Source organism: Lithobates pipiens, unplaced genomic scaffold (assembly GCF_037356315.1).
Source record: "Lithobates pipiens isolate NorthernLeopardFrog02 unplaced genomic scaffold, aLitPip1_a1.2 Scaffold_10, whole genome shotgun sequence".
In the NCBI taxonomy this organism is placed as follows: Eukaryota; Metazoa; Chordata; class Amphibia; order Anura; family Ranidae; genus Lithobates; species Lithobates pipiens.
Window position 1 is genome coordinate 187,022,893 of NW_027507686.1, and position 110,876 is coordinate 187,133,768.

At 44.3% G+C, this 110,876-nt stretch overlaps 1 protein-coding gene across 1 annotated transcript; it reads left to right on the top strand.

Annotated features, from left to right (window-relative positions):
- The first annotated feature begins 42,787 nt into the window (after positions 1-42,787).
- On the top strand, positions 42,788-87,490 carry SIGIRR (single Ig and TIR domain containing). Its single transcript, XM_077460736.1, has 10 exons — positions 42,788-42,898; positions 43,425-43,479; positions 66,604-66,790; positions 68,743-68,873; positions 73,563-73,703; positions 77,403-77,546; positions 78,646-78,748; positions 78,836-78,986; positions 85,821-85,983; positions 86,074-87,490. The coding sequence occupies exons 2-10, from the start codon at positions 43,473-43,475 to the stop codon at positions 86,235-86,237; spliced, it is 1,191 nt and encodes a 396-aa protein (XP_077316862.1). The 5' UTR covers positions 42,788-42,898; positions 43,425-43,472; the 3' UTR covers positions 86,238-87,490.
- Positions 87,491-110,876: the final 23,386 nt, after the last annotated feature.

Below are 110,876 nucleotides of genomic sequence, written 5' to 3' on the forward strand. Positions count from 1 at the left end.
CGCGGGGCCACGCTCGGTTGCACGGTTTGACGTGGGCACGAACTGACGTGCCGTGCGACCGTCTTTGGCGCCCAGAAGGCTTCTTAAGTGATTCACTCTAGGGGCTCGTTGCTGTCCTGTCTACAGCGTTCCTGAGAGTTGCTCTGTTTGCCTGATTGTTCCTGTCTCTGTTTACCTCGGCTTGTTCCTGATTATCCTGCCTGCTGCCTGCCCTGACCTTCGGACCTCCTGACTACTCTTCTGCCTTATCCTTCGGTACCTCTGCTGCCAGCCCGTTGACGACCCGGCTTGTGACCACTTCGCTTCTGCCTGCTGTTCCACTTCGTGTTGGTGCCCACCTGCTTGCTTCCAGCTGCTGACGTCTTACCGTTCCTGAGTCACCTGACTTCGTCCTTCGCTGTCTACGCCAGTTCCTGACCTAGGCCCACCTTCACGGACTTGGCACTTGTGCCCTCTGCCCTCCAGAACCCCTGTTCTCACCTTCAGGGGGTCTCGAGCCAGAGGCTTACGAGAGGCCGCTCCCTGCACTCCGGGCTCCTACCACCAGGTACGTGACAGTACAGGACAGCCATGTCCGAGCCCACGCAGGGAGCGTCTCCAATGGACGAACTTTGCCACCATCTCGCAGGTCTCACTCAAGCGGTGAAAAGCTTACAGGAAGGCTACAGTCAACTGGAGGAACGGGTTCAGGCCCTATCCGCTTCCTCTCCTGCTTCCTCCGGATCTCCTGCTACTCCTGCTGTAGTAATGCTGCCACCCGAACCCAGGGTGCCTACACCCGAGAGATTTTCCGGAGATCGAGGGAAATTCCGGTCTTTCAGGAACTCTTGCGAACTGTTCTTTGCCCTACAGCCAAGGACTTTCTCCCTCGAGGCCACTAAGGTGGGCTATGTGATCTCTTTGCTGACCGGTGAACCTCAGTCTTGGGCCCACCGTCTTCTTGAAAGAAAAGATCGCTCCCTCGAGACCCTGGACACCTTCTTCCAGGCCATGTCGCGGTTGTACGAGGACCCACAGTTAACCGCCACCGCTGAAGCAGCTCTGCACTCGCTGCAGCAAGGCCGTCGGCCTGTAGAGGACTACGTGTCGGAGTTCCGACGCTGGAGCTCTGACACGGACTGGAATAATGCAGCATTACGTTACCAGTTCCGGATGGGCCTATCGGAACCATTAAAGGATGAGCTCGCCCGAGTAGGCATCCCAGAGACTCTAGAAGCCCTAATAGATCTGGCAATCCAAATTGACAGACGGCTGAGGGAACGCCGTCTGGAGCGGTCTACAACCACATCTCGTCCGGTCTGGATGCTTCCACGAGTCCCCAGCTCTCCTCATCTCATCCCTCCTGCTACCACCACGACCAGTCAAGACCTCCCTGAGCCCATGCAGCTGGGTTTACTCCGGCCTTCTTTAACGCCTGAAGAACGCCAGCGCCGTCGGGAAGGAAACCTCTGTCTCTACTGTGGTGGGTCTGGACATTTTGTGCGCAATTGCCCTGCTAAGCTCCGTAAGTCCCTCCGTGTTTCTCCTGCCCTCACATTAGACTGTCCTAGTGCTGCTTCCCATTTGACTGTGTCCATTTCTTTGCAGCTACCAGGAGGGAACGTCCAGACCAACGCCATTATTGACTCCGGTGCTTGCAGTGGCTTTATGGATTCAACCTTTGCCTCTAAACATAATATACCACTTCGGCCCAGGGCAAGGGGTCTTTCTATACACCTGGCCGATGGTTCCACTCTCAAGTCCGGACCTGTTACCCAACAGACTCAACCCCTGTTAACTACAATTGCTGGAGTCCATCAAGAATTACTCTGCCTGGACATTATCACCTCTCCCCTCTCCCCTATCATTCTCGGCATGCCCTGGCTGAGGGCACATAACCCCTGTATTGACTGGACCACTGGGGAGCTGAGATTTCCTTCTCCTTACTGCCTCCAACACTGCCTTCCGGGAACCGACCAGGCCTCTTCTTCTTCCTTGTTCTGTCTGGAAGCTGACGAAGAAACCCGCCAAGTTGTACCCGCTGCCTACCACGATTTCCTAGACGTATTTAGCAAGAAGGGTGCAGAGACCTTACCCCCTCACAGGCCATACGACTGCCCCATTGAGTTACTTCCTGGGGCAGAAATTCCTTTTGGGAGGATCTTCCCGCTGTCTGAAACTGAGTTGGTGACTCTGAAGTCTTATTTGGACGATAACCTCAGGAAGGGATTTATCCGTCCCTCCACTTCTCCGGCAGGGGCAGGGATCTTTTTCGTGGAAAAAAAGGATCAGACCCTGCGCCCTTGCATTGATTACCGGGCCCTTAATAAAATAACGATCAAAAACCGTTACCCCCTACCACTCGTACCGGAGCTTTTTCAGAGACTGGGATCAGCAGCAGTATTTTCAAAACTGGATCTCCGGGGGGCTTACAATCTGGTCCGCATCCGTGATGGTGATGAGTGGAAGACGGCTTTTCGTACTCGCTTCGGGCACTTCGAGTACCTTGTCATGCCTTTTGGATTATGCAACGCTCCCGCCACGTTCCAACATTTTATTAACGACATTTTCAAGGATTACCTAGACCTGTTCGTCATCACTTACTTGGACGATATCCTGATCTTCTCCTCCTCTCTGGCAGAGCACCGGGAGCATGTCAGGAAGGTGCTATCCCGACTTCGTCTGCATGGGTTATACGCCAAGCCGGAGAAATGTACCTTTGAGCAATCTAGCATTCAATTCCTGGGGTTGATAATCTCTGTAGATGGCATCAAGATGGACCCTCAGAAGGTTTCCGCTATCCAGGATTGGCCCGCTCCCACTGACAGAAAAGGCGTCCAGCGTTTCATAGGATTCGCAAATTTCTATAGGAAATTTATCAAGGGGTTCTCTACTATCATTGCCCCCATCACCAGACTGACCAGGCAGAGTCTAAAATTCCAATGGTCTCCAGAAGCTCAGAAAGCCTTCTCCACCCTGAAGGACTTATTCGTGTCAGCTACCATCCTCAAACACCCTGATCCAACCCGGCCCTATATTTTAGAGGTTGATGCCTCTGAGATCGCGGTTGGGGCAATTCTCTCCCAGAGACATGGTCCTAGGGCCCGCTTACACCCGGTGGCATTTTTCTCCCGCAAATTAACGGAGGCAGAAGCAAACTATGATGTCGGTGATCGGGAGCTATTGGCCATTAAAGCGGCTCTCGAGGAATGGCGTTACCTACTGGAGGGAGCTACGCATCCAATCCTCATCTATACGGATCACAGGAACCTGGAATACTTGAAATCCGCTAAGAGGTTAAAACCACGCCAAGCCAGATGGGCTCTTTTCTTTTCCAGGTTCCTGTTCCACATAACGTATCGTCCGGGTTCCAAGAACACCAAACCGGACGCCCTGTCCCGAATGTACAATGAACCTGAGACTACTCCACACCCGGATACCATCTTGGCCTCAGGGAACTTTCTTTTTCTTCAGGCCGATTTATTGTCCCTGATCAAACAAGCCTCCGTGGGTGCCACTCCTCCGCCAAATGTCACGCTTCTGACCCAAGACGAACTTCTCTGGCATGAAGATAAAATTTTTGTCCCCCAGGAAGCTCGGGTATCAGTCCTCAGTGCATGTCATGACCACCCGTTGGCCGGTCATTTCGGCGCCTTCAAGACTACCGAGTTGGTCAAGCGCTCCTTTTGGTGGCCCCAGCTGAGAACCGATTGCAAGAGGTATGTGGAAGCTTGTGTCATTTGCACCCGTAATAAGAACAGCAAGTCCAGGGCCTGGGGTCTGATGAAGCCATTACCTGTTCCAGAGAGGCCCTGGCGAATGATTTCGATGGATTTCATCGTAGAACTTCCTCCATCAGAAGGTCACTCCACTATCTTCGTGGTGGTGGATAGGCTAACGAAGATGGCCCACTTCCTGCCAATGAAGGGCACCCCGTCTGCTGCAGAGACCGCTGAGGTTTTTATTAAGGAAATCGTAAGGCTGCACGGTGTTCCCGCGAATATTATCTCGGATCGGGGTGTGCAGTTCACATCCAAGTTTTGGAGAGCTCTCTGCAGGGCTTTAAAGATTGACCTCTGTCTTTCATCAGCCTACCACCCGCAGACCAACGGGCAAACAGAGCGGACAAACCAGACGCTAGAGCAATACTTACGCTGCTTTTCGTCCTTCTCCCAGGACGACTGGACTTCCTTGCTCCCGTTAGCGGAGTTCGCTTACAACAATTCCATCCATTCTGCCATAAGTCAGTCTCCATTCTTTGCTAATTACGGCTTCCACCCTTCATTCTTGTCCCAAGACCTGCCTGAAAGCCCGGTACCTGCTGTCCAGGAGAGTATCAACTTCTTTAGTGCCAATAATAAGCTTCTGCAGGAGACCTTGGCGAAAACTCAAAAACGTAATAAGGAAATCTTTGACAGGAAAAGAAGGGGGGAGCTTGAACTTAAAATTGGAGACCAGGTGTGGCTCTCCACACTAAACCTGAAGATGGCCTGCCCTACCAAGAAGTTGGGACCAAGGTTTGTGGGTCCCTTCCCTATTATTAGAAGAATTAACGAGGTAACTTTTGAGCTGAAATTGCCTGAGTCTTTCCGGATTCACCCCGTGTTCCATGTGGCGTTACTCAAGCCAGCCGTTCCAGACCCCTTTGTCAGCCGGAGGATTGTCCCACCGGAACCTGTGGTCGTCGACGGTGAAATCGAATACGAGGTGGAGTCTATCCTGGACTGCAGGCGTAGACGGAATCAAGTCCAGTTCCTGGTAAAATGGAAGGGGTATGGACCCGAGGAGAATTCTTGGGAACCTGAATCCAACCTTCATGCCGAAAGATTGATTCTCGCCTTCAGAAGGGCCCATCCTGATAGAATAGCCCAATTGGGCATCCGGAGGCTGCCCCTCGGGGGGGGGCAATGTCATGGTCGGTCCCGAGTCCCTGCAGCCCGTGGAAGACTTACCCACAATGTCGGTCCGTTGAGCGCTGATGGGTCTTCCCGGGCGCGCGTTGGCGCGAGCGGACGCACGCGGGTGCGAGCTGGTACGTTCGGGCGCACGCGGGTGCGCAGAGTTGTAGACGTACGCACGCGAGTGCGAGCTGGTACGATCGGGCGCACGCGGGTGCGCAGAGTTGCAGACGTGCGCACGCGGGTGCGCGGGGCCACGCTCGGTTGCACGGTTTGACGTGGGCACGAACTGACGTGCCGTGCGACCGTCTTTGGCGCCCAGAAGGCTTCTTAAGTGATTCACTCTAGGGGCTCGTTGCTGTCCTGTCTACAGCGTTCCTGAGAGTTGCTCTGTTTGCCTGATTGTTCCTGTCTCTGTTTACCTCGGCTTGTTCCTGATTATCCTGCCTGCTGCCTGCCCTGACCTTCGGACCTCCTGACTACTCTTCTGCCTTATCCTTCGGTACCTCTGCTGCCAGCCCGTTGACGACCCGGCTTGTGACCACTTCGCTTCTGCCTGCTGTTCCACTTCGTGTTGGTGCCCACCTGCTTGCTTCCAGCTGCTGACGTCTTACCGTTCCTGAGTCACCTGACTTCGTCCTTCGCTGTCTACGCCAGTTCCTGACCTAGGCCCACCTTCACGGACTTGGCACTTGTGCCCTCTGCCCTCCAGAACCCCTGTTCTCACCTTCAGGGGGTCTCGAGCCAGAGGCTTACGAGAGGCCGCTCCCTGCACTCCGGGCTCCTACCACCAGGTACGTGACAGCCTTTGCGAAAGTATTCAGCCCCCTTGAACTTTTCAACCTTTTGCCACATTTCAGGCTTCAAACATAAAGATATAAAATTTTTATTTTTTGTGAAGAATCACCAACAAGTGGGACACAATTGTGAAGTGGAACGAAATCTATTGGATTTTTGAAACTTTTTTAACTAATAAAAAAATGAAAAGTGGGGCGTGTAAAATTTTTCGGCCCCCTTGCGTTAATACTTTGTAGAGCCACCTTTTGCTGCGATTACAGCTGCAAGTCGCTTAGGGTATGTCTCTATCAGTTTTGCACATCGAGAGACTGAAATTCTTGCCCATTCTTCCTTGCAAAACAGCTCGAGCTCAGTGAGGTTGGATGGAGAGCGTTTGTGAACAGCAGTTTTCAGCTCTTTCCACAGATTCTCGATTGGATTCAGGTCTGGACTTTGACTTTGACTAAAACGATTTTGCATTGTGGGCAAAAAGTTTGATTTTGGTTTCATCTGACCAGAGCACCTTCTTCCACATGTTTGGTGTAACTCCCAGGTGGCTTGTGGCAAACTTTAGACAAGACTTTTTATGGATATCTTTGAGAAATGGCTTTCTTCTTGCCACTCTTCCATAAAGGCCAGATTTGTGCAGTGTACGACTGATTGTTGTCCTATGGGCAGACTCTCCCACCTCAGCTGTAGTTCTCTGCAGTTCATCCAGAGTGATCATGGGCCTCTTGGCTGCATCTCTGATCAGTCTTCTCCTTGTCTGAGCTGAAAGTTTAGAGGGACGGCCAGGTCTTGGTAGATTTGCAGTGGTCTGATACTCCTTCCATTTCAAAATGATCGCTTGCACAGTTTTTCTTAGGATGTTTAAAGCTTGGGAAATCTTTTTGCATCCAAACCCGGCTTTAAACTTCTCCACAACAGTATTACGGACCTGCCTGGTGTGTTCCTTGGTCTTCATGGTGCTCTCTGCGCTTTCAACAGAACCTTGAGACTATCACAGAGCAGGTGCATTTATACAGAGACTTGATTACACACAGGTGGATTCTATTTATCACCATCAGTCATTTAGGACAACATTGGATCATTCAGAGATCCTCGCTGAACTTCTGGAGTGAGTTTGCTGCACTGAAAGTAAAGGGGCCGAATAATTTTACACGCACCACTTTTCAGTTTTTTATTTGCTAAAAAAGTTTAAAATATCCAATAGATTTCGTTCCACTTCACAATTGTGTCCCACTTGTTGGTGATTCTTCACAAAAAATAAAAATTTTATATCTTTATGTTTGAAGCCTGAAATGTGGCAAAAGGTTGAAAAGTTCAAGGGGGGCGAATACTTTCGCAAGGCACTGTAGCTTTGATGTAGGAATTTGATCTGAGCATGCGTGGCACTTTGTCCGATCGAAATTCTCTACACATGATCGGAGTATGTCCTATCGGACCAGTTGGTTGGAAAATATTTCCAACATGTTGGAAAATTTGGTCCGACGGATATTCCGACGGAAACAGTCCGATGCATACCACACACAGTCGGATTATCCGACAACACGGTCCGATAGGACACATTCCGACGGATTCATCCGACCGTGTGTACAAGGGCTTAGGGATCTGTTTGATAACCCAGACGTTGAGGCCTACAATAGACCCTTGGTGTACCATAGCAAAGTGTCTAGGGACACTATGGGGGTCGGTGCCTCCCTTAATGTATCTTCTATGCTCACCAAACCTTTGCCTCAAGGCCCTAATTGACAAAATTTGATGAGCAGTTGAAGAATTCCTTCAGCGTATAGGTTTTACCCTTGGTGGTGAAGGACTTTTGTCCATGTTGGACAAATTTGCATGTTTTGCATAATGCCTTTCGGCATTGGTATATGCCTAACAGGGGTACAGCAGGATCTTCATCTAAAAACATTACTCCCTGCTTATCCCAAAGTCATGTATCGTAGGGCCCCCAACTTAAAAAATAAAATTGCCCAATTTTACTCAAACCTACTGCAGCTTTACCATCTGCACCTATACTAGTACCCCTGATAAGCATGTATAAATGCCGAAAGGCGTTATGCAAAACATGAAAATTTGTCCAACATGGACAAAAGTCCTTCAAAAAGTCAAAAACACATTACACATACAGTACACTGTAATCATTACATCAAATAATTTCACCTCCCTTTTCTCCCTAATGCTTTGTGCAGTTCCCTGCATGCAGTTTTATATTATAATTACTGTTCTTTCTGCCTGGAAACTTGAGATTGTCCATGGCAACCAAAAAGTGTCCCTTTACGTCAAACGTGGGTTTAAACAGTGATAATTAGTTAGAATCACTTGCAGAATTGAGCAATAGTGATTCCTGGGGAAATTCATCATCAAACACTGAAAGTTATGACAGCGACAATTCTGCAACTGAGGAAATTTCAGTGTTTTTGATTTGATTACATTATTGAATAAATGCTATTTTTATTTGTTATAATTATTTATAGTTATTTATTATATTATAATTTTTGATTTCGTGTTGCAAACTTTACTACTAGACTACTTGTTTGAACAGATTTAAGTGAGTTTCTCCTAAGAATTACAGGTCTACAATATCAAACAGAATTCAATGTTACAACGCTATAAATAAATAAACAAATTAAAAAAAACGAATCCCAGCAGTGAAAGTAAGTGAACTACAACTAGTGATGGACGAACTTCCGACGGGACGTTTCGCGAACGCGAAACGCGAACGGACACAAACGTTCGCGAAAACGACCGTTCGCCGCGGGCTCCATTGACTTCAATGGGAGGCGAATTTCGCAAACCTTTAGGTCGAATTTGCGGCCACGGGGTAATTATTAGGGGGTAGCACGTAGTCCCACCACCTGGACAATAGCATAATACATGTATGAGGTGAATTTGGGATCGATAACTACAAGCATTTTTTTTTTATTTGGGAAATTGTTCTGACAATTCAGGACTATGGAGCTAATGAAGGCAATGGAGGAGAGGGAAGGTCAGGGACCAGGGTAGGCAAACAAGAGGGTGCAGGAGATACAGAGCACTGACAGCAGCACCGTAATACAGAGCACTGACATCAGCACCGTGACATACAGCGCTGACAGCAGCTCCGTGACATACAGCGCTGACAGCAGCTCCGTGACATACAGCGCTGACAGCAGCTCCGTGACATACAGCGCTGACAGCAGCTCCGTGACATACAGCGCTGACAGCAGCTCCGTGACATACAGCGCTGACAGCAGCTCCGTGACATACAGCGCTGACAGCAGCTCCGTGACATACAGCGCTGACAGCAGCTCCGTGACATACAGCGCTGACAGCAGCTCCGTGACATACAGCGCTGACAGCAGCACCGTGACATACAGCGCTGACAGCAGCTCCGTGACATACAGCGCTGACAGCAGCTCCGTGACATACAGCGCTGACAGCAGCTCCGTGACATACAGCGCTGACAGCAGCTCCGTGACATACAGCGCTGACAGCAGCTCCGTGACATACAGCGCTGACAGCAGCACCGTGACATACAGCGCTGACAGCAGCTCCGTGACATACAGCGCTGACAGCAGCTCCGTGACATACAGCGCTGACAGCAGCTCCGTGACATACAGCACTGACAGCAGCTCCGTGACATACAGCGCTGACAGCAGCTCCGTGACATACAGCGCTGACAGCAGCACCGTGACATACAGCGCTGACAGCAGCTCCGTGACATACAGCGCTGACAGCAGCTCCGTGACATACAGCGCTGACAGCAGCTCCGTGACATACAGCGCTGACAGCAGCTCCGTGACATACAGCGCTGACAGCAGCTCCGTGACATACAGCGCTGACAGCAGCTCCGTGACATACAGCGCTGACAGCAGCTCCGTGACATACAGCGCTGACAGCAGCTCCGTGACATACAGCGCTGACAGCAGCACCGTAAGCAGCCCCAGGAGGAAGTCAGCACAGCACAGGGATGGTGTGATCCCCTCATAATAAGAACCCCCAGGAGGAAGTCAGCACAGCACAGGGATGGTGGGAGCCCCTCATAATAAGAACCCCCAGGAGGAAGTCAGCACAGCACAGGGATGGTGGGAGCCCCTCATAATAAGAACACCCAGGAGGAAGTCAGCACAGCACAGGGATGGTGGGAACCCCTCATAATAAGCAGCCCCAGTAGAAATATGACACCGCTCAACCTCTTCAAAGAGGAGGGTAGGGGCATATAGTACGGTGTGCTTTTTTGGGTCAGGGAAGTGAGCCAAATGAATTAAGAAGGTCTGTGTGCTTGATTCCAAAAATTGTTTATAGACATATACATGGTCTACTGATCACATGTGTTGAATTCCTCCGAGATCCATGCCTCATTCATTTTTAGAAATGTGAGGTAGTTAACACTGTCGTGAGCTAGGCGAGTACGCTTATCGGTCACAATCCCCCCTGCTGCGCTGAACGTCCTTTCGGACAGGACACTGGATGAGGGGCAAGCCAACAGTTCGATTGCAAATTGGGCAAGCTCTGGCCAGAGGTCAAGCCTGCCCACCCAGTAGTCTAGGGGTTCATCACTCCTCAGAGCGTCCACATCGGCCGTTAACCCAATGTAGTCGGACACCTGACGGTCTAGGCGTTCCCTGATGCTGGATCCGGATGACACCTGTCGATGGGTCGGCTGAAAGAATGACCTCATATCCGAAGTCACCAACACATCTTCAAACCGGCCTCTTCTTGCAGGCGCTGTTGGATTGGTACCCGCAAATCCTTCTCTGGGAGTGGGAATTGCTCCTCTGCCAGCGCACGCAAAAGCAGAATGCAGCATTTCTCGAAGCAAGGCCTGGAAGTGCTGCATTCTGACAGCCCTCTGCGACGGCGGTAACATTTCCGCCATTTTGTGTTTGTACCGGGGATCTAAGTACGTTGCCACCCAGTACTGGTCCTTGACCCTCATGCTTTTTATACGGGGGTCCCTATTAAAACACTGGAGCATGAAGGCCCCCATTTGCACTCAAGCGGAAGGTATGTGGTGGTGGTGGTGTTGTTGGTGGTAGTGTCTTTGGGGGTGCACATAGCAGAGAGTGAAGAAGAGGGTGCAGATCGAGAGGATGAGGAGGGTGCAGAAGAATAAGGCTGAGTGAGCCACTCAACCAAGTCTGGTGCGTCCTTTAAAGTAATTGAACGCACCTTCTGCAACTTCCCACTTTGGCTCAAGGCTGTTGCTCCTGCCCTACCCCTACCACCCCTGCGGAAGGGCCTGCCTCTTCCTCTGCCTGTCATTTTTTAAATCACCCTGTGACAAAACTCTTAGTCCCTATACCGCTGAAGGACTGCTGCAGTATAGGGCAGCGGTCAGCAGTAGTGCACGTCAACCCTATGTATTGTGGACCGATAGCGGTCCTTACAGAACAGCAGACTGTACTGCACTCAGGCCTATGTACCGTAGCACCCTATACCAAGTTACCAGTCCTTATAAAAACTTTTGTGGACCAAGCAGGTTGTGTGTTAGTGATTAGCAGACTGTACGTCAGTCCCTATACCAATGAAGGACTGCTGCAGTATAGGGCAGCGGTCAGCAGTAGTGCACGGCAACCCTATGTATTGTGGACCGATAGCGGTCCTTACAGAACAGCAGACTGTACTGCACTCAGGCCTATGTACCGTAGCACCCTATACCAAGTTACCAGTCCTTATAAGAACTTTTGTGGACCAAGCAGGTTGTGTGTTAGTGATTAGCAGACTGTACGTCAGTCCCTATACCAATGAAGGACTGCTGCAGTATAGGGCAGCGGTCAGCAGTAGTGCACGGCAACCCTATGTATTGTGGACCGATAGCGGTCCTTACAGAACAGCAGACTGTACTGCACTCAGGCCTATGTACCGTAGCACCCTATACCAAGTTACCAGTCCTTATAAAAACTTTTGTGGACCAAGCAGGTTGTGTGTTAGTGATTAGCAGACTGTACGTCAGTCCCTATACCAATGAAGGACTGCTGCAGTATAGGGCAGCGGTCAGCAGTAGTGCACGGCAACCCTATGTATTGTGGACCGATAGCGGTCCTTACAGAACAGCAGACTGTACTGCACTCAGGCCTATGTACCGTAGCACCCTATACCAAGTTACCAGTCCTTATAAGAACTTTTGTGGACCAAGCAGGTTGTGTGTTAGTGATTAGCAGACTGTACGTCAGTCCCTATACCAATGAAGGACTGCTGCAGTATAGGGCAGCGGTCAGCAGTAGTGCACGGCAACCCTATGTATTGTGGACCGATAGCGGTCCTTACAGAACAGCAGACTGTACTGCACTCAGGCCTATGTACCGTAGCACCCTATACCAAGTTACCAGTCCTTATAAAAACTTTTGTGGACCAAGCAGGTTGTGTGTTAGTGATTAGCAGACTGTACGTCAGTCCCTATACCAATGAAGGACTGCTGCAGTATAGGGCAGCGGTCAGCAGTAGTGCACGGCAACCCTATGTATTGTGGACCGATAGCGGTCCTTACAGAACAGCAGACTGTACTGCACTCAGGCCTATGTACCGTAGCACCCTATACCAAGTTACCAGTCCTTATAAGAACTTTTGTGGACCAAGCAGGTTGTGTGTTAGTGATTAGCAGACTGTACGTCAGTCCCTATACCAATGAAGGACTGCTGCAGTATAGGGCAGCGGTCAGCAGTAGTGCACGGCAACCCTATGTATTGTGGACCGATAGCGGTCCTTACAGAACAGCAGACTGTACTGCACTCAGGCCTATGTACCGTAGCACCCTATACCAAGTTACCAGTCCTTATAAGAACTTTTGTGGACCAAGCAGGTTGTGTGTTAGTGTTTAGCAGACTGTGCGTCAGTCCCTATACCGCTGAAGGACTGCTGCAGTATAGGGCAGCGGTCAGCAGTAGTGCACGGCAACCCTATGTATTGTGGACCGATAGCGGTCCTTACAGAACAGCAGACTGTAACGCACTCAGGCCTATGTACCGTAGCACCCTATACCAAGTTACCAGTCCTTATAAGAACTTTTGTGGACCAAGCAGGTTGTGTGTTAGTGATTAGCAGACTGTACGTCAGTCCCTATACCAATGAAGGACTGCTGCAGTATAGGGCAGCGGTCAGCAGTAGTGCACGGCAACCCTATGTATTGTGGACCGATAGCGGTCCTTACAGAACAGCAGACTGTACTGCACTCAGGCCTATGTACCGTAGCACCCTATACCAAGTTACCAGTCCTTATAAGAACTTTTGTGGACCAAGCAGGTTGTGTGTTAGTGATTAGCAGACTGTACGTCAGTCCCTATACCAATGAAGGACTGCTGCAGTATAGGGCAGCGGTCAGCAGTAGTGCACGGCAACCCTATGTATTGTGGACCGATAGCGGTCCTTACAGAACAGCAGACTGTACTGCACTCAGGCCTATGTACCGTAGCACCCTATACCAAGTTACCAGTCCTTATAAGAACTTTTGTGGACCAAGCAGGTTGTGTGTTAGTGTTTAGCAGACTGTGCGTCAGTCCCTATACCGCTGAAGGACTGCTGCAGTATAGGGCAGCGGTCAGCAGTAGTGCACGGCAACCCTATGTATTGTGGACCGATAGCGGTCCTTACAGAACAGCAGACTGTACTGCACTCAGGCCTATGTACCGTAGCACCCTATACCAAGTTACCAGTCCTTATAAGAACTTTTGTGGACCAAGCAGGTTGTGTGTTAGTGTTTAGCAGACTGTGCGTCAGTCCCTATACCGCTGAAGGACTGCTGCAGTATAGGGCAGCGGTCAGCAGTAGTGCACGGCAACCCTATGTATTGTGGACCGATAGCGGTCCTTACAGAACAGCAGACTGTAACGCACTCAGGCCTATGTACCGTAGCACCCTATACCAAGTTACCAGTCCTTATAAGAACTTTTGTGGACCAAGCAGGTTGTGTGTTAGTGATTAGCAGACTGTACGTCAGTCCCTATACCAATGAAGGACTGCTGCAGTATAGGGCAGCGGTCAGCAGTAGTGCACGGCAACCCTATGTATTGTGGACCGATAGCGGTCCTTACAGAACAGCAGACTGTACTGCACTCAGGCCTATGTACCGTAGCACCCTATACCAAGTTACCAGTCCTTATAAAAACTTTTGTGGACCAAGCAGGTTGTGTGTTAGTGATTAGCAGACTGTACGTCAGTCCCTATACCAATGAAGGACTGCTGCAGTATAGGGCAGCGGTCAGCAGTAGTGCACGGCAACCCTATGTATTGTGGACCGATAGCGGTCCTTACAGAACAGCAGACTGTACTGCACTCAGGCCTATGTACCGTAGCACCCTATACCAAGTTACCAGTCCTTATAAGAACTTTTGTGGACCAAGCAGGTTGTGTGTTAGTGTTTAGCAGACTGTGCGTCAGTCCCTATACCGCTGAAGGACTGCTGCAGTATAGGGCAGCGGTCAGCAGTAGTGCACGGCAACCCTATGTATTGTGGACCGATAGCGGTCCTTACAGAACAGCAGACTGTAACGCACTCAGGCCTATGTACCGTAGCACCCTATACCAAGTTACCAGTCCTTATAAGAACTTTTGTGGACCAAGCAGGTTGTGTGTTAGTGATTAGCAGACTGTACGTCAGTCCCTATACCAATGAAGGACTGCTGCAGTATAGGGCAGCGGTCAGCAGTAGTGCACGGCAACCCTATGTATTGTGGACCGATAGCGGTCCTTACAGAACAGCAGACTGTAACGCACTCAGGCCTATGTACCGTAGCACCCTATACCAAGTTACCAGTCCTTATAAGAACTTTTGTGGACCAAGCAGGTTGTGTGTTAGTGATTAGCAGACTGTACGTCAGTCCCTATACCAATGAAGGACTGCTGCAGTATAGGGCAGCGGTCAGCAGTAGTGCACGGCAACCCTATGTATTGTGGACCGATAGCGGTCCTTACAGAACAGCAGACTGTACTGCACTCAGGCCTATGTACCGTAGCACCCTATACCAAGTTACCAGTCCTTATAAGAACTTTTGTGGACCAAGCAGGTTGTGTATTAGTGTTTAGCAGACTGTGCGTCAGTCCCTATACCGCTGAAGGACTGCTGCAGTATAGGGCAGCGGTCAGCAGTAGTGCACGGCAACCCTATGTATTGTGGACCGATAGCAGTCCTTACAGAACAGCAGACTGTACTGCACTCAGGCCTATGTACCGTAGCACCCTATACCAAGTTACCAGTCCTTATAAGAACTTTTGTGGACCAAGCAGGTTGTGTGTTAGTGTTTAGCAGACTGTGCGTCAGTCCCTATACCGCTGAAGGACTGCTGCAGTATAGGGCAGCGGTCAGCAGTAGTGCACGTCAACCCTATGTATTGTGGACCGATAGCGGTCCTTACAGAACAGCAGACTGTAACGCACTCAGGCCTATGTACCGTAGCACCCTATACCAAGTTACCAGTCCTTATAAGAACTTTTGTGGACCAAGCAGGTTGTGTATTAGTGTTTAGCAGACTGTGCGTCAGTCCCTATACCGCTGAAGGACTGCTGCAGTATAGGGCAGCGGTCAGCAGTAGTGCACGGCAACCCTATCTATTGTGGACCGATAGCGGTCCTTACAGAACAGCAGACTGTACCGCACCCAAGCCTATGTACCGTAGCACCCTAGACAGACCAAGTTACCAGTCCTGATAAAGAGCTTTGTGGAACAAGTGAGTTGTGAATGATTAGCAGACTGCAGCAGAAGGGCAGCAGTCAAGTATAATATTCTTTCTATATTTGGAAGAAAGAATATTATACGTGTACAAGCCTATTACCGTACCACTGATACCAGTCCTGAAAAGAACCTTTGTGGAACTAATAGTAACAGCAAGTCTTTAAAATTATCCTCACTGCCTGACACACTGCTTCCTGCCTGTCCCTATACAAATTGGCAAAAAAGAGTAGGCTGGAACGATTAGCTGGAACAGCTCTTTTGTGGACCTGATAGTAACAGCTAATGATGATGATGATGATGATGATGAAGAAAGACTAATCTGGCTGAGCTGTCCCTAAAATAGCAGCATACAGCGCTCTGTCCCTTTATCTAAACTGACAAAAGAAACTCAGGCTGCTGACCTAACACCTATACCAGTCCTGAAAAGAACTTTTGTGTACCAAATAGCTAGCGTTTTCTCTGTCCCTACTCCACACAGGATCCTTTCCCTACAGTGACAGAAGAAAGAATGTAAAATGGCCACCGGATCGGGTGTATTTATAGGTTAGGGGGAATGTCCAAGTGTCCATGAGCTGTCATGTCTCAATTGGTTGTCCTGTAACACATGATAAACGTGTCACGAAAGGTTAAAGTTCTTGTATACATTAAACACGTAAGTCCGCCGGGGCGAACGACGGAAAAAGGCGTTCGAACCCGCGGACGGCGAAAGTCGGAAATTCGCCGCGAAACGACCGTCGGGCGAACCGTTCGGCCATCACTAACTACAACACACAATAACATGTGAAAATTGATAAACAATTCATAAGAAACACATCAGTGTAGTAGGGTCTTGTGAAATACACCTCTCAAAGACAGTGCACCCCCATCACATAGAATGTGCACTTACCAAAAGGCAAGCTTTAGTAAGGCTGCGGCTAAATTACCCAGCCAGGGCCTCTAACTGGGGAGATGTTGAATGTCCACAGGAAAGGCAACTGGAACAAGACACCAAAACGACCGGGGAGATCAGCCGCCAGGAGGGTGGATCAGACTTTACCCAGAAAAGCAAGAAGACTTTAAAAAACAAATAAAATTGCACTAACAGAAATGTGGAATCAGAGAAAAAACAGCCGGCCGGCTTGCGAACACCTGTCCACTAGATAGGCGCGATGACGTTAGCGTGGTCATTTTTAATTTTCTACAATATAAAACGCCAAATTTCCATGCAAAACAATGTACTGCTTTCAGCATCAAAAATCTGCCATAATCATACCGCCAAGGAGGTTAATACATTATGATGGCCAGAATATATTAGCATTCTGGCCAAAAGAATGCACTTTTGCCAGACATGTTCACACGCATAATTGTATGTGAGTGCGCGTGCAAAAATGTGGCTTTTTAGTGTGTTTTTCTGCTGCTAAACTCCTGTAGGAGAAAAGGCATCATAGAGAAAACAGAGTGCATGTGGCCCCAAAGTAAGCACAGCATTATTTGTTTGCTAATATTCACTTTACAATATAAACATAGACATTCAAAGTGAACGTTTCTTTGCTAAATTATCAAATGAGTGATTCCTACAGACCTCTCAACTTTCTAAAAAAAAGGAAAAAGAAGGACACTATTTAGCACAATGTAAATAGGCAGGGCCATACCACCAATAAGGCCAATTGATGTGGCCACTGCAGGTGGCAATAATGAAGGCACAGTAGAGGGCAGTACTGAGGCCAGAGTGTCCATACCATGCTCAGTGCAGCTCAGTAATGCTAAACCTGATAAAATCACAGGCTCAGCGTTACTGAGCTCCCTGGCCAGGCACTGCACCTCTCACACCGGCAGGCACATTAGTCAAGCCTTTTCATTGATTCAGAACCCGTTAACATTGAAGGCTCAGCCCCAGTTAGCACAGCGCTGCCAGCCACTCTGACTGTCTGTGTTACGGGACAGTGACTGGGCGAAAGGCTCTGTACCACTGTAAGTGTGCTACCACTGCGCAAAGGTGGACTTCTTTGCCACAAGTGGACCTCAAGAATGGCCACCTTGGGTTATATCTACCTTCACCATGGCCTGGTATGTAGGCAAAGCTCACAGGCCATGAAGAATTATAGTGTATGCCAGGCCAAAACTGTGTTGCTTTTTGTGTCCTGCTGGGGTGATTTCTTACACTTCCTGTCTTGGAAACACAACAGGAAATAAGAGACACTCTCTCCTAATTGAATGGTCTTCACATTTTAGAGTGTTGTCAGGGGAACAGGTGTCCCCTGTGGAGAATTTTCCCTTACTTCTTGCTCTGTGACAACTCACAGGGCACAGTTGCCATAAAATGTGACTGGTAGCAATGTTTTAATGGTGAGATAAAAGTTTAAAGCTGAACTCTATGCAGATATAAATAATATCAATAAATGCAGCTCTGTAATCAATAACATACAGCTAAATTTATATTTAAGTACGAGCCACGTAAGCCAAGATATCCCAAAGTAAGACGTCACTCAAACCAACCTGGTGCTCTAGGAATGTGTGTAACTTTGGGGTTGATTTACTAAAGGCAAAATGACTGTGCACTTTACAACGTGCAGTTGCACTCTGCAAGTTCAGATGCTCCAGAGCTTAATAAATGAGGTAAGGCTTCACTTTGCACAGAATACCCAATCACGTGCAAGGAAAATAAAAAAAAATGCATTATTGCTTGCACATGATTGGTTGATGGAAGTCAGGAGAGCTTCTGCTCATTTACTAAACTCTGGAGCAACTGCACATGCAAAGTGCAAATGCACTGTACAAAGTGCACAGTCCATTTGCCTTTAGTAGATCAACCCCAATGTGTGGCCTCAGCCAGCACTTCTCTGGCGCTGCTCAGGCCATGCCATCTGATGCATTTTGCCCTGGGCAAAACATGTCGTGGGCATGGCCGGAGCACCTCTGGCTGAGGCCACAAATTTTTACAAACATTCCTAGAGCACCGGGTTGGTTTGAGTGACGTCTTACCTTGGTATATCTACACTTCTGGATGAGTTAAAAGATGCCCATACTCTGAACACTGGTGGGGTAAATTTTATCCACTGGCTTTGAGCACCACTATAAGCTTTATGTGACCACAGCGAGCCATGTAAGGACATGAATGGGACCTGTTATTAGCCTCTTTCAGTCACTGTACAGCAGAGCTGAAGTGTAAGGAGAATAAAGCATTACAAGGAGCCAATCAGTTAGTGTGCAGACAAGAAGCATGCTGATAGGAGGAGAAGGCACAGTGAGAGAGAGAGAGATAGATTCATCACTGTACTGCTTCTCCTTTCACTGTCCAGTCACAAGCTGGGGCAGGTCTGGGACAACTTTGGCTCAGAGGAAGTGGGTTGAATAATACTGACAATCAGATTAAGGACATTAAACAACAGATAACAAAATAAAGTGATGGAAATCTCTAGACTGAAAGTAGAACTATAGGCAACACTTTTTTTTTTCATTTTGGAAAGAGCAAGGGAGGGTGATAACCCCTTTCAGATTTTTCACTGGTGTCCCAGTGTAAAGATTTTCCTTCACTTCCTGTCCCATAGCCAAACAGGAAGTGAGAGGAAATCCCTGCAAATTAAGGGAATTCCTTGGGGACCCTCAGGTAACATGAACTCGTGTCCCCATTGGAAGATTTCCCCCTATTACTTTTCTGAGGACAACCCAAAATGTGGGATTTTCTTTTACTTTCAGGTAAACAGGACAAATAGAAAGGATAAAACAAAACAAGATAAAGTTGGCGCACAAATGAATGGTCTCTTTAAGAGCGTTTGACTATCTCGTGGGATGTTTGTTTATTTAAATAAATGTCCTGTAGATGGTCTCAATGTGCGGCTGTTAACCCATTATGGACTTGGTAAAAAATGGATGCAGCAGAAAAAACGATCAAAAACAGCGCATCAAAGGGACTAGTAGATTGATGTGAAAAAGACTTTAAAATGTCATTTATTAAATGTAAAAAATAAACACAGACATCTGATCCCTGCAGGATCTCAAACACATAAAAAACACCAATCATAAAACGGACAGATGTTTGATAATGAAAAGCTCCTCAGATCTCTCAATTATAACTTTGGAAAGGTCAAAACCAACGACCAATGTGCACAGCTTTCGAATGCCTAATGAATGCAATCAATCATCTGAAAGAACCCAAAAAGTCAGTGTAAACGAATGGAACAACGTTTCTAGGGACACTCACTTCATAGGTGTTCAATGGGCTGCAGAGCTGATGAGTCCAGTCTGATGACCGAGGGGGAGGTGTTTATTTCAGCTCCATCTGAAGCGTTCGGCTTGGAGGCAGAGGTGTAATGCTGCACGCTAGGTGGTAAGGATCAAGCTTAGTCACCAGATGATATCAGCTGTACACATAGGCAGCTTGGAGAACGCTGCACTGCCTGCAGTGCGGCTTGTCCGAGCGGCTGTGGATCACATGAGAGGCTTGTCACGTGGAAGGCTGTGAAGGGGAAGGTTGCTATGCCGACTCTCCTGCTTACATGTTTCGCGCTCCTGCGCTTTGTCAAAGCTGGAGCGGCATACAGCAACCAGAAAGATAAAGGCATCGGGTAGTGTGTAGGGGCGGGGACTGTCGAAGTCTCTCAGGTTAACCCCTAATGTGTCACTAAGCCTCCTGCAGTTAAAACCTTATTAGACAGGGGTCTGTGTCAGTGAAAGAACTGTTAGAAAACATCTAATAGGAAATGTGGATTGAAACATATGGTTGACACAGTGGTGTAGTGGTTAGCACTCTCACCTAGCAGCAAGCAGGACGCTGGTTCGATTCCCAACCACGCCACCACCCGCCTGAAGCTTGTATGTTCTCCCTGTGCCTGTGTGGGTTTCCATGGGGATATTAAAGGATATACAGAAGGGAGAAGAATGCTATGGATAAAAGGACACTGTAAGTTAAAAAAACACTGTAAGTTAAAAAAAAACTCAAGGGGGGGAAAAAATGCGGAGACCAAGGGCAAAAAAACAAATTATTTAAAAGATATATTTTATATTATTATTATTAAGTCCTTTCCTATAGGATAGTTAGAATAAATATATTAGCTACTCTTCGTTCATAAAAAAAAAAAAAAAAAAAAAAAAAAAAAAAGGAAAATGAAAGAAAATGAAAATATATTTTCTATAAAAAATGTAGGGTGGCGGTCATGAACGATGAGTAGCGACTATATCTGAGTAACCTATATCAAGAGGTTATGCTGAGGATGTCAATGTCTTCATTGAGGCCATCAGGCGAGAGAGACCCCATAAGATATATCCAGAAGGTCTCCCTGCGACAAAGGTGGGAGAATCTTTCGTTGGCCGTTAGGGTACCCTTGGGGATAGCCTCAATTGCAAGGACCTCCATTTCTTTAAAGTTTTTATCATGACAATGGCGAAAATGGCGTGGCACGCTGTGTTGAATGCAGCCCTCTTTAATCAGGCGGCGATGTTCGCCCACCCTGACTCGTAGGGCCCGCATAGTGCGGCCTACATAAAGGAGGCCACAGGGACAACGTAAAACATATATTACGTATTCTGTAGAACACGTGATGAATTGTTTAATCTCAAAGGTTTTTCCTTTGGATGTAGTGATGGTGGATTGGCCATTGGGGATGGACTGACAAGTATAACAACCTCTTTTACGACATTTAAAAATCCCACATCTATTATCAAAGTACATCCTAATATCAGGGAATATATTATTATCCTTTCTATTGGATTTTATAAGTTTATTGGGAGCAATAATATTTTTGATTGTACGAGAGCGTCTAAAAGTGATTTGGGGTCTGACCGGAAGGAGTGGTGCTAAAATCGGATCCAGCTTTAGGATATCGTAATGTTTAAGAATTATTTTAGACATATGTTTATATTGTGTGTTAAAGGTAGAAATAAACCTAATTGTAGTATAGTCATTAGTGGAATTTTTGGGACGTTTTTTCGTAGGTGAATGCTTGGTTGCGTGTTCCATAAAGGCCTGTGTAACTAAATCATCTGGGTATTCTTTTTCTAAGAATTTTTTTGCCATCTGCTGGCCTTGTTGTGTATAGTCCTCAGTTGAGGTACAGTTTCTGCGTAACCTTTGGAACTGACCGCTAGGAATATTTTTCTTCCAAGCAGGGTGATGGCAACTCTTATAATGAAGGTAAGAGTTGCCAGCTGTGGGTTTAATATGGTTGCTAGTGGTGACACTATGCTCATTATGAGAAAGTACAAGGTCCAAAAAGACCAGATGGTTTTGGTCGATGACCGATGTGAAAGATAGACCCATAGAATTGTTGTTGCAATAAGTGACGAAGGAGGAAAAAGTCTCAACTCCGCCACTCCATATGAGCAAAATGTCATCTATATAACGACCATAAAATACGATAAACTCAGCAAAAGGATTGTTTCTCCAGATTTTTTGTTCCTCCCAAAAGCCCATGGTGAGGTTCGCATATACCGGGGCAAAACTGGCTCCCATGGCTGTACCTTGGCGCTGGAGGAAAAATTGGTCTAAAAAGGTGAAGTAGTTATGTTTCAAGCAGAACTCTATGCTCAATAATAAAAATTCAGACTGTTTGGAGTTCATGCTTTCATCAATGCTCAAAAAGTGTTGTATTGCATTCAGTCCCACTTCGTGGGGTATAGAAGTATAAAGCGAGTTGACGTCTAAAGAGGCCCACATATATTCGTCAGACCATCTGTAGTTTTCCATAACCTCAATCACCTGACTGGAGTCCTTAATATAGGAAGGAAGTTGCACCACCAATGGCTGTAAGATGTGATCTATATAGGCCGAAAGGCCGCTAGTGAAACTATTAGTAGTGGCCACTATTGGTCTACCCGGAGGGTTAGTAAGGGACTTGTGAACCTTGGGGAGATGATAAAAGTAAGGGGTGCTGCAGACTTTGGGGAGGAGGAATCGTTTTTCTTGGGGATTTAACACCCCATCTTTTTGAGCTTTGTCTACCAACGTAATTAAATCACGCTGGTAAATTGGAAGGGGGTCGGTTTGAAGTTTTTGATATGTAGTCGTATCAGATAACAGGCGATTGGCTTCGCCAAGGTAGTCGCCCATGTCCTGTACGACTAGACTCCCTCCTTTATCGGCTTGTTTGACCACAATGTTCTTGTTGGTGGTAAGGTTATGAAGAGCCTGTTGTTCAAATTTATTTAGATTAGCTTGTTTTTTGTTATTGGTTGTATTGCATAACTCAATAAATTCTTTATAAACCACTTGGTAAAAAGTCTCAATAAAGGGGCCCTTAGAATGGGTTGGGTTAAAGGTGGACGCCGGTTTCAGATGAGTATGAATTATCGCTGGTTCTGTAAAGGGATATTGTGTTTGGCTTGAGATATGACACTCGCTCCACAAGTCTTCAAGAATTCTCAAAATGTCATCCTGGGGGGTGACATTCATATCAATATTATCGATTTCAGGTGTTGAATCTCCTTTTTTGTTGTTATTAATAATTGTTTTTGCAAAATGTCTTTTCAGGGTAAGAGATCGAATAAATTTATTTAAATCTTTGAAGAGGCCAAATTTATTTGGTCCAGTGGATGGCGAAAAGCTTAGACCTTTCTTCAATAATGCTAATTCATATGGATTGAGGGTGTGTGATGAAAGGTTGAAGATTTTTATGGTACTCTCTTCCACTATGTCTCCACCCTTTCTTTTTTGTTTTGCCTTAAGCTTACGTCCTCCTCTGCAACCTCTTCTAGTTTTCTCTTTTCTTTTGTAAACATGACTCCCTTTGGAGACAGGGCTAAAAAACCTTCCTCAAAATTGGGAGGTGTCACTGAAGTACTGTCTTTTACCTTACTTTCATTGGGTGCACATGTTTTGTTACTAGATCTAGGGCGAGCTCCTTCCTTAATGTACTTGTCCAAATCTTTCACCAGAGGGCTATACTTATTGGATGTGACTACCGAAAAAATGGGTAGTCTATTTTCAGTAACATCCGGTTGATCGGATAGGCCAGAGGGGGATGGGGCAACAGTAGGCGAAGTGCTAACCAATAGGGGGTTGGCTGTTATATTGGGGTTGCAGTCTGCGCCATCCTTCTTATGGGTGATTGTGTAATCGCTTAGGCCTCGGGGGGGGTCAGGAGCACCACGTGTCACCTTGTGGTGCTCAAATTTAGAATGATAGGGCCTACTGGTCCTATTGGTTCCCGTGTTATTAGAGGAATTTTTAATTTTGTGAGGCTTACTTGTCTTATGGTTTTTAAATTTGGTCCTAGTATTATTGTGTAGGACCATGGTGTTATGAGGTGTATATACATGGTCCATTCCTGTCTGTGGTTGAATGCGGTTCATAGTGGGAGTGGGGTTTCTCTTCTTCCACTCAAAGATGTGGCCTGATCTATAATCGCCAATGTCTCTCTCTAATTTACTGGTTTTTGTGTGAATCATTGCATCCTCATCTTTCCTGATGTTTTTGTCCTGGACTTCCATCCATTTCAAAAAGAGACAAGATGTACTAAACTCCTGAATAGCCTCAGTTTTGGCTTTAACTGATTCCTCTGCCTTTCTAAGTTTACGTTCTCGTTGTTGCACTAATATTCTAATCCATTTGGTGGTGCAAAATTCCGAAATCATTTGCCATTCCTTAGAGAGGTCTTCGTCTAAAAAACTACATTGTTTTTTTATCCGGAGACCCCTAGGGGTAATACCTAGTTCCAGGTATTTCTGTAAAAACGCTAAATCCCACCATTGTGCGTTTTCGTATTGTTTGGCATCTTGGAGTTTTAGAAAGGCCTTACGCATTTGTATTTCAAATGCTTCAGTATGTGGAAGGTCCTTATTCGGGGAACTGGACTTAGATGTCACGTCAATAGTACTGTCTGCCCTTGTCTCTTCTAATTTGTTAAATATAGATTGTAAACGATTAATGCGATCCATTGGAAAAAAAAAAAAAAAAAAAAAAAAAAAAAAAAAAAAAAAAAAAAGGGGGAGGGGGCACAAGGAGGGGGGTGGGAAAAAAAGGGGGAAAAAAGAAAAAGGAAACAACTGAGAATAAAAATGGTGTGGAATGGAATATGAATCTGTTTTAAAAAAACCCAATACTATAAGTAATACTATTAATTATATGTATATACACATAAAAACATCAGAGCTTCCACATGACAATTATCATAAAAAACAAAAAAACAAAAAAACGATCATGTAAAGTCCATAAGATTGGTGACTGTCTTTGTTGTGAAATGGAATATTACACAAGCTTAATCATAGAGTCTGTGATTTTTTTTCCTTTATATCAACTTGTAGGACATAATCAAGCCGTCGATCAGTCTATTCATTGGCAGCCAACCAGAGTCCAAAACATACAACGTAAAACAAAACAAGATAAAGTTGGCGCACAAATGAATGGTCTCTTTAAGAGCGTTTGACTATCTCGTGGGATGTTTGTTTATTTAAATAAATGTCCTGTAGATGGTCTCAATGTGCGGCTGTTAACCCATTATGGACTTGGTAAAAAATGGATGCAGCAGAAAAAACGATCAAAAACAGCGCATCAAAGGGACTAGTAGATTGATGTGAAAAAGACTTTAAAATGTCATTTATTAAATGTAAAAAATAAACACAGACATCTGATCCCTGCAGGATCTCAAACACATAAAAAACACCAATCATAAAACGGACAGATGTTTGATAATGAAAAGCTCCTCAGATCTCTCAATTATAACTTTGGAAAGGTCAAAACCAACGACCAATGTGCACAGCTTTCGAATGCCTAATGAATGCAATCAATCATCTGAAAGAACCCAAAAAGTCAGTGTAAACGAATGGAACAACGTTTCTAGGGACACTCACTTCATAGGTGTTCAATGGGCTGCAGAGCTGATGAGTCCAGTCTGATGACCGAGGGGGAGGTGTTTATTTCAGCTCCATCTGAAGCGTTCGGCTTGGAGGCAGAGGTGTAATGCTGCACGCTAGGTGGTAAGGATCAAGCTTAGTCACCAGATGATATCAGCTGTACACATAGGCAGCTTGGAGAACGCTGCACTGCCTGCAGTGCGGCTTGTCCGAGCGGCTGTGGATCACATGAGAGGCTTGTCACGTGGAAGGCTGTGAAGGGGAAGGTTGCTATGCCGACTCTCCTGCTTACATGTTTCGCGCTCCTGCGCTTTGTCAAAGCTGGAGCGGCATACAGCAACCAGAAAGATAAAGGCATCGGGTAGTGTGTAGGGGCGGGGACTGTCGAAGTCTCTCAGGTTAACCCCTAATGTGTCACTAAGCCTCCTGCAGTTAAAACCTTATTAGACAGGGGTCTGTGTCAGTGAAAGAACTGTTAGAAAACATCTAATAGGAAATGTGGATTGAAACATATGGTTGACACAGTGGTGTAGTGGTTAGCACTCTCACCTAGCAGCAAGCAGGACGCTGGTTCGATTCCCAACCACGCCACCACCCGCCTGAAGCTTGTATGTTCTCCCTGTGCCTGTGTGGGTTTCCATGGGGATATTAAAGGATATACAGAAGGGAGAAGAATGCTATGGATAAAAGGACACTGTAAGTTAAAAAAACACTGTAAGTTAAAAAAACTCAAGGGGGGGAAAAAATGCGGAGACCAAGGGCAAAAAAACAAATTATTTAAAAGATATATTTTATATTATTATTATTAAGTCCTTTCCTATAGGATAGTTAGAATAAATATATTAGCTACTCTTCGTTCATAAAAAAAAAAAAAAAAAAAAAAAAAAAAAAAAAAAAAGGAAAATGAAAGAAAATGAAAATATATTTTCTATAAAAAATGTAGGGTGGCGGTCATGAACGATGAGTAGCGACTATATCTGAGTAACCTATATCAAGAGGTTATGCTGAGGATGTCAATGTCTTCATTGAGGCCATCAGGCGAGAGAGACCCCATAAGATATATCCAGAAGGTCTCCCTGCGACAAAGGTGGGAGAATCTTTCGTTGGCCGTTAGGGTACCCTTGGGGATAGCCTCAATTGCAAGGACCTCCATTTCTTTAAAGTTTTTATCATGACAATGGCGAAAATGGCGTGGCACGCTGTGTTGAATGCAGCCCTCTTTAATCAGGCGGCGATGTTCGCCCACCCTGACTCGTAGGGCCCGCATAGTGCGGCCTACATAAAGGAGGCCACAGGGACAACGTAAAACATATATTACGTATTCTGTAGAACACGTGATGAATTGTTTAATCTCAAAGGTTTTTCCTTTGGATGTAGTGATGGTGGATTGGCCATTGGGGATGGACTGACAAGTATAACAACCTCTTTTACGACATTTAAAAATCCCACATCTATTATCAAAGTACATCCTAATATCAGGGAATATATTATTATCCTTTCTATTGGATTTTATAAGTTTATTGGGAGCAATAATATTTTTGATTGTACGAGAGCGTCTAAAAGTGATTTGGGGTCTGACCGGAAGGAGTGGTGCTAAAATCGGATCCAGCTTTAGGATATCGTAATGTTTAAGAATTATTTTAGACATATGTTTATATTGTGTGTTAAAGGTAGAAATAAACCTAATTGTAGTATAGTCATTAGTGGAATTTTTGGGACGTTTTTTCGTAGGTGAATGCTTGGTTGCGTGTTCCATAAAGGCCTGTGTAACTAAATCATCTGGGTATTCTTTTTCTAAGAATTTTTTTGCCATCTGCTGGCCTTGTTGTGTATAGTCCTCAGTTGAGGTACAGTTTCTGCGTAACCTTTGGAACTGACCGCTAGGAATATTTTTCTTCCAAGCAGGGTGATGGCAACTCTTATAATGAAGGTAAGAGTTGCCAGCTGTGGGTTTAATATGGTTGCTAGTGGTGACACTATGCTCATTATGAGAAAGTACAAGGTCCAAAAAGACCAGATGGTTTTGGTCGATGACCGATGTGAAAGATAGACCCATAGAATTGTTGTTGCAATAAGTGACGAAGGAGGAAAAAGTCTCAACTCCGCCACTCCATATGAGCAAAATGTCATCTATATAACGACCATAAAATACGATAAACTCAGCAAAAGGATTGTTTCTCCAGATTTTTTGTTCCTCCCAAAAGCCCATGGTGAGGTTCGCATATACCGGGGCAAAACTGGCTCCCATGGCTGTACCTTGGCGCTGGAGGAAAAATTGGTCTAAAAAGGTGAAGTAGTTATGTTTCAAGCAGAACTCTATGCTCAATAATAAAAATTCAGACTGTTTGGAGTTCATGCTTTCATCAATGCTCAAAAAGTGTTGTATTGCATTCAGTCCCACTTCGTGGGGTATAGAAGTATAAAGCGAGTTGACGTCTAAAGAGGCCCACATATATTCGTCAGACCATCTGTAGTTTTCCATAACCTCAATCACCTGACTGGAGTCCTTAATATAGGAAGGAAGTTGCACCACCAATGGCTGTAAGATGTGATCTATATAGGCCGAAAGGCCGCTAGTGAAACTATTAGTAGTGGCCACTATTGGTCTACCCGGAGGGTTAGTAAGGGACTTGTGAACCTTGGGGAGATGATAAAAGTAAGGGGTGCTGCAGACTTTGGGGAGGAGGAATCGTTTTTCTTGGGGATTTAACACCCCATCTTTTTGAGCTTTGTCTACCAACGTAATTAAATCACGCTGGTAAATTGGAAGGGGGTCGGTTTGAAGTTTTTGATATGTAGTCGTATCAGATAACAGGCGATTGGCTTCGCCAAGGTAGTCGCCCAATAAACAAACATCCCACGAGATAGTCAAACGCTCTTAAAGAGACCATTCATTTGTGCGCCAACTTTATCTTGTTTTGTTTTACGTTGTATGTTTTGGACTCTGGTTGGCTGCCAATGAATAGACTGATCGACGGCTTGATTATGTCCTACAAGTTGATATAAAGGAAAAAAAAAAAAAATCACAGACTCTATGATTAAGCTTGTGTAATATTCCATTTCACAACAAAGACAGTCACCAATCTTATGGACTTTACATGATCGTTTTTTTGTTTTTTATGATAATTGTCATGTGGAAGCTCTGATGTTTTTATGTGTATATACATATAATTAATAGTATTACTTATAGTATTGGGTTTTTTTAAAACAGATTCATATTCCATTCCACACCATTTTTATTCTCAGTTGTTTCCTTTTTCTTTTTTCCCCCTTTTTTTCCCACCCCCCTCCTTGTGCCCCCTCCCCCTTTTTTTTTTTTTTTTTTTTTTTTCCAATGGATCGCATTAATCGTTTACAATCTATATTTAACAAATTAGAAGAGACAAGGGCAGACAGTACTATTGACGTGACATCTAAGTCCAGTTCCCCGAATAAGGACCTTCCACATACTGAAGCATTTGAAATACAAATGCGTAAGGCCTTTCTAAAACTCCAAGATGCCAAACAATACGAAAACGCACAATGGTGGGATTTAGCGTTTTTACAGAAATACCTGGAACTAGGTATTACCCCTAGGGGTCTCCGGATAAAAAAACAATGTAGTTTTTTAGACGAAGACCTCTCTAAGGAATGGCAAATGATTTCGGAATTTTGCACCACCAAATGGATTAGAATATTAGTGCAACAACGAGAACGTAAACTTAGAAAGGCAGAGGAATCAGTTAAAGCCAAAACTGAGGCTATTCAGGAGTTTAGTACATCTTGTCTCTTTTTGAAATGGATGGAAGTCCAGGACAAAAACATCAGGAAAGATGAGGATGCAATGATTCACACAAAAACCAGTAAATTAGAGAGAGACATTGGCGATTATAGATCAGGCCACATCTTTGAGTGGAAGAAGAGAAACCCCACTCCCACTATGAACCGCATTCAACCACAGACAGGAATGGACCATGTATATACACCTCATAACACCATGGTCCTACACAATAATACTAGGACCAAATTTAAAAACCATAAGACAAGTAAGCCTCACAAAATTAAAAATTCCTCTAATAACACGGGAACCAATAGGACCAGTAGGCCCTATCATTCTAAATTTGAGCACCACAAGGTGACACGTGGTGCTCCTGACCCCCCCCGAGGCCTAAGCGATTACACAATCACCCATAAGAAGGATGGCGCAGACTGCAACCCCAATATAACAGCCAACCCCCTATTGGTTAGCACTTCGCCTACTGTTGCCCCATCCCCCTCTGGCCTATCCGATCAACCGGATGTTACTGAAAATAGACTACCCATTTTTTCGGTAGTCACATCCAATAAGTATAGCCCTCTGGTGAAAGATTTGGACAAGTACATTAAGGAAGGAGCTCGCCCTAGATCTAGTAACAAAACATGTGCACCCAATGAAAGTAAGGTAAAAGACAGTACTTCAGTGACACCTCCCAATTTTGAGGAAGGTTTTTTAGCCCTGTCTCCAAAGGGAGTCATGTTTACAAAAGAAAAGAGAAAACTAGAAGAGGTTGCAGAGGAGGACGTAAGCTTAAGGCAAAACAAAAAAGAAAGGGTGGAGACATAGTGGAAGAGAGTACCATAAAAATCTTCAACCTTTCATCACACACCCTCAATCCATATGAATTAGCATTATTGAAGAAAGGTCTAAGCTTTTCGCCATCCACTGGACCAAATAAATTTGGCCTCTTCAAAGATTTAAATAAATTTATTCGATCTCTTACCCTGAAAAGACATTTTGCAAAAACAATTATTAATAACAACAAAAAAGGAGATTCAACACCTGAAATCGATAATATTGATATGAATGTCACCCCCCAGGATGACATTTTGAGAATTCTTGAAGACTTGTGGAGCGAGTGTCATATCTCAAGCCAAACACAATATCCCTTTACAGAACCAGCGATAATTCATACTCATCTGAAACCGGCGTCCACCTTTAACCCAACCCATTCTAAGGGCCCCTTTATTGAGACTTTTTACCAAGTGGTTTATAAAGAATTTATTGAGTTATGCAATACAACCAATAACAAAAAACAAGCTAATCTAAATAAATTTGAACAACAGGCTCTTCATAACCTTACCACCAACAAGAACATTGTGGTCAAACAAGCCGATAAAGGAGGGAGTCTAGTCGTACAGGACATGGGCGACTACCTTGGCGAAGCCAATCGCCTGTTATCTGATACGACTACATATCAAAAACTTCAAACCGACCCCCTTCCAATTTACCAGCGTGATTTAATTACGTTGGTAGACAAAGCTCAAAAAGATGGGGTGTTAAATCCCCAAGAAAAACGATTCCTCCTCCCCAAAGTCTGCAGCACCCCTTACTTTTATCATCTCCCCAAGGTTCACAAGTCCCTTACTAACCCTCCGGGTAGACCAATAGTGGCCACTACTAATAGTTTCACTAGCGGCCTTTCGGCCTATATAGATCACATCTTACAGCCATTGGTGGTGCAACTTCCTTCCTATATTAAGGACTCCAGTCAGGTGATTGAGGTTATGGAAAACTACAGATGGTCTGACGAATATATGTGGGCCTCTTTAGACGTCAACTCGCTTTATACTTCTATACCCCACGAAGTGGGACTGAATGCAATACAACACTTTTTGAGCATTGATGAAAGCATGAACTCCAAACAGTCTGAATTTTTATTATTGAGCATAGAGTTCTGCTTGAAACATAACTACTTCACCTTTTTAGACCAATTTTTCCTCCAGCGCCAAGGTACAGCCATGGGAGCCAGTTTTGCCCCGGTATATGCGAACCTCACCATGGGCTTTTGGGAGGAACAAAAAATCTGGAGAAACAATCCTTTTGCTGAGTTTATCGTATTTTATGGTCGTTATATAGATGACATTTTGCTCATATGGAGTGGCGGAGTTGAGACTTTTTCCTCCTTCGTCACTTATTGCAACAACAATTCTATGGGTCTATCTTTCACATCGGTCATCGACCAAAACCATCTGGTCTTTTTGGACCTTGTACTTTCTCATAATGAGCATAGTGTCACCACTAGCAACCATATTAAACCCACAGCTGGCAACTCTTACCTTCATTATAAGAGTTGCCATCACCCTGCTTGGAAGAAAAATATTCCTAGCGGTCAGTTCCAAAGGTTACGCAGAAACTGTACCTCAACTGAGGACTATACACAACAAGGCCAGCAGATGGCAAAAAAATTCTTAGAAAAAGAATACCCAGATGATTTAGTTACACAGGCCTTTATGGAACACGCAACCAAGCATTCACCTACGAAAAAACGTCCCAAAAATTCCACTAATGACTATACTACAATTAGGTTTATTTCTACCTTTAACACACAATATAAACATATGTCTAAAATAATTCTTAAACATTACGATATCCTAAAGCTGGATCCGATTTTAGCACCACTCCTTCCGGTCAGACCCCAAATCACTTTTAGACGCTCTCGTACAATCAAAAATATTATTGCTCCCAATAAACTTATAAAATCCAATAGAAAGGATAATAATATATTCCCTGATATTAGGATGTACTTTGATAATAGATGTGGGATTTTTAAATGTCGTAAAAGAGGTTGTTATACTTGTCAGTCCATCCCCAATGGCCAATCCACCATCACTACATCCAAAGGAAAAACCTTTGAGATTAAACAATTCATCACGTGTTCTACAGAATACGTAATATATGTTTTACGTTGTCCCTGTGGCCTCCTTTATGTAGGCCGCACTATGCGGGCCCTACGAGTCAGGGTGGGCGAACATCGCCGCCTGATTAAAGAGGGCTGCATTCAACACAGCGTGCCACGCCATTTTCGCCATTGTCATGATAAAAACTTTAAAGAAATGGAGGTCCTTGCAATTGAGGCTATCCCCAAGGGTACCCTAACGGCCAACGAAAGATTCTCCCACCTTTGTCGCAGGGAGACCTTCTGGATATATCTTATGGGGTCTCTCTCGCCTGATGGCCTCAATGAAGACATTGACATCCTCAGCATAACCTCTTGATATAGGTTACTCAGATATAGTCGCTACTCATCGTTCATGACCGCCACCCTACATTTTTTATAGAAAATATATTTTCATTTTCTTTCATTTTCCTTTTTTTTTTTTTTTTTTTTTTTTTTTTTTTTATGAACGAAGAGTAGCTAATATATTTATTCTAACTATCCTATAGGAAAGGACTTAATAATAATAATATAAAATATATCTTTTAAATAATTTGTTTTTTTGCCCTTGGTCTCCGCATTTTTTCCCCCCCTTGAGTTTTTTTAACTTACAGTGTTTTTTTAACTTACAGTGTCCTTTTATCCATAGCATTCTTCTCCCTTCTGTATATCCTTTAATATCCCCATGGAAACCCACACAGGCACAGGGAGAACATACAAGCTTCAGGCGGGTGGTGGCGTGGTTGGGAATCGAACCAGCGTCCTGCTTGCTGCTAGGTGAGAGTGCTAACCACTACACCACTGTGTCAACCATATGTTTCAATCCACATTTCCTATTAGATGTTTTCTAACAGTTCTTTCACTGACACAGACCCCTGTCTAATAAGGTTTTAACTGCAGGAGGCTTAGTGACACATTAGGGGTTAACCTGAGAGACTTCGACAGTCCCCGCCCCTACACACTACCCGATGCCTTTATCTTTCTGGTTGCTGTATGCCGCTCCAGCTTTGACAAAGCGCAGGAGCGCGAAACATGTAAGCAGGAGAGTCGGCATAGCAACCTTCCCCTTCACAGCCTTCCACGTGACAAGCCTCTCATGTGATCCACAGCCGCTCGGACAAGCCGCACTGCAGGCAGTGCAGCGTTCTCCAAGCTGCCTATGTGTACAGCTGATATCATCTGGTGACTAAGCTTGATCCTTACCACCTAGCGTGCAGCATTACACCTCTGCCTCCAAGCCGAACGCTTCAGATGGAGCTGAAATAAACACCTCCCCCTCGGTCATCAGACTGGACTCATCAGCTCTGCAGCCCATTGAACACCTATGAAGTGAGTGTCCCTAGAAACGTTGTTCCATTCGTTTACACTGACTTTTTGGGTTCTTTCAGATGATTGATTGCATTCATTAGGCATTCGAAAGCTGTGCACATTGGTCGTTGGTTTTGACCTTTCCAAAGTTATAATTGAGAGATCTGAGGAGCTTTTCATTATCAAACATCTGTCCGTTTTATGATTGGTGTTTTTTATGTGTTTGAGATCCTGCAGGGATCAGATGTCTGTGTTTATTTTTTACATTTAATAAATGACATTTTAAAGTCTTTTTCACATCAATCTACTAGTCCCTTTGATGCGCTGTTTTTGATCGTTTTTTCAAATAGAAAGGATGAATCTTCTTAATGGGGACACAGACAGCAATACAAACAGGCAAGTGTTCTAATCCATCTCCACTCTATCCAAAATGAAAAAAAAAAAAGTTTTGCTTTAAAATTAAATTAAATGAAACAAGACGAAACAAATCAATGAAACAAAATTAGTAACATAATCAATCCATCCAAAACACATTTTTCCAGTCTGCACATCTCTAATCTCCATCAGGTACATGACAAGTAGTTTCATGTTGCATTTTCTGGCAATGTCTGTATATATAGATCAGTCAGTGGCGGCCAGTCCATTAGGGGTGCCCAACGCCGCCCCCTCTCTCCAGGTCACCCCCTATATGGTAATGGATAGATTCATGCAGAGCATCTATCCATGAAAGATGAATAGAATCTATCCATTGCCACTGCTGCAGCCCCCCTATTTATGCATCCAGCCCCCTTCAGGGCACTGGGCGCATGAATTACAGCAGCAGGGGATTTTTTGGAGCACCTGATTAGAGCCAGAGGCTCCAAAATAGGGTGGGCTCAGGTCACAGAGCATACGACCACAGCCTACCCAGGTGCGTTACAACAGTAAATGGTCATTCGCTGTTAAAACACCGATCCTCAATCCGGCCAATCAGAAGCGGGTGTGAGACTCATTTTCCAATTGGCTGAAAAGAGAAGACTCCTGACTGGTTGCCAAGGAGGAGGGAGGAAACGGAAGCTGTCGCCGTGGAGAGCAGGAGAACGGGAGGCCGCTGCTGCTGGCGCCAAGCCGGGTGAAGTCGGTGGTGTTGGGGTAAGGGCTACTGACCGACCTGGGGAGGGTGGCATACTGTTTTTTTTCTCACCAACCGCCACTGAGATCAGCCTTACATTTTATATGTACTATGATTTACATTTTTGTCACTTTTTCAAATTCAGTTTTTTTTTCCTTTAGGTTGGGCACACATGGATAATCGATGACCGCCAGCCATGAGCGATCGTGACCAGGAGACATAGAACAGGGACAAGTGTGTGTAAATACACACTTCCCTGTTCTGTTCTGACAGGAGTGACAGATCGTGTGTTCCTATTAGCTAGGAACCACGATCCGTCACTTCCTCTAGTTAGTCCCCTCCCCTTTAGTTAGAATTACCTCCCAGGGAACACAGTTAACCCCTTCACTGCCCCTAGTGTTAACCTTTTCACTGCCAGTCACATTTTTACAGTAATCAATGCATTTTTAATCGCACTGATCGGTGTATTAATGACAATGGTTCCAGAAATGTATCAAAATTGTCCGATGTGCCCGCAATAATGTAGCAGTCACGATAAAAATCACAGATCGCTGCCATTACTAGTAAAAAAAAATAATAATAATAAAAATGCTATAAATCTATCCCCTATTTTGTAGACACTATAACTTTTGCGCAAACCAATCAATATAAGCTTATTGAGATTTTTTTTTTTACCAAAAAGATGTAGAAGAATACATATCGGCCTAAACCGAGGAAAAAAAATTGTTTTTTTTTATATATTTTTGGGTGATATTTATTATAGCAAAAAGTAAAAAATAATGTGTTTTTTTCAAAATTGTCGCTCTTTTTTTGTTTATAGCGCAAAAAATAAAAAACCGCAGAGGCGATCAAATACCACCAAAAGAAAGCTCTATCTGTGGGAAAAAAAGGACGTAAATTTTGTTTGGGTACAATGTCGCACGACCACGCAACTGTCAGTTCAAGCGACGCAGTGTCGAATCGCAAAAAGTGTTCTGGTCAAGAAGGGGGTAAATTCTTCCGGGGCTGAAGTGGTTAATGACTGGCAGTTATTTCACATATGGAACAGTGCAATGTGGCATGTGCAATGTAGCGCTTATTCGCACAATGTTCTAAATTTGTGCTGTGCAACCGCATATGTAGCAATCAATAGCAATTAGTCAAGAGGTGATCATAAATGATGAGCTCTAGCAGAAATCGCTTGCATGCACACAGCCTAGTACATTTTTGGGGATTTTCTTTGCTTTAGCTACTTGTAAGTTACATTTTCAGTTTTGTTACACTTTTATTTTGTATCATTGATTCTGGTCCACCCTTACACGAAGTTGTGACTGCCCTCTTGTGGTCTTTTGGGTATATATCATACATGCTCAATGCTGGCGTAAGGCGTACTTTGGAGCTGCCTCTTCTGAGCAATACGGTAACAAATTCTGTAATTCAACAGTCAGAATAAACTTAGATTATAGAAGTGAAAAGGGAGGGGTGTTTAATTCCTATTAATAAATCAGATTGCACATCACTAGCAACACTAACCAGATCTGTATGGCTATAATCACACACACAGGTTGGACTTGATGGACTTGTGTCTTTTTTCCACCTCACCTACTATTCCACTATGTAATATTTGCAACATTTTGGATAATTGATTTTGGCATTTAAATCTATTATTTTATTTTTATTTAATTATTTTCATCTCTATCTGAAGCAAAGAAAGGGACAATATGCAACATTTGGAATGTGATTCCTGTATTAAATACATAGAAGTATTAGTATTAGTAGTATTAGTAGTATCTAGACATTAGGATATCTTCCTCTAATTTTCTTTCACATTTACAGAAATGTATAAAATTCAGAATTTTAGTTCTTGTGACCTATCTCTGAGGCATACATAGCAATGGATCAACTAAAAGCAGTCTAATGCCCTGTACACACGTTCGGACATTCCAACGACAAAATCCGTCAGATTTTTTACGACGGATTTTGGGCCAAACTTGTCTTGCATACACACGGTCGCACAAAGTTGTCTGAAAATCTGATCGTTCTGAACGCGGTGACGTAAAAACACGTACAACGGGACTATAAAGAGGCCAGTAGCCAATAGCTTTCGTCTCGTAATTTATTCTGAGCATGCGTGGCACTTTGCCCGTCGGAATTGTCTACACATGATCGGAATTTAAACGATCAGATTTTGTTGTGGGAAAATTTTAGATCCACCTCTCAAACTTTGAGTCGGAAATTCCGACGGAAAAAAGTCCAATGGAGCCCACACACGATCAGATTTTCCAACAACACGATACGATCGCACATTTCTTTCTCTATGTACAAAAAAGAGATGGAAATCCTGAACTGTACTCCATCTGGAATAAGCTCATTCTCTATGGATCAGTGCCAAAGTTCTTTATGAACCAGAGCTCTCAGTCTCTATTGGTGAAATAGCACCATGTCCCAACTGTATGCAGGAATATCGTATCCCTTCAGCAAGACTTCACTCCGTTCTGACACTTTCAGATACTACCAGCCCACCTGGCTGCTCTAAAGAACTCCCCAGGACAAGGGATCAGGATTTAGCACAATGCTGACCTTGGAAAGTATGCCACGTCTGGCAGCATTTCCCCTTGTACGCCCCTGGGCGTGCTGGTCTGCTGGGGTACTCATACTGTCCTTTGCTCCCTTCTGCACTGGGCAAGAATCCCACAGGCCTCCAACTGACCAGATCTTCCCATGCTAGCCCGGATGTGCAAAGGTAGTTGAGATTCCTCTCTTAAGCCTCGTACACACAGATTGTTGGCCAACAAAGCATCAGACTTTTGTCCGGAAGGGCACGTGCCAGAAACTTGTCTTACATACAAACGGTACACAATTGTCGGCCAACAAACAAAACATAGCTGCGTACTATGAGGAATTTCAGCTCTTGAGCGCCACCCTTTGGACACCTTCTGCTAATATCGTGTTTGGTGAGCATTGATTCTGAGCATGCGTGTTTGTACTTTCAACTTTTTTGTGATGGACTTGTGTACAGACGATAGGAAAATCTGACAAGAGAACATTGTCTGCCGAAAATTTACTAGCCTTTCATCCAACATTTGTTGGCGGAAAGTTGGACAACAATTGTCTGAAGGAGTGGTGAGCAAGCAACTTCCTGTGGTAACGGTCAGATTTTACACCAACAGTCTGTCATCACACAATTCCCTGCTGAAAGTCCAATCGTGTGTATGAGGCTTAAGGCTTCCTCTCCTTCCTTTCCTCAGCTTCCAGCCTGGAGGCTGAGCCCCCAGCCCCTGGGTCCCCTCCCAGGCCACACAACAGCCTCCTCAACACTCCATCTTCCACCTGACTCTCCTGATGGGCAGGCTCCCCTATATTTAAGGTCTGACTCAGTCAGCCTGCCAGGCCCTCTGCCTGGGGATTGGCCAGATTCCCTCAAGTATGCAAATCAGGACCTCCTGGGCTCCGCTAACTTCCAGAAACGTCTCCAAGTGTCTAGATCCAGGGGAAGGTACCAGAGCGCTGGCCTGTAGAGCCCTCCTGCCTGACTTACAGCAGCCCGACCTAATTACAGACTCACACAGTTACCATGAGTCATACCAAATACATTTACCTACACTAGTTGCACACTAGAGGGTGCTACATTTGTATTTAACAGAAAAGGAGTCCCTAGGTGGACCTCAGCTGGAGGCTTTTTTTTTTTACAAAGGAACTGCATTCACTATATCAAAGGGGTCCTGGTTCTTCAAAGTCTTCAAATATGTACACACATAAAAAAATAAAAAGATCTTAGCTATTAAGAGATGTTCAGTGTGCCGAATAATCTACTCATTATAGATAGATAACAAAGAGGGACACCTTTTAGTACAAAGTAGGTAAAGGACATCCCTGGCATACCCCTAGTTATGTTGACTATGAAAAATGTATATAAAAAAAGCATTATTGGGTAAACCCCTCATGTGCTCATGTTCACCACAGCTTTTTCTTTATAAAGCATTTTTTTTTAAAATGCAGTAACTTAATGCAAAAAGGTAAGGCTGATATAACACTTTTATTAGTTAAAGATGAAGTCCGGCCCAAGCTTGTTTGGCTGGACTTCTCCTATGGATCACAAGAGTGTAGTGCCTTTTGCACTCCTGTGACCTGTTTTCAGCAGAGAGCAGACTGAAATCCGCTCTCTGCTGACGTCACCAATGTCAGTCCAGGCCCCCTGTCATCCGACAATGAGAGTCTGGATTCGCCAGGTGCCTGGACTGACAACCGTGGGAGAGCCTGAGACAGCGCTCCCGTCCCGCCACAGCTCGGCGCTCCAATGAGCGAGGAGGGAGGAGAGCTGCCTGTGACTGATAGTCTGCAGCTCTCTGCTCGGGGAGCTGTGAAAACCGAGTGATCAGCGGTGTGCCATCGCTCAGTTCTCAGTGTTAGAGGCACCAGCGGGACAGATGCAGCATCCATGCTGCATCCATCTAGGTAAGTATGAATAAGGAAAAAAAATCCTTTATTTCTCTTTTAAAGCTGGACTCAAGGTATGTTATTTTTGCATACTTACACTGGGCCAGCTTGGCTACATACAGTGATAGACAACATCTTCCAGGTTCTGCTGTACATTGACCAAAGGGAGTCACTTGCTCAGCACCTCCACTATTCATAAATAGCCTTGTATTTTTCAGTGAATACAAGGTGTATTCTCATTGGACGAGGTGGAGAGTGTGACCTCACCGCCTCTCTTCTCCACCTCCAATCAGAGAATGCCTTGTATTCATTGAAAAAATACAAGGTGCTTTACAAATGGCAACAGTGGCGAGCAAGCAACCTCCTTTGGTAATTAGAGCCGAGGGAAGCCGTTCGCACAGAACTTGGAGGCTCATGGTTATCACTGTATGTAGCACAGGCTACTACAGAGATTCACAGCATCCTTCCATATATTATTAGGTTTTCTATATAGCGCCAAAATATTAAACAGTGCTTTACATACTGTACATTCTTATCAGTCCCTGCCATCAAGGAGTTTACAATCTAATGTTTATGCCTCCTTAACCCACCAGCATGTCTTTGGAGTATGGAGGAAATCAGGAGTGCTCGGAGGAAACCCAGACAGGCACAGTGAGAACATGCAGGTCGTGTCCTGTTAGGATTCAAGCCGATGACCCTACTGCAGCAAGGCAGAAATGTTAACCACTAAGCCATTGTGTTGCCCTTTGGATGTCAGATATGCATACTTACATCGTGCCAAGTTGGCCCAATGTAAGTATGCAAAAAATGTAATTCCTGGAGTTCAGCTTTTAAGTGTCCAAAAAGAGCGACAACTGATAAGAAAAGAGAACCCAGGGATTTGGTTCCAAAAGACATAATGGTATTCTTCTCATCAGTGGCGCCCAATGCTCAAAATTTGGGGGGGGGGGGGGGGTGCAAACAAACTGAAAAATTCTGAAAAAAAAAACTAAATTGCAACCTTACTGTGCCATCAATTGCAGCCACTGTGCCCATCAATTGCACTCTCACTGTGTTCATCAATTGCAACCACTGTGCCCATCAATAGCAGTCACTGTGCCCATCAATTGCAGCCACTGTGCCCATCAATAGCAGCTACTGTGCCCATCAATAGCAGACACTGTGCCCATCCATTGAGCCACTGTGCCCATCCATAGCAGCCACTGTGCCCATCCATTGCAGCCACTGTGCTCATCTATTGCAGCCACTGTGCCCCCCTGGTGGCATTTAACCAGCAAACCTCCCACCCCCCCATGCCCACCCACTCGTCGTCTGACCGTCGCTCACCCGATTTTGGTAGCGGGTCAAGCAGCGGGTGATGGCGGCGAGCTATGGGATGGGCAGTGGGTCAGGCAGCGGCAAGCTATGGCATGGGCGGTGACTCCTGTGTCTTTTATGCTTCCGCCGTGCGTCTCTTCTTCCTTCGTGCTAGGTGTCCAAAAGGATCGCCTACCCTTTCAGCCATTCAGGTGACAGTATCAGACTTGCGCTCTCTGATTGTCGGAGAGGCGGTTCAGTGTTAGAAAAGCGAATATTCATTTTCTTTTCTAACACACCTGGGTGGGCAAGCACAATCCCGGAGTCCACCCTATTTTGAAGCCTATTATAGCCCATGGCTCTAATCAGGTACTTCATGCATGAATCTATCCACAATACATATAGAGGGTGGCGTGGGTAGAGAGGGGGCGGCACCTGTGCACCCTTAATGGATGAGCCGCCACTGCTTCTCCTAAACCATACTTGAACTGACCAGGTGATTTAGGCTGCATTCACAATGTGATGTTGCAAGAACACAGTAAATACGTTTTTTGTTGCGTTTTTTTTCCACGTTTCCAATGCATTTTGGGGTTGCCTGACATTGACCTGCACCTGTGAAAAAAAGACACGTGATTTAAAAAACGCACCAAAAACACAGCTGTTGCTCCCAATATGACATACACACTTTATTTACTTACACCTTGTGTTGGAAACATTTCCTAGAGGTTTTTCCATGATGCGAATCTCCCGTTCCCCCACATCCCAAAGGTACTCTATTGGATTGAGATCTGATAACTGTGGAGTACAGTGACCTCATTGTCATGTTCAAGAAACCAATGGTGAGATGATCTGAGCTCTGTGACATGGTGCATTATTCTGCTGGAATTAGCCAGAAGATGGGTACACTGTAGTCATAAAGAGATGGACATGGTCAGCAACAATACTGTTGTTTACGCCAAATTCTGACCCTACTATCTGAATGTCGCAGCTGAAATCGAGACTTATTAGACCAGGCAACATTTTTCCAATCTTCTATTGTCCAATTTTGGTGAGCCTGTGCAAATTATAGCCTCAGTTTCCTGTTCTTAGCTGAGAGGAGTGGCACCCTGTGTGGTCTTCTGCTGCTGTAGCCCATCTGCTTCAAGGTTCGATGTGTTGTGCATTCAGAGATGGTATGCTGCATCATCTCAAAGCAGTCTGCCCATCCTCCTCTGACCTCTGACATCAATAAGGCATTTTGTTCCACACAACTGCCACTCACTGGATATTTTCTCTTTTTTGGACCATTCTCTGTAAACCCTTGAGATGGTTGTGTGTGGAAATCCCAGTAGATCAGCAGTTTTTGAAATACTCAGACCAGCTTTCTGGCACCAACAACCATGACACCTTAAAAGCCAATTAAATCCCCTTTTCTTCCCCATTTTGATGTTCGGTTTCAACTTCAGGAAGTCGTCTTTACCACCTCTAGATGCCTAAATTCATTAAGTTGCTGCCAAGAGATTGGCTGATTAGCAATCTGTGTTATCAATATCAAGGAACTGAACAGGTTACCTAATAAAGTGGCCGGTAAGCATAAGTATGGGAGACGGTTCATGGCTCTGAATGCACCCAGAGTGAATTGAGGGACATGTACCCACACGGATGCATACCTCCCAAGTTTTTGAGATGGGAATGAGGGACACCTATCAGCAAAAGTATACAGGCATAGGACACACCCTTTGCCACGCCCCCTTAAAGGAGAATTGTACAAAAAAAATCAAGATTGGTTAAACCCACAAGTGCTTTTTTTTTAGCACTACTATTCCTTTATTGGCTTTTGGAATTAACAAATGCAGCAATTTAGAAATAAGATGAAAGGTTTAATGCTAGAAAACACTTTTTGATAGTTAAAACCGGCATTTTATATACAACTATATAGATCAGACCAAAATGAGGGACAAATAAGGAGGAATGAGGGACAGGGGACATTGCTCCAAATCAAGGACAGTTGGGATCTATGTGGATGTCATATTGGAAGCAGCGGTTGTATCCATACAGTCGCTGCATCCATCTAGACATGAATGGGAACACCCGCACAGGGATTCAGAGAACATCTGTGCATCCCTATACGGGTAAACACATGGGAGTTGATTTACTAAAGGCAAATAAACTTTGCAATATGTAGTTGCTCTCTACGTGTCGATTCACACTGAGGCAGCACGACTTACAGCGCGACTGCCTTAGGCGACCTGGACACGACCGCTACGGCGACTTGCAAAACGACTTCTCTAAAGAAATCAATGCAAGTCGCCCTAAAAGTAGTACAGGAACCTTTTTCTAAGTCGGAGCGACTTAGAAAAAGCGACTTCCGATTAGAACAGTTCCTTTGTACAGAACGGGACGCGACTTGTCAGGCGGCTAAGTCGCCTGACAAGTTGTCCCAGTGTGAACCGACCCTAAAAGAGTAGTTGCTCCAAAGCTTAGTAAATAAGCAAAAGCTCTGCACACTTTCACCATCCAATCATATGCAAGCAAAAATGCTGTTTTTTTTTCCTTGCATGTGATTGGAAGCTTTACCTCATTTACTAAGCTTTGGAGCAACTGCACTTTGCAAAGCGCAAATTCTATTTGCCTTTAGTAAATCAACCCCAAGGTCTTGCATGGAGCACAAATCAAATCACCCCTTGTGTACAAGGCTATATATATAGTATGGTTATAATTATAATGTTGCATCTAGTTAAAATAAGAAGCAGTAATTATCATTTTTGACCTTTGTATAACTTTTGTTACAAATTGGGGTGGGGAACACCCAACCCTGATGAAATGCGGGGTGATTAGAGAGAATAGAATAGAGAGATGCAATGGCATTGATAGGGCAGTGTGTTTGCACAGCATGGTGCAGTCGGGGGAAGTCCAGCTCCTCCATTCAGTATACTGTACACAGGTAGATTAGAGATATTACTTCCTGCTTCTCCTCCTCCTGCTCCTCCTCTCACAGGTGTTGTGGTTGCAGGCGTTCAGCATAGTACAGAGGAGATCAGTGGTAAGTAATAGCCGTGTGTCTCCAGTCGTAACTATTTGGGGTGGTCCTCTTTGCGTACTTTGCGCTCTTTATTTCCTGGGAAACTTCTGAATTGTCTACGTCTCCCTCTATCTCCATTACTTTCCTAACAGACCCTGTGTATTCTTGCCTTGATGATATGTCAGCTTGCAGCTTTGGAGCTGTCATGTCCGGATATAGTAGAATGATCATTTTCTGCCTCTCCTGCCCATCGTATGCAATGTGCGCTGAATGGCCCCCTATCGAATTTTACTTCGATTGCGAAACATCTCTGAGTAGGGTGGCAACACCGAAAGTGAATTCTTGGCTGAGTGCACCTGGAATGTTTGTGTGACCTTGGGCTGGTCACATTCCTATTATCTCTTTTTTTTTTTTTGTGTTTTTTTGTTGTGTAAGCAGACAAATGTGTTTAGTGTTGCTTTATATGTGTCCAGATTCGATTTTACTGTCACCATTGATATATGTTTGTCATGGGTGTTGGTGTCACATCTTCTCTGTCTGTCAACAGCACTGAAACGTCCCCTTGTGAGAGATAAGCCAGCGACGTCCCAAGAAAATGACTGGTGAGAATTGCCACCCGGTTACTTTTTTTTTACTTTCTGCATGCCCCTGGCTCATGCTACAAGCTTATTGCCTATTGTCGTTGTGCCTACAGTATATCTATGCCACTGATTTCACAATAACCTAACACTGATGCCATGTACACACGGCTGGACTTTTCGACAGCAAAGGTCCGAGGGAACGAACCCGTCGGACAGTTCGATCGTGTGTGGGCTTCATCGAACCTTTGCTGACAAAAAATCAGATGGACTTTAGATTTAAAACATGTTTCAAATCTTTCCGAAGGACTTGAGTCAGGTCGAAAAATACATTAGTCTGTATGCTAGTCCGACGGACATAAACCGACGCTAGGGCAGCTATTGGCTACTGGCTATGAACGTCCTTATTCAGGGGCGGACTGATCATTCGCCAACTCGGGCACTGCTCGGGGGCCCCATCAGGGTTGCCAGCCTCAGTAAAACCAGGGACAGTATGTAAAAATCTTTTTTTTTTTACATCTGTCTATGAAATGTCCCTTACCGACATCCTTTTGGTTTAAAAATCCAGAGATTATAGCTGCCCCACCTCTCCAGTACCTTCTTAGCCAATAGAAACATGTCTGTGTATACTGTGTGATTGTATACTGTGTGGCCCCATAACCTCTGATTGCCTGGGGGCCCCATAATGTCCTATTGCCTGGGGCCCCATGAGTTGTCAGTCCGCCCCAGGCATGTACTGCCCATTGGGACTACCGGGAATTTCCCAGTGGGCCGATGGCTCAGTGGGGCGCTTTGAGTGACAGCCTGTCAAAGTAATGGCTCCAACAGGATCACAGGAGGCCCCATGATACTCTCCTGTTCCACCCCACGCTGTCCCTCTCTGTCCTCTACCCCTCACTGTGTCCTCCACCCGCACTGTATCCTCCACCCCCCACTGTGTCCCCCTGTGTCCTCCACCCCCACTATGTCCTCCACCTATCACTGTGTCCCCCTGTGTCCTCCGCCGCCCACTGTGTCCAACTGTGTCCTCCACCCCCCACGGTGTTCAACTGTGTCCTCCACCCCCCCCCCCCCCCCAGTGTCCCCCTGTGTCCTCCACCACCCACGCTGTGCCTCTGTGTCCTCCACCCCACTCCCCAACAGTATATATATACTGTTTTTGTGAGTGTTCGCAAAATTAAAGTGGCCCGGTCTGGATGAAGCCCAGGGCCAAATTTTTGTCCCAGTCCAGCCCTGGTCTGCCCCTGTCCTTATTCTAGTCCGGCCATATGGTATCACGGTCAAATCCGTCGGACTTTGGTGTAATTGTGTGTGGCCAAGTGCGTTAGTTCGGAAAGTCCGTGGGGAAGAATGTCAGACCTAGTGTGCCGGAAAGTCGGATCATGTGTACACGGCATTACAGATTTTTCCACCCAACATTCCTCAATTTTTGCTCCAATCTACAAAAGTTATGGCCACTTACAGTGATGACTTAAAGCCCGTACACACGATACGAAAAATGGGACAACAAATATCACTTTCAAAGCAATCGTAGGATAATCTGACCATTAGTACACAGCTTTTGAGAGCCGATCAGCAAAATTTTCCACAGGGACAAACACGAAAAAATTTTGCGGACGATGCCAGATCACAAGATTTTTGTTTAACCTCCCTGGCGGTATTCCCGAGTGTGGCTCGGGGGTTAAATTTCAGTATAATTAGCGGTAACCCCAAGCCACACTCAGGATTGCATCTCAGGATCCTAGTGCAGTGTACTTACCTTGTCCCCAGGATCCTGTGATGTCCCCCCGCTGTGTGTGTGGGCTCTGTCCTCCGCCCGATGTCTCTGTGCGCTGGGTTTCGTTCCCTGTGAGTGTCACGAATATGGCGGCAAATTCAAAAAGTACAAAATTCATAACACATACAGTCCACTGTAATCTTACAGATTACATTACTGTAACAAATCATTTCACATCCCTTTTGTCCCAAGTGATTTGTCCAGTGCCCTGCATGCATTGTTATATTATAAATACTGTTCTTTCTGGCTGGAAACTTGAGATTGTCCATAGCAACCAAAAAGTGCCCCCTTACGTCAAAAGCGGTTTGAGACCAGCTAGAAAATAGCGATAGTAAATGAGAACACTTGCAGAATTGAGCGTTAGTGAATCGTGGGGAAATTAATTTTATTATTGTTATATTATTTTTTTTTTATAATTTTGTATAGTTATTTATTATATTATAGTTCATGATTAAGTGTTTTTAAACTTTATCATACCTGGGCTGTCTACTAGACTCTTGTTTGGACAGATTTAAAGAGGAAGTAAAGGCAATATAAAAAAAAAAACACACCCTGTAAGGCAAAGGCATAATGAGCTAGTTTGCATAGCATACTAGCTCATTATGAATAACTTACCTGAGAACGAAGCCCCCGAAGCGGTCCTCCGTCTTCCTCTTCGCCGCTGCCATGTATCCCGGAGCGACTTCGGGTTCTCGCTGCTCCGGCGCTGTGATTTGCCAGAGCCGCGGTGACGTCACTCCTGCGCATGCGCACGGGAGCCGACACGAGCGGCATGTCGCCGCGATCTGCGGCCTGCCCAGTGCGCTGCGCAGTGGCTGTCTTTTTGTAAATATCTCCTAAACCGTATAGGTTTAGGAGATATTTCTTGGACCTACAGGTAAGCCTTAATTTAGGCTTACCTGTAGGTCAGAGTGGTTTTTAAGGGTTTACAACCACTTTAAGTGTGTTATTACTAAGAATAAGACATGTGCACCGTCAATAAATTAGTTTCGCTTCGTTCCGTTTCGTATGAATTCGTATTTCGTGTCCGAAATTCAATTTGGATTTGTACGAAATACGAATTTTCGTTAGATTCGTAAACTTTTTGCAAAATAACAAAAGTTCGTTATGATGAATTTATCATTATGAGTGGCTCCCACCATCCCTGTGCTGTGCTGACTTCCTCTGATTTCTGAACAAAACACCAGTCATGTTTCTTTTGTAACGGAATTTGGATCCAAAATTTGTTAACGAAATGTCGTATTTCCTATAAAATTCGTAAGCATAGAAATTCCCATAGGGTTCCCACCATCCCTGTGCTGAGTTCCCAGGTCTGTACACCTGCTGTGTGTCCATTATGAAGGGTTCCCACCATCCCTGTGCTGAGTTCCCAGGTCTGTACACCTGCTGTGTCCATTATGAGGGGTTCCCACCATCCCTGTGCTGAGTCCCCAGGTCTGTACACCTGCTGTGTGTCCATTATGAAGGGGTTCCCACCATCCCTGTGCTGAGTTCCCAGGTCTGTACACCTGCTGTGTGTCCATTATGAGAGGTTCCCATCATCCCTGTGCTGAGTTCCTGGGTCTGAGTGTACACCCACTGTGCCTATTATGAGGGGTTCCCACCATCCCTGTGCTGTGCTGACTTCCTGGGTTTGAATCTTTTCCAAAAATGTGCGACACCGAGCCTAGTGCTGTGACACCATGTGGTTTGGTGAGTGTGAAATCGCATGGCACCATGGAGTTGATTTACTACTTTGCACTGAAAGGGCACTTAGAAGTGTACTTGCTGTAGATTTGAGGGGGACATGCAAGGAAAATAAAAAACAGCATTTTTGCTCGTACATGATTGGATGATAACATCAGCAGAGCTTCCCTTCATTTCAGATCTACCCCTCAGATCTACAGCGACTGCATTTCCAAGTGCACTTGTAATGCAAAGTGGATTTGCCTTTAGTAAATCAACCCCCATGTGTGTTTGCTAAAGGGAAGCATGTTTCTCTGCGTGCCAGGAAAGCGCAAGATTTTGTGCGCATTCCCGACATGCAAAGATCTGAACCTAGCCTTAATCTCCACATCTAAGATATTACCCACTGACTCCCCGGATTGTACAAAACAAAAACAGGACAACCGACATGGTCTAAAAGGGCCCTCTTCTATTTTGGCTATTCAATACCTGAGTAAATGACCTTAAGGAAGAACGTCACCGCTTTCTCCTTTGTTTTACCGGTTATGCAGGGTTATACTCAATCAACATACCCAGATAGCAAGCAATTATACTGCATGTTTGAAAATGACTTGCTAAGCTATTGCTAGACTTGCCAGGCTTCACACATTTGTTGCCCAATTGCAGCAAATCTGCATTGAATGACTCCAGATCAACTTTCTTTGCAAACATTCTGCAAGTCTGCTGCAAGTTCTGGTTCAGTTATGTTGTGTAATGCCGCGTACATACGACCGGACTAGGTCCGACGGAATCAGTCTGTCAGACAATCCGATTGTGTGTGGGCTAATCCAATCGTTTTTCATCTAAAAAAACCTAAAAATAGAACATGTTTCAAATCTGTCTGGCAGACTCAATTCCGATCGGGAAAACCGTTCGTCTGTGTGCTGGTCCGACAGACCAAATATGACGCAAGGGCAGCTTTTGGCTACTGGCTATTGAACTTCCTTTTTTTAGTCCCATCCTACGTCATCACGTTCAAAACGAACGGACTTAGTCCGTTTGTGTGTGGCCAAGTCCATTAGTTCAGAAAGTCCATTGGATCTCCACCGAAAGTCCGTCGGGAAGACCGTCGGACCTAGTCTGCCAGAAAGTCTGGTAGTGTGTACCCGGCATAATACCCTGTTTCCCCTAAAATAAGACCTAGCGTGATTGTCGACGATGGCTGCAATATAAGCCCTACCCCCCAAATAAGCCCTGGTTAAAGTCCTTCTATGTCTTATTCTCAGGGTAGGGCTTATTTTTGGGGAAAGAGGATGGGGTTTATTTGGGGGGTAGGGCTTATATTGCAGCCATCACCAACACTCATGCTAGGTCTTATTTTAGGGGAAACAGGGTAGTCACCCTACCACAGGGGGCACGGAATTTTCATGCTGTAAACTTGCAAGGCTCTTGCTGTAGACTCACCACTGCAACTTTGCTATTGCTAGATACTTGCCACGCAAATTTGTTACAAATTGGAAAAGTGTCAACTGGAAACTTGTGTTTCAAGTGCTCCGTAAGTGTACAACTTGCCAATGAAAATGTGCAGCAAGTTAACAGACTTACAATTAAACCCTGCCAAAAATCCTTGCTATCTGGATACTCACCTGCACAGCGAATCCTGTTTAGGTGCCACAGCCTGAGTCCTGCACCACTATATTTTTCTCTGTTGACATCAGGAGCACGACTGCCACTTCCATGTTCAGGCAGACAGCCCCCACTGACACACCAGCTCTGCCCGCCAGCCAATAAAAACAAGAGATGATCACATGACCTAGTGCAATTCCATTAAAAGGTTTTATATCTAAAGATAAAAGATGTACATAATACTCACAAACATATGTTGTACACACAAATGTCAGAACAAAATCACAGACAAGTCACCTTTAGGAACGCTGGAGGATTCCAATGGTGCAAGGGGACCAAAGGGTGTCCGTAACAGCTTGGCTTATGCGTTTCGAGGGAGAACCCTCTTTCTCAGAATCACTCTATCTCCCTGCTTTTGAAGCCTCTTGAGATATGTGGCATGACTATCCCAGGGGGTTTTAACCACTTACAGACCACCCGCCACAGTTTTACGTCGGCTGTTTGAAGGAGGTTATCGTTGTTATGCAGCAGCTAGTTGCCATAACCTCGGTATCCTCTTCTTCAGCGGGCCGTCCGCTACAAGATAAAAGTGGTCTCTGCAACAGATTTTCCGTGAGATCACTTTTATTGGTGGCAGGAGAGGGCTCTCCTGCTTGATTCCGAGCATGCGTGGAATTTTGTGCGTCGAAATTGTGTACACACGATTGTCTGAAAATTGGAGATCCAGATCTCAAATTTTGTTTGTCGGAAACTCTTGACGGAAAATGTCTGATGGAGCCCACACATGGTCGGAATTTCCGACAACAAGCTCCAATCGAACATTTGTTGTCGGAAAATCCGACCGTGTGTACGCAGCATTATACTGCAGATTATAGCAGTATATGTTGTGCTTGTTTGTTGTTGTGTATGGGCACCTTATATTTAGTCACATATGTAAAGATCCCAACCCATATACAGGGCCAGTTTGTATGAGCTGGCCATTCAGCAGACTGTTGAATTTCCAGACTATACAGGGAAAAAAGTTGCACGTGTTGAATACACAATTACATGTGGTCATTGTGCAATATGACAAGTTTCCAAGCTGGATAAATAACAGTTAGTGTAGATTTATGATTGCTATATATAGGGCCCAATTTTCTAATAATAAGATCTAATAAAACTTAACTTGGCTCATGACCTTTGTAGGGCTGCCTTAACATATAATAAAAGAATGTATTAAATGGTTTATTAGGATTGAGTTGCATAATGAAGAGGTAAAGGTTCCAGTATTAGAATACATATTTGGTGATTCTCCATAGGATCATAAAATGACAAAGAGGAAGCTCACAGCTATCTGACAGTTCCTAAATTCATACCTGTCTATGTAACTGTCTATAAAAACATAATAAATGCACTGATGGTATTTACTGTATATTGACAATACCAATAAAAGATTGCACACAATCTAGAATTCCCACCCCTTACTTCTGTAAATATTTATACATGCCTTCACATGTCTGCCTGTTTCAGGGCTTAAAGGGGCTGTAAAGGTTATTTTTTTTATTTTCTAAATAGGTTCCTTTAAGCTAGTGCATTGTTGGTTCATTTACCTTTTCCTTCGATTTCCCTTCTAAATGCTTTTTTCTTTGTTTTCTTTGTCTGAATTTCTCACTTCCTGTTCCTCCTCAGTAAGCTGTTCAGTAAGCTGTTTTGGCTGACTAAACACCGCTCGGATGATGGTGTGAAGTTTAGTGAGGAGAAACAGGAAGTGAGAAATTCAGACAAAGAAAAAAATAATTTAAAAGGGAAATTGAAGGAAAAGGTAAGTGAACCAACAATGCACTAGCTTAACCACCTCAATACAGTGCACTTACATCCCCTTCCTGACCAGACCAATTTTCAGCTTTCAGCGCTCTCACAGTTTGAATGACAATTACTCATGCAACACTGTACCCATATGAAACTTGCGTTCTTTTTTACACACAAATAGAGCTTTCTTTTAGTGGTATTTAATCACTAGTGGGTTTTTTATTTTTTGTGCTATAAATAAAATAAAACGTAAATTGTGTGAAAAAAATGCCTTTTTCTTTGTTTCTGTCATAAATTTTTGCTAATTAGTAATTTTTCTTCATAGATTTTGGCCAAAATTTATACTGCTACATATCTTTGGTAAAAATAACTCACATTAGTGTATATTATTTGGTCTTTGTGAAAGTTACAGAGTCTAAAAACGATGGTGCCAATCGCTAAAAATTTATCACATCTGATCAGGCCTTCAGTACATGAGGTGTATCTCATTTCTTGAGACACTAAGGCCTCTTTCACACGGGGCGGATCAGTAAAGATCCCCCCCGTAATGATCCGCTCGCTCAGCAGGGATCGCTCCGTTGTCCCCGCTGAGCCGGCTGCGGACAGGGCGGTCTCCGCACACTGTGCGGGGCCGCCCTGTCAGCTCTCCGCTCTCCTCTATGGGGTTCGGACGAGCACGGACCGTGTGTCCGTGTTCATCCGATCCGCTCTGCAGACGGACAGAAAAATAGGATTTTCCTCCATCTGCAGAATCGGACATTTGCGGAGGCGGACAATAGCGGGTGTCTGCGGATGCTCATCCGCAGACACCCGCTATCCCATAGGGATGAATGTATGGCCCGTATTTCATCCGCATGTGTGAAAGGGGCCTAACAAGTCAGGAAAGTACAAATACCCCCCAAATGACCCCTTTTTACAAAGTAGACATTCCAAGTTATTATGTAAGTAGCATGGTGAGTTTTTTTAAGTTGTCATTTTTTCCCACAATTCTTTTCAAAATGAAGATTTTTTTTTTATTATTATTATTTTTTACAAAATTGTGATATTATCAGGTTATTTCTCACACACAGCATATGCATACAACAAATTACACCCCAAAATACATTCTGCTACTCTTCCCGAGTACACGATACCACATGTGTGAGACTTTTACACAGCCTGGCCACATACAGAGCACCAACATTGATGTAGTACCTTCAGACGTTCTACGAGCAAGAATTATGCATCTCATTTCTCAACCACCTATTACACTTTTGAAGGCCCTGGAGTACCAGACAATGGAATTTCCCATAAAATTACCCCATTTTGGAAATCAAACACCCCAACGTATAATCTGTGAGGCATAATGAGTCTTTTGAACGCTTAATTTTTTTCCAGAAGTTTTTGGAATATGTGGAAAAAAATGAAAACGCATTTTTTTTTTTTTTACACAAAGTTGTCAATTTATAAGATATTTCTAACACATAGCATGTATATAGCAAAAATTACACCCCAAAACACATTCTGCTACTCCTCCCGAGTATGGCGATACCACATGTGTAGGACTTTTACACAGCCTGGTCACATAGAGAGGCCAAACATTGAAGTAGTACGTTCAGGCGTTCTAGGAGCATAAATGACACATCTCATTTCATTCCTACCCATTACACTTTTGAAGGTCCTAGACCACTAGGACAGTGAAATTACCCCAAAAAGGACCCCATTTTGGAAAGAAAACACCCCAACATATATTCTATAAAACATGGATTGCAAATGGTTACTCGGGTACTCTGATGGGCTGGAAATAGGTACTCGGGTACTCTGATGGCCTGGTGACAGGTACTCGGGTACTCTGATGGCCTGGTGACAGGTATTTGGGTACTCATATGGACTGTGACAGGTACTCGGGTACTAAGATGAACTGTGACAGGTACTCAGGTACTCAGATGAACTGTGACGGGTACTCAGATGGACTGGGACAGGTACTCGGGTACTCGGATGAACCGTGACAGGTACTTGGGTACTTTGATGGGCTGTGACAGCTACTCGGGTACTCAGATGAACCGTGACAGGTACTCGGGTACTTTGATGGGCTGTGACAGGTACTCGGATACTTTGATGGACCGTGACAGGTACTCGGGTACTCTGATGGACCATGACAGATACTCTGGTACCATGATGGACCGTGACAGGTACTCGGGTACCCTGATGGACCGTGACAGGTACTCGGATACTCTGATGGACTGTGACAGGTATTCGGGTACTCTGATGGACCGTGACAGGTACTCGGGTACTCTGATACTCGGGTACTCTGATGGACTGTGACAGGTACTCGGGTCTTCTGATGGACTGTGACAGGTACTCGGGTACTCTGATAGCCTGTGACAGGTACTCTTGTATTCTGATGGACTGTGACAGGTACTCAAATACTCTGATGGACTGTGACAGGTACTCTGATGGACTGTGATTGATAGGTACTATGAGGGGTGGTGACAGATCCTCTTTATGGGGGGGGGGGGCAGGCAATCAGTATGATTGGTGTACACTGTAGACGGTAATGAGATGTTACTGCAATATCCTCCTCACACACGATCGGTGTGTGAGGAGGAGAAGCCGGTAACATCTCGTTACCGTGGTTTGTTTACATTTTAGTGATCAGCTGTGAAAGGATCACAGCCGATCACGTGGGTAAACAGATGGCCAATGGCTGTTTACCAGCGTCGGTGATGAGCAATGTTCCCGGGAAACACGCCGCCACCGGCGTGCGCGCGCATGCTCCGTGCACAGTGGGGGTGTGACCATCTGTGATCGGCCGTGACTTCATCACGGCCGATCACGTGGTAAACAGCCATAACCAATGGCTGTTCACCCCCTTCGGTGGCGAGCGGTGTCTCTGTGACACGCCGCCACCGAAGAAACAGGGATGCGCGCGCACGATCGCGCGCATTCCCTGTTTAAGCAGGAGGCCGTCATATGACGGCCTCCCGCCACAATAGGTGCGCTGCCTGGCCATCATTTGACTGCCGGCAGTCAGCAAGTAATTAAAGGAACCTATTTAGAAAATAAAAAAACAAAGCTTTACAGCCCCTTTAAGCCCCTGTACACACGGTCGGAGATTTCGACAACCAAATCCGTCGGATTTTGTCCGACGGATCTTGTCCGAAACTGTTGCATACACACGGTCGGACAAAGTTGTCGAAAAATCCGATCTTTCAGAACGTGATGACGTAATTTCGTTACGATGGGACTACATTCAGGCTAGTAGCCAATAGCTTTGATGTAGGAATTTGATCTGAGCTTGCGTGGCACTTGGTCCGATCAAAATTCTCTACACATGATCGGAGTATGTCCGATCGGCCCAGTTGGTCGGGAAATATTTCCAACAAGTTGGAAAATTGGGTCCGACGGATATTCTGACGGAATCAGTCCGATGCATGGATTATCCGACAACACGGTCCGATAGGACACATTCCGACGGATTCTCCGACCGTGTGTACAAGGGCTTAGACTTCTTGATATGATGCATCGTCAGTGAAATTATAAAAACAAACCCAAGACCGTAATAATGGCCGCAGGTTTGTTTTATTTAAAAATGCGGCTTATCAGTTTCATGTAGAATCGATTCATACTACTGCAAAGCCACCCAATCACGTGGTGTTAGAGCTGCACGATTCTAGGAAAAATGAGAATCACGATTCTTTTGCTTAGAATGAAGATCACGATTCTCTCACGATTCTCAAAAAACTATTTTATTAGAAAAATTTACAGGCAGGGTATCGCTGAGTATTGTCAGGAAGGGTATTGGCAGGGTATCGCAGAGTATTGCTAGAGTATTGGCAGGGTATTGCAGAGTATTGCTAGAGTATTGGCAGGGTATTGCTATAGTATTGGCAGGGTATTGCTAGAGTATTGGCAAGGTATTGCTAGAGTATTGGCAAGGTATTGCAGAGTATTGCAGAGTATTGCTAGAGTATTGGCAGGGTATTGCTAGAGTATTGGCAGGGTAAGGAGGGATGGCTGCTTCCATCTCTGGATCTCTCCCCTCCACTGTACAGATTAGTACAGAGGGGGAGAGAGGACGCCGGTTTGTTTACAAGTGATCGCTCCATCTGAGCAATCACAGTGTAAACAGCGCGCTGTTTCCCGGCCACTGTACCCGCCCCCAACCACGCAGCGGCACGCCACATCGCACGCTCCAATGACTGACGTCAGTTCCGATGGCTGACGTCAGTTCCGATATCCGCCATTTGCGTTCCACGCTGGTTACGTGGAACCGGCGGCACTAAAAGAAAATCGAAAATCGCGGGTCACCCAGAACTTAGATCGTGTGGGGGGGTGAATCGAGATCGCAATCGTTTCACGATTAATCGCGCACCTCTACGTGGTGTGGTGGTACAATGCCACCCTCCTACCCCCTTCACCTTTCTCCTGGTCTCTCCTGCAGGGGCTCTCAGAATAGTCCAGCAGTTGGAGCAGATTGGAGGTCCTTGATCTGCTGCGAATGAACCCAAGTGCTCAGCTTTAAGCTCTTCCAGGTTTACACCTATTGAAATCTCCACAGTTACTAAACATCAGAACATGGATCCTAAATACACCCTTATGCCGCATACATACGACCAGACTTTCCAGCAGACTAGGTCAGAGGCAATCAGTCCGTCGGACAATCCGATCGTGTGTGCGCTAATCCGATCGTTTTTCAATTAAAAACTCAGAATGACCTAGAAATAGAACATGTTTCAAATCTGTCGGACTCAAATATGCCGCAAGGGAAGCTATTTGCTACTGGCTATTGAACTTCCTTTTTTAGTCCCGTCTTACGTCATTACGTTCAAAACTAACGTACTTTCAAACAGACTTAGGCCATTCATTTGTGGCCAAGTCCGTTCGTTTGGAAGTCCATCGGAACTCCGCCGAAAGTCCGTCCGGAAGACCGTCGGACCTAGTCTGCCGGAAAGTCCGGTCGTGTGTACGTGGCATTAGAGGACAATTTACTAAAACTTATGCACTCAGAATCTGGTGTAGCTGTGCATGGTAGCCAGTCAGCTTCTAACTTCAGCTTGGCTTTGGGAATCAGGCTCCGTTTACACTTGTGCGACTTGTCATGCAACTTTTGACATCAAAGTCGCAGGACAAGTCGTTACCAGATTTATCCATTAATAACCATTTATATATGTGCGAATTCAAAGTAGCAACTAGTTCATGCACTACTTTGGTCTGACTTTCATGCAACTTGAGAGCCATAGACTTCAATGTTAACCCTCAAAAGTTGCATGAAAGTCTCTCCAGGCCTAATAGTGACCTCCAGAGTTATGGACAGCTGACATCCTTCTGTGTAGAGTGGGTTACGAGGCATGGTGAGTGTAATGTAAGGCAGATTAATGGGTGCCAGACACTTTTTGAATGTAAAGAGATTTATTTTCTGTGGGAGAGAGGGTTAAGGCCAGGACACCCTTTAGTAGTTGCAATGTTAATTAGCAGACTCTGAGACTTCTATAGGTAAACAGCCACGCAGGGAAAGGCACCCAGCTGGACACCACGTCTGCATGTGTAGAAACGCTGTCTCATATGGCAACAATCTTGAACAGTTCCTAACAAAAGGTGTAATGAACTTACACTTCCTCCACAATCTCCTTTTTTAGATCTTCACTCAACTGAGCTCCCAGTCTATCACTTAAACCCAGGGCTGGACTGGGACAAAAATTTGGCCCTGGACTTCATCCAGACCAGCCCACTTTAATTTTGCAAACAAGCACAAAAACAGTATATAAAACTATACGTAATTGTGCAAAGAAACATAAGTAGCATAACATAAGTAGTCCTCACTAACTTCTTTTATTATTTCACTTATTCTCCTCTGTATTTTTCTCATCTTTCTCACATCACTGCGTGAAGTTGAGGACAAGTCACTGAAACTGGCCCACTGAGCCATCGGCCCCCCGGGAAACTCCCTGTAGTCCCAATGGCCAGTACATACGTGCCTGCTTAAACCCGCTGATCCACTCGCCACTGGATCTCCTGAGCTCTTCTAATCTTCTCACTGAGTATATGTAGGGTGCTACATATATAATTAATTTGTGGCTTCTCAACCTGTGGCCCTCCAGCTGTTGCAGAACTACAAGTCCCATGGGGCATTGCAAGGCTGACAGTTACAAGCATGACTTCCAAAGGCAGAGGCATGGTGGGACTTGTAGTTCCACAACAGCTGGAGGGCCACAGGTTGAGCACCCATGAATTAATTAGCAAATAAAACATTTAAATATATTAATTACTGCATTAAAAAAAAATCACTCCTACACACACGCAAATGCGCATGTACATATATAAATGCCAATTACACATTAGCGCTCTCCAAGCATACAATGGATAGAAGAATAATTTAGGGATGCCATTTTAGCTTAAAGCTGAACTCTAGGAAAAACATATTTTTGGACATTTGCAATGAAGCATTAGGTGAAACTGTTTATTTCATTCTTCCAAACTTCTGGTCCTGAGACTTCTGGCAGTTGTCAGTGTAAGGGTCGGGAGGGGGAAGTGTGATGCGTACTGTGTAATTTTTTTTCACTTCTAACTTTATTGAAATGTCAAAATTATATTTCTATGCACTGCATCTCGGCTGTGGTGCATAGAAATGGGCCGTACACGAAGCCCCCATGTGAGCTCCAGCCCATTGCAAAAAAAAAAACATTAAAGAATGCATCCCCCCGCACTCCAATGCTTGGCACCCAGGGGCTCCATTGCAGCGTGAACAGAGCACATGGAAAACAATTGTTTTCAGTGTGCCCTTGCAGAGACCTTCATTTTTCTAGTGCAGAAAAATTCAGGTTTCTGCACAAGCGTGAATGAGCCCCGTCTCTCATACAGTGAAGGATAGTGGGTGGCTCGCTGCCCACCTTGGTCAACCCTTGTCCATTCACAAAATGTCAGATGAGGGGAGATAGTGACCTTCATCCATCCCTCCTCTCCCCTTGTCCATTCACAGAACACTTTGTACACAAGGCATTTTGTATTTGATGATGGTGGAGAACGAGTTACCCAACATTATGAGCCAGAAGTTAAAGTGCATAAAGTTGTGTCCAGGATGGGTGACACTGATAGTTGTACCTAATGCAGCACTAACCATACATGGGACACCCATTAGGAGTCATTTATTTTTATATAGAAAATGCTTGAAAAATATATTTTATTGCTGAAGATCTTTTTTTTTTTTTTATCTGTTATTTGTGATCTGTTTTAACTACAGGCATCATTTTATTTTTATTTATTTTTTTGGATAGAGTAAAGCAGGCCATACATTATAAAATGTTATTGTACAATTTTCCTTTAGATTTACCAAAAGCCATATAATTTGAGGTCAAAGCTAAGCAACCCTTTCAATTTGTATCCTATCAGACAGGTCCTTGCACTACATAGTTGAAGGTAAATCTAGAGGACATTGTATAATGTATGGCCAGCTTAAAGCGTTTGTTACCCCAACATTTCATGTTCCTGATATGTGCCTGCTGTACCATGTACTTGTATGAGAAAGTACCCTGTTCTCTTTGTTACATAGTTACATAGTAGGTGAGATTGAAAAAAGACCATCAAGTCAAGTCCATCAAGTCCAACCTATGTGTGTGATTATATGTCAGTATTACATTGTATATCCCTGTATGCTGTGGTCGTTCAGGTGCTTATCTAATCGTTTTTTTAAACTATCAATGCTTCCCGCTGAGACCACCGCCTGTGGAATGGAATTCCACATCCTTGCCGCTCTTACAGTAAAGAACCCTCTACACAGTGTAAGATTAAACCTCTTTTCTTCTAATCTTAATGAGTGGCCACGTGTCTTATTACACTCCCTTCCACAGAAAAGTTGTATTCCTATTGTTGGGTCACCAGTATGGTATATGTAAATTTAAATCATATCCCCTCTCAAGCGTCTCTTCTCCAGAGAGAATAAGTTCAGTGCTCATAACCTTTCTTCATCACTAATATCCTCCAGACATTTTATTAGTTTTGTTGCCCTTCTCTGTACTCTCTCCATTTCCAGTGCATCCTTCCTCAGGACTGGTTCCCAGAAATGGACGGCATACTCCAGGTGCGACTGGACCAGAGTCTTGTAGAGCGGGAGAATTATCGTTTTATCTCTGGAGTTGATCCCCTTTTTAATGCCAATATTCTGTTTGCTTTGTTAGCAGCAGCTTGGTATTGCATGCCATTGCTGAGCCGATTATCTACTAGGACCCCCAGGTCCTTTTCCATCCTAGATTCCCCCAGAGGTTCTCCCACCAGTGTATAGATTCCATTCATATTTTTGCCACCCAAATGCATTATTTTACATTTTTCCACATTAAACCAAATTTTCCATGTAGTTGCCCACCCCATTAATTTGTTCAAATCTTCTTGCAAGGTGTTTGTATTGCTGCCTTTATGTGAAATCCCTGGTGTTCCTGCCAGTTTCTCAGCTATCCTATTAAAAACTGACCACGCTAAGCAGGAGAACACACCGTGGTCAGTTCTCTAGCTATGCTGGGAACTCATGTTCTTCTCCACTGATCAGACTTGTCCTGACACACCCTTGCTGCACAGCCATTCACCGGGAAGCTCAGTGTGCTGTTGCTTCTCTTCCCCCTAGCTCTTATGCAGCTGAGAACAGAGGGAATGTGATCACTTATAAAAAAGGGAAAAAAATATTTATAATGTATTTTTTATCTATACACAGATGTTTTGCCTTTCATTTCTATTTGAAATGAAATGGGATGCTTTACAAGGTGATGGTTTACAATCACTTTAAGGGAGGGTTATAGCCCCTGTCAGTTTTTTTCCATCTGTTTAGGGGAGATTTCCCTTAATTTCCTGTCCCATATCCAAAGTGGGAAGTGAAAGAAAATGATAGCCATGAGCCCTTCAACATCTATTTATTTATAGTTATTTATTATTTTATATTTTATTATAAATAAAGATTTTGTTTTTCAAACTTTATCATAACCGAGATGTCTACTAGACTCCTGTTGGGACAGATTTAAGTGAGTTATTCCTAAGAATTACAGGCCTACAATATAAAATGCCAAATTTCCATGCAAAATAATTGTACCGCTTTCAGTATCAAAAATCTGAAATAATCTACCGCCAGGGAGGGTTAAACAAATTTCAGGCACAAACAAACCCTTCCTTTATTCCTATCCTTTTTATACAAACTGCAGTCTGCATTTGTGAATGCACATTTTATATACAGTGCCTTGAAAAAGTATTCATACCCCTTGAAATTTTCCACACTGTGTCATGTTACAACCAAAACGTAAATGTATTTTATTGAGATTTTATATGATAGACCAACATAAAGTGGTACATAATTGTAAAGTGGAAGGAAAATGATAAATGATTTTAAAAATGTTTTACAGATAAATATCTGAAAAGTACGGCATGCATTTGTATTGAGCCCCTTTACTCTGATACCCCTAGCTAAAATCTAGTGGAACCAATTGCCTTCATAAGTCATCTAAATAGTACATTTAGTAAAATTTAATTGTGTGTAATTTAATCTCAATATAAGTACAGCTGTTTTGTAAAGCCCTCAGATGTTTGTTAGAGATCCTTAGATAACAAATGGCATCATGAAGGCCAAGGAACACACCAGACAGTTCAGGGATAAAGTTGTGGAGAAATTTAAAGCAGGGTTAGGTTATAAAAAAAAATTCCAAACTTTGAATAACTAATGGAGCACTGCTCAATCCATGATCTGAAAATTGAAAGAGTATGGCACAACCGCAAACCTACCAGGACATGGCTGTTCACCTAAACTGACAGGCCGGGCAAGAAGAGCATTAATCGGAGCAGCAGCCAAGAGGCCCATGGTAACTCTGGAGGAGCTCCAGAGATTGACATCCCAGGTGGGAGAATCTGTCCACAGGACAACTATAAGTCATGCACTCCACAAATCTGACCTTTATGGAAGAGTGGCAAGAAGAAAGCCATTGTTGAAAGAAAGCCATAAGAAGTCCCATTTGCAGTGTACGAGAAGCCATGTGGGGGACACAGCAAACATGTGGAAGAAGTTGCTCTGGTCAGATGAGACCAAAATTTTACTTTTTGGCCTAAAAGCAAAACGCTATGTGTGGCAGAAAACTAACACTGCACATCACCTTAAACACACCATCCCCACCGTGAGGCATGGTGGTGGCAGCATCATGTTGTGGGGATACTTTTTTTCAACAGGAACGGGGAAGCTGGTCAGAGTTGATAGGAAGATGGATGGAGCCAAATACAGGACAATCTTAGAAGAAAACCAGTTATGCCGCGTACACACGACCAGACTTTTCAACATCAAAAGTCTGACGGAATGATTCCGGCAGACTATTCGAACGTGTGTGGGCTGCAGCAGACTTTTGATTTGCAAAAGTCTGACAGACTTTAGAAATGGAACATGTTTCAAATTTTTCCGACAGAACTCTGCTGGACCCAGAAATTCGCCCGTGTGTGTGCTAGTCTGACGGACTAAAACCGACGCTAGGGCAGCTATTGGCTACTGGCTATGAACTTCCTTATTCTAGTCCAGTCATACGTCATCACGTTCGAATCCGTCGGACTTTGGTGTGATTGTGTGTGGCCAAGTCCGTTCATTCGGAAAGTCCGTCAGAACTCTGTCAGAACTCCGTCAGAACTCCGTCGAAAGTCTGCCGGACTTAAGTCCTGTCGTGTGTACGCGGCATTAGAGTCTGCAAAAGACTTGAGACTGAGGTGGATCTAAATCCAATTGAGAATCTGTGGCAAGACTTCAAAATTGCTGTTCACAGACACTCTCCATCCAATCTGACAGAGCTTGAGCTATTTTGAAAAGAATGGGCAAGAAATTCATATTTCTAGATGTGTAAAGCTGGCAGAGACATCCCCAAAAAGACTTGCAGCTGTAATTGCAGAGAAAGGTGGTTCTACAAAGTATTGACTCAGGGGGGCTGAATACAAATGCACGCCACACTTTTCACATATTTATTTGAAAACATTTATAATTTTCCTTCCACTTCACAATTATGTGCTACTTTGTGTTGGTCCATCACATAAAATCCCAATAAAATACATTTACGTTTTTGGTTGGAGAATTTCAAGGGACATGAATACATGTTCAAGGCACTGTAAGTACTACCATATTTTACTCCTTTAGAAGTTGTTTTTATATTTTTTGTATTCTTATTTCCTCACAACCCAGCCGGTAATAAGTCTAAAGATCAGGTCAATGTCACTTTGCCTTAGGGTGATGTTGTGTCTCTTGGAATGCAAACTTCAGGGGGGTGGTTTAGTTAAAGTGTGACTAATCCAAAAATATTTAACTGCTTCCCGCCGGGCCTATAGCAGAACGACGACCAAGCAGGAGCTCTTCCATCCTGGGTGGACATCATATGATGTCCTCCCAGTCATGCGCCTCCTGCGCCCTTTGGGCCACACTGCAGTGTGATCTGTCACCCTCCAGACACAGCGGATGACAGATAATTGTACCAGGCTGGAACCGGGACCACATGATCTCTGTGGCCAATCACATGGCTGTTGTACACAATGAATGGCTTTCATCCATAGCCAATCATTGAGGGATTTTCTAAAACTGGAGCATGCAAAATATGGTGCAGCTTTGCATAGAAACCAATCAGCTTCTAGGTTTTATTGTCAAGCTGAAGTTAGAAGCTGATTGGCTACAATGCACAGCTGCCTCTTAAAGCCCCGTACACATGAGCGGACTTTTCAACATCCAAAGTCTGACGGAATGATTCCGGCAGACTATTCGATCGTGTGTGGGCTGCAACGGACTTTTGATTCGCAAAAGTCTGACAGACTTTAGAAATGGAACATGCTTCAAATTTTTCCGCCAGAACTCTGCCGGACCCAGTTCCTACCGAAAAATTTGCTCGTGTGTATGCTATTCCGACGGACTAAAACCGACGCTAGGGCAGCTATTGGCTACTGGCTATGAACTTCCTTATTCGAGTCCAGTCGTACGTCATCACGTTCGAATCCGTCGGAGTTTGGTGTGATTGTGTGTGGCCAAGTCCGCTCATTCGGAAAGTCCGTCAGAACTCTGTCAGAACTCCGGCAGAACTCCGGCAGAACTCCTTCGGAAGTCTGTCGGACATAAGTCTGGTCGTGTGTACGCGGCATAACTAAATACCTTAGACTGTCTACTTGGGGAGTATTTGTACTGTCCTGGCATTTTAGTGTCCCAAGAAATGAGACAGGCCATCTGTACATCAGGACTGATCAATTTTCATATATATATATATATATATATATATATATATATATATATATACACACCATATATACACCATAGTTTGTAGCCTCTAGAACTTTCACACAGACTAAATAATATACACTGATTTTAGTTATTTTACCAAAGAAATATAGCAGAATACATTTTGGCCCAAATTTATGAAGAAAGATTAGGTATTTGCAAATTTTTATAACAGAAACGTTTTTTATAAACAAAAACATGTACCAAAAATATTTGGTATTTTTTCTCTAATATAGCAAAAAATAAAAACCCAGCAAAAGAAAACTCTGTCTCGAAAAAATTATACATATATTTCATATGGTCACAGTGTTGCATGACTGAGTAATTGTCATTCAAAGTGTAACAGCACTGAAATCTGAGAATTGGCCTGGGCGGGAAGGGGGTAAAAATGTCCAGTACTGAAGTGGTTAAACCTGCATGCTATAAAAATCTACTCAGAATGTATCGGCAACAATAGAATAATGTATTTTACATAGATTTTGTATTATGGGAATTTGCCACCATTGAGTTAGCCAAATTTATTAGATCCCTCTTTGCATCCTTTGGGTAGGTAACCTGAAGGTCCATGGAAAGCACTTCCAGTTCAGGCACCTAAACCATATGGCCAAATCACAGCGTTGTGATTTATTTCAAAACCATAGGCACTAAAATGATGTTCGACCTCACGCTGCAGCTAAAACAGCCTTCGCTCTTTTAGAAAGACCTTGCACAAGATTTTGGAAACTGCCTATTCAGCCAAGAACGCATTTAAGAGGTCATGTACTGTTATTGGATGAGAAGACCTGACTTACAATCAGCTTTCCAATTCATCTCAAAGACCATGGTTGAGGCCAGCACTTTGTGCGGGCCAATAGAGTTCCTCCCAAACTCATCTAACCATGTCTTTATGGAGCTGGCTTTGTGCATAGGGGGACAGTCATGCTGGAATAGAAAGGGTCCTTTTCTAGACAAGGATGAAGGTGCACAATTATCTAAAGTTTCTTTCTATGCTGTAACAAAAAAGAGTGTCTAAACCTAAAAACAAAAATGGAATATATTGCAGTTTACCAATCCTTGAATGTAATGGCTGCCGTTTTTTTCTTTTTCTAGGCTCTTTTTTCTTTATTTTCATCTGGTGAAACATTTTCTGTCTTTGGGCTTGTTTACACTTGTGGTTGGAAAGGGTGGTTAAACAGGCAGTTAAACCACTTTTTTACCACCCCAACTGCTCCCCATTAAGCTGTCTCACATTTTAAGAAGTTACAGCAACAGTTTTTTTTTTACATAAATCAAAGGCTCATTCACACTGTGTACAGTAATTTTTGGTGTTTTGCCACCTGGCAGCCAACCAAAATTCTAATATTACTGACAGGGCTGTACACATCAGTTGCATTCAGGGCTGTGGCAATTTTAACTTGGGCTGCAGCGTTTGATAGAAGAGCCCGAGAGAGCTCCGGAAGGCAGATGGATGTCCCTTCCCGCTGTTTGTAAAAGAAATCCAGCAGCTAGTTAGCCGTTAGGATTGCTTTTATGAAGCCCATCGCCGGCTCTAAAAAATGGTACAGAGATTATGCCTGCAAGCATCATCCCGGTATTACTACTTGAAGTCCAGTGACATACGGTTACATCATTGGTCAGTAATACCCATTTAATGTGAAAGGTGCAATGTGAAATATAAAGTGTAGGGCACATTATGGTGGGAACAGGGCGCATTGCATCAACTGTGGGTATAGGATAGTGTATATGTAGTTTTCGATTTGCATGTGTTTTTTTATTTTTTTATTGTTGGACTTGTATCTTTTTCAAACAGATTATGTTACTATATATATATATATATGAGGGCAGGGCAAATTACATGGCAACAGGGTGCATTGAGTGTGTGCAAGGCACATTACACGGGAACAGGGCCCATTATGTGGGAATAGGACACATTACATGGGAACAGGGTCCATTACGTGAGAGCAGGGCCCACTACATGAGAGCAGGGCCCATTACGTGAGAGCAGGGCCTATTATGTGAGAGCAGGGCCCACTACATGAGAGCAGGGCCCATTACGTGAGAGCAGGGCCCATTACACGAGAGCAGGGCCCATTACGTGAGACAGGGCCCATTACGTGAGAGCAGGGCCCATTACATGAGAGCAGGGCCCATTACGCGAGAGCAGGGCTCATTACATGAGAGCAGGGCCCATTACGTGAGAGCAGGGCCCATTACATGAGAGCAGGGCCCATTACATGAGAGCAGGGCCCATTACATGAGAGCATGGCACATTATGTAAGAGCAGGGCACATTACATTAGAGCAGAGCACAAAATGTGCGTGCGGGGCACATTATATGAGAGCAGGGCCCATTACATGAGGGCAGGGCACATTACATGGGAGCAGGGCACAAAATGTGAGTGTGGGGAACATTACATGAGAGCAGGGCACATTACATAAGGGCAGGGCACATTACATGGGAGCGGGCACAAAATGTGAGTGTGGAGCACGTTATATGAGAACAGGGCACATTATATGAGGGCAGGGCACATTACTTGGGATCTGGAGGATTATGGGGCACGCAGCAAGGCTCATTACATTGGGCACACAGCAGAGTACATTATGGGGCACACAGCAGGGCACATTACAGTACCAATTTCCTTCATATGCAGAACATGGCAAGGAAGCGGCTGTGGCACGCTGTTCCCCGCCAGCCTCTCCTCCCTTCTTGAACATCCCAAGTGATGGCACCTAGGATGGACAGGAGGGGAGGAGGGGCCAGTGGGGAACAGTGGAGAAACTCCTTGCTTGCCTACACTGCTCTGCATACGGGGGATGTGATCTACCCATCAGTTACCTGTGATTGACAGGTAGATTGCGGCAAAACCCCTGGAGACCTCTAACAGAACCCTAGTATTCTGCAGAACCCTGGTTGAGAAACCCTGACCTAGAGACTGATTTATCAGTTCTGGATAGGATGACTCTTTATAATAAATGATCAATTCTTTTACATTACTTGAAAAAATGTCATGATGTTTAGCCAACATTGTAACAGGCACTCCCCGTAGTCCAGCTTATTTTTCAAACTGTACAATGGATCATTTCACAATATCTTAGATCAATGGATTTACCTTATGTTGTGATATACTATATAATAAAAGGGGAGACAACAGAGAGATAATAATTTAGCTGGGAGTGTGCACAGTACACAATTCATTAAAGGTCATGACTGTGTACTGTATTTAATTATTACAACATTCCAAACCCTGAACACTTCTACAACCCTCAGAAACTCCAGTCAGAGACATTAGGCTTTTGGAAAGACAAGGCCCAGACCAATTGTGACTTAAAATGTAAAGTATGCTATAATAAAAAATTGGGTTTTAATAACTGTGGTCCGATTTATTAAATGTGACTGTTTTAAACTTTAATCAAAAAAAACTGCACGAAAAGAAGAGTAATACCTACCTGTCCCACCATCTGTTCCTCGGATCTTTGCTCTGTTCAGGAGCTAGCAATACAACCTCCGGGCAGAATCTTCACATCCGACATTTCCAAGTGTGTTGTAGGCCTTCATCCCTCACCATGTGTTGTGGCTCTACTCAATAGATACAAACCATAGATAGACAGAGGGGAGCACTGGGCCAACACCTGAATAACGACTCCAAGATAATTGTTGGTTGAAAATAATTAATATAAAAAACAGCCAATGCATTTTAACTCCCCCTTGGATGGAATCGGAGAAAACAGTGACTTCCTAGATCTATACAGGTACTCAGAAAAGAAAAGAAAAAATCTCCACATCTAACATTTATCTATCAAAAACATTAGGCATCCCAGACTTATCCTCTGACCAATCAGAACTGTACCTTCAATGCAAACTATTTTCCAAGTATAACTTGTAAAGCGAGGGCTTTCTTACTTGCTGATATAGAAACTTCCAAAATGAGACCAAGCGTGTTCATTTGAGATTTGCTGACCTTTTTATTCATTTTTCCATGAATATACATGCACACACATATATTTATATACGTTTTCAATTCTAATACATTAATTAATAATAAATGTACTATTATCTTCTAATGGTTGGAATGAATGCTGATGGTTCTCTGCCTCAACAGCCGCAGAATGTGGGACTCTGCCAGTTTTGATTGCACCATCTTCTGAAGAACAGGAACTATGGCCACACCTGGGCTCCAGTCTGTCCCTGAATTGTACACTGCGATTCATTGACTCATGTAATGCTACCCTAACCTGGCTGAAGAATGGAAACCGAGCCCCAGAGGTGTACAAAGAACAGAGTTTCTGGTAAGAGTCTGGATTGTGGATTGTGGATGGTTTACAGAAATCACTGCCAAAATCGAAACTTTTATGCTTATATACACTTTACTAGTGAATAACCGGTGAACAAAAACTCCGCCCCAGTCCATACCTTTCTGTTTCAATAAATTTTTGATTAAACAAGCAATATATTATCCAAGTACAAATGCTTACTGTATCTTTGATTATACAAGTACATATCTTGACATGGAATACAAATAAATTAGGAGTATGAATACAACAAGTAGTCACATTTGTAAGCAGGGGTTAGTACCCCTTTTAGGGAAAGTCTTCCCCTAGGGTTATAGGAACCCCCCTTGTACATTGTCATGTTAGAAGGAGATTCACCCTTGCTAGTGCAAATAAAAAAAGTATCATAAACAGTATTCAATTATTCTTGCTGGTCAGTGAGCGTTATGCTCCTTTCATTGGTGGTTGGTAGCCAGAATGCTCCTTTTTTTGTGGTCAGTGGGAAGATTACCCCTTACATTGGTGCTCAGTGGGAAGAATACCCTTTAAATAGGTGAACAGTAAAAATTATTTCCCTTACAGTGATGCCACTTGCATTGGTTGTCAGTGGGAAGAATGCTTCTAATGCCCTGTACACACGGTCTGACTTTCCGACGGAAAATGTGCGATCGGATCTTGTTGTCGGAAAATCCGATCGTGTGTGGGCTCCATCTGACTTTTTCTGTCGGAATTTCCGGCACACAAAGTTTGAGAGCTGGATCTAAAATTTTCCAACAACAAAATCCGATCATTTAAATTCTGATCGTGTGTAGACAATTCCGACGGACAAAGTGCACACATGCTCAGAATAAATTACGAGACAAAAGCTATTGGCTACTGCCCTCTTTATAGTCCCGTCGTACGTGTTCTACGTCACCGTGTTCTGAACGATCGGATTTTCTGACAACTTTGTGCAACCGTGTGTGTACAAGACAAGTTTGGGCCAAAATCTGTTGGAAAAAATCTGATGGATTTTATCGTCGGAATGTCCGACCATGTGCACAGGGCATAATACTGGTGATCAGTGGGAAGAATTCCACTTACATTGGTTGTCAGTGGGAAGAATGCTTCTTATACTGGTGATCAGTGGGAAGAATGCCACTTATATTGGTGGTCAGTGGGAGAAATGTTTCTTAGATTGGTGGTCAGTGGGAAGAATTCTCCCTACATTAGTGATCAGTGGGAAGAATTCCCCCTACATTGGTGATCAGTGGGAAAAATGCTTCTTACATTGGTGATCAGGGGGAAAAATTACCCTTACATTGGTGATCAGTGGGAAAAATGCCCCTTACATTGGTGATCAGTGGGAAAAACGCCCCTTACATTGGTGATCAGTGGGAAAAATGCCCCTTACATTGGTGATCAGTATGAAAATACCCCTTACATTGGTGATCAGTATGAAAATGCCCCTTACATTGGTGATCAGTGGGAAAAATGCCCCTTACATTGGTGATCAGTATGAAAATACCCCTTACATTGGTGATCAGTATGAAAATACCCCTTACATTGGTGATCAGTATGAAAATGCCCCTTACATTGGTGATCAGTGGGAAAAATGTCCCTTACGTTGATGGTCAGTGGGGAAAATGCCTCCCTGAAGAAGCTATGACATCACTTTTTTTAGTGGATACTGACCAATGAGACTAGAAGAAAGGCTCTACTGGGGTGACACTGATGTTGCAGGTCAGTTACTCACTACTCAAGAAACCCCCTAGCAACATCTAAAGATAACCTAAAACTTAATGAAAACATGATTGAAAAAGTTATTTTTTTTCAAAAACTGCAGTTGGTTTATCATATGGGGTCAGTTTAGGTGCAGATATTATTTAGCCAAGTTTCTCTTTAAGCATCAAGAATTATAGAGTATAAGACCTGAATCTATGTATACACTAATTTAACTTAGTTGACTAATAAATAACCTTTCCTTCCAGGAATAGCCTCAACAGCTCTGAAAGGTTCCTTACCAGCATCTTGAATGTTAATCTCACCACAGAAGAGGATTATGGGAACTTTACTTGCCAATTGCAGACCGTTTATGCTTCATTTACTCTTCACAAATCTGGTATTTTTTTTGTGTTCTCTGGAATAATATTACAAGACTATTTACCATATTTTTTTTTTTTAATTATATTTTAAGAGAGGGGGAGGATTATAATTCTTCTTGAGTTTTTACTGATATCTAGGGCTCCAATAGGGAGATTCCTCCTCTCTTACTGTCCAGGTGACAGAAGTTTCACCGTTCAAGAAGAGTTTTAGGTCTCTCCCTAATATTATAAAATGCATTTTTATTTCCATCTGTAAACCTTTTGCAGACGTTTAACCAATAATGGTGAGACAATTGTCACTGACACAGTAAATGAGAGCAGAGCTCTCTGACGAAGCCCGGGGTAGTGGTAAAAACCCAAAATGGGTTGTAATCCTTCCCCTCCCTCTCTATCCAAAACTGGAAACTTTTGGCCAAACATACATATTAATGTGCAATTTTATTTGCTGTTTTTAATTCTGATTGGTTCAATGAGAAGTCTGATGTTCTATCATGCTTCTATTCACCTGCTAAAAAGTAAACATAGAAAAGTGACACCAGACAAAAGACTGAGTAGTCCATCAAGTCTGCCTGTTTTTTTTTTTCTTTTTTTAATACATGTTTTGTTTTTTAGGGGTTTTTTCCATAAAATTTTTTTGTGTGTAGATCTATTTTGTCCCAAGCATATTTGAAGCCATTTACTGTTGACTGTCTCTCTACCTCTGCTTGAAGTCTATTCCAAGAATCTACTACCCTTTCAGTAAAATAATGCTTTCTAATGCCCCGTACACGCGATCGGAAATTCCCCCAGCAAAAGTCCGATGTGAGCTTTTGGTCGGAAGTCCTGACCGTGTGTATGCTTCATCGGACTTTTGCTATGAGTAACCACTGATCGCGGTGGGAAACGTGTCAGCATTTTTTACCCTGTTATCTTCTTGCTGTGGATTCTTTGATTTGATTTGATGTGACCTACGTTGTTTCAATAAAAGACAGGATTTTAAGTATTTTTCCAGTGTGCGGCTATCCAGAGTTTTGTTCTGCTTACTTCATCGGACTTTTGCTGTCGGATTTCTCGCCAGCAAAAGATTGAGAGCAGGTTTTCTATTTTTCAATCAGAAAAGGGTCCTAAAGGAAATTCCAATCGGCTGTACAAATTCCAACGCACAAAATTCCTACGCATGCTCGGAAACAATTCAACGCATGCTCGGAAGCATTGAACTTCATTTTCTTGGCTCGTCGTAGTGTTGTACGTCACCGTGTTCTTGACGGTCGAAAGAAGAACTTTTGTGTGACCGTGTATATGCAAGCCAAGCTTCAGCGGAATTCTGGCAGAAAAAACATCCAAGTTTTTTCCGACGGAAAATCCGCTCATGTGTACAGGGCATTAGATTCGTTTTGAACTTTCCTCCAGTTAGTTTGAGGCAATCTCCTCGTGTTCTTGATTTTGGTTTCATATTGAAAAAACTGCCTTCCTGAACCTTATTCACCCGCCTTGATGTATTTAAAGGTTTCAATCATATCTCCCCTCTTCGTTCTTTCCTCCAAACTGTACAAATTAACCTCTTCACGACCATGCCATAGCTGGATGACAGCTACAGTGCAAGTGCGCTGTGTCGGGAGGGCTCCTATTGACGTCCTCCCGTGATTGTCCTGCTCGCCCCCTGTGGCGCACATCGGCAGTGATCTGTGATCAGGGTAAATAACCAACAACAGTAGCTCTTTACTGTGTGACCAGCTGTGCCAGTCACAGTGTCAACAGGATTTGCCAGTTATTGGCAATCTTCTCCTCACACTGACAGCGCGTGAGGAGAGGAAAACCGATGAGCAGAAATCCACACAGGAGACATCTATACTGATAATCAAGCCACTGTGCCTTGATTATCAGTGCAGCCTGAATCAGTGCCGCTTATCAGTGCTCATCTGTCCCGCCTATCAGTGCCAGTCAGCGCTGCCTATAAGTGCCCATCAGTGCTGTCTACCAGTGCTTATTTGTGCCACCTATCAGTGCTCATTTGTGCTGCCTATCAGTGCTGCCTATCACCGCTCATCTGTGCTGCCTATCAGTGCTCATCTGTGCTGCCTATCAGTGCTTATCTGTGCCACCTATCAGTGTCCATCAGTGAAAGCCTATCAGTGCTGCCTATCAATGCTCATCTGTGCTGCCCATCAGTGCCGCCTATCAGTACCCATCGGTGCTTCCTATCAGTGCTCATTTGTGCCAACTATCAGTGCTTATCTGTGCCACCTATCGGTGCTCATCTATGCCGCATATCAGTGCCCATCAGTGCTGCCTATCAACGCTCATCTGTGCTGCCTATCAGTGTCCATCAGTGCCACCTATAAGTGCTCATCTGTGCCGCCTATCAGTGACCATCAGCGCCTCCTCATCAGTGAACATCAATGAAGGAGAAAAATTACTTTTTTATAAAATTTGCAGAACCCCACCTCCCCCCCCCCCAAAAAAAAAGTAAAAATTTGGGGGCTTATTTTGTTTGTTTAGCAGAAAAAAAAACAGTGGCAATTAAATATCACCAAAAGAAAGCTCTATCTCTCTTAAAAAAAAATTACAGTACAGTATTGCATGACTGTGCAATTGTTATTTAAATTGGGAGTAAACCCGCTGATGTTTTTTTTTCAGACCTGCAAGGGAAAAGGCATAATGAGCTAGTATGCACTGTATACTAGCTCATTATGAAATACTCATTATGAAATACTTACCTTAGAACGAGGCCCCAAAATCTCGCCCGATCCACGCCGAGGGAGCTGACATGTTCCCTCGGCATGTCTTCCGGGTATTGCGGCTCCAGCGCGGCGCGCGGGAGATTTCTTTCCGGCAGGGTCCGGTGTCTGCCGGGCTTTCAGCCGTGAATCCCCTGTGCGCATGCGCCGCTGCAGTCAGCTGCTCATTTCAAGGGGAATATCTCCTAAACTGTAAAGGTTTAGGAGATATTTTTTTTACCTACAGGTTAGCCTTATTATAGGTTTACCTGTAGGTAAAAGTAAAAAAAAAGACTATACAACCGCTTTAAAGTATGACAGCGATGAAAGCTGAAAACTGGTCTGGACAGGAAGGGGGTGAAAGTGCCCAATAGGCAGGTGGTTAAGTTCCTGAAGTCAGTAAGGTCATTTAGATTATATATTTACCTTGACAATGTCTCCCGCATCACTACCCTTTTGGGGAAATTCCTAAGGAATGCAGAGGGCCAAATATAAAGACACTCCAGTCCATTTCAAGATTGTCATTTCGCAAGATTTGGGTTGCTCTGTATTTCGCAGGGAGGTGACATCAGTTTCTCCTAAGTGCAGTAAGCACAAGACACGTATAAAATCTGTTTGCTTAACAGATTTATTTTGCACTTACTTTCAACAGATGATTTTCATGATTTTAACAGGGGGAGTGGGCCCAGACATTATCAGCGGACATTGGATTTCATGCAAGGACCGTTTAATACAGGGGTGTCCAACCTGTGTCCCAATATAAAATCATAAACGTATTTGTTGATTTTTGGGAGTAATTTTTTGCAAAAATGCATTTTCACTTAGAGAATCCATGTCGCTGAAGAAATTTTTTTAAAGTGTGCCCTTACTGACCTTTTATGCCACGTACACACGATCAAACAATCGAGTGGAAAAGTCCGGCAAACTCAAGTCCGCCGGACAATCCCCTCCGGCGGACTTTTTTTACCCAAAAGTACGGCGGACTTAGAAAGTAGTTTTGCACTCCAATCTTCCCGCCGGACTTGCATTTCAGCGGACAATGCGGCCGTGCGTATGCCAGTCCGCCGTACTTTTGAAATGAACGGACCTTTCCCGCCCGGAGAAAAGTCCGCTCATTTTGAGCACGTCCCCAGGTAGGCAGGGCCCGCGAAGGATGTGTCGCTGGCCCCGCCACCTGGTATGGACTTAAAGGGGAGCCCCAACGGCAAAAAAATCGCCGTGGGGGTCCCCCCCAGGTCCACATCAGGCCCTTGGCACGCTACCCGGCCGGCCAAGAAAGGGGGGGGACGTACCAGGTCGCGTGCCCTCAACATGGGGGTGTGCTTTGGGGAAGGGGGGGCTGCGTGGCCCCCCCACGTTGATGAGGACAAGGGCCTCTTCCCGACAACCCTGGTCGTTGGTTGTCGGGGTCTGCGGGCAGGGGGCTTATCGGAATCCGGGAGCCCCCTTTAATAAGGGCCCCTGGATACCGGCCCCCCACCCTATGTGAATGAGTATGGGGTACAATGTACCCCTACACATTCACCTGTAAAATAAAGTAAAAAAAAAAACACAACACACAAGGGTTAAAATAGTTTATTGAACAGCTCCGGGGGTCTTCCATCTTCGGGGGTCTTCTCGCCGGACTCCTCCGCTATCTTCTTCTAGCTCTTTTGCTAGCGGAGGAGCCGGGCTTTCTTCCTCGCCGCCGCCCTCTTCTTCCGACTTCGGGGGTCTTGTCCCTCTCTTCGGTTCTTCTGCCGGGCCACCGCGCCTGCAGAAGTGAGCCTGATTTTGCACTTTCTAGCTTTAGTAAATAAAATACATTGTGTACTTAAAAGTGGGGTATGCCCTGTACTTGTAACATTACAGATGGTCCTCTTTAAAATTAGATCACAAATCAGTCAAGTATTGGTATTCAAATATGAAATGTTTTTCTATGAGCAAAGAGTCAAGAAGAAAACGGTCCAAAAACATGAAACCGTTGAATATCTCAGACTCTATAAAGTATTTGTCATTTTCTTTCCACAGATAAAGCAGGACACATAGCGGCTGTCCTCTTCGCACTCTGCGTCCTTGCAGTTCTTGTTGTTGGTACTATTCTATATATCAAGTGTCGCCTGAATGTACGTCTCTGGTACAGAGAGAAATATGCAGATTTGGAAATTAATGGTGAGAACCCCATTTCTTCTAAAACACTACAAAGTTTTGTGATTTCTATAGAATAAAATTAGGCCATTTGGACCCAGCCATGAGCTGGATGGTTTCTTGAATATTTTAAGAATTTGTCCATTTCTGATTTAGATGCTATTAAAAAGTTAGAATATAAATGAATGCAACATAAGAATTTTCTGGACATAATACTAAATTGAATACAGCGTTTGTAAAGTCACACTGTAACTTTACTGTTGTCCCCTCTGGATTATGCAGTTCGTGTTTTTTTTTTTCAAAATGAAATGGCTAAATACCTTTTCTCACACCCCAGCTGTGCGGTCATGTGATCCCCTCCGAACTTCCTCCTCGATCTATGCATAGCAGCAGGAGGGGGTGAGATTCCCCTGTGATGTCACCTGGCCAGCAGAGGGAAGTCATGTGAGAAAAGGTATTTAGCCTTTTCATTAAAAAAAAAAAACACTAACTGCTTAATCCGGAGGCCGGAGGGGATAAACATATTTTTGCTGCATATTGCAACTGAATAGAGGCAGGAGGGGCGGGGAGGAGAGACACTCTCGCGCTGACAGGCAGGGAGGGAGGGGGAGAGGGAGGAGACTCACAGCAGAGAGCAGGTATCATGGCTCAGCAGCCATGATTACTGTGGTCAGCACAGACAGGGGGACAGAGAAACAAGCAGGATCAACCAGGTATATTGCAACATAGGAAGGGACAAATTACATAGCACAAGCTCTCTGCTATAGATCATGCCTTAAAGAAACAGGATCTTTTTTTTTTTTTAGGGTTACAACCACTTTAAGGCTACATTTGCACATGCGATTAGCCCCGGAGTGAATGACAATGGCAGGAATTAGATATTAGATTTCTGCCACCTGTGAGCAGCTAGCTGCAACCAGTGTGCCTTGTACACTTCAATGAAGGTCAGCAGTGGCTGCAGCTATACATGGCTGCCAATGCAGCCAGCAATTACTTGATTTACTAATTGATAGCTGCTGGATGCACTTTGTGTCATTGACGTGTATAGGGCTCAGTGCCTGCAGCTAGCTGCTCACAGGTGGCAGAAACAGTTGCAGATTCCTGCCGCTGTCATTCACACAGGCGCTAGTCACGTGTGAAAATGTAGCATTAGACCCCTTTCGCACTTGGGCGGTTTTCAGGCAATTTAGTGCTGGAAATAGCCTCTGTTAAGTGCCTGAAAACCGCCCCCCATTCATTCCAGTGTGACTTTTCACACTCAGGCGGTGTGCTTGTGGGACGTTCCAAAATGTGCGGCAAACAGCATCTTTGGGGTGGGTATAGAGCGCTGTAGTTAGTTCTCCCATAATACCCTGCCCTTTGGAATGAATGGGCAGCCCTTCCGAACCGCCTAAAAAGTGATTCGGCAGCGCCGCAACACAGGAGTTTTTATCCCTCTTTTTTGGGGTTAAAAGCACCCTGCTAGCGGCCGAAAGCGCCACTTAAACAACAGTAAAGCGGCGCTAAAATGAGCGGCACTTTACTGCGGCCCCAGTGTGAAAGGGGTCTTACATAACAAAAGCAAATAATAGAAGTTCATCCTTACCGCTTTCTGAAAAACGATCTGCAGTGGATCACTTTTAAGAATGCTTTAAAGTGCTGGCTGGCTGGCTGGCTGGCACTCAGGAGGTGCTACTGCCACCTCTCGATACCTGCTTTTTTGTTTTTTACACTGGCTCGTGTTTGTGGTGCAACCCTATTGATCATCAATGGGCAAATTTGACAGGGAGTGCCATCTGTCACATTCATATTAAAAATGGCGCATCTGCAAAGCATCACAGCCATTGTGGATGTAAAGCCCTGTGAGGCTGTAATGTTAGAACTTTGGCCAGAGTTGGCATTTAACGTCACAAAAAATGCGCAAGCTTCAAATACCAGCCAGAATAAAATAAAAAGTACTATATAATTTGTGAAAATAATACACCACAAAATAATATTTGGTATAAATCGCGTGCATTCAATATAATGGATTTACAGTTACTGCCTTGCTGAGATAAATTTGTAACAAAAAATATATATTATATATAAAAAACTTATGGTTGAAGCCATTTTGTATTCTTACACTGGGGCTAAATATCCAGAATATTTATTTAGCATTAAAGAGAATTACACTATATTACCAAAAGTATTGGGACACCTACCTTTACATGCCACATGAAATTAAATGGCATCCCAGAGTTAGTCCATAGGGTTCAATATTGAGTTGGTCCACCCTTTGCAGCTATAACAGCTTCAACTCTTCTGGGGAGGCTATCCATATTCTATGGGAATGCTTGACCTTTCTTTCAGAAGCACATTTGTGAGGTCAGGCACTGATGTGGATGAGAAGGCCTGGCTCGCAGTCTCTGCTCTAATTCATCATAAAGGTTTTCTATCGAGTTCAGGTCAGGACTCTGTGCAGGCCAGTAAAGTTCCTCCAAACCAAACTCTCTCATCCATGTCTTTATGGACCTTGCTTTGTGCACTGGTCCAAATCACCCCCCCCCCCCCCATTATGGTGGGGGGTTGTTTTTCAAGGATTGGGCTTGGCCTCTTAGTTCCAGTGAAGGGAACGCCTAAGGCATCAGCGTACAAGACATTTTGGACAATTGTATGCTCCCAAGTTTGTAGGAACAGTTGGGGATGGTCCCTTCCTGTTGCAACATGACTGCACGGCAGTGCACAAGCAAGGTCTATAAAGACATGGATGTGCAAGTTTGGGGTGGAAGATCTTGATTGGCCTGCACAGAGTCCTGACCTCAACCCAATAGAACACCTTTGGGATAAATTAGAGCGGAGACTGCCAGGCCTTCTCATCCACCATCAGTGCCTGACCTCACAAATGGAAGAATAGTCAAATGTTTCCATAGACACACTCCTAAACCTTGTGGACAGCCTTCCCAGAAGAGTTGAAGCTGTTATATCTGCAAAGGGTGGGCCAACTCAATATTGAACCCTATGGACTAATGCCCTATACACACGGTATGGGCTGCCTCAGACTTTTTCCGTCGGAATTTCCAACACACAAACTTTTGGAGCAGGATCTAAAATTTTCAAAATCCGATCGTTTAAATTCCGATCGTGTGTAGGCAATTTTGACGGACAAAGTGCCACCCATGCTCAGAAAAAATTACGAGATGAAAGCTATTGGCCCATTTATAGTGCCTTTGTACGTGTTCTACGTCACCTTGTTCTGAACGATCAGATTTTCCGACAACTTTGTGTATGCAAGACAAGTTTGGGCCAAAATCTGTCAGAAAAAAATCAGACGGATTTTGTCGTTGGAATGTCCGACCGTGTGTACAGGGCATTAGACTGGGATGCCATTAAAGTTTATGCACGTGTAAAGGCAGGTGTCCCAATACTTTTGACATTATAGCTTATATCAGGCTGGGTTATCATTGCACAAAAACTTATGAAAATGCTAGTAGTTTGGTAGCCAGATCAAGTATGCCGCTCAGGAAAGTTAGGAAAACAACCGATACCTTTATCTATAGACTTGTTTTGGGTCTCCGATTGAAAGTAGGAGGATCAGCATGACAGCCAGGCAACTAGCACTTTTTTGGAAAGAGAGGTCAGACTCAGCAACAGATTTCCTAAAATTCCTATAGCTGGGACTTGACAAACACTGTATGAGCAGAATAATTCAGAATTCTATAGAGTATATGGTATTTGTACAAAACTCAGGTCTGTGTTTGCCCGCAGATGGACGTCTGTTCGATGCTTATGTCTCGTTTTGTCCATCAAACATTGACACAAAGTTCACAAACTTTATCCTAAAACCCCATTTGGAGAACAGATATGGGTACAAGCTGCACTTGGATGAGAGAAATCTCTTGCCTAATACAGGTAAATTAATTTGTCATCTACTAGTCCTCTACAATGTACCAAGCTATGAATAACAAAGTCAAGAGCTGTATGGGCTATATTAAAGGTTGCCACTTGTGTTGGCTTCATTTATGTTGCCTCTTGAAACATGTACAATGTGTTTCTTGAAAACATATCATGGTTGACAGATGCGTTTCTCTTTTGTGAACACTTGTTTACAGTGGAACCTTGGATCACGAGCATAATCCATTCCAGGAGAATGCTTGTAATCCAAAGCACTCGCATACCAAAATGAATTTCCCCATAGAAGTCAATGGACACAAAGATAATTTGTTCTGCATTGACTTCTATTGCATGCAATACCATATATGGCCAGAGGTGGGGGGCCAGAGAGCTTTGGAAATACTCTGGGACAGCTCGGCTGAACTCAGAAACACTCGGGAATTAAGTATTTCCGTACGGCTCCGAACCGTTTCAAGTGTCACCAGCGCCCCCCCTCTGGCTAAATGCGGTACTGCACACCACATTAGCTTGAATTCTGCTCATTTTGTGAGACAACACTGGCAAACCGAGTCAGGATTTTGTTTAAAAATGTGCTTGTCTTTTAAAACGCTGGTTAAGCGCAGTACTCGTTAACCAAGGTTCCACTGTATATTATTTTTTCTTCTTTTTAAATAATATACAGTGCTGTAAAAAAATATTTTCCTCCTTCCTGATTTATTTCTTTGCATATTTGTCACATTTAAATGATTCATATCAAACAAATTCATATTTATAATTAAAATGATAAAAGGGTACTAGGTGACCTCTACATGAAGCCAGCAGTCTCTTAATAAGCTCAGAATACAGGCATACCCCACTTTTAAGTACTCAATGGGTTTATTTACTAAAGTGCAAAACCAGGCTCACTTCTGCATAGATACCAATGAGCTTCCAGGTTTTATTACCAAAGTTTAATTGAACAAGCTGGGGTTAGAAGCTCATTGGTTTCTATGCAGAAGTGAGCCTGATTTTGCACTTTAGTAAATAAACCCCATTGCGTACTTAAAAGTGGGGTATGCCTGTATAGACCTTCTAAATAAATATCTTAGATGGATTATTAACACATTTTTATTTTCAGAACCTTCTGCTGAGTTGCTTATGAATGTCAGCCGCTGCCGTCGATTGATAGTGATTTTGTCACTAGCGTATCTAGAACAAGAATGGTGTCAAAACAGCTTCAGGTAGGTTCATCAATAGTAATCAGCCTTTTGTATGCAGTCTGCACAATTGATGCCATGATAGTAACCAATGTGTGTTCTTGTGCTCAGGAATGGGTTGTTACGCCTGCTGGAGCTCTCCCGCAGGCCGATCTTTATTCTGTTTGAGAACCAGTACAAGGAACTGCCGACAGAAGTCACCCAACTGCTGAATTCCCAGAGAGGATTACTAAAAATGCTGCTTTGGAAGGCTGACTCTGTGGTATGTGTGAGAAGAGATGGTAGCACTGGGGGGAAAACTGAGCTTTATCATGTCACTGCATGACAACAATTCCAAGACTGTACAGACAATGACCCAAAAGTGACAAAAAAACCTAGCATATGGTCAATGTGGCGTAGATGCAGCGGGTAAAATAAGTATTGAACAGGTCACCATTTGTCTAGTTAAATATGTTTCTAAAGGTGCTATTGTCATTACATTTTGACCACATGTCAGTAACAACCCATGTATTCCACACAAAGAAGCTAAAACAAATTAAGTTATGTGTAATAAAAGGAAATGACACAAGGAAAAAGTATTGAACACATGAAGATAGGGAGGTGCAAAAAGGCATGGAAACCCAAGACACCAGCTGAAATCTATCAGTAATTAGAAAGCAATCCTGCTCCTTGTCAGTGCAAATTAATATCAGCTGGTTCACTCTCAAATGATTGCCTATAAAAAGGTGTCTCAGTACCAAGGTGTCATACAAGAAACATCTCATGATGGGTAAGACCAAAGAGCTCTCTCAAGACCTTTGCAATCTTATGCCCTGTACACATGGTCAGACATTCCGACGGAAAATGTGCGATCGGATCGTGTTGTGGGAAAATCCGATCGTGTGTGTGTGGGCTGTATCAGACTTTTTCCAGCGGAATTTCCAACACACAAACTTTGAGAGCAGGATCTAAAATTTTCCGACAACAAAATCCGATCGTTTAAATTCCGATCATGTGTAGGCAATTTTGACGGACAAAGTGCCACCCATGCTCAGAAAAAATTACGAGATGAAAGCTATTGGCTACTGGCCCGTTTACAGTCCCGTTGTACGTGTTCTACGTCATCTTGTTCTGAACAACTGACAACTTTTGTGACTGTGTGTATGCAAGACAAGTTTAGGCCAAAATCCGTCGGAAAAAAATCAGACGGATTTTGTTTCCGGAAAGTCAGACCGTTTGTACAGGGCATTATTGTTGCAAAACCTACTGATTGCATTGGTTACAGAAGGATTTCTGAACTTCTGAAAGCTCCAGCACTGTTAGGGCCATAATCTGGAAGTGGAAAGAACATCATTTCACCATAAACCGGTCATGACCAGGGGCTTCTTGCAAGATTTGTGACAGAGGAGTGAAAATAAAAGAGACGTCCAAGAGTCAAGGACCACTTGTGGAGAGCCTCAGAAAGACCGGGTACAATTGTTTCAAGAAAAACAATAAGTAATGCTCTCAACCGCCATGGCCTGTACGCACGCTCACCACGCAAGGCTCCATTGCTGAAGAAAAAGAATGTTGAAGCTCGTTTAAAGTGTTCTGCACAACATTTAGACACGCCTGTGAAATACTGAGAGAATATAGTCTAGTCAGATAAGACCAAAATTGAACTCTTTGGATGCCATAACACACACCATGTTTGGAGGTCCAATTGCCCTGCGCATCACCCCAAAAACACCCCCATACCAACAGTGAAGTTTGGAGGTGGGAACATCATGGTGTGGGGCTGTTTTTCACCATACGGTACTGGCAAACTTTATGCCATTGAAGAAAAGATGAATGGAAAAATGTATTAAGACATTCTTGATAAAAATCTGCTGCCCTCTTCCAGGATGATGAAGATGAAATAAGGGTGGACCTTTCAGCAAGACAATGATCCCAAACACAAAGCCAAGGAAACTCCCAATTGGTTTCAAAGAAAGAAAATAAAGCTGCTAGAACGACCCAGCCAATCACCTGATTTGAATCCAATAGAAAATCTATGGAAAGAACTAAAGATCAGAGTTGATAGAAGAGGCTCACAGAACCTTCGAGATTTGAAGACTGTGTGGAAGAATGGGCCAAAATCACTCCTGAGCAATTCATGTGACTAATTTCTCTATACAGGAGGCATGTTGAAGCTGTCAGTACCAACAAAGGATTTTGTATTAAATACATTTCAGTTAGCGTGTTCAGTACTTCCATTTTATTACACATAACTTAAAGAGGAAGTAAACCCTGATGAGTTTACTTCCTCTTTGATTCCCTGCAAAGGTAAAGCATAATGGGCTACTATGCAGCGCATAGTAGTCCATTATGTGTCACTTACCTGACACAGGAGCCAGCGAAGTCACCGCTGTCCCCTTGTGTACGGAGCCTCTATCTTCTTGGTGGGTCTCACTGCTCCGGCGCTGTCATTCGACGGAGCCGCGATGACGTCACTCCCGTGCATGCGCACACGCGCCGCCACTCACGGCATATCGCCGTTAACAGCGGCGCGTTCAGTGCGCCTGCGCGCCGCTGTCTACAGCGCATGCGCCATAGACAGCGGTGCCTGTCTTTTGGCAAATATATATTTCTTGGACCTACAGGTAAGCCTTAATCTAGGCTTACCTGTAGGTCAAAGTGGTTTGTAAGGGTTTACAACCACTTTAATTTCTGAACTTATTTGTTTTGGTCTCTTTGTATGTGTGGATCGCATGTGTTGTTACCGACATGGTGAAAATGTCACGTCAAGAGCACCTTTAGAAATATATTGACGTGTTCAATACTTATTTTACCTGCTGTATATTATTTAATCTTAGTCATTCATAAAGGGCCAACATTTTTTAATGCAGTACTTTACAAAAGACACAAAAATATTACCATCTGTCTCTGGATACAGAGGAACTTGCTCCCAGCATCATCACACATATGCACACAAAATAAAGTCATTGTTCTGTATATGTATTTTACCTTTTCAAGGACACACAGAGGAAACTCAGATAAGTATGTGGAAGTTTGGTGCTGGTATCTTTCAGCAAAGTCACTGTGAACTTTCACAGCAGCAAGTCCTAATGCAGAACATGTTAAAGCGGAGTTCCCAGGAAAAAAAAATAAAAATAAAAGTCAGCAGCAACAAATACTGCAGCTGCTGACTTTAAATAATCGGACACTAACCTGTCCCAGGATCCAGCGATGCGGGGGAACGAAGCTCCTCTCTGCGGCCCCGGCATTGTCACTGTGGGCGCCCGGCTGTGGCTTCACAGCCGGGCATGCACTGCGCATGCGCGAGCCATGCTGTTATTGGCCAGGCAATCATCTGGGACCTGTGACGTGTCCCAGATGATTGCCGAGAGGGAGGGGTGAGAGGTGAACTTACTTCCAGCGTCGTGGTTCCCCCGGGAGGAAGTGGGAGCTGGAACCGTCTAAAAAGAGGGTTTCCTCTCCCCCCCCCCCAAAAAATGACATACGAAATGTGGTATGTCAGGGGGTCACCTTCCCTTAAAGCGGAAGTTCTATTTTTGGGTGAACTCCACTTTAAGTATTAAGAAAAAATGGTTAGTTAGGCCCCTTTCACACAGGCACTCTGTTCAGATCCGCCTGTCATTTTTTCTGGTGGACCTGATCGGAGCCTCCATTCACCTCTATGGAGTGGCAGATGTCAGTGGTGACTTGTCTGCTGACATCCACCGATATCTGATCCGATCCTGTCTGTGAAATCCAGACGGATGGAAACCCTATTTTCCCTCCATCTGGAGGATCAGATCGGATGAAAACAGACAGGCGATCCATTTTCATCCAATCTCTACACAGTGAGTGGAGACGGACCTGTCACCCGCCTGCTCAGCGGGGATCAATGGATTGATCTCCTGCTGATCAAGCGGAATCCGTATTGTGGACAAGCCCATGTGTGAGAACCTTAGTGTTAGGGATTATTTAGGAGGTTGGGTTAATGTTAATGGTCTGGGACTTAGTTTAACTATTAGGTCAATTAGGTTTTAGGTATAGACTATATTAAAATAAGTGCTGTGGAGAGGCTTTAAAAAAAGCTGTCCCTTTTATCACTCAAAAACCATCCTTGAGTTCCGGTCAGGTGGATTAGATACGATGTTATCAGTCTGCTACAGACAAGACAAAGTAGTATTTCCTCATTCTAGACTCTAGCAATGTGAGTGGGAGGCCTCATCAGGAGACAGATTTGTGGCAGACCTATGTGAACATCGTCAAGAATTGCAGAGGCGGCAGGATTTACATGATTGGTCATCTATGAGCCAACATCCCGGTCCAGGAAGTAGATGGTGACCAGGACAGATCCGAGCGATTCCTATTGGTCAGCACCAGCTTGTGACCGCCTCCCCCCGCCGTGGATGGTGAAACTATATCACCCATGGAGGTAACTGGGGAGTGTGTAGACCAGCCTTTCTCAACCTCTTTAAGACAGAGGAACCCTTGAAATAACGTTCTGGTTCACTGAACCACTGCTAACAATTATTATATCTACAGCTCATGATACATTAGCGTGATGGTCAGTAGGAAGAATGCTCCTTACATTTGTGATCATTGGGAAAAATTACCTCCTTATGCTGCGTACACACGATTGTAATTCCGGTTATGTGTATGCAATTCCGACACGCCAAAAATCACGCATGCTCAGATTCAACTACGAGACGGAAGCTATTGGCTACTGGGTATTGAACTTTTTCTAGTCCCGTTGTACGTGTTGTACGTCACCGCGTTCTAAACGATTGGAATTTGGTGTGACCATGTGTAGGCAAGACAGCTTGAGCGGAATTCCGTCGAAATTCCGTCGGGAAATTCCTTCGGGAAAACCATCAGATTTTTTTCTGACGAGAATTCCGATCGTGTGTACGCGGCATTACAGATAGCTAAAAAGTTCATTGATGTCAATGGGAACTTATCTGAGATGCAGAAATCACTCATTGTTTAAGGAACCCCCAGCAACATCTGGAGGAACCCTAGTTGAGAATCCCTGGTGTAGGCTGTTATAAAAATCTTCTGTGCTACTTAACCGCTTCCTGACCGCCTCGCGCAGATATACTGCGGCAGAAGGGCACGTACAGGCAGAATCACGTACCTGCATGTTGCCCTTTAAGAGGCGGGCATGCACACGCTTGCCGGGAGCTTCGTGAACTCGATGTCCACGGTGATACCTGCGATTGTCTCACGGAGAGGAAGAACGGGGAAATGCTAATGTAAACAAGCATTTCCCCTTTCTACCTAGTGACACTGTCACAAAGTGTCCTGTCACACACAGCCCCTCCCCCACCATTAGAATCACTCCCTAGGACACACTTAACCCCTACAGCACCACCCAGTGGTTAACCCCTTCACTGCCAGTCACATTTACACAGTAATCAATGCATTTTTAATTGCACTGATCGCTGTATAAATGTGAATGGTCCCAAAATCGTGCCAAAAGTGTCCGATCTGTCCGCCATAATGTTGCAGTCACGATAATAATAGCTGCCATTACTAATTTAAAAAAAATATTAATAAAAATGCTATAAACTATCCCCTATTTTTTAAACGCTATAACTTGCTGCGGCGAGATCTCTCGGAAGTAGGGATGGGTAGCAGTGCAGTCATTGATGTCAATCAAATCCAGTAACGCGGGCGTTGGGGCAGAGTCTTACGTTTGGAGTCTATGGACGCTGAATACTGGACTCGGGAGTGCGCCCGCAAAGTAACCCTCCCCCCCCCCCCCGGGTGAACGCTTCTCCTAGGGGGTTATCTGATAAGAGGAGGAGCCACGAGAGCCACGAGGGACCCAAGAAGTCGAGGATCGGGGCCATTACTAATTAAAAAAAAATATTAATAAAAATGCTATAAACTATCCCCTATTTTTTAAACGCTATAACTTGCCGCGGCGAGATCTCTCGGAAGTAGGGATGGGTAGCAGTGCAGTCATTGATGTCAATCAAATCCAGTAACGCGGGCGCTGGGGCAGAGTCTTACGTTTGGAGTCTATGGACGCTGAATACTGGACTCGGGAGTGCGCCCGCAAAGTAACCCCCCCCCCCCTGGGTGAACGCTTCTCCTAGGGGGTTATCTGATAAGAGGAGGAGCCACGAGAGCCACCGAGGGACCCAAGAAGTCGAGGATCGGGGGCACTCGAAACGGACTTCACAATCGAGGGAAGTATGACATGTTTGTTATGGGTTTTTTTTTTTAAACCAAAGCTTTACAATCACTTTAAGGCAGAAAGTGCATTAGGACTACAGAACAGAGCCTACTCTCCTAATCTCCATAACACAGAGGGGAGATGTTCTGTAGTCCACAGAAGTGAATTGGGCAGAGATGATGATTGATGGGGCTGATAAATGCAGCACAGGAAGTCCCATCTCATTGGTTTTCTGCCAGGTATATTTAAAGAGACAAATCATGGGAAAATGTGTGTGTATATATGAGATATGTACTGTATATGTTTTCTGACATTTTGCTCAGGCATACATACTTCAGATTCCTTACTGCCAGCAGTACTAAGTCAAACCTGTATATGAAAAGTATTTAGTTATGATGTGCAATGGTCTCATATAATGAATGTATTTGTTAAAGTGGAACTTTAGTCTGAAAATTCAGTCCTGCTAGATCACTTTAGGCTGCCCCCCCCCCCCCCCCCTTGGCAGGTATAGCTATGTAAAACATTCAAAATAGATGCCTATGCTGTTTAAAATCCAGTAATACCCTGGCTCACCCTGCTTTGCACATGCTCGGTTGCTCTCTATTTTTGGGCACTGTGCTGAAAATGTAGAGGGCAATCTGCTGACAGCCTAAAGGTTTACTGCTGCTCATTGGCCCTGAGCTTCAGCAAAATGGCAGCCTCCAGCAAAAAGAAACAGGAGAAATGCTGGAGTTAGTTTACAGCATACACTTATTTGGGTAGCATAATCATTAATATGGAAGGTATGCTCTTTGCTAAAGGACATTATTTTGTTATCAAGTGTAAAGTTCCGCTTTAACTTTTTTTTTTTTTTTTCATAAAGAAGCTTGTTTTCAAAGTTCTTTCAAACGTCCAGATTTTTGCTTCCCCACAGTAAAACATTTATTGGTTTACATAACTAGTGTCACTGCCTCTTTTCTGCAGTCTCCTGCAAGTGATTTCTGGAAGGAGTTACGCCTTGTTCTGCCTCAGAAAATATCTCTATCAGAAGGGAGAGGGGACCCTCAACTACAGAACCAAGATGATAGGGATCCCATGTTGACAGTAAACAGTGAGACTGCAGATCCTGACCCTGATGGAGACCTAGGTACCACCTGACCCAAGCATGCTTTACCTTCATGTATCACTTTGTGCCTTGTGTGTTTTCCCTCCTACTAAAGTGATCTTTTCCCTCCAGGGGTCCGAAGGACTTTTTATAAAGCTCCACCACCTCGGATGGCTCCAGTGAGGCAAGTGGGAAACAAGGAGAATGCTGCAGATGTAGACATCTCCGACTTAGGATCTCGAAACTACTCAGCCAGAGCAGATTATTATTGTCTGGTGACTGAACCTGACCTTTAGAGGAATGAGGGAAGAGAAAGACTGTATGACATGTAAAAAAAAAACAGCAAGACTAAAGAACTTGGTGTGGACATGGCAAGAAATTGAAGGAACAGAGTATTAATGTTTTGAAACAAGCAGAGACATTGGTAACCAGTGGTGGTCAATGTTGGTTAAGTTTCTTCTTAATGCATGGTTGTATGCAATCAAGGAACAGTAACTGTATGACACAGGTACAATTCACAATACCAATGCTTATTGTACCATACTTTATATCATTTTATGTCTGACTGTTCTGCAGCGTAACAGCAATAATAGTAGGATTCTCTTGCATCAATCAGGGATATGAATATGTGAAATATAAGAAAAACTACATAGGCAAAAACTAAAGTCAAAATCTCTATGTCTCGGAGTTCCTACCATCCCGTGTTTTCCAATATCTCCTTAGTTTGCCCCTTACTACTATCTTTAGAATTAAATAATGAAAAAAAAAACTGTTTTTAAATACTCTACAGAACCTTTATATGTGTTGAAAATAGATCAACATGCCAGGTATGGATTTGTTTTTGATAGAAGCACCAAGAGTAGTGAAGGTCCATGGAGGATTAAACTGTGAAAAATATGAGGGTGTTGCAATAGCTGATATGGCAAGTGGAAGACATAGTCAGTTAGGGGCCTCATTGTTTAGAAGTCTCTAGCCTCCCATGTCTCAGGTTCAGTATTGATATTCATTGCATGGTTGTGCCTTGTTGGGATATCCCTTTCCTTTATAAGCCATTAGATATCAGCTGGCTTCTTCTGACCACCTGTTGTTATAGTACTCGTAGTTAGACCACCCATAGCTAAGACTCCTATCATTAGGAGTTACATGTATGCTGACTGTACACCAACAATTTAGCACTATTTCAAACCAGGTTTTAATTCCAAAAATGATCAAAGTGGTCAATGCAGCGCACCATCAACGCTATTTATTGTTTAATAGTTTTAATAGAAAGTGTTGGTCATAGGTAGACTTGATGCATACTGTTGTTTTTACAACCGAAGATCTGGTTGGAAGTGCACCAACCTAAAAATTGCAGGTAAAAGCATAGAAAGATCTAAGGTTTTAAATGCTGATTTGCTGTATTTTTCCTTTTTGTTAATAATTTCTATTGACTTGCAATGTGCCTTTAAACTTGCTAGAAAAATTTACTTTTTTTCTTGTACAAGTATTTTATTAAAGATTATCAGAAGACATTGAATGTAATGAGTAAAAAATAAAATTTTACATGGTAGCATTAAGATAATCTTATTACAGGAAAGTATAACTCTAGTCGCATATGACATCATAAAATTGTTTAGTTAAGAATTAAAGGGGTTGTAAACCCTCATGGTTTTTCAATTTAACCACTTAAGCCCCAGAGGATTTGGCTGCTCAATAACCAGAGCATGTTTTACAATTTGGCACTGCGCTGCTTTAACCACTTTCAGACCGGACCATTTTGCTGGTAAATGACCAGAGGTCTTTTTACACTTTGGCACTGCGCTGCTTTAACTGGTAATTGCGCGGTCATGCAATGTTGTACCCAAACAAAATTTGCGTCCTTTTCTTCCCACAAATAGAGCTTTCTTTTGATGGTATTTGATTGCCTCTGCGATTTTTATTTTTTGCGATATAAACGTAAAAAGACCGCAAATTGTGAAAAAAAATGATATTTTCTACTTTTTGTTATTAGAAAAATCCAATAAACTCAATTTTAGTCATACATTTAGGCCAAAATGTATTCAGCCACATGTCTTTGGTAAAAAAAAAGTCAATAATTGTATATTTATTGGTTTGCGCAAAAGTTGTCACATCTACAAACTAAGGTACGTTTTCTGGAATTTACGCAGCTTTTAGTTTACGACTGCCTATCTCATTTCTTGAGGTGCTAAAATGGCAGGGCAGTACAAAACCCCCCCCAAATGACCCCATTTTGGAAAGTAGACCCCCTAAGGAAATTGATAAGAGGCATGTTGAGCCCATTGAATATTTTATTTTTTTGCCTCAAGCGATTGAATAATGACAAAAAAAAAATTATTTTTTTTTTTTTACACAAAGTTGTCACTAAATGATATATTGCTCACACATGCTATGGGCATATGTGAAATGACACCCCAAAATAAATTCTGCTGCTTCTCCTGAGTACGGGGATACCACATATGTGGGACTTTTTGGGAGCCTAGCCGCGTACGGGGCCCCGAAAACCAAGCACCGCCTTCAGGCTTTCTAAGGGCGTAAATTTTTGAGTTCACTTCTCGCTACCTATTACAGTTTTGAAGGCCATAAAATGCCAAGATGGCACAAAACCCCCACAAATGACCCCATTTTAGAAAGTAGACACCCCAAGCTATTTGCTGAGAGGCATGTTGAGTTCATGGAATATTTTATATTTTGCCACAAGTTGCGGGAAAATTACAAACTTTTTTTTTTTTTTTTTTTTCACAAAGTTGTCACTAAATGATATATTGCTCATGCATGCCATGGGCATATGTGAAATGACACCCCAAAATAAATTCTGCTGCTTCTCCTGAGTACGGGGATACCACATATGTGGGACTTTTTGGGAGCCTAGCCGCGTACGGGGCCCCGAAAACCAAGCACCGCCTTCAGGCTTTCTAAGGGCGTAAATTTTTGAGTTCACTTCTCACTACCTATTACAGTTTTGAAGGCCATAAAATGCCAAGATGGCACAAAACCCCCACAAATGACCCCATTTTAGAAAGTAGACACCCCAAGCTATTTGCTGAGAGGCATGTTGAGTCCATGGAATATTTTATATTTTGCCACAAGTTGCGGGAAAATTACAAACTTTTTTTTTTTTTTTTTTTTTTTCACAAAGTTGTCACTAAATTATATATTGCTCACGCATGCCATGGGCATATGTGAAATGACACCCCAAAATAAATTCTGCTGCTTCTCCTGAGTACGGGGATACCACATATGTGGGACTTTTTGGGAGCCTAGCCGCGTACGGGGCCCCGAAAACCAAGCACCGCCTTCAGGCTTTCTAAGGGCGTAAATTTTTGAGTTCACTTCTCGCTACCTATTACAGTTTTGAAGGCCATAAAATGCCAAGATGGCACAAAACCCCCACAAATGACCCCATTTTAGAAAGTAGACACCCCAAGCTATTTGCTGAGAGGCATGTTGAGTTCATGGAATATTTTATATTTTGCCACAAGTTGCGGGAAAATTACAAACTTTTTTTTTTTTTTTTTTTTCACAAAGTTGTCACTAAATGATATATTGCTCATGCATGCCATGGGCATATGTGAAATGACACCCCAAAATAAATTCTGCTGCTTCTCCTGAGTACGGGGATACCACATATGTGGGACTTTTTGGGAGCCTAGCCGCGTACGGGGCCCCGAAAACCAAGCACCGCTTTCAGGCTTTCTAAGGGCGTTACAGTTTTGAAGGCCATAAAATGCCAAGATGGCACAAACCCCCCCCAAATGACCCCATTTTGGAAAGTAGACACCCCTAAATTTAGGGGTACACTAGTGAGACTAGGTAATAAATGGCGGGTGCCCTGAAACTATAAAAAAAATAACTAACCAACCAGCGTCACCTGTAACACTTATATGGTGATCACTGGTGAAAGGGTTAACTAGGGGGCAATCAGGGGGCTTTATGCGGTAGTATATGGGGGTCCCTGGCGCTATAAAAAGCTGCGGCGAACCTAAATACCTACCTGCCTAACTAGCGTCACCTGTGACACTAATACAGTGATCAGAAAAACGATCGCTTATTAGGCTGGGTTCACACTGGAGCGATGTGGGAACGCCACGAATGCGCGGCGGGTTCCCGCATCACATGCCTCCCGGCGGCAGTTCACACTGCCCTATGCGAACTGCTGGGAGTGTCAGTGAAATGTTAATGACACCCCCAGATCAGTTCGCATATCGCAGTGCGATCTGCAAACTCGGATCGCATGGTGTGAACACCCATGCGATCCGATTCTGCTGCGGACCAAAAAAAGGGTCCCGTGCGAGTTTGCGGCAGGTGCGGCGGGTGCGACACGAATTCAGCCATACTATCTGTATGGCTGAACTCGAATCGCACAGAGATCGGATGTGATTTGCACTGCAGTGCGGTGCGAATCACATCCGTTCTCATAAACCGCTGCAATGTGAACCCAGCCTTAGTGACACTGGCGACGGGGGGTGATCACGGGGTTAAACCTTTATTGGGGGGGTTAGGGGGGTACCTTAGAACTAAAGGGGGCTAACCCTAACTGCCCTAACAGTTATTACAGTCACAAATGACACCCGCCGGGTGATCAGGGGGTTAAACCTTTATTAGGTAATAAATGGCGGGTGCCCTGAAACTATAAAAAAATAACTAACCAACCAGCGTCACCTGTAACAGTTATATGGTGATCACTGGTGAAAGGGTTAACTAGGGGGCAATCAGGGGGCTTTATGCGGTAGTATATGGGGGTCCCTGGCGCTATAAAAAGTTGCGGCGAACCTAAATACCTACCTGCCTAACTAGCGTCACCTGTGACACTAATACAGCGATCAGAAAAATGATCGCTTATTAGGCTGGGTTCACACTGGAGCGATGCGGGAACGCCACGAATCCGCGGCGGGTTCCCGCATCGCATGCCTCCCGGCGGCAGTTCACACTGCCCTATGCGAACTGCTGGGAGTGTCAGTGAAATGTTAATGACACCCCCAGATCAGTTCGCATATCGCAGTGCGATCTGCAAACTCGGATCGCATGGTGTGAACACCCATGCGATCCGATTCTGCTGCGGACCAAAAAAAGTTTGCGGCGGGTGCGACACGAATTCAGCCATACTATCTGTATGGCTGAACTCGAATCGCACAGAGATCGGATGTGATTTGCACTGCAGTGCGGTGCGAATCACATCCGTTCTCAAACCGCTGCAATGTGAACCCAGCCTTAGTGACACTGGCGACGGGGGGTGATCACGGGGTTAAACCTTTATTGGGGGGGGGTTAGGGGGGTACCTTAGAACTAAAGGGGGCTAACCCTAACTGCCCTAACAGTTATTACAGTCACAAATGACACCAATGCAAAAAAAAAAAAAAAAAAAAAAAAAAAAAAAGCAATTGGTGTCACTGTGACTGGGGGGGGCAGGGGTAATTGGGGGGGTGATCGGGGGGTAAAGGGGGGGTGTGAGTGTGCCTGGCATGTTCTACTGTATGTGTGGTGTGTTGGTGCAACTCACCGATGCTCTCTCCTCGGTGCCGGAACGAAAAATACCGACACGGAGGAGAGAATACATCACTTCCTCTCCTGTGTTTACATTACAGGAGAGGAAGTGATGTCACGGAGGATTTCCATTCGTCGAGAGCGATCGCGAGGGGGTGGCCATGAATGAATGGCCGCCCCCTCATCCCGGATCGCTCTCGAAGGAATGCCGACCGCCGCAGGCACCGGGGGGGGGGCCCGATCGGGCCCCCCACCCGCGGGCAGGCAGGGACTTATATATACGCCCATATGCCTGCCCGTGCCATTCTGCCGACGTATATCGTCGTGCGGCGGTCGGCAAGTGGTTAACTGGTAATTACGCGGTCATGCAATGTTGTACCCAAACAATATTTGCCCCTTTTTTTTACATCCACAAATAGAGCTTTCTTTTGATGGTATTTGATTGTCTCATGCAATTTTCATTTTTTTGCGACATAATGGAAAAATTTTATTTTCTACTTTTTGTTATAATTTTTTTTTAATAAACGCAATTTAATCATACATGTAGGCCAAAATGTATTCCACCACATGTCTTTGGTAAAAAAAATTCAATAAGTGTACCGTATATACTCGAGTATAAGCCGAGATTTTCAGCCTCTTTTTTGAGGCTGAAAGTGCCCCCCTCGGCTTATACTCGAGTCATCGCCGTCTGCCTGCCCGATCAGCGTGTCGAGCAGACAGACGGCGGCCATTCTACTATTCAAAAGCCGCGCCTCCCTGTCTGTGATAGGCGGAACACTCAATTTCCCAGCAGTCAGTGTTCCGCCTATCACGGACATCCGCTCATTCTCATACTACGGACGAGGATGAGAGGATGTCCGTGATAGGCGAAACACTGACTGCTGGGAAATTGAGTGTTCCGCCTATCACAGACAGGGAGGCGCGGCTTTTGAACAGAGGAATGGCCGCCGTCTGTCAGACGAGGAGAGCATGGCACACAGAGGCTGCAGATTGGCACAGGTAGGCAGGGATGGACGGGACACAGCGACGGACGGGACACAGCAACGGACGGGACACAGGGACGGACGGGACACAGGGACGGACGGGACACAGGGATGGACACAGGGACGGACGGGACACAGGGATGGACACAGGGACGGACGGGACACAGGAATGGACACAGGGATGGACGGGACACAGGGATGGACACAGGGATGTCTCACCCTCGGCTTATACACGAGTCAATAAGTTTCCCAGTTTTTTTGTGGTAAATTGGGGGCCTCGGCTTATATTCGGGTCGGCCTATACTCGAGTATATATGGTATATTTATTGGTTTGCGCAAAAGATATAGCGTCTACAAACTAGGATACATTTTCTGGAATTTACGCAACTTTTAGTTTATGACTGCCTATCTCATGTCTTGAGGTGCTAAAATGGCAGGGCAGTACAACCCCCCCCCCAAATGACCCCATTTTGGAAAGTAGACACCCCAAGGAAATTGTTGAGAGGCATGTTGAGCCCATTGAATACAGTATTTAATTTTCTTTTGTCCCAAGTGATTGAATAATGACAAAAAAAATTTTTTACAAAAAGTTGTCACTAAATGATATATTGCTCACACATGCCATAGTTATATGCAGGAATTGCACCCAAAAATACATTTTGCTGCTTCTCCTGAGTACGGGGATGCCACATGTGTGGGACTTTTTGGGAGCCTAGCTGCGTACAGGGCTTGAAAACCAATCACCGCCTTCAGGAGTTCTAAAGGGAGTACATTTTTGATTTCACTCCTCACTATCTATAACAGTTTTGAAGGCCATAAAATGCCAAGATGGCATAAACCCCCCAAATGACCCCATTTTGGAAAGTAAACACCCCAAGCTATTTGCTGAGAGGCATGTTAAGTCCATGGAATATTTTATCACAAGTTGCCAGAAAATTCCGCACATTTTTGTTTTTGTACAAAGTTATCACTAAATGATATATTGCTCAAACATGCCATAGGCATATGTGGAATTACACCCAAAAATACCTTCTGCTGCTTCTCCTAAGTACAGGGATACCACATGTGTAGGACTTTTTGGGAGGCGGTGCTTGGTTTTTGGGGTCCCGTACACGGCTAGGCTCCCAAAAAGTCTCACACATGTGGTATGCCCGTACTCCGGAGAAGCAACAGAATGTATTTTGGGGTGTAATTTCACATATGCCCATGGCATGTTTGAGCAATATATCATTTAGTGACAACTTGGTGCAAAAAATTTTTTTTATTTTTCCCGCAACTTCTGTCACAATATAAAATATTTCATGGACTCCACATGCCTCTCAGCAAATAGCTTGGGGTGTCTACTTTCCAAAATGGGGTCATTTGGGGGAAGGGGGTTGAATTGTCCTGGCATATAATGCTCAACATTTAGAAGCTTATGTCACACATCACCCACTCTTCTAACCACTTGAAGACAATCCCTTTCTGACACTTTTTGTTTACATGAAAAATATTATTTTTTTTGCAAAAAAATTACTTTGAACTCCCAAACATTATATATTTTTTTAAAATCAAAGGCCCTACAGATTAAAATGGTGCGTTTAATTTTTTATTTTTTTTTGCACAGTATTTGCGCAGCGATTTTTCAAATGCATTTTTTTGGGGAAAAAACACTTTTTTTTATTTTAATGCACTAAAACACACTATATTGCCCAAATGTTTGATGAAGTAAAAAATAGGATTTTTATAACAGCTTACTTGTAAAATCCTTTTCTTTTGAGGTACATCACGGGACACAGAGACTCAGTAATTACTGATGGGTTATAGGGTATCACTAGGTGATTGGACACTGGCACACCCTAGACAGGAAGTTCAATCCCCCATATAACCCCTCCCCCTACTGGAGGTACCTCAGTTTTGTAGCAAAGCAATGTAAGTGTATTAGAAGAGGGGAGGGACCTCTGTGTCCTGTGATGTACCTCAAAAGAAAATAGGATTTTTATAACAGCTTACCTGTAAAAATCCATTTTCTTTCTCGTACATCACGGGACAGAGAGACTCGGTAATTACTGATGGGATGTCCCAGAGCAATGCTATCTGAGGGGAGGGGAACCACACAACATAGGGTATAATCAGACCTGAGGACCCTGTACCGCTGCCTGCAGCACACTACGCCCAAAGGCAATGTCCTCATGCCTTCTCACATCCACCTGATAAAATTTGGTGAATGTATGGATTTATGACCAGGTTGCGGCCTTGCAGATTTGAGCCATGAAGGCCTGGTGATGCACCGCCCACGAAGCACTAATAGCCCTAGTGGAGTGCTCCTTGAGCTGAAAAGGCGGAATCTTTTGCTTCAAACCATAAGCTTGAACAATTACTTGTCGAATCCATTTAGCAATGGTAGATTTTGACGCTACCTGTCCTCTCTTAGGACCCTCTGGCAATACGAACAAAACATCAGTTTTGCGAACCTGAGCCGTTGCTTCCAGATAGGCTTTGACTTGTCTCACTACATCCAAAGAATGTAGTGACTTCTCTTCCGTAGAACAGGGATTTGGAAAAAGGGAAGGCAGAACAATATCTTGGTTTAGATGAAAACCTGAGACCACCTTCGGTAGAAAACTAGGATGAGGGTGTAACACCTCTCTATCCTTGTGCATTATCAGATACGGTTCTTTACAAGAGAGGGCCGCTAATTCTGATACTCTTCTGGCAGAAGAAATGGCCACCAGAAAAATATATTTCCTTGTCAACAGAACTAAGGGAATCTGATGTATCGGTTCAAAAGGCTGCGTCTGTAAAGCTGACAGAACCAAATTCAAATCCCAGGGGTTCAGAGGCGCCCTAACTGGAGGATTAAGGCACGTTACCCCTTGTATGAAGCTTCGGACCAAAGAATGTGAAGCAAGTGGACGTTGAAACAGAACCGATAAGGCCGAGACTTGGCCCTTGATGGTAATCAAGGCCAGTTTCATCTCTAACCCATTTCGTAGAAATTCGAGGATTCTGCCTACGACATATTTTCTGGGGTGCCAACCCCTGGATTCACACCAGGAGACATATGCTTTCCAGACTCTATGATAAATCATTCTGGAAGCTGGCTTTCTTGCATTAATCAAGGTAGATATCACAGGGCCCGAAAGCCCATGATTCTTCACAATGTGGGTTTCAATAGCCAAACCGTTAAATTTAGCGTTTGTAAGGTAGGATGGAATACTGGTCCCTGGGATAGCAGGTCTGGAAGGGATGGTAGGGTCCAAGGAGAGCCTACCGCCATCTTCACTATTTCTGCATACCAAGCTCTTCTGGACCATGCTGGGGCCACCAGAAGCACCGACTTCTTTTCCTGCCTGATCCTGCAAAGCAGTCTTGGCAGTAGCAGAATAGGAGGGAACGCATTAATCAGAGAGAACCAACGCTTCTGTCCCGCATGGAAGAGGATCCCTCATTCTTGACACAAAGTTGTCGACCTTGTTGTTGAACCTGGACGCAAAGAGATCTACATCCGGAACCCCCCATCTCTGGTAGAGCTCCACGATTAATCGTTAAAAAAACGCAATCTTGATTCTCTCCTCTGACGATCTCTCCCACTGAGAATAGGCGATTATTTCATATAAACAAGTGGAGAGATTATCTGCTCACTCAGCTGTCAAAATAAAGCATCCCCAGCAATCTGCCAAATTTAGAACTTGCATGAAACATTGTAACTAACTCCTTAGATCAAAGGCATAGAACTTCTTGTGTAAACAAATAATCTGGGCAGTCTGCCAAGCTTTCAACCATGTGTAAATGCAGGAAGTTTAACCACTTAAAGTCTAAATCTTTTTCTGACACTTCTTTCTTAAGTTAAAATCAATATTTTTTGCTAGAAAATTACTTGGAACCCCCAAACATTAATAAATAAAAAAAAAATATATATATATATATATATATATATATATATATATATATATATATATATATATATATATATATATATATATATATATATATTTTAGCAGAGACCCTAGGGAATAAAATGGCAATTGCTGCAATATTTTATGTCACACTGTGTTTGCCCAGCAGTCTTTCAAATGCAATTGTTTGGGAAAAAATATACTTCAATAATTAAAAAAAATTATAAAAAACAGTAAAGTTAGCAAAATTTTTTTGTTTTAATGTGAAAGATGATGTTACGCCGAGAGAATCGTGATCTATCTTCTAAGCAAAAAAGTCGTGAGTCTCATTTTAGCCAGAATCGTGCAGCTCTAATCTCTGGCATATGGCCAAAAAGACATCGGGGTGGAGAGACCATTCCCCTGGCACTAACTGCTGGCAGCTCAAGTAGTCCGCCTGCCAGTTCTCTACCCCGGAATGAAGACTGCCGATATGCATGGCACATGTCTTTCTGCCCAGTTAAAGATCTGGTTTACTTCTTCCTGAGCTGCACGACTCTTGGTGCCCCCTTGGTGATTGATATAAGCCACAGCTGTGGCATTGTCGGACTGGATCCTGACAGGGCAACCCTGCAACCCGAGTATCCAGACTTTTAGGGCTAGATACACCACACGGATCTCCAGAATGTTGATGTCAGGGAAATAGGAGTTACCTCGTGAGACACGATCGTGTCAACGCGCGTCAGCGCCCACGAAGACGCGATATGATTCTCAGACGAACGCCTGATGGAGCTTCTGATCGAGTACGCGTGCGCCGGGTAGTACGAACGCATTACGTTACACGTCGTAGGCGTACGAACGTGGTGGCGCGCTCACGACGTAACTCAAGCGTCGTGCCTATTTAAACGTTCACCTGACAGCATCACATTGCTGGTTTATCGTCAGCTCTTCCTGAGTACCCGTGCCTGTTATCTCCGCTACCTGATCTCCTGTTACCGACCCGGCTTGTTTGACCTGCTTCCGATTACTCTCCTGGCTCCGACTTCTGGCTTGTCCCTGATACTCCTTGTCTGCTCCCGGCACCCGACCTCGGCTTGGCTTGACTTCCGTTTCCTGGTCTCCAGTTCAGCATCCATCCCTCTTACCTCCGGATTGACCTCCCGTGTTTGACCTTCGGCTTAACCCAGACCCCGCCTTGGACTTCTTGCACAGTTGCCTCCAGAGACTGGTCTGCTCAGCATTTCCATCTACTGCTGCTACCCGGCAACCTGTGCTACTGTGGGCACTGCATCCCTGTGCCACCTTCAGGGTTGCACTGCACTCGGCCGCAAGGGGAGCCCTCTCAGCATCTCGGCCTCCTTACCTCGTTATTGACAGTTGATGGGTAAGGCCCTCTTGGTCCTGGACCATCTCCCTTGGACAGTCAACTGTTCCAGGACTGCTCCCCAACCCAAAAGAATGGCATCTGTTGTTACCACTGTCCAGGTAACTGGTAAAAAGGATTTCCCTTTCCGCAGTTTTTCGGGTATCAACCACCAGCTGAGGCTCCAACGCGTTGTAGGGGACAGATGCATCGGAAAATCTAACGCCTGAACCTTCTTGATCCAGGCCGATAGGATACTCTTTTGCAGTAGACTTGAATGAGACTGAGCGTAGGGAACTGCTTCGAATGAAGCCAACATCTTCCCCAACAACCTCATACAAAGACGAATAGAAGGACCCTTCTTTGCCCTGACTACCTGAATCAGTTCTCTTATAGCACTGATCTTTGCTTGGGGTAGGAATACCCTCTGCTGGGATGTATCTATGACCAGACCCAAATACTCTAGCCTTCTTACTGGTTTTAAAGAAGACTTCTCTAAGTTGAGGACCCAACCTAGGCGTTCCAGGTAGTTGATTGTGGTGACCGAATTTTGGTCCAGGCGGGATACCGACCATCTATCAAGAGAAAGTCATCTAGGTATGCTATTATCGTTATACCTTGGGCCCTAAATCTGGCCAGAGGAGGGGCCAAGATCTTTGTAAACACCTGAGGTGCAGTAGCTAGCCCAAAAGGCAGAGCTACGAACTGAAAGTGGCGTTTTTCTACTTCGAAATGCAGGAACTTTTGACGAGCAGGGAAAATAGGTACATGCAGGTACGCATCCTTGATGTCTATTGATGCCAGAAGTTCTCCTCCTTGTAGGATGGAGACTACCGATTGGATCGATTCCATGCGAAAGGACCCTATCTCTAGAAATCGGTTTAGATATTTGAGATCTAGAATGGGTCTGACATCTCCATTTGGCTTCGGTACCGTGAAAAGGTTTGAATAAAACCCCATTCCCTGCACTTGCATGGAAACTACCATGATAACTTTTTGCGACAATAGTCGCTCCAACTCTAGAAGGAGAGACTTCTTTTTCTCTAAATCTCTGGGTACATTTGAGCTGAGGAAACGAGGTGAAGGGAATTCTCAGAATTCTAGTTTGTAACCTAGAGTTATTGTGGAGACCACCCATTTGTCCCGAAATTCCTCCTGCCAGAGCCCTGAGAACTTTAGTAGTCTTCCCCTTACTCGAGTGAGTGGGGGCGCCCCTTCATAAGGAGGTCTTAGCATTTTGTTTTGAAGACATTCTTCACAAGGACTTATTTTGTCCCTGGGGTTGACTCTGAGTTTTAACCTTAGAGCTTGACAGAGGAGGTTGTCATGACTGCCTGGAGGCTGATGCCCCTGGCACTGGAGAAAGCGCTCGTTTAAAGGAGGGGCGTTTACTCCTTTTCTTGACTGGTAAAAAGGTGCTTTTCCCACTAGAGATCCTTTGGATATAATTGTCCAAGTCCTCTCCAAACAGTTTTGCACCACAAAAGGGAAATCACGCCAAGAGTTTCTTCCATGGTTATTCGGCTGACCAATTTTTCAGCCACAAGATTCTACGCATGTGTACCAATCCAAGCGTAAGGCGAGAGGTCTGAAGGATAGAATCTCTGATAGCATCAACAGCAAAACACAGAGCCGCTGGAAGGTTAGCTAACCCTTGCTGTTCAGGTAAGGCTTTAAGCTTCTGTTTAACATGGTCTCTCAAATATTGACAGACTCCAATTGCTGCCACTGCAGGTTGTGCTACTGAACCTGCCAAGGAGAAAACATTTTTTAATAGGAATTCCATTTTCTTATCAGTTGGATCCCTAAGCATCTGAGCGTTGTCAAGAGGACAAGTCAGGCTTTTGTTTACGGAGGAAATGGCGGCGTCAACTGCCGGTATACCCCACATCTTAGTCAATTTTTCCTCCATAGGATAAAGTGTAGAAAACTTTTTAGGAGGAAAAAAATGTTTATCTGGGTGATCCCACTCAGAATAGATACAGTGCCTTGCGAAAGTATTCGGCCCCTTTGAACTTTTCAACCTTTTGCCACATTTCAGGCTTCAAACATAAAGATATAAAATTTTAATTTTTTGTGAAGAATCACCAACAAGTGGGACACAATTGTGAAGTGGAACGAAATCTATTGGATATTTTAAACTTTTTTGGCAAATAAAAAACTGAAAAGTGGTGCGTGCAAAATTATTCGGCCCCTTTACTTTCAGTGCAGCAAACTCACTCCAGAAGTTCAGCGAGGATCTCTGAATGATCCAATGTTGTCCTAAATGACTGATGGTGATAAATAGAATCCACTTGTGTGTAATCAAGTCTCTGTATAAATGCACCTGCTCTGTGATAGTCTCAGGGTTCTGTTGAAAGCGCAGAGAGCATCATGAAGACCAAGGAACACACCAGGCAGGTCTGTATTACTGTTGTGGAGAAGTTTAAAGCCGGATTTGGATACAAAAAGATTTCCCAAGCTTTAAACATCCCAAGGAGCACTGTGCAAGCGATCATTTTGAAATGGAAGGAGTATCAGAACACTGCAAATCTACCAAGACCTGGCCGTCCCTCTAAACTTTCAGCTCAGACAATCAGAAGACTGATCAGAAATGCAGCCAAGAGGCCCATGATCACTCTGGATGAACTGCAGAGAACTACAGCTGAGGTGGGAGAGTCTGTCTATAGGACAACAATCAGTCGTACACTGCACAAATCTGGCCTTTATAGAAGAGTGGCAAGAAGAAAGCCATTTCTCAAAGATATCCATAAAAAGTCTTGTCTAAAGTTTGCCACAAGCCACCTGGGAGACACACCAAACATGTGGAAGAAGGTGCTCTGGTCAGATGAAACCAAAATCTAACTTTTTGCCCACAATGCAAAACGATATGTTTGGCGTAAAAGCAACACAGCTCATCACCCTCAACACACCATCCCCACTGTCAAACATGGTGGTGGCAGCATCATGGTTTGGGCCTGCTTTTCTTCAGCAGGGACAGGGAAGATGGTTAAAATTGAGGGGAAGATGGATGCAGCCAAATACAGGACCATTCTAGGATGAAAACCTGTTGGAGTCTGCAAAAGACCTGAAACTGGGACGGAGATTTATCTTCCAACAAGACAATGATCCCAAACATACAGCAAAATCTACAAAGGAATGGTTCACAAATAAAGGTATCCAGGTGTTAGAATGGCCAAGTCAAAGTCCAGACCTGAATCCAATCGAGAATCTGTGGAAAGAGCTGAAAACTGCTGTTCACAAATGCTCTCCATCCAACCTCACTGAGCTTGAGTCGTTTTGCAAGGAAGAATGGGCAAGAATTTCAGTCTCTCGATGTGCAAAACTGATAGAGACATACCCCAAGCGACTTGCAACTGTAATCGCAGCAAAAGGTGGCTCTACAAAGTATTAACGCAAGGGGGCTGAATAATTTTGCACGCCCCACTTTTCATTTTTTTATTAGTTAAAAAAATTTCAAAAATCCAATAGATTTCGTTCCACTTCACAATTGTGTCCCACTTGTTGGTGATTCTTCACAAAAAATAAAAATTTTATATCTTTATGTTTGAAGCCTGAAATGTGGCAAAAGGTTGAAAAGCATGTGCAGTTTGAGGAGGTTTCAGTGAACCCAGAGAAGAAGTGGGCTCTTTAACTGATTCAGGTACGGGTAACTTAAACATGGAATGGACCAATCCAGCAAGAATTTGCACCAACATTTGCTCATCCTGAGAAGCTGGAGAGGGCCCTTCTCCACTAGATTTCTCAGAAGTGGAATCATCAGTTTCCTCCCGATTCCTCTGAGGGGGATTCCTCTCCTTTATCCCAGAGTTCCTCACTCTGAGGGTCCTGGGTGACAGAGGGGGGCCTAGAGTGTTTTCTTCCACTGAGTGAAGATGCAATTAAGGCCACTAATCTTTCCTCTAAACCGTTTATGATTGAGGAAAAAACCTCCTGTGTAATGTATACAGGGGCTGAAGTGTCAGAAGCAGCTGCAGCCCCTGACCCCGACAGCTCTCCCTGGCCAGCCTCCCCAGGTCCTGCAGGGGGGGAAGGTGCTGCAGGGGGGGTCCTCAGAGTCTGAAGGGGACCCCTTAGAGCCCCTATTCTTCAGGGTACTTGTACCTCTTTTACCCATAGTGCAAAGCAACAAAAGGTAGAGGTACCACAAAAAAATGCACTGACTGCTGAGACCTGTAGTTCAGCAACTGCCACTACTACTTAAGACTCAGTCTGGTGCCTAAGTAAATGCTGCCTGGGAATGCCTGTGTCTCCCACACTCACATGCGCCTGTCAGCTCTGTGTCCCTCCATAGGCTGTGTGCATCTGAAAAAGAGTGCACTTTAAAGCCTGTGTAGCCTAGTGCTCCGCCCCACCTTCTCCAACCACTTCCACCCCCCCCCGCTCATTTTTAAAAACAAGCATTTCCCACGCGAGCAGAGGCTCTAACCCTGCTGGCAAGCATGGAGGGGAGGCTGGGACAGAGGAGAGGGAAGGGCCGGTGGATGTGAAGCCACTGTAATGGCGGCGGTGGATGGGGCGTACGGCAGCGGGTGGTGGGGTATATTACCGCTCTCTGCCCAGGCCTGTCTCAGCCCCCTAATCCTTGGAGGGAGAATCCCAGAAGAAAAAAACCCCCTTACCTTCATCCTTCCTGGAGCATGGCTGGAGGAGCATAGAGCGTGGACACCAAGCAGACAGATCAGGCATGAAAAGATATGTGCTCTTGGCAGCCCCCGGTGGCGACTATAGGCATAGCATACATTTACCTACTAGAATTAGAAAAATTCTTGAGGAGTTTCCCTTACCTTATCCAGCTGCAGAGTCTGAATAACAGACCCAATCTTCACCTCTCACGGTGGGCTTCGTTAGGAAAAAACCTTCAGAGACTGGGGCCCCCTAGAATAGGGGGGTCCGCAGTTCTGGGCCCGTAAAGCACCCTGCCAGGAATATGGCTGAAAAAAACAAATACTGGATCCCAGGGTCCAGCTCTCTAAAAAGAGAAGCGTTACAGGTAAAACCTCGTTTCTTTGGACACGAGGCCTGGGTACCATCCAATTCGGTCTGGAAAAGACACTTTGAATGGATCCGGTTGCATAGCTGGCACCAGTAAGGATATTCCAGCGGAACTCAGCACAGCACATCTTTACTTGTGACCAACACCTAAGACACTGGCGAAAAAACGGAGGTACTTCCAGTAGGGGGAGGGGTTATATGGGGGATTGAACTTCCTGTCTAGGGTGTGCCAGTGTCCAATCACCTAGTGATACCCTATAACCCATCAGTAATTACTGAGTCTCTGTGTCCCATGATGTACGAGAAAGAAAAGATGATCTTAGGCCGAGTACATACTGTAGATACCAAACACGACATGCTTTAAAATTGTGCACAAACATGCAGTGGCGAAAAAACTACATACATTTTTAAAAGCCTTTACAGGTTACCACTTTAGATTTACAGAGAAGGTCTACTTCTAAAATTATTGCCCTCAATGTGACCTTTATGGTGATACTTCACATGCATGGTGCAATTGCTGTTTACATTTGACGCCAGACCGACGCTTGCGTTCGCCTTTGCGCAAGAGAGGGGGGAAGGGGTGCTTTTTTTTATCTTAGTTTTAGACTGTTCCTTTCATTTTTTTGTTATCATTTTTATTGTTATCTCAGGGAATGTAAATATCCCCTATGATAGCAATAGTTAGTGACAGGTATTCTTTTTTGAAAAAATTGGGGCCTATTAGACCCTAGATCTCTCTTCTGCCCTCAAAGCATGTGACCACACCAATATAGGTGTGATAAAATGCTTTCCTAATTTACCAATGGCGCTGTTTACACTCTATGGTCAGCTGGTGTAACCCCCGTCTGCATTCTCAGGTTCCCTGTTGGGACAGGAGAGCCAAAGAAAACCATGGAAGACGGTGGGACATTCCCTCCCACTGCTTGTAAAAGCAGTCTAGAGGCTAATTAGCCAGTAGGATTGCTTTTACATGAAAGCCGACCGCTGGCTGAAAAGAATGATACCAAGATGACACCTAAACCCGCAGGCATCATTCTGGTATAACCACTCAAATCCCAGCAACATACCAGTACATTGCTGGTTCTTGTTGGGTCGTATATTGTGATCTTTTTTTTTCATGCAGCCTGTGGGCTGAACAAAAAAAAGAGATTGATCGATGGGTATGCCCACCATTAGAATACCCCCCTTCATCCACCCACTTCTAATGATGGGCATACATGCACCATTTTGTTTTTAACTGTGGTGGTGAAATCACCTCCTACAGCACTGGAGTCACAGCTTTATGTATCGTAGGAACAAACATTGCTGCTGTCAAAATAAATAAATCAGTGCTGCTGCTGAATGGCCTAAAAAATATATGCCGAAGCATGGGGGCATCCGCCCGCAAAAGTTAGAAGCAAATCGCTCCTCCACCCCTGCTGCCCCCATGCTTCAGCATATATGCTCTTTTTTTTAACTGTGGTGGTGAAATCACCTACTACAGCGCTGGAGTCAGGGCTTTATGTATCGTGGGAGCAAACGCTGTTGCTGTCAAGATAAATAAATCCACGCTGCAGCTGAATGGTGTACCTAAAAACAAAAAAAAATGGTTAACAATAAGTTAACCGTAAAGCATAAAAAAATGACATACCTGAAAAGCAAACATGATAAAACATAATAACAATAAAGCATTGCAGAATAGAATACAGTAAAAAAGAACAGAACAATAGAGAGAGAATAGAGAAAGAACAATAAAACGACTTTTTTTTTTTTTTACACTTTTTTTTAAACTGTAACTGTTGTAACTGTAACGGTTCCAGGTTTGGGTCTCTCAAAATGCAGAACCTGTGAAAGTGTGCCTAGTCTGTGCAGTGCTGTACCCTACGCTAATACTCAACTAGTGTATGGTAGCGTTCAAAACATTCACCAATGCAAAGACCAGGATTGTCAGGACAGGAGGGACAATAATAGTGGGTGTCATGCCTATATCCGCGCTTGCTGCAGACACGACATCTTTTTTGGGGGGCTCGATGGGTAGGGGTACTCGGGATGACATAAGGAAAATGACTCTCATACAGCCGGCTTACTGCATTTGGACTGGGAAGGTGGGGTGAAGCACCGTCTGGAAACAGAAGGGCTCTGACAATCTCTTCCTGGAATTTAAGCACATGAGCGTTCAGCAAAGCCAATTGAAATAAATAAACAGACTTTTTTTGTACCAGCGTCTGGCCTTATGGGCAACTAGGTACGGCGCCAACAACTAGTCGTTGAGGTCCACCCCTCCCATATTAAGGTTATATTCATGGACACAGAGGGGTTTCTCCACAACACCAGTTGCTGTAGGAATTTGGACCGTCCTGTCTGTATGAAGGGAGGTGAGAACGAAAACATTCTTATTATCCCTCCACTCCATAGTGAGCAAGTTATTACACTTCAAGCAGGCTCTCTCCCCCAGTCTAAAACAGGAATCTACAAGCCGCTGGGGAAAGCCCCGTCGTTTAGGTCGCACGGTGTCACATGCTCCAATCTGATGATCAAACAAGTGACTAAAAAGTGGCACGCTCGTGTAATAATTGTCCACGTACAAGTGGTACCCCTTTCCGAATAAGGGTGACACCAAGTCCCACACAATCTTGCCAGTGCTATGTAATCTGGGCAGTTCGGCGGTTCTACGTGGCTATCTTTTCCCTTGTAAACCATAAAACTACATGTATAGCCTGTGGCCCTGTCACAGAGCTTATACATCTTGACCCCGTATCTGGCACGCTTGCTGGAAAGATACTGTTTGAAAGACAAGCGGCCAGAAAACGTAATCAGGGACTCATCAACGCAGGCAACTTAATGGGGAGTAAACAAGTCTGCAAAAACGTTGGTTGAAGTGGTTTACAAGATCTGCTCGTATCGTGCCCTGGTCATGGAGGCAGAGAACACGGGCATATGGTGAATTGGGTCAGTGGACCAATATGACCGTGACTCACTTTTTAGTTATGCCCATGAGGAGGCATAGGCCCAGAAAGGTCTTAAATTCGGAATCTGTAATAGGTTTCCATTCTCTGGCAAGGGTCAAATGGGGATTAGTGGTGATGAATTTACCAGCATACAAATTGCTTTGGTCCACAATAGATCTATAGAGATCTTCCATGAAAAACAGCGAATAAAAATCAAGTGATGTAAAATCAACTGTTTCCTCCTGAATTACGTGTTGGCCAGTGAATGGGGGAAGTACAGGTGCTGCAGAAGTGGTGGGATCCCAATTAGGATTGGCAAATGCATCAGGAAGGGTACTATGGGCTTGAAGGCCTGTGTTTGTCTTCTTCTTGGTGGCTGTGGGACACTAGTTGTGCTAGCCACCTCACCAGTTGGAACTGCACTTTTGGGACTCACCACGTTACCACATGATACTGCAGTGCTGGTTTGACTATGACCAGGGTGTACTAGCCCGCTGGTGCTTGCCAGTTCACCAAAAGGATGAGCGGTACTAGTACTGGCTCTCTGCTCCATACGAGAGGCCTGCGCTTCATGAACCTCAACGACAGCAGAACGGGGGCGGGTAAGCCTGACCTTGGCAGGGACCACAACTCCGTCATCAGAGCTATCTGTCAGGGTGCCGCTGCTGTCTACAGGATTGTATTCTGAGCCTGAATCTGACAGATGAATGACTTCCTCTTCACTAACTGTCATGCGTCAGTTAGGGAGGGAGGGACATACATTCTGAAGCCGTAAATCGGTGCGTGGTGGACGGCAACAGGTGAAAAACCTTCTGTAGTGCTGCATCCCCCGAGCCCCCATTATGTGGTTCTCAGGGGCGTAACTATAGGGGGTGCAGCAGTCGTGACCGCAACTGGGCCCTGTGATGCAGGGGGCCCATGCAGCCCCCTCTACGTATGGCCAGCAGCAGCATAGGCAGCTAGGGGTACCAGTGCACCCTGCACACGGGTGGCTGGAGGTGGAGGGTGACTAGCAGAGCTCTATGCTCGACTATCGCACTGGCTGCTCTTTAGTTGTGCATTCCCCGCATGACCTGTGTCCTCGGCCAGCTCCTTAGAATACTCCTGCTCCATGCATTGCCGCTCAGTCTAATGTCTGTTCTCCCCAGCCAGAGTCCCGTCCCCCCTGAGTCCGGCCCACACTGCACTGCATACTTCTCCCGGGTAAACAAACTTTAAGCACACAGATGCAGTGAAGCCCTATGAGAGCTCCCCGGAGGACACTGCAGGCTTGTCTGCCAGCCCCCCTCCACCCCCATCATACACAGATAATGAAAGGCCTTTCTGGGAGATATGCTGATTGCCCGTCCAGCACACTGGATGAAGCCCAGGCCAACATGGATGAGTGTGTGGCCTGCAGCTTGGTCATGGTGAGTGAGAGGACCCCATTTCCCACACACCATTACATACCCCCTCCATCTCCCCCAGGGGACAGGGACCCCTTCTCATGTGGGGGACAGGGACCCCCACCTCCCCTGGGGACAGGGACCCCTTCTCACCTGGGGGCAGTAACTTTATCTGCCCTGGAGAAAAGGACCTCATCTCTTCTGGGGACGGAGACCCCATCCTGCCTAGGGACAGTCCCCCAACGGGGCACCTAAAAATAAAAAATAAAATAATAAAAAAAACTACTGATACCAGTGGTGGAACTACAGGGCTCACAAAGGTCATACCTGTGACCACGCCCTGGAGTTCCACTGCCGGACATGGAGGGAAGGGCCCTGGCTGGGGTTCAGGGGGGCCCTTCATGGTTTCTTGCATCGGGGGCCTGAAGGTTCTAGTTACGCCACTGGTGGTGCTCTTTTCAATAGTGAAACATTATGGTTAATCTACCGCTGATTTGGGGCCTAATATCAGCATAATTTTTTGGTATGTCAACCAACTATAGTGGAGTTTACCTGAATAAAAAGGTAATATGAAAAATAAGGAGGAGAATAGGTTTACAACAAGGAGAGGAAAGAAAGCAAGTAGGAAGAGGGAGGGATAGGAGGTCCTCGAAGGTAGGTTACTCCCAGAGGGTAATGACATATCTACACATTAAATCCTCATCTACCATGGTAAAAGTACTTGGCGTTCAAATGTAGCAATGTTTAATCCATGGTTTCCGTAGATTATTCAACTTTTTTAGACTTTCTATCTAAAGCTTCCATCATCTTTGCATGCAACAGAGTTTGGTTCATTCTATGTTTGGTAAATTGACTTTTTTCCAAGAAGAGTCAATTCCCTAGCACAGTCTCCTCCCCCCCTTGCAAATTATAGCCCTCTCCTCTTTTGGGAGTGTACAGAATAATTACCATCTGCGCTCCTCCACCCTGCCCTCACCACCTCTTTTATGTAGCTGCTGGGGCAATTAAGTGGAGTACTACAGAGCTAGTTGCCTTTGTGTGTCTGGCTTCAATATTTTGACTCACTGAACAAGCAGGCAAATCAGGAAAGTCAGAATTCCCAAAAGCAAGTGAATCAGTAAGTCAATATTGAAGCAATCAAATCAGAATTACAGTCAGGGAGCTAGCATTTTCGTAAGATACTAGGTTTAGGTACCCAAAGATTTCTCACATCTATGGTCACCACCAGACCTCTACAAGCATTCCCTGTGGAGGTCTGCTGGTAGCCATAGATGTGGGGAATGTTCAGAAAAATAGAAATCCTCCATTCTGGATTTGGTGGGGGCAATTTGTATAATATTTCTAAAGAAAAGCTTGTGCAAGGTATGTTCTCTTGTCCTCTTTTCTTCCTCCTTAGCCATAAAAAGCACTAATAGCTGTTCTGAGGATGATTGTTTCTGCAAAGTTCAATCATGAAATCTCTGGGTAATCAAATTATGAGCACACATGGAACAATCCCTCTGATGTATGGTTACCGTGTGTCCCCGTTTCCCACAGACAGTCCCTGTTTTAAGGTGTCTGTCCCTGAAAAACATATGTCCCTGACAACTGTCCCCAGGTGGTGTAGCATACACATTGTACTGCGCAAGTGCCGACTCATCAGTCACACTGTGAAGATGCCAACCCAAAATGGAGCCATTTGTGTTTTTTCTTCGTAATACATTTAATTACCTACCTCCTTACTATATATATACAATTGTTGGTGCCTATTATTTGAAACCTGTTTGTCTTTTCACCTTGAATGCCTGCATGTTGTTCCAAATGTCCCTGACTAATTATTTGAGGACATTAAAAATAGGGCCATCATTTTGTGGGTGTGGCTACAAATGGGGATGTGATTTTTAGGTGTTTGGTTAAAAGTGAGTGTGGTGAGTAGGGTATCTCTGAATTTCATTTTGGCAATCTGGTAAGCTTATTGTGATGTCAATATCTACCATTATTATTATATAGATATAATCTGAGAAAACTGGGTGCAGGCTGACTGGATGCCTTGATTATAGAGCACACATACAGTATTGTACACCAGCCACATACACTGTGATTTGTGGGCACACGCACGCCCATTTGCAAGCGGGGGAGCCACCTGAGACAGGCAGAACGGAGATCTGTCCGTGTAAACAGATCCCCATTCTGTCAGGGGAGGAGAGACAGATCGTCTGTTCCTAGTGATTAGGAACAGCGATCTGTCATCTCCTCCAGTCAGCCCAGCCCCCATACAGTTAGCAACACCTCCCAGGGAGCACAGCTAACCCCTTGATCGCCCCCTAGTGTTAACACCTTCCCTGCCAGTTACATTTATACAAAAATCTGTGGCTATTTTTACCTCTGATCACTGTATAAATGTCAATGGCCCCAAAAAAATTGTTGGATCTGTCTGACGCAATGTCGCAGTCCCGCAAAAAAAGAAAAAAGAAAAGAAAGAATATATATATATACAGTGGTGTGAAAAAGTGTTTGCCCCCTTCCTCATTTCCTGTTCCTTTGCATGTTTGTCACACTTAAGTGTTTCGGAACATCAAACCAATTTAAACAATAGTCAAGGACAACACAAGTAAACACAAAATGCAATTTGTAAATGAAGGTGTTTATTATTAAAGGTGAAAAAAAATCCAAACCATCATGGCCCGGTGTGAAAAAGTGATTGCCCCCTAAACCTAATAACTGGTTGGGCCAACCTTAGCAGCAACAACTGCAACCAAGCGTTTGCGATAACGTGCAATGAGGCTTTTACAGCGTCCTGGAGGAATTTTGGCCCACTCATCTTTGCAGAATTGTCCTAATTCAGCTACATTAGAGGGTTTTCGAGCATGAACGGCCTTTTTAAAGGTCATACCACAACATCTCAATAGGATTCAGGTCAGGACTTTGGCTAGGCCACTCCAAAGTCTTCATTTTGTTTTTCTTCAGCCATTCGGTGGTGGACTTGCTGGTGTGTTTAGGATCATTGTCCTGCTGCAGAACCCAAGTTCGTTTTAGCTTGAGTACACGAACAGATGGTCGGACATTCTCCTTCAGGATCTCTTGGTAGACAGCAGAATTCATAGTTCCTTTTATCACGGCAAGTCTTCCAGGTCCTGAAGCAGCAAAACAGCCCCAGACCATCACACTACCACCACCATATTTTACTGTTGGTATAATGTTCTTTTTATGAAATGCAGTGTTCCTTCTACGCCAGATATACTTGGACACACACCTTCCAAAGAGTTCCACTTTTGTCTCATCGGTCCACAGAATGTTGTCCCAAAAGTCTTGGGGATCATCAAGATGTGTTGTGGAGAAATTGAGACGAGCTTTGATGTTCTTTTTGCTCAGCAGTGGTTTTCTCCTTGGAACTCTGCCATGCAGGCCATTTTTGCCCAGTCTTTTCCTGATGGTGGAGGCATGAACGCTGACCTTAACTGAGGCAAGTGAGGCCTGCAGTTCCTTGGACGTTGTTGTGGGGTCTTTTGTGACCTCTTGGATGAGTCGTCGCTGCGCTCTTGGGGTAATTTTGGGCGGCCAGCCACTCTTGGGAAGGTTCACCACTGTTCCATGTCTTCGCCATTTGTGGATAATGGCTCTCACTGTGGTTCGCTGGATTCCCAAAGCTTTGGAAATGGCTTTATAACCCTTTCCAGACTGATAGATCTCAATTACTTTCTTTCTCAATTGTTCCTGAATTTCTTTGGGTCTCGGCATGATGTGTAGCTTTTAAGGATCTTCTGGTGGACCTTACTGTGTCAAGCAGCTCCTATTTAAGTGATGCCTTGATTGTGAACAGGTGTGGCAATAATCAGGCCTGGGTGTGGCTAGAGGAATTGAACTCAGGTGTGGACAACCACAGTTATAGTATGTTTTAACAAGGGGGGCAATCACTTTTTCACACAGGGCCATGATGGTTTGGATTTTTTTTCACCTTTAATAAT

Coding starts and splice junctions, on each gene's coding strand:
- SIGIRR (XM_077460736.1), top strand. Junction 66,791..68,742: donor TACAAAGAACAGAGTTTCTG/GTAAGAGTCTGG, acceptor CTTTCCTTCCAG/GAATAGCCTCAACAGCTCTG. Junction 78,749..78,835: donor TGGTGTCAAAACAGCTTCAG/GTAGGTTCATCA, acceptor TCTTGTGCTCAG/GAATGGGTTGTTACGCCTGC.